Below are 144,179 nucleotides of genomic sequence, written 5' to 3' on the forward strand. Positions count from 1 at the left end.
GCTGCGAACTGTTCCAGTGAGAGCTGAAGGTCACGGACTGATGAGGCCAACAGAACCACATCATCTGCAAAAAGCAGAGACCTAATCCTGAGGTCACCAAACCGGACACCCTCAACGCCCTGGCTGCGCCTAGAAATTCTGTCCATAAAAATTATGAACAGAATCGGTGATAAAGGGCAGCCTTGGCTGAGTCCAACCCTCACCGGGAACGAGTCCGACTTACTGCCGGCAAAGCGGACCAAGCTCTGACACCGGTTGTACAGGGACCAAACAGCCCTTATAAGGCAGTCCGGCACCCTGTACTTCCAGAGCACTCCCCACAGGACTCCCCGAGGGACGTGGTCGAATGCCTTCTCCAAGTCCACAAAGCACATGTAGACTGGTTGGGCAAACTCCCACGCACCCTCCAGGACCCTGCCGAGAGTATAGCTTGTCCACTGTTCCACGGCCAGGGCGAAAACCACACTGCTCCTCCTGAATCCGAGGTTCGACTATCCGACGGACCCTCTTCTCCAGCACCCCCGAATAGACCTTACCAGGGAGGCTGAGGAGTGTGATCCCCCTATAGTTGGAACCCTCCGGTTTCCCTTCTTGGATATGGAGACCACCATCCCGGTCTGCCAATCCAGAGGCACCGCCCCCGAAGTCCACGCAATGCCGCAGATGCATGTCAACCAAGACAGCCCTGCAACATCTAGAGCCTTGAGGAACTCCGGGCAGATCTATTCCACCACCGGGGTCCGGTCGGAGCTTTTTAAGCACCTCAGCAACCTATGCCCCAGAGATAGGTAAGTCCACCCCCAAGTCCCCAGACTCTGCTTCCTCGTTGGAAGGCGTGTCGGTGGGATTGAGGAGGTCTTCGAAGTATTCCTTCCACCGACCCACAATGTTCCGAGCTGAGGTCAGCAGCACACCATCCCCACTAAAAACAGTGTTGATGCTGTATCGCTTTCCCGCCCTGAGACGCCGGATGGTGGACCAGAATCTCCTCGAAGCCATCCAGAAGTCATTCTCCATGGCCTTGCCAAACTCCTCCCATACCCGAGTTTTTGCCTCAGCAACCGCCGAAGCCGCGTTCCGCTTGGCCTGCCGGTACTCATCAGCTGCTTCCAGAGTCCCACAGGCTAAAAAGGTCCGATAGGACTCCTTCTTCAGCTTAACGGCATTCCTCACCACCGGTGTCCTCCAGCGGGTTCGGGGATTGCCGCCGTGACAAGCACCGACCACCTTACGGCAACAGCTCTGGTCAGCCGCCTCCACAATGGAGGCGCGCAACATGGCCCATTCGGACTCGATGTCCCCCGCCTCCCTCGGGACATGGGAGAAGTTCTGCCGGAGGTAGGAGTTGAAACTCCCTCTGACAGGGAATTCCGCCAGATGTTCCCAACAGACCCTCACTATATGCTTGGGCATGCCAGGCCTGGTCCTCCCGCACCAGCGGAGCCAACCCACCACCAGGTGGTGATCAGTTGACAGCTCTGCCCCTCTCTTCACCCGAGTGTCCAAGACATGCGGTCGCAAGTCCGATGACACGACTACAAAGTCGATCATCGAACTGCGGCCTAGGGTGTCCTGGTGCCAAGTGCACATATGAACACCCTTATATCTGAACATGGTGTTCATTATGGACAATCCGTGACGAGCACAGAAGTCCAACAACAGAACACCACTCTGGTTCAGATCGGGGGGGCTGTTCCTCCCAATCATGCCACTCCAGGTCTCACTGTCATTGCCCACGTGAGCATTGAAGTCCCCCAGCAGAACAAGAGAATCCCCGGGGGGAGCGCTCTCCAACACCCCTTTGAAGGACTCCAAAAAGGGTGGGTATTCTGAACTGCCGTTTGGCGCATAAGCGCAAACAACAGTCAGGACCCAATTACCTCTCCACCACGATAAGGTGTCGGCTCCAGGAGAGGGTAAAAAAAGAGTCATTCTGCAAAATCAATTAATGTTTGGCTTGAAAGATAAGGCTAGGCTGAAGGCCACGTGTAATGGTTACGCGATCTCTGGAGAAAATTCAAGGAAAGGGTACAGCAGTCATTTTTACGAAATGACTAGGAATTTAGTGCCCATTTAGGTTGGACATAGTGGTAATGATTTGTAGAATAATCTGATGCATGTGAAGATGCATGTTTGTGGAGGTTCTGTAATGTTCAAAGGTTTTCTGGACAATTATTTTTGCAAGATAAATAATAATAATAATTTGGGAATTCTAGTGAGATTAAAAAGCAAAATGAAAGGCATCAGAATGAGTATTAGCTGTGAGCCATTATTTATCTCACAGTATGTAAGTAAATCTTCACTGTCCCTGATAATTATAATAAACCAGTCCCGAGGGGGGGGTTTAACAAGATGTATATGAGGACCTCTCCACGTCTGACTCAACCCCCCTGCTAATCCAGGTCTTGGCTGCACTCTTCATGGCTCCTGTGCAGCCAGTAACAGATCTGGGAGATTTTCAGCAGCATGAACCACACCACCACATTAAAGTCACAATTCTCCCCGTCCACCTCCAGCCACTGGTGCCCGGAGAAGACGCCGATCACCCTGCACTCCCACCTTTCCAGGGCGGAGTCCCAGATGTGGCTGCACACTCCTGAGCCGCTGCCCCCAGGCTGGGCTTCGCAGTTTTGGTAGATTAAGTCACTAGACTCATCCTCCACCGAGCAGAAACGATACACCAGCTCCCCAGGTCGGTCACTGTCAAAGCCAGAGAAGTGGATCAGTCTCCCAGCCAAGTCCTCCAGCGAGGGGGCCGCTGAGAGACGCATGAAAGGGCGCTGATGAAGCCATCGCAGCTCAAGCGGGGCGTAGTGAAAATCCATGCTTATTTCCCGAAGGGTTACGGTTAGGGAAGCAGCCTTTGGGGACACGTGTGCGTCACACAAGCACCCAATGAACAATGGGTGCTGTAGGGGTAAACTGACCAGGATTGGTGCCATTCATAGGGGGCGGGGTGTCCATAGTGGGCGGGGCATCCATAGTGGGCTGGCTTATAAAGCCCACCTTCAGCTTTCTAGCACCTTTGACGTAGTCCTTCCCTTCGTGAACACAGTTGGTGGCTGTAAGGACATGGCGTGCCGACCCCAGGACCCCCGTGCAACCTGTGGATATATGGACTGTGGTGGAGAAAGGGTAGTCAAGCAGGAAATGGTCACTGCGGATGCTGAAGCGCCCATCCTCTCCGTAGATCTGGCGTTTTTGTCCCGGGTGAAGGCCAGACTAAAGGATTATGCTTGCTGTCCTTCTCACCCTCATCCTCAAATCCACAGTGGTCAGGGTGCGGGAGCCATCTGAGTACAGTGTCTCAAAAGCTAACCGCTCGCTCAGGACCGGGACATTTACGCTCTCCCCCTTGTGGTAGCAACTGGCATTGCAATGCGTGGTCAGCGGTGAATAGAGGGCGGGAGAGGGGCTGGGGGGAGTGCAACACCAGGACAGGGATGTTGGTAGGGGGGCAGTTGGTAGGGGGATGCTGGGGGCAGAGAGAGGGGGAAAAGAAGCAGGAGGGGGAGGAGAGAAGACCAAGGGCAGGCTGGGGCAGATCTCAGGTGCAGTGCCATTGCAGGAAGAAGAACGACCTGAAGATGAGAAAGAACATCATTCATAAGCATAACAAAATGCGAGGAACATAATGCAGGTGACTGCAAGCTCGGGAACAAACAGAACTATCCAGCTCAAACAGGCAAACACAAACATTCAAGGGCCAGAACATCCCACAACAAAGAAGCTCTGTTCACTGTGATTAATAAGGACCCTTACAAACAAATCCGAACCACATCTAACCCAACGGCAAACAAACACTTTCAAACCGGGGTCCTGTTATAAATACATACAGAATTTGATTCCATATCGTTCTTTGATGGATCTGAGAATCCTCTCCTTTTACTTTTCTTTACTAGTTGAATATGAGCTTATTATTATTATTATTATTAATGGCAATTCATTTTGCAATTGGCAATTCAATATTCAATCAGAGCATGCGTTTGTCATTTCAATATTTAATCTGAGCATGTAATTTGAAAATACATTTTGAAATTGGCAATTCAATGTGCAAAGTGCTTATGCAATCCTTAATTCATTGAAAAATATTTTAAATAATATAGAATAACAAGGCACTGAATTGCATTTCGAATTCAAATGCAATGGCGTCCCCAGCAATTGCATTGTGTGTTGTATGGGAAAACTCAATTGGCAATTGCCAACTGGCAAGACCGCTCATCAAGGCGAACCTTCATTAACGATGTCACTTCCTTGTTTAGGGCCTCGCCAGCATTCAACGGATTTGTTCGTTTTGAGCAGGGGTCGGCAACCTTTTTGACATGTAGTGCCAATTATATATTTTTTTGTTAGTCCGCGTGCCATGTTAACGACAGGGGGCGGGGGGGGGGGGCTAGATATTTTCTTGTTAGTTAGTGTGCCATGTTAACTACGTGCAAGACAGCACAGATTTCAAACAGATATGGATATTTATTGTATTGAGCAAATGTAAAAAAACAACAACATTGCACTGTTTTATGCCATTAATTAACCAAAACATTTCACTAGGCTACAGACCTATGTACAACACAACAGACGTACTGCATTGGACAAATGGAATTGACAAATAATAAAACTTGCAGTATCAGTAAAAAAAAATAATAAAAGTGTCAGAGAACATTGACAAGTAGCCTACATATACCAATTCTCAAAATGACATCCAAAACCTTTCAGTAGGCTACAGACCTAAGTACAATACAACAGACCAAGGCTACTGCATTGAACAAATTGAACTGACAAATAATAAAACTGCATTAATATCAGTCATCAATAAAAAAAATTAATAATAAAAGTGTCAGAGAACATTAACAAGTAACCTACATACACTGACTTAACGATAAGCTGCAAGTTTGTAGTAGCCTGTTACAAAATAAATGTTTTGCCTACCAGTCAATGAGATCCCTGACCTTGCTTCCCCTTACAAAGCTCCGAGATGTGGGGATGGTAATTGGTCACTATGAGTTGTACGCATGCTTCTGAATGGCCCATTGTCAGATGACTTCGGGAGGGGCTAAGCACATTCTCATGTGCGAAAATTGTCAGGGTCAGCCCCTGCTGTGGTCCTACCGTGTCCCTTCCCCGTTTGACCAGCAGGCATTGCTGGTCATCCCGTTCCTTCACGTTTGTCTTTGTTCTCCCCTGTTACCTGTCTGGTCTTGTGGCTCAACGTGTTGAGCATGTGGTTGTCTGTGTATCCTTCTGTCCTGTGTTTGAATCCTGCCTCCTCTGTATTTTGCTCCCTAGTGTTTCATTTGAGTTCCTTTAGTTCTTGTGTCTGATTTTGTATTTGGTTTTGTTCCTGGTGCCCCTGCTTGTGTCTTTACCTGTCTGTAATTCCCCAGTGTTAGTTTCTGTTTCCTTGGTTAGTTCTTAGTTTCCCTGTTTTCAGTTCCTTTTGAGTTCATTAGTTTCACCTGTGCCCTGTTTCCTTGGTTTTGTTAATTAGACTCACCTGTCCTGTGTTAGTCTCGTTACCCATTAGTATTTTAGTTCCTGCCTCTGTTCAGTTCCCCAGTGGTTCATTGTTGTTGACTGTGTGTTCTGTTGTGTGATGGGTTGTTGTTATTTCATAGGTGTTTGATGGTTTAGATATTTTCAGTGTCAATGTGTATTCAGTTTTTGTTATTTATTATTGTTTAAATTCCCTTCAATTTTTGACCCCTCGTGGTCCTTTTTGGTTTAGTAGTTTTTTTTCTGTTGTATTTAATAAACCCCTTTTTTTGTTCCTGGAGCCTTCAGTGGGTCGTCTGCCCCTTTTTGTGCCTGTCTGATGCCTCGTTCCTGTGCCTGAGCCGCCCGGATCCCTGACAAAAATATCTGTTCACACAGATACATTGATCCAAATACTGACAATAAAGCCAGTGCGATGTTGCAAAGACAGTTGAACTTTTCAGGTAAAGTTGCCCAGCAGGCGTGAATGATGTCTCCGTGACCCTGCGCTGTGCTCTCTAGTGTTATCTGCAGCTCTGCAAACTTGTTCACCCACAATGTTGAACTCTTCAATTCAATCAGCTGCATTTCCATGTCCTGTGTGTCCAACCACTCTATCAGAGACAAATCCAGTTCATGTCCGTCAAAGCTGTCAGGCTTGATCAAGAAAGAGAACATTGGGCTATACTTCTGAAAGTCCCCAAAACGCACGCTCGCGCATGTATTTGCAGATATCAGTGGCGTCAATGGTGTGGTTGGATGTAAACTCCCTTATGTGTCTGAAATAATGAAAATTTGTGGTATCAACATCCCTTTGAAATATTGCCAGCTTGCTGACAAAGGCCACCCATGCATCATACATCTCCAACACCGTTTGCCCCGCACCTTGCAGCTGAAGATTTAGTTCGTTGAGATGTCCTGAAATATCAGTGAGAAACAGAAGTTTCGTGATCCACTTCTCCATTCGTGATCCACTTCTCATTCAGGGTAGTCTTGATCCCTCTCAAGTAGGAAGGCTTTGATTGCATCCAGACAGCTGACAAATCGCTCCAAAACTTTTCCGCCACTCAGCCACCTTACTGCAGAGTGGAGAGAGATATCTTTATACACACAGTCCATTTCGTCTAACAGCGACTGAACCTGCCGGTGTGTCAGAGGAGCATTTGATTATAAAGTTTATGATCTTCACCACTGTGTCCATGACACTGTTAAGATCAGAATTAGACATTTTGGCACAAAGATTTTCTTGGTGTATTATGCAGTGAAGTTTCATGATGGGGTGACCGACTTTATCTTCGATTAATCTGACTGCTCCCTTTCATTTCCCGACCATAGCGGGGGCACCATCAGTTGTCACCGCAAAAATCCTGCCCAAGTCAATCCCTCGCTCTTCAAAATGCTCCACCAACACCTTGGCTATATCCTTGCCCTTAGTTGTGTCGGTCATTGGCTTTAAACAGCAGAGCTTCTCTCTTACAGTCAAATCACAATATCTTGCAAACACTGCCAAACGTGCCACATCATTCACATCTATGGTTTCATCAAGTGCAATGCTAAATACCACTGCATGTTTTATGCCAGTTGTTTGTTGCGCCCTTAGTTTTCTGCCATCTCGCCAATTCGTTGCTCAACACTTCTGGCTGATATGGGGATGGGGAATTTGATTTAATTGTCTCTTTATTTGGTAGCCCCTCAAAAAGGCTATCTGAGCAGGAGAGAAAGGCCTCCTTAACCCTTTGGGGTCTAGGGGTAGGAAACACACTTTCACTGACTGGGGCATGATCACACATTTCTTCAAATATCATAAACTTAATTCATGGCAAATAAATTATTTCTTATATATTTGTTTTGGCATTACACTCATCTTTATTTTAATTTATATTGTAAATATGTCCGATTTTTGTTAAGTTTGAAATTTGACATCAAAGTATAGACATTGCAAAATACAGTTTGGAACACTTGCAGAAACATTATAAAAGTACATAGTAAGCAATGCTGGCAGTTTGTTTTGATCCCAGATATCTGATCACCAAAGTCTTGGCTACATGAAGATGACTAAATGGTGTAGATGCAACATTCATTTGGATAAATAAATAAGAAAAACCTAACTCATGTCACTATTTCTGGCTTCTTTCATTGAATATGTAGCAACTTTCATGTGTATGAATGAGCCATTGTCACCTGGCCACGTCCCCAACCCCCTTTTATGGTGCTGAAGGGGATGTATCTGGATTGCGTTTCACCGTTGCGCTGTTAATCAAATTACCATGCGAATGCGATTTGAATACGCGCTAATGCGGCTATTTAGAATGTGAATAGCGATCTTCAGGTGAGAGCGGCACTACACGCCCCCGATGCAGGTAAAACAAAGTAAGATGACATGGTTTACTTTTCTGCCGATTTAACCTAATTAAAAAAACTTTAATATTTACGACAATGGACGTTTTGAAAAGAAGACAGATTACGGATTTAGCCAGCATTTTTTTTCATGATTCTACATTAAGATATAAACTGAAATAGACGTGAAAAGTACGCGATGTCGCCGACGACATACTCGACCCCAGAGAGTTAATGTATTCACCATCTGTGAATGGCTTTCCATGTTTAGCTATGCAGTGAGAAATCATATAGCTAGCTTCAGTAGCATGGTGTTTAGCAGAGGGGCTTTTTAGAGTGTGGGCTTGCTTCCCATATCTGCACACTGTGCGTCTGATTGATTCATCCCTGTCTGCCTGATCCTTGAAAGTCTTTTCGTGCATTGTCTCAAAATGACGTCTAACACTTGATGTTTAACACATTTCAAAAGACAACGTGCACACAGCACGGTCCTTTTGATAAACAAACCCATATTCGGTCCATGAGGGCTAGAAACCCCGAACTGTTGGCTTCTTTGCCATCTTAGCGCAGCTGCTGCTGCATTAAGTAACATAGGCTAATGTCGTGGGAGTGAGTGAGTGTGAGAGTGTTGGGGGGGAGGCTACCATCGAGTAGTCAAACCAAAGCAGCAGGCGCGCCAAGCAACAGCCAATGACATTTCAACATCATAGAAGATGTCTGAAAATTTTTTATATGTTTAATAATTAGGGTTGTGATCTAGAGACCTGCGCGGGATGAATTTTTCAGTCCTGCTCCTGCTGGCTCCCGCAAGATTCTGTCCCGCTCCCGCAAAAAAATATATATTATTTTCTCCAGCTCCCGCCCGCAGTATTCAAGTTTTATCCCGCTCCCGCCCGCAAAATCCCACAGGTAAACATATAAGTAGTTTTATTTTTACCACTTGTTCCCGCTACTCTGTTATTTGTTTCACTTGCTTCCCTTTTGAGTGTATATAAAAAAAAAAAAACGGAAAATAAACAAATATACTTAGTTTTATTTGAGTTTAATTAAATGGAATGATGAACATGGACACGAACAAGGAGCTTTTCAGAACATAGAAATACACTCAGAACAGTTAGAAATAGGCTAATAATATTGCAATGAAACAAAATAATAATAAACGTTGATTTCTCAAGTGGTCAAACAGAAAAGCATTTGGCCTAATACTACTACAGAGCGTTAGTCTTTAATTTAGTCATTCTTGTTGCTTTTGTGCAGTAGATAAATAATAGAGTACTTGTTTTTAATAAATTAATTTTAAGATAATTCCATTTTGCGGGAGTCCCGCGATTAAATTTATTGTCCCGCAACCCGCATTCACCCATCAAATCTTGTCCCGCGCCGCACTCGGTGCGTTGGGTCCCGCGGGTCCCGCGGTACTCCCGCGGGAGTGCAGGTCTCTATTGTGATCATCGTCAGCGTGCCACCTGAAATTCCTCCGCGTACCAGTTGTGGCACGCGTGCCTAGGGTTACCGACCCCTGGTTTAGAGTAATGGCGGCAGAAGAGCTTGTAGCAAATATTTCTGCCTTAGCAGATGACATGGAAAACAATCGGGTATCAGCAATAGATGCATTTGATAGGTTGTTTTTGCTCTCACAGAGAGTAGAGGAACTTTCCATCTTAACTGGATTTGAGACGGGAAGGGTGCAAACTAATCTGACACAGGCGTTACATGCACTGAAACCAATCCAAAATGGCCATAGAGTAACTAGCAGTGTTTTTTGGGATAGCGTCTTTCTTTCTAAATGCATTACCACTTATGGGTCATAAGAAACATTTTGTCACACAACGTCACCACACGTTTGGAGGGAAATCTATATTTTATTCACACGACTTGTGCCCAACCTATCCAAGACCTATCCAAAACCTATCCAAACTGGCCACAGTGTAACTAGCAGTGTTTTTTGGGATAGCGTCTTTCTTTCTAAATGCATTACCACTTATGGGTCATAAGAAACATTTTGTCACACAACATCACCACACATTTGGAGGGAAATCTATATTTTATTCATACAAAAATTGTGCCGAACATGTCCAAAATAGCTCAAAAGAAAAATGATTTCACACAATATGACCACACATGCTGGAAAAAACTGCATTTTATTTACACGCGAAACACCATAAGAAACATTTTGTCACAACATTACTACACATTTGAGGAAAAATCTATATTTACAACTTGTGCCAAACCTATCAAAGACAGTGTGCCCCTGTGTGCACTGCCCCTCCATCTATGTGTTTTTCTGCAAATGCCACTCTGCAAAACAGATGCGGTCTGCAACTATGCAGAGTGGCACATTGCATGCTAAGCATTTGTAAATAGTTTTATTGCTTAGCTTCTTGGAGTGGCAGTGCACACAGTACTTCCGGCCCTGTGTGGCCTTCAGCCTGGAGTCCACAGCAGAAGTGTCAGTAATAGGCACTGGGACGCACATCTGCTTCTGTGGCTGTGGCACTGGCAACGGCACCGGCGCCACTGACTCAGTGTGTCCACAGGCAGACAACTGCTCACACAGAATCTCTCGAAAGCGTTTCTGTGTGAGAGGCCTCTGCTTCTTCTCCCTGGCAATGGCTGTGTGGATGATAAAGCTGTTCACCGCTGCGATATCCACAAAGTGGTAGAAGAACTTCTTATACCACTTCGTAGTCTTCTTGGCCACAGTGTAGTGCTTGATGAGGGCGTCAGATAAGTCCACGCGCCCCATGTATCTATTATAATCCACCACTGCATCAGGCACTGGCACACACTGCTGTCTCCACCCATTTGCTGCCTTCACATGGCGAGAAACCTGATTTCCATTGAAAGCCTTGTGGATGGAAGAACACATGGTAACTTCCCTTGTGTCCTTCCATTTCACATACAGGAGAGGACCTTCCCTAATCCACCTGATGTCCCCTCATGTAGCTTTCTTTGGTAGATCATTTACCTTGGTTTTAGGGAAGCCAATCCTATTTTCCCTGATTGTGCCACAAGCCGCAATGTTTTGAGAATAGAGATGGGTGAAGAGAGTAGTGCTGGTATAGAAATTATCCACATAAAGTCTATATCCAGTTCCAAGAAAAGACACAGGAAGAAGGTTGACCACGGAATCAAAACTCAGCCCTTTCCCACTAGGCGCAAGCTGTTTGCCCTGGTACACGCTAAAGTTGAATGTGTGCCAGGACAAACAGCTTGAACCCCATTTTGTTGGCTTGTCCTTCATGTACTGCTTCATCCTGTGCCTACCTTTGGAAGCAACCATGCGCTCATCAATGGTGATGTCCTGATGTGGGTGGTAGTATGCCTTGCAGGATATGATGATGTCATCATGCAGGGGCTTCAGTCTGAACAGGGGGTCGTAGCCGGGAGTACCCTTCAGCCTGTCGTTGGTGACATCAGCTTCTGGATCACTCATGTACAGGAACGAAGAGATGGCCTTGAACCTGTTGCAAGACATAACAGAAGCTGGGAAAGGGTGGCGATGCAGCTTATCAGTCCTCCACATGTCCTTGATATGCGCAAACCTCACCAAACCCATGTAAATGGTGAGGCCAAGATACCTCAGCAGTTCCTCTGAGTCAATGTTCTTCCAAGTTCGCTTGGATCCCTGGCTGTGCTTATGCCTTGCATACTTGTTAGTATGCAGGCACAGGGTTGCCAGCACAGCCTTCGTGAAGAACAGCTGGAAAACATCAAGAGGACTGTATTCTTGATGTAGGTCCAGCTGAACTCCATGATCCCTCCTCGGGCAGAACATGAATGGCTGAGGCTCCGGATCACAAGTGTCCAATTTGTGACATTACATTGTCTCAATGCGCTTTACATTTCTGCCTCGTAAGGACCCCCCATTGAGTAAGCCAAAGGCAACGGTGGCAAGGAAAAACTCCCTAAGAGGAAGAAACCTTGGGAGGAACCAGACCCAAAGGGGGAGCCCATCCTCCAGGGGCCGGCAGATGAGTCAAACAAACAAGATGAAATGACTAAGCTAATACAGACAAGATGAAATGACTAAGCTAATACAGGGGTTGAAATATATGTCTCAATGCAGCGGCCGACCGGTGCAGGCACGTGGTGCTTGATGCACGATGGCAGGATTAATAGAGACACAGCCGGAGGGAAGGATGGCGAGGCATCGTGTTGAGCCAAGGGCAGGCAGGTTGGAGGGTAGTTGCCGGAGGTGGAGGTAGTTGTCTTGCAGGCAGCAGAGGCATAAATTCTTCAACGACATTGTGCTCCAGGGAGCACACCCCAGAAGGGGTGAGGGAGGAAGTAAGAAAAATTGTGTATTAGCCAGAGTTGAGGAAACCAGAGGCAGTGCAAGCAAAATGATCGAGTGCAATATTCGATCAAGTGCCGGACATAACTTTGCCCGAACAAAGCCGACAAGTGCCGGACATAACTTTGCCCGAACAAAACCGACAAGTGCCCGACATAACTTTGCCCGAACAAAGCCGACAAGTGCCCGACATAACTTTGCCCGAACAAAGCCGACAAGTGCCCGACATAACTTTGCCCGAACAAAGCCGACAAGTGCCCGACATGAATTTGCCCAAAGAAAGCCCCGCGTAACCTTGCGCAAAGCCTGACAAATGCCCTGCGTAACTTTGCACACGCAAAGCTTAACAAAGGCGACACGGAACTTTTCCCGATGTACCACAATACAATTGTTACCAAAGCAAATGTTAATTATAATTTGAATCACGGAATTATAAAAATCTATAGAATAACAGTAAAATGTAAACTGTAAATAAATGTACTTACATGTTGAGGGTTGCATCCTCTCCGCGCAAAAAAGCATCCTCCATCGAATCAACGGAGTCAGCGATGGATGCCTCACTTTCTTCCCCCGAATCACTCTTCATAATCATCTTGTGCGCTTCCTGAAGAGTGAACGTCTTCCGAGCCATCTTTCTTCAATTAGAAAAGTTGGTGTCCGAAAATAACTGCGTAAACTCACGGAGACTATCTGCGCAATGCCTACTCGAGAAACTCCCACAAATACTGCGCTGGCAGAGAATAATTTGCACATTTATGTCCCCAGCGTGAAAAACAATGCCCAATCAGCACATCCCATACCATTTTGCAAACCTTAGACACACCTCTATTGGATGAAGCAGATGACACTGTAAGTTGATACAAAAAGTTTATTATGGTGAAACATAACCATGGGCAAAGGTTCAGTGTGTAAAAAAATGGTATTCTAGCAGGGAATCAGAGCATGTATCTAAAAAAATACTTGACAATGAAAAATGACAGTGATTGAATTATGTACATAAGAGATCAAGCATTCAAACGAGGGTAACTTTGTCATTCTAGTCAATGGTTTTCTTATAAAATTCCGAAGATGAAAAACATAGCACGAATGTAAACAATGCCGACTGACATTTTTCTGCGAAGAGTGAGCAAGCTATTTGAGAGCATTGACATCATATTTATGGAAAAATGTGTCTTTTGTCTTAATACTGTGACGGTTTATGAATTATTGGTCGTGAAAGAAATAGTTCCAAGTGCTTAGTTTTCATTTTATTAACACTTATATTTCACTTCCGGACACTCGATCCCATTTAAAGATGGTTGCCATGGTCATTTTGTTTTTACTTGTTACAAAAAAAACCATTGCACAAAAATTGTGCAACTTTGTACATATATTATAAAAAAGGTTTCTTGTAACGTAACAAGCCGTTTTTGGTTGATTTTATACATTTGATTCTTTTATTGAACTTGTCAAATTGAAACGAGTGTCTTCAGTTCAAGTAATTTAACTGTGGAGCTCAAATGAAAAATGGCAGGACCACAATTCGCGTCAGTTAGCATAGCAACGTGCTAGCAGACCATAGGTACTCTGGGTAAAATTGTTCTAAAACATGTTACACGGCAAATGTGCCAGTGTTAAATTAACACTGCATGGTGTTTATATGGGTCCACACCATTCAGTGTTACCTTTAATACTATACAGTGCAGGGCTCTCAAGTTTTGAAGACAGGAAAGAGTGACATTCCACAGGATGCCTTTTCATTGGTTGTTGTGTTCCATTTTACCCAGATACAATAGTACTATTTTCTGATTGGCTATTGTGTAGACCCTTCATTTTTTTTTGATTGACTGGTAAGTGACAGGCTCTAATGGTGCGTTCGTTCTCTCCAAGTCGGAACTCGGATGAAAACATCACGAAAAACGTCCCTTCCCGCCGGAAACGCCTCTTTTATGACATTGATGTCAGGCAAGATTTTGTTTTCCGAGTTGCCCGTGTGACGTAATTTCAATATGACGGCTTACACACTCAACAGTAATTCTATTTTATAAATCTTTAAAAAATTTTATTTTGTTAAATTTATTAATAGTTATAAATGTATTTGCACGTGTTCGATTTAGGGAATACCATATCATGACCGTAAACAGTATCCTAGCATGCAATATCAGATTTTTACCAGACTTGTTAGTGTCTTTGGTTTGTTTGTAGTTTGTTTGCCTCTCGAAAAAATAATATCGCTATGAATGTACTAAAATATTTTATAAAACTTTTAATGTGGTTTGAAAATAATCTCACTCCAAATCTGCTCAAATATAAAGCAACAACACACAGCAGCGTGTTCATGGAGGCAGCCATGTTTGTTCCGAGATGTGGTAGCTCAAACGGGAGATTGTCGGACGTGATGTCACTCAACTCAGAATTTCCGAGTTCCGAGAGAAAAATGAACGCACCATTAGACTCCAGCGGAGACGCGCTTGTAGTAAGGTGCTCCTGTGCCGCGATCTGAGAAATATTGGGCGCTGTGGCATATTAGCCTACAAATTATTTTTCCGTGTGAGAAATACAATGTGTGGCGGGAGTGCGTGACAAAAGACTGAAAAGAGTGACTGTCACGCTCAATGCATGACACTTGAGAGCCCTGACAGTGTGCAGTCTAGATTAAGTCAATGAGTCTCCACCTCTTCCCAAATTGTAAGCCCATATGGGTGGCACACAAATACAAAATGGGTGGTCCATATCTGCCCTATTTTAATGTACACTCATTTGAACTCATTTGGGCATTCAGCTGCTGTGTTTTACTAACCCACTATAATAAGAAAGACTTAGACCAACATAGCCTTTTCTCATTTAAGCATGAGGTTTCGTCAGTTAGAGTAAGAAAGAAGCAGTTAAGTTCATCTGAGAACTGTCTGTAATATAGAAGTGAGTGAAACATGTGGTACCTGTCACCAAACACAGATTGTGAAGTTAGACTGCATGAGATAATTATTTAGCAGGGCTAAAAAAAGGTGAGAGTCTTAATGGTTGAAGTCTTAATGGTTGAAGGATTGCATGTAGCAAATATAATCAAATCACTTTGTTCATTTAATATTCAGATTTTCATTAACCTTCATTTTTAGAAACCCACCACGATTGAGGATGGTATGGCACTGATATTAGTCTTTACCACATTGTGTTGCAGGTTTATCTGGGGTGCGTTTCTCGAACAACGATGGAAGTTAGCATTAACGATGCATCGTACTACAGTAGTTCAAACTAACCATGACAACCGAACAACGACTGTTTCTCCAAACCGTCGTAACACAGTTGTTCAAACCACGTTAGTTATTTAGGATTTATGTAGTTGGAACTACAGTTGTTCCAGTGCTGATTGGTCAGACTCACAGCAAGTCGTGAGCAACAACTTACAACGCACTTTCACAGCCAGTTGCGTACAACCACTCGCGAACTGTGTAAAATATATAATAATCACACACACACACACATATATTTATTTGTGACATCAATTTCTGTCAGTCACATAACACCAATAAAATTAAAATTAGCAATCGCGGAAAAATAATGCGACGCTCCTTGGAGTGATAAACAGAATAACTTTTATTCCGACGTTGTTGCCTACAGAATATTGTTATACTGGCTCACTGGAATACACAGGTGTGTGTAATAACCAAACATTTTTCCCTCCCCATTAGTTTCCCCATTTTTGTTTTTTTTTTGCCATTAAAATCCCTGTTGTATAATTTACTTCCCCCATGTTTCATTCTACCATGATCTATTATTATTATTTGGGTTTTAGTATTTTCTTTTCTTTTTATTTTTTTCCCGAAATTTTATATATATATATATACCCAGTCAGCACAAGTACGTCGGCGCTACGTCGCTGATAGGTCTTTTTAAGGTCGGCATTTAGCAGCTTTTCAGTCGTTTGCACATTGGCACTACGTCGCGCCTCCGTAACAGGTACGTCGCTGATAGGTCTTTTTAAGGTCGGTATTTAGTAGCTTTTCAGTCGTTTGCACATTGGCACTACGTCGCGCCTCCGTAACAGCGATGAAAACGCGACGTCTAGGCGAACTCCGCGATGATTCCGCGACCCTTTTTACTATCCTACGCGACCATTTCCCGACCTAATTACGGATATACGCGATCATTTCCCTACCTTTATTTTTATCCGTAGGCGATCATTCCCCGACCCCCTTTTTAATCCTACGCGATCATTTCCCGACAATCTTATTGTACAATTACCAATAATTATTTACGTCTTCTTTAGTGTCGAACACGTATTGATACTAATATTTTATTTATAATATAAATAAAACACAAAGGTGTTCGTTCAAAGAGTTTTTATTTTAAAAAAATATTAAAAATGCACACAATATATACAAGATACACACTAAAAAGAAAAAAAACAGAACAATAAATAGAGAGCTATCTGACACGCCGGCTCAGCCTGTTGTTTTCGAACAACCTTGTCCAGAGAATCTATACATTAAGAGCAAGAATATGGAGTCAGATTAAGAGCAAGAATATGTACCCTGGTAAATTTTAGTAAGCTTATACTGACAAAAACATCCCCATCCTGGCAAATATTTCAAGTTAGATGCCCCTTTATTCATAAGTAAATGTTTTCAATATTTGACTGGTCATAATCATGTTTTTAACTTGATACTTCATATTTTGTGACGATCATAATTAAAGCACAGTGGCACGCATGTGACAAAATATACATTTTATTTGAAAGGCCCTATCAGTAGGTAACATTCACATTTTATCAGGAACATTTCACATTTTATCACTTTATTGTCAGGGTCAGCCCCTGCTGTGCTCCTACCGTGTCCCTTCCCCGTTTGACCAGCATCATTTATTGTTGCTGGTCATCCCGTCCTTCATGTTAGTCTTTGTTCTCCCCTGTTACCTGTCTGGTCATGTGGCTCAATGTGGTGAGCATGTGGTTGTCTGTGTACCCTTCTGTCCTGTGTTTGAATCCCACCTCCTGTTTTTGTATTTTGGCTCCCTAGTGTTTCATTTGAGTTTCTTTAGTTCTTGTGTCTGATTATGTAGTTGGTTTTGATTTTGTTCCTTGTGCCCCTGCTTGTGTCTTTACCTGTTTAATTCCCTAGTGTTAGATTGTATTTCCTTGGTTAGTTCTTTGTTTCCCTGTTTTTAGTTCCTTTTGAGTTCATTAGTTTCACCTGTGCCCTGTTTCCTTGGTTTTGTTAATTAGCCTCACCTGTCCTGTGTTAGTCTCGTTACCCATTAGTATTTTAGTTCCTGCCTCTGTTCAGTTCCCCAGTGGTTCATTGTTGTCTATGATGTGTTCTGTGTTGTTGTTCTTCGATGGTTTTGCTATTTTCCGTGTTTGATGTGTATTTGGGTTTTGTTATTTTGTTTTGTTAATTAATCCCTTTTTAGTGTTTGACCCCTCGTGGTCCTTTGGTTTTGGTTAGTCGTTTATAGTGTTTTCTGTTTTCTTTAATAAACCCCCTTTCTGTTCCTGGAGCCGCCAGTGGGTCGTCCACCCTTTTTGTGCCTGCACCATGCCTCGCTCCCGTGCCCGAGCCGCCCGGTTTCATGACATTTATTCTATGCAATTCAAATGGAGTACCTGACTGGTAAAGGACCCGAGCCCTGTGCTGTGTCCATCCTGCACATTCGTTTGGTGTCTCCTTTGCTCGGACACACCGAAGTAGTTTAGCTTTTTTTGTGTTTGGGGAGGCCACCATGAGAGTCCATCTCTGTACCATTCTGCTGCTACTGGACTTGTAGTCCCCTCATCCACAAATTCAAGAAGTAGGTACATTCCTAGCACACAGGGAACAGGTACTGTCACTTACAAAATAGAAGAAAAGAATGGGGGAAAAAATTCTAATGGGGTTTTTTTAGCTTGTGTGTAGTAGCGGAACAGAGACTAATTTGTCCTTGTACGGCATAACGAATGCTTTTTGTCGAATGTCTGACAATTTGCAGAATTCAGTTGTCTCCGAGAGCTTGCCCAATAAGTAAATTCCAAGAGTGGTGGATGTAAGTGGGTATTCAAAGAACGGATCTTGTTGGAGAAATAGGCAGTAAGCAATGAATGTATTGTTACCTTGCGTGAAAATATTTAGCACTCTGGAAACTTTGTTATCTAGGTAAACATACCTGTTGGCAACATCTAATTTTAAAGAAGAATTTTCTGTTCTCACTTCCTGAAACTGATTAACAGGCAGGAATAATTGGGGAAGAGGTCCAGAATAATGTTGCTTGAACAAACCAATTCGATTCCTGCCCTTAGCTGTAATTTGGGGCCTCTCTGACAGTCTTCTCACCAGCTGACTGAGTGGGCTGCCCGGTTTTCGAATAAGCCTCTTAATCATATAAAGAAATGACTCATATTTAAAGGCACTGAAATTTTCAAGTACACCATGCACTTTAACATCTTGTGCCAAGTGCACAAGATTGTGTACATTGTAGGACATGAATTTTTCACCATAGAGCTCCTGAAAATGGTTAACAAATAAAACTAAAATGTTTCCAGCATAAGCAAGATAACTTTTAACCAGGCCTTTGCTGGATAAGATAAATAGCCCGACGAAAAGTAAAAGGAAGTTGTGGTATATTATTGGGTCAAGTGTGTCCTTTAACAAAACAGGGCCAGTATAAAACAGAAACTGCCTGAACTCTGTAGCTTTCCATCTGTCCAGTTCTCTTAGAGACCTTGGCCTTCGCGAAAACTCCAGAGGAACATGTTTCCGGAACTGTATGAAGCTGTATGAAAGCATGTTGACCGTTGAGGCAGGTAGCCTGCAGAACAGAGGGCCTCGAAGCCACAGCATCAGCAGCTTGCGTACAACACCCAAGCAGACATGGTGCATGTAGTCCAGCGGAAAACCTGTCACCATTTTTAACGATGTTTTCTGTAGTGGTGTGGGACCATGATGATGATCTTCATCTATCTGAGCTAAAAAGGACTCATTAGTTCTCAATCGAGCATCAGTTTCAGGGAATACAACTCTGTTATCAATGTATTTGCCCTCCTGAGTGCATTTTCCACAGCCATTGTAACCAGAGTGTCCTTTAATGTTTTTTATAAATGCACACGCTGGAGCATCACAGACTACTGTGAGGAGCCTCATAGACATGTAGGTTCCTTCATAATCAAATCCCTTTTCTAGGTCTATGACTTCTGACACAAAGTCATGTAGGAATGCATCTAGTGATCGAGGCTTTTGATTGCCACAGAACAATCCTATTATAAAAGGTTCATGTCCTGGAAGATTTTCTATGATTCCAAGTATAGGCCAAAATTGTATAGTGGAACTTTTAAATAATGGCAAGCCATCAATGTTAATCTGGAGGTCCAAAAGAGGCGTCTCCTTTAAAAGATCCTTGTGTTTTTGTAAAATGTGCGTAATGGATGCAAGCACACCAAAATAATAATATTGACCACCACCTATATCCTTACAGCTAATTTGACCACAACGAACTGTCCCAAGCAAGGTCCTTGCATCTAGAGGGAGATTTGGATGATGGTCTGATAGGATCCTGAGAAGCCCATTTAATGCAGAATGTGTTATGTTGAAGTGTACAGCCCATGACGCCAAACTGCTTTCCAGAGAATCTGGAAAATCCACGTCGGAGTCGGAACTTGATTCAGTCTCTGTGAATTCAAGTGCATCAAAGAATTCATCGTCTGGAGACTGACAGTCCTCGAACCCCTCAGCTGGTGTCTCTGAGAGTCCCAACAATCCAATCGTTGTGTGTGTACTGATTGTAGCTTTTCAGCAACCAAAGCTTTAGCCCTTCTTTTTATTGTCCAGTAAGAGGGTGACATGAAAGCCATACTACTGAGAACAAACAGCAAACACAAAAGCTCAATGTTACTGTAGTGTATAAAATGGAAAACTATGCAGTGAGGTAAGTATAAAGTATAAATTAACCAGTAATCTTTTGATATGGGAATATGAATTACAGATTAATTTGTAGTTGAGGGTCTTACACTTACTGTACTTAAAGATTGCGATCCAACGAAGAACTATAGCAGCAAGAAACCTGTTGATATGAAATGACATTTTAATTACTAGATTGTTTGAAGCAGAAATATGAGCTATGGCTTTTCTTAAGTACTATTCTTGAGTTAAACTAGGTAAGGTAAGGTAACTTTATTCATACCTTACCTGTAAATTTGCATTACAGAAAAATGATAGCATTTTTTACTTTTTTCCTTTACATTTAAAGTATCAGAACACAAAACAATGGTCCTCGCAGTCTGAGATTTGTCCCTATTGCTCACTACAGACAGTTACCGTACTTATGACCAGAGACCCACACAACAATTACGTTTCAAATTACATTTTCAGACAACTTCACATTATATGTGATCGTAGAGCTAAATTATTTCTTATTAGGTATTAAAGATTATTAAATTTCTTACTTACATGGTGACTATACCCTTATTAAACTGCATTTTCCACCATCGCTGATGTAGTTTGAACTATGGTTTCGAGAAACACCTTACATAGTTCGAACGACGGAAGTTGCTAACATAGTAACGATGGTTTCGAGAAACGCACCCCTGGATTGCTGTATCGTAATTGGTCTGAGTAGTGTAATTCTTATATATCTGTATCCCCAAAGAAATCTCAATTGAAGAGGTACATACAGAATAAAAGAAACAAAATAGTTGGTTTAATTGTAAAATAATTAAGTTACTGTATAATTTTATCCCAAGTACAATCCACATTATTGCTTGGAAGTTTATTACTCATCCTTTGACTGTGGTATCACTTACTTTTCAGTGATTTCAAGTAAACTATTTCTGTTGTACAAATATGATGAAACCCGTCGGGGTCATTTTGATCCCATTATCAATCAATTGAAATAAACACACACTCATTCAAACTTAAAAATTTTATTTTGTATTTCAGTACAAAGCTACAACACCAAATCTGGCAAGTTTTTATCTGCTTACCATTTTGCCTAAAAACAAATGCTGGTGTTATCAATAACTACATTATATAGTTATATTCTAGATTTATTACAGCCAAAGAGATCTTGGAGCTGTGAGAAACCTCCTTCTCCTTACATATCCCTCCGATTTTCAACCATGTCACAAACATAAATCTGAGTATAAAGAAACACAACCATAACCCATAAACATCTCTCTATACTTATACACTCTTTACTATTTATAATAGCTTCATACTTTATAATTTTTATACATGATATCCCACCGCAAACATTATCTATTTATTAAAACGGCACAGACAAAATTGGACACTTTTGACTGGGGTTCGCTGGGACCCCAAAACATTTGTGTTTTTAAAAAGCACTAAATCAAAGCAGAAATAGAAAATGATGATGTGACATCATTAGGAACAAATTGATTGACAGTCATAAACGTAATTAAAGAACAAAATCATCTGTGAGATATGAGAAAAATATACCTCTGGGATGTGCAGGGACCCCTGTCGGTAGGATGAAGGTTAACATCCCTAATTAAAATACAATGCCCCCTCTCTTTTATTATTGGCATCTTTTCATGAAGCCTTTTTGAAAGCATTGAAATGAAACGTTTTGTTGGAAATAAATTACCTGTATTAGTTTCAATTTAAACCATTTAACAAATATTAAAATATGGGTCATTCTTACTCATTTAAGAATCTTTTGAAAAAATGTAATGAAATAGTTTGTTTTATTAAAATTATTTGTTCCTCTGATTTCATGATTTTTTAGCAATATATGTGTGTTTGTGTGCAGGGGTGCCGTAAGGGGGAGGAAAGCTAGGACAATTCCAAGGGCCCCTGAGTGACAGGGGCCCTAAAAAATGAGGAAAATAACTGGATTGGTTTGGACTGGGGGGCCTAATATGACATGCTTTCATGGGGCCCAAAATCTCTAGCAACGCCCCTGTTTGTGTGTGTGAGAGAAAGAGATTAATTTTTAACATGATAGGCAAGAGAAGATTATAAAAAACTACATATAGATTATATTTAGATCTTATGTTATTTCTTCCTCTGATTTCATGATTTTTTAGCAATACACTCGTCCCTCGCCATTTCACGCTTCGACTTTCGCTGCCTCTGTATTACAATTAAAATTAAAATTACTGTACGTATGGACTGTAGGCCTACGTCAGGGGCGTTGCTAGAGATTTTGGGCCCCATGAAAGCATATCATATTAGGCCCCCCAGTCCAAACCAATCCAGTTATTTTCCTAATTTTTTAGGGCCCCTGTCACTCAGGGACCCTTGGAATCATCCTAGCTTTCCTCCCCCTTACGGCACCCCTGCCTACGTATTCGAGCACCCCCGCAAATCCTTCAATGCCAGGTGCAGCCGAATAATAAAGAAATAAAGAATTCTACTTTGCAGAAATTCATTTAACGCGGTAGAGTCTGGAACGGATTAACCGCGATAAACGAGGGACGACTGTACATGTATCTTTATGTGTCTGTGAGAAATAGAGATTGATTTTTAACATGATAGGTAAGAGATTATAAAAAACTACGTATAGATTATATATAGATCTTTCAATTTCTTTCCTTCCTTTTCCCATTCTGTTTCTTTCTCCATTTTTTATGGATCAAAACACAACACAAAATATTGTATTGCGCGGTGGGTAAATTATATCCAAAACTTCGATCCTGCTGGGATCCCAAACACAATCTTCCTCCAAGCCGCTAGGAACCATTCCGCAGTTGGGTGGCACCCAGGCTGTGTCATATCCATTCTCATGCCAGGTTTTTTGGAGGGGGTGTCCCTGCCGGTCGATCTTCTTTACTTTTCCTACTCGAACCCTCAGCTTGAGTACAGCTTGCTGTTCGTTGAAGGGTAGAATTATTGGGTATCTTTGGGCCTTCTCAAAGCTCCGACTGACATAGACTCCAGGTCCAAGCATGCCATCGCTGGACTGCCGAAATCCGTGATTTTTAATATTTAATGCGGCTGTTCCTGTGGTACCATGGTACATGATGTACATCCTCCTACCCCTCCTTATGTCACACTCCAAATGTGATTCATAAACTGAGCAGAAGTCATCTGCAAATTTATCCATGCATGCCATACATTCCTCTGCAAACCAGTACATTTGCTTTAATAAGCAGATGTTTTATGTACAAGCAAGAACAATTTGGTATCAGTTTTATTACGACAGAAAACTAAATTTGGCTACAGTCCATGTTAATTCAGATATTAAGTTTAATTTAAATCATGTTTTATTATGAAAATTCTATATTATATTCAAAACCGAATGAGAGAGAATAAGACCATAGAGGAGCACACTTACCTCTTGTACTGAAAATCCACTTCAGAGTAAAGTCACTTCAGACCAGTGAATCAAATTTTTGCTGTAGTTTCAGTTTAACTTAAATTGAAAGACAGACATATTATATAGACTGGTTTGTCACACCTTTTTGCGTCACAGAAAAATGTCTGCCTCCTTGTCTCTACAAGACTAAAAACGCATAAAACAAGTTTACATGGCTGATTTCATAAAACAAGATAGAACAATAATTTAAGATGAAATAATTGCTTTAATTAAAGGTGAGAATTGATCTCAACAGTTTTATTTACTATTCACAAGTAATCTATAAGGTAGGATTCGGTCCTGTATGCTTTTGCAAAAAGTAAAGAAAGCTTCTGTAATATATATATTGTACATTATGAGAATCATTAAAATCAGGTTTTATTGGGTGTGCAGTTTCCCTTCCCATGGTTACAGGGATGGGCAGGAACATGACGGTCACACAAAAACATAACATTCTCTGTGAGAGAAAAGATAGTCATGTAACTTCAAGTCATTTCAGTTGAGGAAAATGAGTGACATGAGAGAGGATGGGATCAAGGCTGTTTTACTGGGGTTCCAAAAATCACAAAATCACATTTTGAGATCAATTAACTTATTTTTTTTAATATCTCCCAACATTCACTTGTTCACTTTTTTTAAGTGTACTTATATATTTAAGTTAACTCAACATGAAAATGTAACTTAAAGCTGTTTAACAATGTTCTTATATTTGACTGCAAGTCCCCATGGGGAAACTGCCTTTTATGTCTCCCTCAACTTGCTCTTTGTAAGTAAGTTGTCCATGAAGGGCAGCCACTCATGGCTGTGCCCAGGAAGCTGGGGGTTAAGGGCCTTGCTCAAGGACCCACAGACATGCTGAAACTGGATTTGAACCAGTGACCTTGTGATTATTGGCACACAGGCTTAGCCCACTGAGCCATACAGAACACATGGACCCTGTTGCTTGAGTACAAGAACTTTTATAAATAAATTACAAATATCAACTCTAAACACAGAAAGCATACAATAGGTATTTTAGACATCCAGAAATTGTGCAAATGTTGCAAAAGTAGTCAAGTAGAAAACAATTTGAATAGTGGAATATAATCGTGTGCATTATATGTGTGTATGATCAGCAGGGTTTAAATATGAGTACAGTCAATCAATTTCAATACATCTATATTGTACAGCACAATACTATATACAGTACTATATGCTATATACAATATCTATACAGTATCTAAGTAGTATTGCATTTGTAAAATGCAACTAGAAAACCCCTTGTCTCATGCTGTCTTGCCATGCTTCCCCAAAGATAATACTTGTTACAGTTCGCATCAGTTAGCATAGCACTGCGCTAGCAGACCATAGCTGCTCTGGGTAAAATTGTTCTAAAATACGTTACACAGCAAATGTGCCAGTGTTAAATTAACACTGCATACTGTTTATATTGGCCCACAGCATTCAGTGTTACCTATAATACGTTACAGTGTGCAGTGAGTGTTGTTTTTACAGTGTTAATATTTCTTAAAACTCTTATAGGGCCAGTTTCCCAAACAAGGATTAAGCCTAGTCTTGGACTAAATTGCAGTATCAATGGAGATTCACCATTGAAACTCAAAGCTAGTCTAGGCTTAGGCTTAATCCTTGACTGGGAAACTGGCCAATAGTGTTCATTTGACAACCTAGACTGTTAAGTCAGTAAGTCGCCACCTCTTCCTGGATTGCAAGCCAATATGGGTGGCACACAAGTACAAAATGGGTGGCCCATGTCTGCCCCATTTTAATATGCACTCATTTGAACTCATTTGGGCATTCAGCTGCTGTGTTTTTCTAACCCACCATAATAAGAAAGACTTAGACCAACATTGCCTTTTCTCATTTAAGCATGACTAATAGGTTTTTTTTTTTTTTTTTAATTTTATTTTATTTTATTTTATTTTATTTTATTTTATTTTATTTTATTTGTATAAGAAAGAACCAGTTAAGTTCATCTATAAACTGCTTGTGATATTAATGTGTGTGAAATGTATAACACCAGCCACCAAACACAGATTACGAAGCTTGCCTGTGTTCAACAGCATAACATAATTATTTATGAGGGCTGCGAAAAGGTGAGAGCTCTGGTAATGGTTGGAGTGCATTTCAGCTAAAGCAGCCAGAATGGGTGGTGGCCTTATTGCTTTTAGACCACAACTTGTGATGGAAGAACAAATAAAATCATTTTGCTCATTTAATATTCAGATTTTAATTAAGCTTAATTTTTGAAACCCACCACGATTGAGGATGGTATGGCACTGATATTAGTCTTCACCACATTTTGTTACTTGTGTATGCTAGTTGGTCTGAGCGGTGTATTTGTGCTGCAATCTTAACTGTAGTGGTGCATGTGATCTGGATACTTTACCTAGAGAGCCCAGGCTTAGAAAAGGAACAAAAAAAAAAAAATTGATTTTCCATGGCATTTTCTTTCCCACCTAGTGCCTTCTTTAGTTAAACCATATAGGCTAATTAATCTCATTTAGTCATTGGCTAGCACACAAGTGGCATTTCTGTGGTTTTTATTCTCTTGCCCTATTCATCACAATCGCGGTGGATTGGAAAAAAAAATCTATTAAGTCAAAAACAGTACCATGTCATGCTATGCAAATATACATCCAGTACCATTGGTCTACAGTGGAGTGGGCGGTACCAGGAGCTACAAAGAAAAGGGTATCACAACTGTCCTACCACCTTTCCGCATATATTAATCATCCAAGGGCCGGACTAGCAATCAAATGCACCCCCACCCCATTAAAATACATATCACTCTAGAGACATGTCCTGTACGTCTCCACAAAACTTTCTTTGACCAGATAACAACATATATAAAACCACAAATCAGGGGAAAAAAACCACCAGAACCACAGCTCTTTAATCTTCAAGATCAGTCAGAACTGAGCCAACAACACTTTAACATAAGACAAGAAAAAGCTGGTCTTTTTTGGTCAGAGTCTTTCTCATTATGGTGGGTGAATCTGGGGTGGCTCTTCTGATCCTTATGACTTCTTGTGTGCATATTAAAATGGGGCTAATATGTGGAGCTGATAACTTAACAGTCTAGGTTGTCAATTGAACACTATATGAATTAATAAATATTAACACTGTAAAAACAAAACTTACTGCACACTGTAAAGTATTATAGGTAACACTGAATGCTGTGGGCCAATATAAACAGTATGCAGTGTTAATTTAACACTGGCACATTTGCTGTGTAACGTATTTTAGAACAATTTTACCCAGAGCAGCTATGGTCTGCTAGCGCAGTGCTATGCTAACTGATGCGAACTGTAACAAGTATTATCTTTGGGGAAGCATGGCAAGACAGCATGAGACAAGGGGTTTTCTAGTTGCATTTTACAAATGCAATACTACTTAGATACTGTATAGATATTGTATATAGCATATAGTATTGTGCTGTACAATATAGATGTATTGAAATTGACTGACTGTACTCATATTTAAACCCTGCTGATCATACACACATATAATGCACACGATTACATTCCACTATTCAAATTGTTTTCTACTTGACTACTTTTGCAACATTTGCACAATTTCTGGATGTCTAAAATACCTATTGTATGCTTTCTGTGTTTAGAGTTGATATTTGTAATTTATTTATAAAAGTTCTTGTACTCAAGCAACAGGGTCCATGTGTTCTGTATGGCTCAGTAGGCTAAGCCTGTGTGCCAATAATCACAAGATCACCGGTTCACATCCAGTTTCAGCATGTCTGTGGGTCCTTGAGCAAGGCCCTTAACCCCCAGCTTCCTGGGCACAGCCATGAGTGGCTGCCCTTCATGGACAACTTACTTACAAAGAGCAAGTTGAGGGAGACATAAAAGGCAGTTTCCCCATGGGGACTTGCAGTCAAATATAAGAACATTGTTAAACAGCTTTAAGTTACATTTTCATGTTGAGTTAACTTAAATATATAAGTACACTTAAAAAAAGTGAACAAGTGAATGTTGGGAGATATAAAAAAAAATAAGTTAATTGATCTCAAAATGTATAAACTTGGGTATTTTAAGTAAGAACAAATTATTTTGCATGAGTACAACAAACTCAAAACTAGATTTTTCTGCTTACTTAAAACTGGAAATTTCATAACAAAAAATTTGATGTAACTGATTACCTCAAATTTTTTGAGTTTTGCCAACTTATTCGGGATTACAGTGTACATTAAACATCTAATTATGTTGAGAAGTATTAAACCTCAGTATGTGTGTTAAACAGGGGTGGATTTAAGGGGTAGCCACCAGACATCAACATAATGAAAATGAAATATAGATTAACTTACTTTCGAAACGGAATCGTAGAACTGACACGGTGCGTCCGCCCCCATAAATATAACTGAACCCTGAGGGCCACCCAAAGCAAAATTTTTCTGTATACGCCTCAGGTTAAACATTCATATTTCATCAGTTACATCTGTTGACTATAATCTTACCTTGCAAAGCAAATACCTTTAAATTACTCCAGAATTTTATTCGTGTTTCTTGCCGAAATGGCGACTCTGGCTTTAAATCTTTTTCAGTTTCATTTGCAGACAGGAAATGATCAGCTTCCTCCCAAATACGGATATGATCTGTGGTCCGGCGTTAGATATTTGGATACATTATAACCCTCCCCCCCTCCATATAATTCTCTTTGTTGCCGCCAAATAATTCGGTCACAGCTCCAGGGCCGTGCAGAGACCTTTAGAGGGGCAGGTGCTCAGATTTAAAGAGGGACGCATGGATCAAGATCTCAGAACATCAGCTACAGCGTAACCTGCTGAACCACAGCAACCAACATTCAGAAAGAATATAAATCCTATAACAAACCGCATCATACTTTATCATTACACCTTAGCAGAGTTTTATCAGAGTCTCATTGTAATTATTATTTGAACCCTCATTCTCAGAGTTGCAGATCACTGTCAGGCGGTTAGAGGACATGATCAGCTGGTGCACCTGGACATTGCTGTTTCTTATCAGTGTCTGCTAGGGCTGTAAGCAGACAGGAATTTATACCAGAGAGCACCGCTGTACACAGAGCAGTCCCAGATAAGTCAGGGAAGGCTGTCAATGCATAAGGCTGTTAACTTATGAATCACTTCTGTACATAATACTTAATGATAGAAATACGAAACAGAATAAAATAGTTTAGCTCTCGTTTATTACACAAACAACAAAGTCATACTTATAACAAATATAAGTATGACTTATGGCTTATTGTTTTTGTACTAAAAGCTGTTTTATTTCTCACTGATAGTGTCCCAGCTGTCTCGCCAGATCTCTGCTGTGGCCAAGCTCTGGGTCATGATCCCCTGCAGTCAGCCCTGTCCCAATGCTTTCCTACATGGATACACAGGAAGAGACAGCATGTTATAATGACTGCTAAGGGTACAGTGCTGCTGAGTAACTACCCAGCCAAAACAGCCACACAAGCAATGTAACTGTGTTAACAAATGATGTTCAACTGAAGCATAACAGAGCAGACAGACACAGTGATCTGTAGACCCTGATCGCATTTAAGGCAGAATCTCCTTTTCGTCATGTCCTGGAAAATCTCAGTTTTGGTTGTTTGAAACATCTTTCTCAAACAGATCTCCACTGACTGAACCCTCCTGTAAAAGATGCAGCAGCTGAAACAATCATGGCATTAGCACTAGGAGAGTACGTCAGCCCTGGGTTTCCCTCATAGCGGTGCTTTCGAGATGACCCTCCTTCATTCTTTGGAAATGGCAGCACTGCTTGGCAATGTCCAGTATTATTGCACAATTGGATGAAGGCCTCATCACGCTTTATGCTGAATTTGAGCAGGATCAGTTGGGTATTGTAGGTTAGCTAGATTAGGGACTAACCCCGTCTGGCTTTATTCTCAGTATCCTGAGCTTCTGCTCCCTGCACACTCTCTGTGGGCTGTGGCTCAGCATCTGCCTTTCTTACTACAGGCTCTCTCTCCTCATTCACAGCTCCCTGCACACTCTCTGTGGGCTCTGGCTCAGCGTCTGCCTTTCTTACTACAGGCTCTCTCTCCTCATTCACAGCTCCCTGCACACTCTCTGTGGGCTGTGGCTCAGCGTCTGCCTTTCTTACTACAGGCTCTGTCTCCTCATTCACTGCTCCCTGCACACTCTCTGTGGGCTGTGGCTCAGCGTCTGCCTTTCTTACTACAGGCTCTCTCTCCTCATTCACAGCTCCCTGCACACTCTCTGTGGGCTGTGGCTCAGCGTCTGCCTTTCTTACTACAGGCTCTGTCTCCTCATTCACTGCTCCCTGCACACTCTCTGTGGGCTGTGGCTCAGCGTCTGCCTTTCTTACTACAGGCTCTCTCTCCTCATTCACTGCTCCCTGCACACTCTCTGTGGGCTGTGGCTCAGCGTCTGCCTTTCTTACTACAGGCTCTGTCTCCTCATTCACTGCTCCCTGCACACTCTCTGTGGGCTGTGGCTCAGTGTCTGCCTTTCTTACTACAGGCTCTGTCTACTCATTCACTGCTCCCTGCACACTCTCTGTGGGCTGTTGCTCAGTGTCTGCCTTTCTTACTACAGGTTCTGATTCCTCATTCACTGCTCCCTGCACACTCTCTGTGGGCTGTGGCTCAGTGTCTGCCTTTCTTACTACAGGCTCTCTCTCCTCATTCACTGCTCCCTGCATACTCTCTGTGGGCTCTGGCTCAGTGTCTGCCTTTCTTACTACAGGCTCTGTCTCATTCTCTGCTCCCTGCACACTCTCTGTGGTCTGTGGTTCAGTGTCTGCCTTTCATACTACAGACTCTGTCTCCTCATTAAGCTATAAAGCAGGGGTGTTAAACTTCAGTCCTGGCTCACCACATCCGGCAGTGTTGCACATTTAGAAAAATACTGCCATCTCACTGGAGACCGGAAACATGCTTGGGAGCCTTACGCCTTGGTCTCGGACTGTGTTGCCTGCGCTTCAGTATGGGAGCTTGAGCTGTAAAAACACACCTGTAAGTGCACAGTTAACTATAGCGAAAAACAACACTGGAAAGATTCATGTGCCCCAAATAGAGCAGCCTACTCTATCCAAATGCTGGCATCAGGAACTGACTATTAAAACAAATCATTTAAATGTCTTACATTTTCCATACACTGTATTATTTCTTCACTGTCAAGGTATGTAAACTAAGATTTCTGCTTTTTCTGATTTACAATATGGGGACATTCTCACCGTCTTACCATTTGTTGATGGTTTTCTGTGATGTTTAATATGTCAGCCATACACTGGTGAAACAGTGTTGATGAGTTGTGGAAACCCTGTGGTAAAACAACCCATGTGTATGTAACGGGGCCGCAACCAGCACAACCCTCCAACCCTGGGACTACACAGGGAATAGGCAAAGGCAGACAGCTCCAAGAGTAGAGTTTATTGGTAAAAAGATCACACACACCCACACTGAAAAAAATTAAACATTGGATCAACTTAAAATATTACTTCATTTTTTCACACTTAATTTTTTCAAGTCAGTTCAACTTAAAGTAGTCAATCTAATAATTAGATTGACTACTTTAAGTTGAACTGACTTGAAAAAATTAAGTGTGAAAAAATGAAGTAATATTTTAAGTTGATCCAATGTTTCATTTTTTTCAGTGTAGGACATGTGGTCAGTCACCAGGGAGTGGCTACCGACCCAGAAAAGACTGCTGCTGTCCGAGACTGGGCGACCCCTGTGACCGTGAGGCAGGTTTGGTCATTTTTGGGGTTTGCAGGGTATTATCGGCGCTTTATTCCAGCTTTTGCAAGGGTGGATGCCCCACTTAACCAGCTTTTACAGGGCAACGCCAATCAGCCCTCTTCAGTCGTCCAGTGGACCCCGGAGTGCCAAGCCGCCTTTGATGCCCTTAAACAGGCACTCCTTACTGCTCCTAATTTTGGCCTATGCTAATTTCCAGCTCCCCTTTAAGTTGTATACGGATGCAAGCCTCAACGGACTTGGGGCCGTGCTTTCCCAAGTTCAGGATGGGAAGGAACGGGTGATTGCTTACGCTAGCCGCAGCCTTCATCGGTCGGAACGCGGCAACCCAAATGTTAGTTCTTTTAAGCTGGAGTTGTTGGCTCTAAAGTGGGCAATAACCGAAAAGTTCAAAGACTATTTGTGGGGGGCTCAGGTGATTGTATTTACGGATAACAACCCCTTGGTCCACTTGGAGACTGCAAAGCTAGGCGCTACCGAGCAACGGTGGGTGGCTCAATTAGCCAACTACTCGTATGAGATCCATTACAGGCCAGGAGCGAGGAACCAAAACGCCGATGCCCTCTCTCGACTGCCGGGAGACCCCGCCGATGTGGTAATGTATGGGGTGGAAAGTACCATGTTGCCGGAGGCCCTCGCTGAGCCAGGAGGATGGGGGAGGCAGCAGAAGGAGGACCCGGACTTACGGCAAATGCACATATGGAAGGCACAGGGGGAGCCCCCAAGGGTGAGTGATCCCTTGACTCTATCTCCGCAGCTGCGGTGTTTGCTGAAGGAATGGGATCGTCTGGAATTGCGGGAGGGAGTTCTGGTACGTTGTGTTACGGAACCAGATACTGGGGTCCCGGTGCAGCAGGTGGTGATTGCTGTGGATCAGGCTCGGTGGGTGTGGGAGGGGTACCACAAAGCGGTAGGCCATGCTAGTGGTGACCGGATGGTCTCACTCCTGCGGAGAAGATTTTATTGGGTGGGGATGAGCCGGAGTGCCCGAGCGTGGACAAATGAGTGCCTAAATAGCATCTTAGGGAAGCAAGGGGCACAGCCGAAGGCACCATTGGGCTCAATTTCTGCTAGTTACCCCTTTGAGATTGTGGCCCTGGATTTTTTATCTTTGGGGAGGCCTCATGACACATACCCATATGTCCTTGTGATCACTGATGTGTTCTCCCGATATGCTTTGGCTATCCCTACTCGGGATCAGACTGCTTCCACGACCGCCAAGGCCTTGTGGACTGCACTCATCCTCCCCTTTGGTTGTCCAGAGCAGATTCTGAGCGATCAAGGTGGGGCATTCGAGTCGGACTTGATGCAGAAGCTTTGTGCAGTGTATGGATGTAAGAAGGATCGTACAACGCCTTATCATCCGCAAGGTAATGGCATTTGTGAACGATTTAACCGCACTTTGCTGTCCCTCTTAAGTACCATGGAGGTGGCTTCTCAAGCGCAGTGGCCCAGTGCACTGCCAGTTCTACTACAAGCCTATAATAACACCACGCATGCGAGTACTGGCATGACCCCACATTATGTGCTCTTTGGCCGCCATGCAAGACTGCCCGTGGATGTGCTCCATGGTGTTGCACCACCCCAGTATCGAGGTGACTTGGAAGGGTGGGTTAAGAATCATCACCAGACCCTTCTCGAGGCCTACACTAAGGTGTGGACCAACGTCGAACGACGCTAGCACTGGAATCAAGCCAGCTATAACAAGCATACCTGGACGCTGCCGCTGTTGCCGGGGGAGAGGGTGTTGGTGAGGAACTTCCGTCGTAGGGCCCAGGGGAAGCTCGCGCCGTGGTGGCTCCCGACACCGTTTGTGGTGGTGACACAGCCACGGCCTGGTCAACCAGTCTTTAGCATTCGGCCGGAGGGTAGGGAGGGCCCAACTCAAACAGTTCATCGCAATAATTTGCGGCCTTGTCCGGGGGATTGGCTAGGGGAGAACAGACGAGGGGGGACTCAACATGAGAGGGGGGAGAGAGTAAAGCAGGTTGGGCCCCTGCAACGGCACTGGTCGCACAGTTTGGCTGGGTTACACCAGTGCATATCCCCCTACCAGCCAGCTCCTGTGCCTGTTGTGGGTGCAGCACTTGGCCCTGTAGCTGGTACCCTTCATCCCCAGGGTGTGGGCATTGGACCCAACGGGGCTTCGGAATCTAATTCGTGGGTACAACCTCCTGCTGAAGGAGTGCATGGGTCACCTCCTGAATTGACTGTAGTAAATGACCCTGGTACTCATCGGTACCCCCAGCGGGTGAATCGCGGCATTCCTCCTGCACGCTTTAGGGTGTAATGGGTTGAGGGTGGCCAGCCCTGTGCTGCTGGACTGGAGGATGCAGTGATCGGGACGTTCACCGTTAAAGGCTGGGGGGAAATGTAGCGGTACTAATAGGGAGTTGTATACAGGGAGTATCAGCGTGAGATAAGGTGTTTAAGGTGGGGGCGGTATCATATAGGGGCGTATGTCGGGGTGTGGGCAGGTGTGTCAAGGCATTGATGAACGTGGGGCGGGCAGGACTGAAGATAAAAGACGCACACAGCAGTGGAGGAGCAGAGACTTTCTTGGGACGGACTGAACGCAGCGGCGGCGAGCGGCTGACGGCAGCAATTCCAGGCGCTATTCACAGTGGACGAGACCGTGAGATTGATCAACGCGCTCTAAGTTCCTCCCGATAAGGGACGTGAATAAGTTGTTGCAGGTGAATGAATGGACCGGGACTGTGTGCGTGTGTTAATAGTCCACTCCCCCACCTGCTTTGTAGCTCTGCGTGGAGGATTCTTCTGCATCTGTGACGTCGTTGGAGGAGAAGCTGCGCTGGACATGGGCGGTGAGCCGAAGCCTGGACTGCTGTGCTAGATACCGTGCCGGACGCCGCCTCCCTAGCGTGGCAGGATTGAAGAAAGGGGCGGTGCTGCGGGCGGAGGTTTCGCACCCCGATCGGTGCGGATTAATTAATGTTCTGTGCTCCGAGTGTCCCTATGATCAGCAGGTTATTCTACGGGTCTCCGTATTGACACTCCCCTGAGCAGCACTAGTTGGAGGGGCAGCCCGCTGAAAGGGAATATCACTGTCTCACGTAGCTGGGGGCTGGTGTCCCGGGACGGGGGAAGTGAATTCTACTTGGGGTGGTTTTATTTGTACGTGTTGGACTCGTGAGTGCATTAACCGGATGGTGATGTTTTTATTTGCGGTGAAGCTTGACGTGTGTTAGAGAGTGGTGTATCTACCAAGAGTGTGGTGTGTGTTAGAGTGACTAATCCATATTAGCTGCCCCAGGGGGTTGGGGTATTTGCCTGGGACCCTGGTTGCGGCTGGGCTGTGAGTGGGGTGTCCACTAGGACTTGGTGAACCGGGAGGGTGTAACCTGAACGAGTGGGACGTGAGCTGTCCTTCCTGTAGTTGCACTGAAAAAAATGAAACATTGGATCAACTTAAAATATTACTTCATTTTTTCACACTTATTTTTTCAAGTCAGTTCAACTTAAAGTAGTCAATCTAATACACAGGTGTCAAGCTCCAGTCCTGGGGGGCCGGAGCCCTGCACATTTTTGGGTTTCCCCTCATTTAACACAGCTGATTCAACTCCTTGTGCTAATTACCACACAGTTCTTGAGCTGAATCATTTATGGTGGAACAGGGAAGGGACTAAGCTACACAGGGCTCTGACCCTCCAGGACTGCAGTTTGACACCCTTGCCATAGAGTGTTAAGACAATGAGTCTCCACTTCCACATATCTGCCCCATTGTAATATGCGCACAAAAAGTTATGAGGATCAGAAGAGCCATCCCAGATTTACCCACCATCATGAGAAAGACTCTGACCAAAAAGGACCTTACAGCTTTTTATTCTTTTAATTTGAAGCTTTGCTGTTTTGACTGATCTTGATAATTAGAGAGCTGTGGTTTTGGTGGTCTTTCTGCTGACATGTGATTTTATGGCATGTTGGTATCAAAAAATTGGCAGAAGAACTCTTGGAAATATATTGGATGATTCTCCTGATTGGTATATATTTTAATGGTGTGGGGGTTGTGTTTGATTGCCAGTCCAGCCCTTGGATGATTAATATATGCGGAAAGGTGTTAGGACAGTTGTGATACCCTTTTCTGAGCAGCTCCTGGTACCACCCACTCCCCTGTAGACCAATGGTGCTGGATGTATATTTGCATAACATGACACAGTACTGTTTTTGACTTAACAGAATTTTTTTTTTATCTACCGCGATTATGATGAATAGGGCAAGAAAACAAAAACCACAGAAATGGTTCTTGTGTGTTATCTTCTATGGTTTAAGAAGAAGAGACTTTGGCTGTTCCTTCACCAAGCTTGGGCTCTCTAGGAAAAGCATCTAGACCTATACAATTGAGAAGATTTCTTTGTGGATACACATACATTGGAACAAAATGCACTACTCAGACCAATTAACATACACCAACACAAGCAACCCAGAAAAAGTGAGAGCATCAGGTGGTAAATACTAATATCAGTGCCATACCATCCTCAATCGTGGTGGGTTTCTAAATGAAACTCTGAATATTAAATGAGCAAAGTGATTTGATTTGTTTTTCTATCCCAAGTTGTGGTCTAAAAGCAATAAGGCCACCAACCATTATATCTGCTTTAGCAGAAATGCACTCCTTCCACCATTAAGCTCTCACCTTTTCTCAGTACTGCTAAATAATTATGATATGCAGTCTAACACAGTCTACCTTTATAATCCGTGCTTGGTGCCATACATTTAACTCACTTTTACACCACATGCAGTGCTTAGGTGAGCATGACTGATTCTTAACCTGATTGAAAACACCTTTTCCATTACGCTTAAATGAGAAAAGGCTATGTTGGTCTGAGTCTTTCTTATTATGGTGGATTAGTAAAACACAGCAGCTGAATGCCCAAATGAGTTCAAATGAGTGCACATTAAAATGGGGCAGATATGGGCCACCCATTTTGGACTTGCAATTTGGGAAGAGGTTGAGACTCATTGACTTAACACCCTATGGCAAGGGTGTCAAACTGCAGTCCTGGAGGGTCAGAGCCCTGTGTAGCTTAATCACTTCCCTGTTCCACCATAAATGATTCAGCTCAAGAACTGTGTGGTAATTAGCACAAGGAGTTGAATCAGGTGTGTTAAATGAGGGTGAACCCAAAAATGTGCAGGGCTCCGGCCCTCCAGGACTGGAGTTTGACACCTGTGTATTAGATTGACTACTTTAAGTTGAACTGACTTGAAAAAATGTGTGAAAAAATGAAGTAATATTTTAAGTTGATCCAATGTTTCATTTTTTTCAGTGCAGATTGCAAAGTAAGCACTGGGATTCCCTTGATGATGATGCCCACTGCATCTGGCTCATGGGAAACATAGATCCTCATGCTGGCAGTGCTCAGGTCCTCCAGTGCACACTGGTCTCTGCTGTTCCCTGTGACATAGAAACACAATAATTAATTCACAAATCTCAAACTGTCTTATTTGAAAAATAAATTAAATAAAAGTAATGTAATTTAATTCAGATAATGACAGCTTTTGTGAAGACCATCTGAAAAGTACAGACAATCCTAATATGAGATCTTGTACGTTATATGAACTAAGGTGCAGTTCCATGCACATTTTCAATTTGTACATAAAAAATGGAAACCCCAGAAAAAAAAAAAAAACTTGAAATATAACTAAGAAGTTTTAATGCTCATTTATGGTAGAGTTTCCCCCCATCTAATTCCATTATATGTGTGTGAGACATTGCTACAGCAGTTGTCTCCAACACTATACAACATACACCAAAACGGTATAGATGGATAAATAGCACTACAAGTAAGAGTAAAAATATGGAGTTTTGATTTTAGGGTGTGAACAGCCCCTTAAAAAAAAGATGTCAGTAGCTACATTTCAAGTTCTGTATGGAAACTAGGACTGGGCGATATAAAATCGCGATTAAATCGCGCATGCGCAATAATCACTAGGGCTTCAGATGACAGGTGCAACATTTGGTGGTGCGCCAGCTTTTCTGTGCTATACGGACATTTATTTACGCCCACAATATAAGCAGCTTAGTATGGCTAAATTATTAATGAGGCTTTGTATCAGAGCATGTGAGCGGAGTGGAGCTCACAAGGCTGTTGGCTCCGCCCGCTTCTCCGTTCTAATTCCCACTAAGCCGCTCCGCTCAACACCGCTCCTCACTCCAATAAAATGTCCTCCTGCTCCAGTCATATCGCTTCACGTTCGCTCCAATTTAAAAGAGGGACAAATATTCTGCATGCCTAACAAATGTCACCTTAAACCGAAGCCTTATATCATAAAGAAATATGAGCAATGGTAACATTGCCACTCAGAAAATATTTATTTTTAAGCAACATATAGGCAACAACGGACAGGTTTGCCAATGGCATTCCACACAAAAATAGGCTTAACAATAAAGGAATCAGTGGGCTTAATAGCCTAAAGAATATACAGGCTAAGCATCCACGTTTTAAATTCCTCAATTTTTTTCTGTTGATGCTGCTGCTGCATCCACTCTCTTCCATATACTCAATGAGAGTTACAGCTCTCTTTTTCACAGTAGAGGCACTTGGGTCCTAGAGATAATAGGAGAATGAATAAAATATAAATTATTCTCACAGGCAATGTCACTCCAAACCTGGAATGCCATTAATCTGTATTACACAGCAAATGTGCCAGTGTTAAATTAACACTATATGGTGTCTATATGTGTCCACACCATTCAGTGTTACCTTTAATACTTTACAGTGTGCAGTGAGTGTTGTTTTTGCAATGTAAATGTTTAATAACTCTTATAGTGTTCAATTTACAAACTAGAGTGTTAGGATAATGTGTCTCCACCTCTTCCTAGATTGCAAGCCCATTTGGGTGGCACACAAGTACAAAATGGGTGGCCCATATCTGCCCTATTTTAATGTACTCTCATTTGAACTCATTTGGGCATTTAGCTGCTGTGTTTTACTAACCCACCATAATAAGAAAAACTCAGACCAACATAGCCTTTTCTCTTTTTATGCAAGTTTTATGCATTGACAGCCTTCCCTGACTTATCTGGGACTGCTCTGTGTACAGCGGTGCTCTCTGGTATAAATTCCTGTCTGCTTACAGCCCTAGCAGACACTGCTAAGAAACAGCAATGTCCAGGTGCACCAGCTGATCATGTCCTCTAACCGCCTGACAGTGATCTGCAACTCTGAGAATGAGGGTTCAAATAAGAATTACAATGAGACTCTGATAAAACTCTGCTAAGGTGTAATGATAAAGTATGATGCGGTTTGTTATAGGATTAATATACTTTTTGAATGTTGGTTGCTGTGGTTCAGCAGGTTACGCTGTAGCTGATGTTCTGAGATCTTGATCCATGCGCCCCTCTTTAAATCTGAGCACCTGCCCCTCTAAAGGTCTCTGCACGGACCTGGAGCTTTGACCGAATTATGTGGCGGCAGGAGATGGATAATGAATGATGTATCAAAAATATCCTACGCCGTGCCATAGACCGCTTCCGCGTTTGGGAGGAAGCTGATCATTCCTTCTCTGTAAATGAAAGTGAAAGAGATTTAAAGCCAGGGTCGCCATTTTAGCAAAAAGAACGAAAAAGATTCTGGGAGGATTTAAAGATATTTGCTTTGCAAGGTAAGATTATAGTCAACAGATGTAACTGATGAAATATGAATGTTTAACCTGAGGCGTATACAGAAAAATTTTGCTTTGGGTGGCCCTCAGGGTTCAGTTATATTTATGGGGGCGGCCACACCCGACCGTGTCAGTTCTATGATTCCGTTTCGAAAGTAAGTTAATCTATATTTCATTTTTATTATGTTGATGTCTGGTGGCTACCCCTTAAATCCATCCCTGTTTAACACACATACTGGGATTTAATACTTCTCAACATAATTAGATGTTTAATGTAGTTTGAAAACTGTAACTAGTTGCATGGAGTAAATGCTATAGAATATTTTGCGGAATATTAAGTGAATTACTAAATTTGTATAGAATGATATTTAATAACTTAAGCACAATGATGGGACACTAGGCAAACAAACTAGTTAGTTAGTTTCTGGGCTCTGTATTTAATCAGTCATTTCCGGAATAGCAGTTCAGGTAACTAGATGCTGCGGAGTCTGTAGGGGCCACAAACAGTGCGGAAAACTAAACTGTGTGCACATTTTAGGGATTTTGTGAGCTAGATGTAGTATTCCGTGGGCACATTAACCAAAATTGTGCGTCTGATGCAGTATAAAAAAAACCCTGTCCGTGACATTTCCAGGGCTTCTTAATTAAGATGGGAACGAGTTTGTGTGTGCATGAATACTAGGGTTTTGTGGCAATAAATTTATTTGTACAAATATTTGTAATAAGACACAATATTTTTATAGTCAAACTTGAGAATGCTATTCTCTGAAAAATAGCCACAAAGGTTGCATCCAATTCTACGTTTGTGATTTTTGGAACCCCAGTAAAACAGCCTTGATCCCATTCTCTCTCATGTCGCTCATTTTCCTCAACTGAAATGGCAAAGTTACATGTCTATCCCTTCTCTCATAGAGAATTTCATGTTTTTGTGTGACCTTCATGTTCCTCCCCATCCCTGTAACCATGGGAAGGGAAACTCCACACCCAATAAAACCTGATTTTAGTGATTCTCATAATGTACAATATATACTGTACTATATATTACAGAAGCTTTCTTTACTTTTTGCATACAGATCCGAATCTTACCTTGTAGTTTACTTGTGAATAGTAAAGAAAACTATTGAGAACAATTCTCACCTTTAATTAAAGCAATAATTTCATCTTAAATTATTTTTCTATCTTCTGCTTTATGAAATCAGCCATGCAATCTTGTTTTACGTGTTTTTAGTTTGGTAGAGATGAGGAGGCAGAAACAAACCAGTCTATATAACATGTCTGTCTTTCAATTTAAGTTAAACTGAAACTACAGCAAAAACTTGATTCAAGTGACTTTACTTCTAAGTGGATTTTCAGTATAAGAGGTAAGTGTGCTCCTCTATGGTCTTATTCTCTCTCATTCGTTTTGAATATAACATAAAATGTAAAAATTTATTTTTATAATAAAACTTGATTAAAATTAAACTTAATATCTGAATTAACATGCACTGCTGTCAAATTTAGTTTTCTGTCCAGTAATAAAACTGATACCAAATTGTTCTTGCTTTTACATAAAACACCTGCTTATTAAAGCAAATTTACTGGTTTGCAGAGGAAAGCATGGCATGCATGGATGGATTTGGAGATGACTTCTGTTCACTTTTTGAATTCCTTTTGGAACATGACAACACATGGAGCGATAGTAGGACGTACATCATGTACCATGGTACCACAGGAACAGCCGCATTATATATTAAAAAGCACGGATTTCAGCAGTCCAGTGATGGCATGCTTGGACCTGGAGTCTATGTCAGTCGGAGCTTTGAGAAGGCCCAAAGATACCCAATAAATCTGCCTGTCAATGAGCAGCGAGCTGTACTCAAGCTGAGGGTTCGAGTAGGAAAAGTAAAGAAGATCGACCGGCAGGGACACCCCCTCCAAAAAACCTGGCATCAGCATGGATATGACACAGCCTGGGTGCCACCCAAATGCGGAATGGTTCCTAGCGGCTTGGAGGAAGATTGTGTTTGGGATCCCAGCAGGATCGAAATTTTAGATATAATTTACCCACCGCGCTATACAGGGTGGTGTTTTGATCCATAAAAAATAATTAGACAGAGAAACAGAATGGGAAAAAGGAAGGAAAGATATTGAATAAAGAAATTAAAAGATCTATATATAATCTATATGTAGTTTGTTTTTTATAATCTCTTACCTATCATGTTAAAAATTAATCTCTCTCTCTCTCTCACACACACACATAAACACACATATATTGCTAAAAATCATGAAATCAGAGGAACACATAACATAATTTTAATAAAACTGAAACTATTTCACCATAACATTTTTCAAAAGATTCTTAAATTAGTGAGAATGACCAATATTTCAATTTATGTTAAATGGTTTAAATTTGTACAGGTAATTTATTTCCATCAAAATGTTTCATTTCAATGCTTTCAAAATGGCTTCAGGAAAAGATGCCAATAATAAATGAGAGGGGGCATGTTAACACCAGCTTTTGTTTTTAGGCAAAATGGCAAGCCTGATAAAAACTGGCCAGATTTGGTGTTGTGGCAGAACAGCCTCCACATGCCAAGTGAGAAGAACCCATACAGAAATTTTTGTCCTTTTACTTAAAAAACATAACAAATTTGCCAGTGTTAAATTAACACTGCATGGTGTTTATATAATTCTCACCAATCAGTGTTACATTTAACACTTTACATAGTGCAATGAGTGTTGTTGTATAGTATTAAATTTTTATCAGCTCTTATACTATTTCGTTGATACCACAGAATGTTAGATTACTGTAACTCTACCTCTTCCCAGATTCCAAGCCCATATATGGGGCACACAGGTACATAATAGGTGGCTTATGTCTGGGGCAGCCAGCAACTGTGTTTGATTAACCCACCATCATAAGACAAGACCAACAAAGTCTTGTCTCTTGTTACGTAAACTTTGCATGAGGTTAGCTTTGAGTTTCCTGAAGACCAGCACACTATGTTTCTGTAAGCTGAACACATGTTTCTTCTTCCTGACTGTTTTAAAGTTGGGATTGAGTTAGAGAAGGAATATTTAGACATTTCATTATTAGTTTCTTTTTTAAACATGAACAAAATAGTTTCCTTGTACCTGTATAACAGACAGCAAATTGAGCCTGTGGTAGAAAAATTATAAATCCTGTCTTAGAAATAAAGCTCCAGACCTCTCAGTTGGTGAGCAAAGTTATCTCTTTTTTTTGAGCAATCCAGCAAAGTGCTCCCGTCACACTTTGGCACCAGGTACCCCGAGCACCTGGAGCACCCAGTTGATAAATCATAATTCTCTGTTCCAAAAAAGGACTTCTACATTCTGATTGGTCACAAAATACTAACAAACCAAGCTCAAATGTATAACAAACACAATTCTCTCGCTCTATTGGTTCACCTTGGCAGCAAGGAAAAATCCACCCATTTTGCTCAATTTACCAGAACATGTCTCGACTGCTAGGCTCCTACTTGAGATATGAATATAGATATTGATTATATGACATTGAATGACTGCAAATACATGATTAAGATAATATGATTATTGTAACAATTACTTATACATTTGTACTACCACATAACATACTGCGCATGGCCTACTGCAACTACTTTATAAGTACAACTTTTTGTGCACCATTTAGGGCAACTTCGAGTCTCTTCCTGTAGGCAGTTTCTCCCCCTCTTTGCTCCATTGTCCGTCTCTCCAAGGTCCAATCTCTCTTCAGGGACTGTGGAACCAACCAGAGGCAGCTATCACGAAGTGAGGTCACACAGTAATCAAAACAATCTCTTCTTGCCTAAGGCCTAAGACATTACAGACCCACTATGCCTCCCCTCCCAAGCCTACCAATGTCCAATTTCCTTTCCACGCTCCCCCCTTTTGAATACATGAGATCCGCGCTGTTCACAAATAATCAGAATCCACATTGCCGTATTCTTCTAGATGAAAACGTAACGAGGTGAAGTGGACTGGTGGTGGTTGGATGGAACACGTGTCAAAGAGGGTACCTGATACCTTGTGTGGAGCTTAGTAGCTCCCCCATGACGTCATCGCAGATGATTGAATAAATGTACAGGAGAAATTGCACAAGATGTTGATGGGAAAGATTATGAGTGTGCTGTAGATGGCGTAATTAGTGATTTCAGGGATATGGGTCGAATCAATCCATCAGTGGCTGGGGTGTAAACGGGGGGGTGGGGGGGATGTAACACTTGTGTGTGATTTTGTTGACAGTGCATCACTTTGTCTCACGACTTTTTTAGTTTTCGACTGATAGTAATTACACTGTAAAAAAAAGATACACCACATCTAATTAATAAAATTAATTAGATTTTATAACTATGAAGTAAATATGAGTAGTTTCAAATAGAAAACAAGTGAATGAATTAAAATTTTAACAAAATTCTTGAGTTAATATGAATGAACAGAAACATCAAAATGCGTAAACAGCACAAATAAAAATTGTCCATATCACTGATAAATAGTTGAGTAATAATCATCTGCATTTATCAGTGCATTGATTAGAATTTATTCGTTGCGGTCCTTAAAATCTAAATATTCTTTACTCTTAGGAATAACAAACTTAAGCATTTATGAAGAACTCTTCTTTATTGTAAACGTTGCCAAGACAATCTAAAAATGTACAAAGTACACAGCAAATGTCCCAATATTAAATTAACACTACAGTACATGGTGTCTATATGTGTCCACACCATTCAGTGTTACCTTTATATCACAGCAGCACATTTTACTGATTTCATTATGCAATACAGTAGCCAGGTAGATAAAAAAAAAAAGGCCCTATATGTTTACTGTTTCATTACATTAAATAAAAATTCATTCATTCCTTATCCATATTTTATTATCTTACATTTTAGCATTCCAAAACATCCATACATCCATCCCTCATCTACCGCTTGTCCTGGGTTCGGGTCGCGGGGGCAGCAGCTTCAGGAGAGGCACCCAGACCTCCCTCTCCCCAGCTACCTCCACTAGCTCCTCGGGGGGGACACCGAGGCGTTCCAAGGCCAGCCGAGAGATATAATCCCTCCAGCGAGTCCTGGGCCTGCCCCAGGGCCTCCTCCCTGTAGGACATGCACGGAAAACCTCTCCGGGTAGCCACCCAGGAGGCATCCGTACCAGATGTCCAAACCACCTCAACTGGCTCCTTTCGACGTGAAGAAGCAGCGGTTCTACTCTGAGGCCCTCCTGGATATCCAAACTTCTCACCCTATCCCTAAGGGAGAGCTCAGACACCCTGCGTAGAAACCTCATTTCGGTCGCCTGTATTCGCGATCTCATTCTTTCGGTCATTACCCATAGCTCATGACCATAGGTGAGGGTAGGGACAAAGATGGACCAATAGATCGAGAGCTTTGCTTTTTGGCTCAGTTCTTTCTTTGCCATGACGGACCGGTTAAGCGCCTGCAAAACTGTAGATGCCGCTCCGATTCGTCTATCCAGCTCCCGATCTCGCCTATCCTCACTCGTGAACAAGACCCCGAGATACTTAAACTCCTCCACTTGAGGCAGTACGTCTTCCCCAACCCGAAGAGGGCAAACCACCCGTTTCCGGCTGAGAACCATGGTCTCGGACTTGGAGGTGCTAATCCTCATCCCTGCCGCTTCGCACTCAGCTGCGAACCGTCCCAGTGCATGCTGGAGATCCCCAGCAGATGAAGCCAACAGGACTGATACTCCATATGGTTTGCCAGAACCTTTTTGAGGCCGACCGAAAGTCACTTTCCATGGCCTCACCGAACTCCTCCCACGCCCGGGTTTTTGCATCTGCGACCGCCCGAGCTGCGTTCCGCCTGGCCCGCCGGTACCCGTCAGCTGCCTCCGGAGACCCCCGGGCTATTAATTCCCGGTAAGCGTCCTTCTTCAGCTTCACCGCTCCCCTCACCTCTGGTGTCCACCATCGGGTACGGGAGTTACCGCCACGACTGGCACCGACCACCCTGCAGCCACAGCTCCGTACGGCCGCTTCCACAATGGAGGTCCGGAACAGTGTCCATTCAGACTCAATGTCCCCAACCTCCCCTGGCATGCAGTTGGAATTTTGCCGGAGGCACGAGTTAAAGCTCCAGCGAACAGGAGCCTCTGCCAGACGTTCCCAGCATACCCTCACTATGCGCTTGGGTCTCCCCGGCCACCTGAGCCAACTCATCACCAGGTGGTGATCAGTTGACAGCTCTGCCCCTCTCTTTACCCGAGTGTCCAAGACGGAAGGCCACAGATCAGATACGATTATAAAATCGATCATCGACCTGTAGCCCCGGGCATGTTCGTACCATGTCCACTTATGGACACCCTTATGCTCGAACATGGTGTTCGTTATGGACAAACCATGCATTGCACAGAAGTCCAATAACAGAACACCACTCGGGTTCAGATCCGGGAGGCCGTTCCTCCCAATCACCCCCTTCCAGGTCACACTGTCATTGCCCACGTGAGCGTTGAAGTCCCTCAGCAAAACGATGGAATCCCCCCGCGGCACACCAAATAGCATACCGCTAAGGGAATCCAAGAAGGCCGGGTACTCCGAACTGACATTCGGCGCATAAGCACAGATGACAGTCAGAGACCTATCCCCGACCCGAAGGCGCAGGGAAACAGCCCTCTCGTTCACCGGGGTAAACTCCGTTGTTAATGTACCGAGCTGTGGGGCCACCAATAGCCCCACCCCAGCCCGGCGTCGCTCACCCGCCGCAACTCCAGAGTAAAAGAGCGTCCAGCCCCTCTCCAGGAGATTGGTTCCAGAACCTAAGCTATGTGTCGAGGTGAGCCCGACTATATCTAGTCGATACCTCTCAACCTCACGCACAAGCTCAGGCTCCTTCCCCACCAGAGAGGTGACATTCCATGTCCCAAAAGCCAGTTTTGTCCGCCGGGGATCGGATCGCCAGGGCCTCCCTTGGCCGCCACCCGATCCACAAAGCACCGAACCCCTGACATTCCCCCTGCGGGTGGCCCACCTGGGGACAGTCCCGCGTGCCTCTTCGGGCTATGCCCGGCCGGGCCCCACGGGCCAAGGCCCGGCCACCAGGCGCTCGCTAACGGGCCCCTCCCCCAGGCCTGGCTCCAGGGTGGGGCCCCGGTGACCCTAGTCCGGGCGAGGGAAACGGGACTTTGTTATTATGCTTTTTCATAGGGTTCTTTTGGATTGCTCCTTGTCTGGCCCCTCCCCTGTGACCTTTTTGCCTTGGGAGACCCTACCAGGGGCTATTGCCCCCGACAACATAGCCCCAGGTTCACGGAGGCACGCAAACCCCTCCACCACGATAAGGTGGCAATCCAAGGAGGAGATTCCAAAACATACACTTTCAAAATAAGACAATTATCACAGAAGGCAATTTTCAACAAGACCAGACAATTATATTCTGACATCTTCAAGTACTGAGTTGGTCTAGCCAGCTATTTTTGGTAATGTAATGTAACTAATTACCTTTTATCTACTGAAATTTGAACGGACTCGTTATTTTTGTCTTCCGCAAAAATATTAATGGACAAATGCAGCCTATTCCTTAATTTCCTGTTTATGATGTAACGCCATCCGACCTCACGGTGGCGCAGTGAGCGGGTGATATTAGGTATAGCTATAGACACCATCGGACAGTTGTACTCGCACTGTTACAGTAGCGTCACTAAAATAACATAAGTACCCAGACAGCACACATGCATAGGCATGATGTCTCCGCCATGCTTTACCACTAGAACCAGAGGCGATCCTAGGGTCTGTTGGGGCCCCAAGCAAAAATTCACTGGGGGCCCCCCCTCTAACCAGTTTTTGTCATCATTTTAATAAATAATCTGACATTAACAAAAAATTGTGAACAGTAAACTTTTTTTATTTCACAAGTTACCATTTTCAACAAGTTAATGGACTTTAAAATATGAAACCAGCTCTCGTTCGCCATCTAGTGGCTTGGGGGCCCCAAGCAGCTGCCTGCCCTGCCTGCTGACACCTTAAAAGAAAGGTCAGAAAGTCACAACACATTCTCCAGCAAATAACAAATGTTGTAGAGGCAGTCCACACAGAAGAAATCAACTTACCACCCAGATAAACTTGGTGGTAAATTCCCCAATTATATAAAGCGAGCTCAGATGCAGCATGAAAAACCAGGAGCTGACTGGGAAATATATAAAGTACGCTCACTCTTCAAAACATGTAAGTAATTTAGATAGTGTTGCTGTTATATTTGAGGTGCGCTCACTGCAGCAGTACCCTTTGGAAATAGTGCCAGTGCCATTTCTTCCAAGCCCAGTTTGTACCCCTACCATAACTTATAGGTATGGACATGCTCCCACCTGATTGGGCAATAGGTACATGAAGTTGTGTCAGGGTACCGAGGATTAATCTGTAGCTCGATAGATGGTAGAGCTTGCACAAAAGAGAGTCCCTGTGTTTGTTTGACATTTGCGTTTACATTTATTGCATTTAGCAGACACCCTTAGCCATAGACATAAGTGCTTATAGAAGTCTCAACTCACAACAGAGGCCCCTGATCATACATTGTGAGTGGTATTTGTTCCAAACCACGAGCAATTGTTAGTGTACACAGTCAAGAGGTCCACAGATAGCTAATCACTGTAGTTCATGAATGACAGATGTGTTGTGACCATTAGCTAAAAGTTTAACAGAATTACATAACATCTTTTAAATTTCAGTTTCATATCGCTCCACCTTAGAGTGTCTAAGACAGGGGTCATGTTGGTGACCCCTGGTCTAAGAGTGCCTAAAGAATTGTCATTTGTAAAAACATGACAACAGAAGTTCATCATAGTTGTGCTAATCAAGACATTCCTGAAAACTGCAATTTTTGTCTTCTATAGCAGATTATATGAAGGCCAGAAAGAAGGCTAAAAAGGCAGAGACAACTTCTTGTCTCAATTCTGACAGTGACAGAATACTAGGGAAGTATAAACAAATAAGGCAGTGAGTTTGTTTTTGCATTGATTTTTTTGGTAACGCTTTACATTAACTGCATCTTCATAATGCCTTTACTGTATAATCCATTCATAGAACATTCATAGAACGTTAGTGCACAATGAGTGAAGTTTGGTTCATTTTAAGAAATTCCCACCAGGCGGTCAGCGATGTGCTGATGTTAATGCTCTTAAAACAGCAATGTTGTTTAAGTATATGACTGATAAATGGCAGGTCTTGGACTCAAATATCATTACAGAAAGTTTGCTCAAAATCCAGCCAGTTAAGGTCTAAGTTGTTTTGCGTAATCCATTTTAGGACATATATCAATCTATTGGCAAGAAAGTAGTTGTACAAATTGGCAAGCTCCAAAACCCCACAGTTTTTGGGTATCTGTAAAGTTATTAAACTTATTCGTGGTGGTTTGGATTTCCATAGATATTTTGAAAGTAAGGAGTCCAGTGATTTAAACCAAGTCAGCTGAGGTTGACTCGGAACCATTGAGAACATGTACATAAGAACATAAGAACTTTACAAACGAGAGGAGGCCATTCGGCCCATCAAGCTCGTTTGGGGAGAACTTATAATAGCTCAGAGTTGTTTAAATCTTATCTAGCTCTGATTTAAAGGAACCCATGGTTTTAGCTTCCGCTACACTAGCAGGAAGACTATTCCATACTCTAACTACACGTTGTGTAAAGAAGTGCTTCCTCAAATTTGTTTTAAAATGTTCTCCCGCTAATTTCCACTTATGGCCACGAGTTCTAGTATTTAGACTAATATTGAAATAGTCATTTGGCTGAACAGCATCCAGACCCGTTAGAATCTTATAGACCTGAATCATATCCCCCCTTAGTTTCCTTTGCTCAAGGCTAAACAGATTCAGTTCCGCTAACCTCTCCTCATAAGACATTCCTCTAAGACCAGGAATCATTCTTGTAGCTCTTCGTTGCACCTTTTCTAAGGCAGCAATGTCCTTCTTAAGGTATGGTGACCAAACCTGCACACAGTATTCTAGGTGGGGTTTACTGTATGTATTTGTGTCAATATCATTAATGTAAATTAGGAACAATAGTGGTCCTAAAATTGAACCCTGTGGTACCCCACTATGAACGGAGGTGTCAGGGTGCGGGGCAAGCGAGCCGGAAAGCAGGCGAGCAGAGCCGTAAAGACAGACAAACGGGGTTTATTGAGGGATCCGGGCAAACATCGAACATCCAACGTGACACTACAATGACGGATCTGGGCAGACTGACTGAGACAAGGACTAAATACAAAAGACAAGCTACGGGTAACGAGCCACAGGTGAGAACAATCAGGGAATCACACGAGGTAACGAGGTGGGCGTGGCACACATCGGGATCGAACGGAGCGGATCGTGACAGGAGGCCCACTGCGACATTGTGCCTCTAATAACTACTCGCTGCTTCCTGTCAGTTAGCCAGTTTTCAATCCCACAGTTTTCTGCCACAGTTCCTAAAATCCCTGCAGCTTTAAGCTTTAGCAAGAGCCGTTTGTGGGGGACAACATCAAAGGCCTGCTGTAAATCTAAGTAAATCACATCGTAGGCCTTTTTGTGATCAATTTCACTTGTAGCTTCCTCAAAGAACTCAAGTAGATTCGTTAAGCAGGATCTACCTCTCCTAAATCCATGTTGGCTATCCTTTATAATGTTATTTGTATCTAGGTAATCTACCATTTTCCCTTGAATTATAGCTTCCATTATTTTTCCAGTAATGCTAGTTAAACTGATTGGCCTATAGTTTGCTGGATTACTTCTATCCCCTTTTTTGAATATGGGTGTTATATTAGCATGCTTCCAATCTGATGGTACCACACCCCCAGATAACGAAATTCTGGAATATTAAAGTTAAATGTTGGCTAATAATATCCCTCATCTCTTTTAAGACTATAAGTAAGATGCCATCAGGGCCCTGAGATTTATTTATTTTGAGTTTAGCTAGGCTTAGTATCACATCAACCTCAGTTATACATATATTGGTCACAGACGATGCTGTATTCGTATTAATCGGTGGTAAGTTACTTAATTGTGTTCTCTACTGTGAACACCCTTGAAAAATAATCATTAAACTCATTTACTATATCAATTTCGTTATCAATTATAAGGCCCTTACTATCCTGCAAATTAGTGATTTCAGCTTTTAGAGCTCTCTTGGAGTTAAAATATTGGAAGAAACCATTACTGTCATCCTTAGCCTCTAATGCAATTTTTCTTTCTACATCCCTCTTGGATAGCCTAATGTCATTTTTTAACTCTGCCTGTAGACTTAGATACTCCTGCTTAATTTTGAAATCATTAGATGTTTTCCAATTGTGGAACAGAGCCCTTTTCCTCCTGACTTTATTCTTAATTTCCTTAGTAAACCACCTTGGTTGTCGTTTCCTAGATTTAGTTTTGCTGGAAACAGGTATGAAGTCCTCTTGCACTTGCAACAATGTGCTTTTGAAAAATTTCCATGCCTCTTCAACTGTTTTGCTATTTAACTCTGTCCAGTTTACAGTTTTTAATTTCCGTCTCATACCATTAAAGTTAGCCTTCCTAACATTGTATACTTTTAATTTCGACTTTGCTCTTCGGACACTAAAATTAACCTCGAATTTAACCATGTTATGATCACTACCGTACAATGGGTCTAAAACCTCTAATTTTCCAATCCTATCCTGATTATTAGAGAAAACAAGATCAAGAAGGGCTTCTCCCCTGGTAGGGGTATTAACAAACTGAGTAAAAAAACAATCCTGTACTAATTCCACCATCTCAAGATAATTTACAGAAGAGCCAGAGACTGTGTCCCACTGTATCCCAGGTAAATTAAAATCACCCATAACCACCACATCATTTTTATTACTCATAATCCTGATATCATCATATAACATACAGCTACATTAGGTGCTCTATAACAAACCCCGACAATTAGGCCATGTGAATCTTTAGCATCAAGTTTTATCCATACAGCTTCTGAATTTTTATTTTTATCAGTGAGTTCCCTTGCCTGCAAGTTTTCTTTTACATATACTGCAACACCACCTCCCTTCTTGCCTATCCGGTCTCTACGGAACAACGTATAACCATCAATATTATATTCATCACCATCATTGTCACTCATCCATGTTTCAGTTATTCCTATAATGTCGTAATTGTCTGAAGTCATTAATTTTAATTTTAAATTTTAATTTAAGCCTCTAAGTCATTAATTTTGTTTCTAATACTCCTGGCATTCAAATACAGACCACTAATGGTAGGCCTTTTACAGTGTCTACTTTTAATATTTATTTGGGCTTTCCGTCTCTCCCCACATAAATTCTTAACTGACCTCCCTGCCCCCCCAGTCCCTAGTTTAAACATTCCTCAACTATTCTGCACATACGCCTCCCCAATACACTGGTTCCTATATGGTTCAGATGCAACCCGTCCGGCTTGAACAGGTCCCACCTGTTCCAGAAGGTCTTCCAGTGCCCCATAAACCTGAAGCCCTCTTTCCTACACCACCATTTTAGCCACGCATTTAATCCCCTTATCTCAGCTAACTTTGCGTGACTTGCACGTGGCGCGGGAAGTATTCCAGAGAATACCACCATGGATGTTCTGCTTCTAAGCTTATCCGCGACTTCTATAAATTTATCTTGCAGAACAGCCCTCCTGCCCTTTCCTATGTCGTTGGTGCCAACATGCACCACGACCACTGGATCCACCCCGGCTGGGGCCAAAAGCCTGTCCACTCGATCTGGAAGGTCTCCTACCTGGGCACCAGGCAGGCAAGACACCGTACGGGACCCTCTATCACGGGTGCACACATAACTATCTACACCTCTTATAATTGAATCCCCTACTACCACAACCTCCCTCCTACTGGGGTTAGGCGGCTCCTTGGTGCCCAAGGGCCCACCTGCCTCCCCAGTCTCTTCCGGCTCTAAAGCTGGAAGCAGCTGAAAGCGGTTAGACACCGTTACTTCAGGTGATGCTGCCTCTGTAGTTAATTTTTGGTAAGATCATCATTTTGATTGTTGCTACTCTTCCCAGAAGTGACGTAGGCAGATTGTTCCACCGTGCAAGGTCATCTTCTATCTTTTTAAGCAGAGGACAGTGATTTAATCAGATCTGACAGCTTGGCAGAAATGTTAATCCCCCGGTATCTAATGTTCCCAGATTGAAGTGGGATAGTTGGATTGGACTGGAAGTCACAAGATATTGGAAGAATAGTCGACTTGTTGCAATTAATAGAGTAATCTGATATGGAGGATAACTTATTTATGAGTCTTATTATCTCCGTGATAGAACCCTGTGTATTTTGAAGAAAAAGTAATACATCATCCGCATAAAGACTAATTTTATGGGTTATACTTGCTGTTTGGATACCTTTGATATTATTATTAATCCAAATTGCTGCTGCCAATGGTTGGATAAATATAGCAAATAGTGATGGACAGTGGCGGTTCTAGGATTTTTCTGTAACAGGGGCCATTAAGGGGCCACATGTTACATTCAGGGGCCAAGTACAGGGTACATTCAAGCACACAAAATAATTTATTCAGTACGGTGCAAATACATTTCGGCAGTCATTCCTTTTTCAAAAGCTCTAATTAAAAATTATGAGCCAGTAAAGTTCTTAATGATTTTTTTCATTTATTTATACTGTGTAGGATCACACATGCACATATCACAGGGCTTAAATTCCAGGTGGCCTGAGACAAGGCCGAGCCTGGTACGAGAGGCACCAAAGGGGGGTTACACACACAAACACACACACACACAGATAACCAGGGAGGCTAGCACTCCAACTTTTATTGCCCAAAGATTTAGGGACCTACAGACAAGCAGAGTGGACTTCCCGGACAGGGGTCCCTCGACTTGGCACCCAACCCCCTCCACATACACTCTGCCTTACATTTCACTCACCCAACAGACAAACACCCTAAAGGAAGTTTCATTTAAGTTTGGCTTTTGTATACCCTGTATATTGATTTACTCACGACTACTAGTCTCAATATACAGATACGTTATGTTTGTATGTGTCCTAACTTTTAGAGAGTCTTCTGTGTTAAAAACCCCCCCTTCTCTTCCGGTTATGGCCGCCGTCTAAAGCAGGCACGTTTTTACCAAGCTCCGACATTTCCTGCACTACAACCCTGTTTTAAATTGTGTATTTGATATCTTGGGGTGCAGACTTATTCTTTTTTTTTTTTTTTTATGAGAAGTATGCCTGGTCCAACAAAAACTACAAAGGAGAAGGGGAAAACGGTAACGCAGACAAAACTCTCTGAATTTGGGAGACCTAGCAAAGGGGCTAGCCCAACTGAGGAAGATGGCGATAGCATCGCAGCTAGCGCTGGACTGACCGAAGCGCCGACTGAAACCCCGAAGGAGCATACTAACGCTAGCAGTGAATTCATGCATATTAAGGAGGAGATTCTGAAGGCGATGTGTGAGCTCAGGTCTGAGTTCGTTGGTAAACTGGATGGCATTTTGAAGGTGGTGGAAGAAACGGCAAAACAGCTAACCGATTGCATCAATAGAGTTGGTCAAGCTGAAACGCGTCTTTCCACGTTGGAGGACGATCATTTCACATTAAAAGACATGGTTGGCAAGCTGGAACACGGACAAGGAACCCTCGAGAATAGGCTCACTAATATGGAAACGAGGTCTCGCTTGGGTAACGTCCGCCTCGTCAATCTACCCGAGGGAGCAGAGAGCCCAGACCCCTGTGCGTTTCTAGAGAGCTGGCTTCCAGATGCATTGGATATGCAACTGCGGGCGCCGATAGTGCTGGAGCAAGCCCACCGCATTGGACCAAAAAGGGGCGCGGGAGACCCCCCAAGACCCCTAATAATGAAGTTCCAGTACTACAGACAGAAGGTCGCCATGATGGAAGCTGCAAAAAAGAAGGACATTCGCTACAAGAATATCCGTGTGAGGCTTCACCAAGACTTTGCTGCTGAGGTATACAAAAAGAGGAAGCGATATGGCTCTGTGCGCAAACAACTGTGGGAGCTGGGACTGAGACATGGCATAAGATCGCCGTCTACAATGCTGGTGACGTACAGAGGTGAAACACTGACCTTCAACAAGCCATCAGACGTCGAGGTTTTCATACGCAAGGTTAAAGAACAAAGATCTGATTAAAAGGTTGGAATTATGTCCAACTGATATATCTGTTTTATGCTCGTGGTAGCCATTTTATTTCTTGCCTTATCCAGATAAACAAGCTGCATTTATATAGTAGTTCAAGCTAGCTTCACTGTTTTATTTCGCGGGTCAGGCGACTGTTACGAACAACCTGTAATATTTATTTAGACAAATCCTTTTATAACTTTTTTAGTTGACTATCTTCAAATCTGTGCGACCAGTATACTGAACAGGTGACCATTATTTTATACGGAGTAGGTAAGCGTTAGGATTATTCCAGTTTTTTTTTTCTCTCTTCTCTGTTTCTGCGAACCATAACAACAAGGGTGATCGATCTTGGATCTGTCCCTAAGGGTTAAAGGAGGTTAACATAATTGGGGGGTATAACCACCTAGTGTGGAGGAAGGGGTTGTTTTTTGTTTTTGAAGTTCAGCCAGTGGCATTAGGGTTTTGTGGTTACCCTTGCCTAATCAAACAGCTTACTGGAATTACATTTCCTATCTTTTTGTTCAATGTCACAGAGTGTGAAGCTTAAATTTATGTCCTGGAATTGTAGGGGTTTACAGAAAATTAGAAAGATTAAACAAGTTATGAATAAATTAAAGGATTCTGATGCAAAGATCGTATTTCTACAGGAGACTCATACTGTTAGAGAACATCATGTTAAAATAAGTAGAAGATGGCAGGGGACTGTTTACGCAGCCTCATTTAATTCACAGGCGCGCGGAGTTATGACTCTTATCCATTGCTCAGTTCCTTTCCAAGTGTCAAACACAATTGAAGATAAATGTGGCAGGTATTTAATCTTACAAGGTTCATTAATTGGAATTAGTTTGAATCTTGTAAATGTTTATGGTCCGAATGTGGACGATCCAACCTTTTTCACTGACTTTTTTTTGACTCTTTCTTCCCTCCCAGGGGCATACTTAATTGCAGGGGATTGGAACTGTACCTTGGATCCGACCAAGGACCGTTCCACAGGGGTTGATCAAATGCATAATAAAAACTGCGTATTCCTGTTACTCTGGAGTATATAAAACTTTTTCTCGAATTGATTACTTTCTGATCTCAGCTACACTAATTTCTAAAATAGATAACTGCTTTTATGATGCTATATTGCTATCTGATCACGGACCGTGCGGTTTTACTTATACAGACAAGGCTCTGGCAAGGGACCCACCCAGATGGAGTCTAAATCCAAAATGGTTATTAGATGATAATTTCGTAAAATATATTGGGGAGGTAATAGATAATTATTTTAAGGATAACACAACCGAAACAACAGCTGCAATCAAATGGGATGCCTTTAAGGCTGTTTTGAGGGGATATATTATAAGTTATACGTCATCCAAATCTAGAGATTATCATAAGAAGAGATTACAACTGGAATTGAAAATAAAAAACCTTCAGGATATGGTAATTAACAACTACACAATTACTACGGAAAAGGAATTATTAACTCTAAAGGCTGAATATAATAAAATGTCAGCTGATAGGGCAGCCGCTGATATTATTAGACTTAATCAGACCTTTTATGAGCACGGAGAGAAATCTGGGAAATTATTAGCATGGCAAATCAAACAATTGGAATCAAGGAAAGCAATAACTTCAATTAATAAAAGTAATGAAATAATAGTGACCGACCCTGTTGAGATTAACAAAGAGTTTAGAGAATTTTATGAAAAATGATATGACTCAGAGATACATAATAATCCCAATGTTCAAAATATGTTCTTGGATAACCTGGAAATTCCGCAAATTCCGAGTGATTTTGTGGAAATATTAGAAGCTGATTTAAAAGAAATGGAAATTGACAAGGCCATAGATAATATGAGGGCAAATAAGGCACCAGGCCCTGATGGTCTTCCAATAGACTTGTATAAAAAATTTAAATATAAATTGCTTAAACCCCTTTTAGAAATGTTTCTGGAAGCCTTTCAATGTGGGAATCTCCCAACATCAATGACGGCAGCGCTGATAACACTGCTGCCAAAACCTGGAAAACCAAATAATTGTTGCGGAAACATGAGACCAATTAGCCTATTGAATGCTGATTTAAAAATTTTATGCAAAATTTTAGCAAGGCGGCTTCAGGAGACTTTACCTTATGTAATACACAGGGACCAAAATGGATTTATCCTTGGACGACTGGGGTTTCATAATGTTAGGAGAGTTCTTAACATTATTCAGGGTCTGGAGGAAACCTCAGGTAAGGCTCTTTTATCTTTGGATGCCGAAAAGGCATTCGACAGGGTGGAGTGGCCTTACCTTTTCAGTGTCTTGGAACGATTTGGATTTGGGAATAATTTCATAAAATGGGTTAGGTTACTGTATTCAAACGCATCAGCTAAAATTATAACAAATAAGAACATCTCACAGCCGATAAAAATAAAAAGGGGATGTCGTCAGGGCTGCCCTCTCTCGCCTCTTTTGTTTACTCTAGCAATTGAACCTCTGGCAATAGCCATAAGGAATAATGCAGCGATAAATGGAATATACCTTAACGGTGAGCATAAGGTTGCACTATACGCTGACGATGTTATCTTGTTTGTTTCACACCTGAGTGAGACTATTCCAATTATTTTAGAGCTGATTAGCACATTTAGTAAAATCTCAGGTTATACGATAAATAATACAAAATCCTCTATTTTACTGCTTAATGAGAGAGAAGCTGAAAAACCAGCTCCACAAGTTTCATCCTTTAAAGTCGTGGAGCATTTCACATACTTAGGGATAGAAATTAGGCGCAAGTTAAACTCGATTGTTAGAACTAATTATGAATCTCTAATGAATGACGTAACAGGCCTAGTAGACAGGTGGATGCCCTTGCCATTGTCCTTGATTGGCAGAATCAATGTCATAAAAATGACTATACTCCCTAAAATATTATATATTTTTCAGAATGTGCCTTTACCACCACCTGATGATTTTTTCCGTAGGATTAAGAAGATGTTTATTGGATTTATATGGAAAACTGCTAAAGCTAGGATTCGATTGTCTTTGTTACACATGCCATATAGTAGGGGTGGCTTAAAATGTCCTAATATAGTTTGGTATTATTGGGCAACTCAATTAAGGTCAATTAAATTTTATTTCGAAACAGGAGATTCCCCACAGTGGAGGGAAATGGAGTCAGGGGGTCTAAATTTGCCATTACCACAATATCTATACTCTGATAGTATTTCTAACCTAACAAAGAAAAGCAAAAATCCAATCGTTAAAAATATGATTCGAATTTGGTCTAAGGTTCGGAAGTATTTAAAGGAGCCCAATAACTTATCTATATACACTCCAATTTGGGGTAATCAGCATTTTGTTCCAGGAAGAGCAGACACCATTTTCCAGCAGTGGGCGCTAAAAGGGCTAAAGACAATGCAAGACCTGTATAAACCAAATTCTGATACATTAATGTCCTTTGATGAATTAACATTAATGTATAATATAAATAAAAAATATTTCTTCAAATTTCTTCAGCTTAGAAGCTTTGTCAGAGCAAATCGGGCGAAACTGACCAAACCCCCAAAAACTGTTTTGGAAAAAGTTCTCTCTAAGACTAGCCAAAACAAAGGAGCTATATCAGAACTATATAGTTTATTATTATCCAACTCTCCTGAAAATTCAAACTCTAAATTGAGGGCATGGAACGAAGATCTCGCGACAACTATTTCAAAAGAGGATTGGGAATATGCGTGTCGCGAAGCACATAGGCAACTGGTTAATACTCGATTCAGGCTCCTCCAATACAAGTGGCTCATGAGAATTTACATGACGCCAGAAAAACTGAACAGATACAATCGAAATGTACCTGATATTTGTACAAAATGCACTGATTCTAAAGGAACGTTGCTTCATTGTATGTGGCAATGCCCTGAGGTTGAAGTATTTTGGGAAGAGGTTAGAAGAGCAATAGAGAAAATTACTTCAAAAGACATTCCAAAAAATCCTATGCTTCTTATTTTAGGCATTTACCCCAAAAAGCACGACTTCACAAAGAATGATCGAACAATGATAAACATGTGCCTACTGCAGGCCAAAAGACTAATTGCAATAAAATGGAAGGAGATGCACAGGCCTACACTGGCACATTGGGTGAGACAGATGCTCTTGGTGTTTCCTTTGGAGAGAATTACTTATTTTAGGAAAGGAAAACTGCCATTATTTGAGAAAATGTGGGGATCTTTTAAAAACTTTGTGGGAAATTCCTACTTCGAGGACAAATGAGAACTCATTTTAAACACAACTGTAAACCGACATATCTATTACCTCTGAGATATATACGTTAATGTAGCTGGCTGTATAGTTTATAACAAACTGAAGAATGTTTTTCTTGGCAAGGTTTTCTTTTTCTTTTTTTTTGTTATTTTGTCTCTGTACAATGTTTTGTTCATCTACGTTTGGGAGACATGGTTATGTACAGTTAACCAACAAATGGTCTGTAATTGGGATGTACTGTATTTATATAAAACAATAAATATATTGTTGAAAAAAAAAAAAAAAAAACCCCTTCTCTTCCAACATTCCTTTGTGGTCCTTATCTGATCTTGGTGGACAGTCACCAAGTTTCTTTGTTTCTACCATGCTATGTTAAAAGAACTGAATTAAGGTGTATCTTATCCATTCTGGAGAAGATGAATTGGCACGAGCCACACAAAACAAAATATGTTGTTTCCAGATGTGCAACTTATATTGATATTACCACAAACTAACGGCCACGCCTATCTATGGATAAGATGTGCTGTTTGTAATAGGAATATTCGATGTAATATCCGCACAAAGTGTAACATCTGTTGAGGTGCAACCCAAAACCCCTGTATCCTATACTGATGTGAATCAGTCACATAGATACAATAATTAATTGTTTAATCAATTAATGCAGATGGTATGAGGTATGTACCTGTGAAGCTGGTATGGCATGTTTGGTATCAAACTGATTGTTAATCACCCCTGATTCCAAATCTGGTCAGTGATTACCATAAAAGTGGATGTATCAAAAGTTATAACAGCTTAATGAAAATCATCAGTAAAGGTAGAATCAGGCGGGCCATAAATCTCAAAAGGACTGATACAGACCCCCTTCCGAAAGCCCGCCAAATGGATGGCCAGCCATTGGGCCAGGAGTCGAATTCCTGGTCATCCCTATTCATAAACTTTAGACCATAAAAATCTAGCACCTCAGAACAAAGGGGGGCGCAGAACAACCGCCAACCAGAGCAGAACAACCGCCAGCCGGCGCAGAGAAAACCATCCGCCCGAAGGAGAACATCAGCCCGGGAGAAGAGAAACCCACAAGAAGCCCTCCGGTGAAGGCCCAGCTGAACAGAGAACAGCACCCAAGACAAAGCTTCACCAGGAGAGAGAATCTAAAGGGACTCCACTCCACTGCTCCAAACGCCGCGCCTTCCTGAGTGCCATCAGCTCAGCAGCTCTGCCATCAACTGCCAAGACCCCCCCCCCCCTCACTCTTCAACCAAGTAAACCAACTTCCTTTCATTCTAACAACTTAAGCTGTTCTGTTAACCTGCTATAAGACTTTAGGGTCGTGTTTCCACAAACTGTGCTTGCTTTGCAGAACAGTATTTCCCATTTCAGGTTACTCATTTAAATCCGGTCATTGCATTTTCATAATTACATTGTTTGTTTTATTCCGTTATTTCGTGTTTGTTGTTTGTGTTAGGTGTAATGTCTGTCTTATGTCAGTTGTAGTGTTAGCTAGGAATAAATGCATGTCTTTTACACAACTTTAGCCTCCGTCATTGTGCGTCTCATAATAAGTTCCTGCCATTGTGCGATCTTGCTACACGCTCTGAACCTCAAACTCGCCTGAAACATCGCGAGACTCTCTCTCATTGGCCGTGAGGGGAGCTTCGCTACCAATCGTGTACATTACCTGGTGATGCAGCTCGCTGGACGAGCCTTCTAACCCAGGTTACTAAGCGATACTGGTAATTAGTGAATCCCATTTAAGTCTCACATTAACAGACTCACAGGGATACCGCAATTGAGTTTGGAGGAGCCGACCATTCGGCATAACAATTGATTAATAATCAGCATTAAATAATAATTAATTAAACTTTAATTAATTCAAACATATTGGTGGAGAATATTAAAATTTATTTGAGCTATTAATTCCTACATTAATGGTGGAGAATGCGGGCACAAGGTTCAAACTTTTTGTGAGCACACAATTTAAACTTTTTATGACCGAACGTGCAGTTGAATAAGCGCTACTGTGAACAGGTTGCAAAGTTGAGGATTAATTGCACTCACGGCAGTCCGAAGGCATTTAAGCGGGATTATACGGGCTTATTATTTTTATTTCTATTATTAGTAGTTATTTTCTTTTGTTTTATTTTCGGTTATTTTATTTTAGGTTTCATTCGTTTTAGACTGCAGTAAACTTAAACCCTATATCTGACGAGATTCTCAGGTATAGCGCGTTGTTTCCAGGATAGATTCGGACGAGTTTCTCCCTTTCTATAAATCCTGGCAGAGATCTCTCTTTCTATTAGCGAACAGGAATTCTTGTTAAGAGGATCTAACCTGAATTCTGTTGCTAGGACTCCCTGAGATAAGACCGATAGCTTAGCTACCTATCAGGATCTTTCTCGTATGTGTGTGCCTGCTTTAGACAAAGCAAGTTTAACAACACTTTGCGCTGTGAGCCAAGTGTGTGTGTTATTTAGAATTTGGGAGTCTCCAGTGCTTGAGACCCGCTGTGGTTAAGCACCATTTGCGACGAGATATAGTGCACTCGCTATTTAGATCCGTCGCCGTAACGCGAGCGCTGTCTCGCTTCAGCAATTATTTTAAGGGGTTTTAAACTGCGCAAGACGCAGAAGTTAGCCGCAAGCGGCGTGTGCATACGTTAAAAGTGTATGTCACTCATCTAGCGTCGGCAATCGCCTAGCAACCGTCTTGGTTACGAGGGCAGTCAGCGAACGCCACTCTAACCACTTAAAGGTCAGAGCCCTGAAGGCCTGCCTGACGCCATTTGTTTTTTTCTCCTGGGTCACCAGTGACCCCACCCCTTAGGCTCACGTACCTGGGACCCCCCCCCCACAAAGGGAGCAACGTCCCATTGAGCCTCTAGTGGTCAGGCATAGAACTACCACTCCATTTCGAAATTGCGCCTCTAGTGGTCAGGCATTGGACTACCACTCCATTTCGAAATTGCGCCTCTAGTGGTCAGGCATTGAACTACCACTCCATTTCGAAATTGCGCCTCTAGTGGTCAGGCATTGAACTACCACTCCATTTCGGAACTACGCCTCTAGTGGTCAGGCATTGAACTACCACTCCATTTCGAAATTGCGCCTCTAGTGGTCAGGCATTGGACTACCACTCCATTTCAAAAGTGCGCCTCTAGTGGTCAGCCATAGTAGTGTAACAACATCTGAGTTGGGTCTCTAGTGGTCAACACCGGTAATACCAACACACATAATTGGACACACAGGTTCTTGCCTGAATGCAGGAATCAACTTCACAGACCAAATCGATTAGATCACAACACATTAACATCTAATTAGGTTATTGCTGCATAACTAATTGATGTTTACAATTAAACAATAAGAAACAATTAATTTGGTTTGATTTCTGTTTTACCTTTTTGATTTATTTTAGGTTTTATTTCATTTTATGCTTTCATTCACTCTCTCTCCCCCAACAAGGAGACTTGCATAGAAGTTCAACCATTATTAATAACAGTAAACCAGTTACACATCAGGGAGGCATTGAGGTTTTGGATGTGATCAGTTGAGCTTTTCCTGTGCTGAGTGCTTACCATTCGCTCTCTGTTGGTTGAGCTTACCTGTAGCTCTGCTGTCACTGCTTACGATCGTACAGTTTGTCAGAACCGAAGGGGAGTTCTCAGCAATTGGACGCCCAAAAGCGCGCCAGCCCGGCTGCACCCGCTGACTCATTAAGGGCAAGGTTGGCAGGTATCTCGGGAGGTCATTACAAGTTTGAGCAGGACCTCGTCTAGGGCGAAGTTCAGGAGAACAGCCCTAGCTTGGACTCTCAATCGGTTGGGTGACACCCGAGTGCCGTTGCGCCGTCTCTTGTTCGAGTCAGGGCCAAAAGTGCGCCCGATAAGCTGAGCCCCACCTGGGTTGTTTCAGTTGTGCGTACAGAACACCCCCTTCCAAGTTGACAGTGCTGGGGATCGGGGGAGTGGGAGCTGGACTTGGGCCTGCTTGGCTGGGATTGAGCTTGTGGGACGTGCCCTACTCAGGAGGGACACCTGACAGCGTTCAAACCTCTCTAACTGCATGACTAGCTTAACACCGCAACACCTCATATAGGGACAAATAAAGCAGAACCTGCTAGTGGTCCCCCTTCTGGTCAAAGCGGAGTTGTACAACAGAGCCCAACCCAGGGGTAATCTGATCTGCAACAGCAAGCTACGTTTGAATGCAGTCCGATTGGTTTGAAGCTGTTATTTCTCATTTCCTGTTCCCAACTTCTCCTGTGGTCTTCTGACACTGTCAATAGCCACAGATCTGCAATTTCCAGGATAAGGCTTTATTCTTTCCCCCTCACTAGGGCATCTCTCAGGCTCTAGAGTAACTCACACTGTTCTAACCTGCAACAACTTCTCCCAGGGAACAATTTTGCTTTGTTTAGTTTGTCGTGGGTAACTATTCCCGTGGTTCACTACACCCGTCCAGTTACCCATTGACAGGCCCCAGTTCTACTTTATTTTATTTTGTTGGTTTAATTTGTTCGCCCAGATTTAGCTGTTAGGCCTCCCACCCAGGCAACACCCAGCCTGAGTAACAGATTTCTGCGGCCACCCTCCTGTTGACCGAGTCACAATGATCCACATGGAAGGCCTGCCGGACCAGTGGAAAGATTTTGGTATCTGGCCTGAAGATGTGACTCCCAACTTGCCGCCCGGTCATGTCAATCTCACATGGTCCAAAGAAGCTGACCAAATTGAGGACGACATTGCCAAACTTATGGACATGCCACCCACTCAGAAATGCGGGAGTAAAGAGCTAACCAAAATACTCGGCTCCCTCGCACACAAACTACTAGCCAGGATGAAGATGAATGAAGAGGGAACGTCCCGTCTCCAGCAAAGGGTGCAAGCACTGCAACAGCAGGAGGAAAACACCCAACGACTACTGGCAGAGGCACAGAGAGATGCCGCCCAGGCCCAGCATCACATTGGGAATCTGGAGCAAGAACTCCAAAAGAGAAGCTCTCCACCCCATGAGGAGGAGGAGACAGAAGAAGGTGAAATGCCTCACACCAGCAAAAAGCTTCAACACGCCCTGGAAGAGCTCAGAGCTGAAGCTGACCAGCAAAAACAGCAAGCCAGAGCCACCAGAAAAAACCTTGAAGCCAGACTGGACCAGGCCGACACCTTGCTGGACAGAGCCCACGCGGAGCTCAAGAAAAAGGATGGTCGGATCCAGGCCCTGGAAAACCATCTGGACGAGGCACAGAGACGTCTGCACAAGATGAATCGCCAACTGATCAGCTCCCAGGAACAGCTCACCGATGCCAGAACGAAACATTGGGCTAACACAGAAGAGATTGACCAGCTGAGACGGGGACTGAAGCAAGCATATGAGGTGAAGTCAGAATTTGGAACATCCTACGATTCAGTGATGGCACCGACTTCCTCTCCAACAATGCTGTCTCCCCCAAGGCACTCAGACCGTGCTCAAGGGACCTCTCGTTGGGACAAGGTACCGCCTTGCCCAACACCGGACCTTGAGGAACCAATCGCCTGGAAGGTCTCTCTCAGAGAAGACACCACGGATGGAACAGGCCTACCAAAGCGAACGTTACACCAGCACCGGGCTACCACAAAGGAGCTTGATAAAGTAGCTCGGAATATCAACACGTTTACCCCGAATCCCAGAGGAGGCCACGACATTCATGCCTACCTCCAAGACATTGACTTCCACCTCCAAAGACTGGACAATGTGACCAATGAGGACAGAGTCTACCTCATCAGGATCACATCTAGCCTGGAGGTCCGCAGCTTCTTGGATCGACAACCTAGTCGAATCAAAGCCAACGCCATGCTGCTACACGAAGCACTGACTCGGGAGTTTGCTGATCCTGAGTCAGAACAAGGTATCGCCGTCGCCTTCGATGTTAAACAGAGCAGACAAGAAGCTCCCCAAGCCTACTACAATCGCCTTCGTCGGGCATATTTTGGGTCCAGAAATGAGCCAGACATGGAAGAAGATGCGAACTTCAAGGCTCTCTTCCTTCGGAACCTCCACCCAACCATTAACCACTACCTGGGGCTCATGGCTTGTCCCCGCACCATGACAAGTCAACAACTGCGAGACCTGGCGATCAAGGCGTACCACAAACAAAGAACAGCAGCTGCGAAGGCAACCAAGGCTCCGGCAGTGCTGAACCTTAGCACTACAGATCCCAACCTAGCGTTGGAAGGTGGCCACCCTCCTCATCAACCACCAATCCATGACCGAGGTTGGAGAGCAGCAAGCCACAGTGAGCGTTACCCTGGTGTGCCCCCACAGCAGTCAAAGACTCAGCCAGACTGGTGGGAGACACGGCGCTATCCTAACAAGGGTAAGCTAAGACCAATGGAGCCATGGAACAAGTGGAGAGACCGACAGGGAAACCAGTTTCCTAAGCCAAGCTCTCCCCCAAGTTCCCGACGGAATCCACCACAGAACTGGCAAGACAGAAGGAGAGGTTACGATCCAGACTCGAGGCCTGGACGAACCAAAGAAGAAGAAGAGGCTAATCTACTACAGTTGCTGCGTGATTTCTTTACTCAGCATCCCCTCAAGGGTCAAGAGGACTTTCGGAAGAAAGATCCAAAATGACTAGGACGGAAGCACAAATCACGCAGGACCCCACAACCCTCACCTGAACCCACACCAGACAATGCCTACAAACTCCCTCAGAGGTCAGCCCCAAATGACACTCAACAGTCATCGGCCTTCCCTACCAGAAATATTGGAAGAACTGAAGAAGTCCCACCTCAATTAGAAAGTGCTAGTGACTCATGCCCATTAAGAGCACCTGATGTTGCCGTCACCAACACAGAGCTTGATCAAGGGGATGAGCCCCCGCCGGTGCCCGGCAGCACTGTCCTGGTTGTGTGCCTTGACTCAGAGCACCAATCTGACTGTGGCGACGCCTCACCATTTCCTGGCCAGGCCCCTGTGCCACAGCTTCTGGGTGACCTGATGGAAAGGGGGGTAGCCAAGAAATTCTACCTCTCCATCACCCTGGAAGATGTTCTCACCCTCGAGGCCCTCATCGACACTGCAGCAGACATCACCCTCATGTCAGCCAGTCTCTTCTACCAGGTGCAGCACCTAGCCGCCCAGAAGAACAAAACCCTCCAGCCGAGGAAATGCTCTTTGGACGTGCAGGCATATTCACCAGTGGGCACCAGGATGGATCACATGATCCCCCTCGATTTGTCCATCGGCCCCATGAATGTAATGCACCCTGTATACATTTCCCAACTTGAGTCCATTCCATTCCTCATTGGGAAAGATTTGCTGAACCGGTTCGAGCCATTGTTAGACTTCCAACGTCAGAAAATTTGGGCTCAAGTTAGAGAACCGCTGCCACTGTGGACACCTGACACAGCCACATGGGAATGTCAAACCCTGGCTGTCTCCTCGGACCTCACTCCACACCATGGAGAGAACGCAGCAGGAGATCAGTGTCTTGACACAAGAGACCCATACCAGCATCATGACTCCTTCCTGTGCAGGCAGGACCCTACCCTGGGATCCTTCTGCCCCAAGATCGGGAAATGCATGTGGCTCCAAGGCATGGAAGTCACAGATGTGGTCATGACCAGGGAGGTAGAAGAGTCACCAGTGACAAAAGAGACTGTATGTCACGTGGAGCTTGCTGACGACCAACACCTGACAATCGATGACATAACTGCCCTGCCTGACGCAGTACAGTCACCCAGCTGCCACAGCTATTCTCAGGAGGGACCAGCAGCACCCAACATTGTGGACACGCCCGCACCAATGGAACCGTCGCAACACCACTACGTTGATGAAAATGTCTGTCAAGACATGATCACCATTTATGTAGATGGGTGCTCATTCAAACATCAGGGGACCCTGAAAGCTGGAGCTGGCATTCTGTGGCTCAATGACGACCCTGTCCCACCACAACAGCTCAAGCTTGGTCCTCACACGTCACAGTACGCAGAGCTGGCAGCAATCCTAATCACCCTGGAGATGGCCTCCGACCGTGAAGTAAAGGACCTGCTGATCTGCAAAGACTTCAGCTATGCACGTCTCAACTTCATGTGCCATCTCCCTCACTGGACACGGAATGGCTTCAAGACATCAGGGAACAAGCCAGTCAAACACCAAGACCTCCTGCACACTTGCGATGCTCTGATTACCGCACGAAACACGCAGATCTATTGGAAGAAGGTCAGCTGTCATTCCAGACTCCTAGGACTGGACAAGACATACGATGACCACACGGACGCACTCGCTAAAGCAGGAGCACTGCATGGTGACTGTCCCCTCCCACCCACCCATGCTGTCCAGGTCGTCACCTGCAGCCACAGCCGAGCACCTACCTCGATGCCAGAGGCCTCACTTCTGGAACTTTCCCTTCAGGTCTCCAACTCTGACATCGTCTCCCTCCAGCCCACTGATGCTGTGCTCGGCAAGGTCTGTGATCACCTCCGCGACCTCTCTACTAACTCGATCTCCACAACTGATCAGGCATCCCTTCCTGACATCCATCACCTGATCATGGCTTTACCTTTTCTTCATTTTGCCGAGGGCGTACCTCTTGGTGTCCCTGATGCCCACACTTCACCACAGCTCGTGGTCCCTCAGGCACAAAGGGGGGTCATGCTACTGTACGCCCACGACGCACCCTGTGCAGGACACCGCAATGCCAAAACAACCTACAAGGCACCTCTGCAGCGACGGGGTATCAATTTCCCATGGTCAGATCTACAGATTGACTGGGTAGGACCCCTGACGAGATCAGCTCGCGGAAACAAATACTTCCTCACAGTCACCTGTCAGTTCACTAAGTGGGTAGAATGCCTCCCGGCACCCGACGACACAGCCCGGACAACGGCATATCTGCTCACGAACCATGTGTTTTCCAGGTTTGGCCTCCCACTGAAAGTCAACTCAGACCGAGGCACCCACTTCACAGCCAAAGTGATGCAGGACATTTGGAAACTGTTGGGGATCAAAGCCCAGTTCCACATCAGCCACCATCCTATGGCATCCGGCCAAGTAGAACGGACCAACCGAACCGTCGTCGGTATGCTCAAGAAATATGTGGCATCCAATCAGAAAGATTGGAATGTGAAATTGCCTCTGGTGCTCATGGCAATCAGAGCCACACCCCACAAGTCCACAGGAGTGTCCCCCTTCGAACTGATGACAGGACGACAAATGACACTCCCTCTCCACCTGCTCTACCAACCTGGTGACAACAATCTCATCACAGCCTACACCACACAACAATATCTGGACAGCCTGCACCAGCACTTGAGAGCTTCCTTTGCATTCGCCCAACAAAACCTGCAAAGAACCGCAGAGGGCAGGAAAACCTACTATGACCAGAAAACCTCACAAGATGAACTCCAAGTGGGAGACAAAATCTGGTACTATAGGTTTGTGCAACCAAACTCAGCACAAAGACTTTCCAGGAAGCTTCTACCACGCTGGTCGGGACCACATGAGATCGTGGACAAACTGTCACCTGTGGCTTACCGAATCCGAACCAACAAAGGCACCCACGAAACATGCCTCAAGTGGGTTCATCGGAATCAAATCAAGAAACACCAAGCCCAGAGAAAGCCTGAAACACCCACCAACCAGTCTTCTCAAGACGAAGCCAGCAGCTTGGAATAAACCACATTCCAACCAAAAGAAAGACATCTTTTCAGTCTGAAATCTCCCCAAACTCCCAAGGAGAAAGACCAAAGAGAAAGGGGAGGAAAGATGGTCACAGATAGGGTAGATTAAGGTGGTGGGCCTGACTACTGATATCTGGGTGACCTTTTCAGTTTTTGCCGTACTTATCTGTTTCTTTCTTTTGATAGCTTTTCATTTTATTTTGGTTGTTGTTTTTGGTAAGGACCTGGGGTGGCTCACGCGTGCCCGGGAAATTACTGAAGAGGATCCGGTTTTGCAATTTTCTTTGTCCTGTTTGTTTCTTTGCAATTGTTCTCTGGCCGAGAATTGTTGCCCACTATTTCTTTCTCCTGTTTCCTTTTGCACCGGTGTGCAAAACATTCAGAGTCTCGACTCACCCCCTCAATCCTAATTTGGTCTTTATTTTCTACCCCCTATTACTAGGATGATGCTGCCCCCGCTATTAGCATTACTCTGCCTAGGAGGCTGAGGCTCCAGTCTGACACGGCGTTCCCTGGGCCTCCACCTGGCACCATCTTCCGGGGACAGCCCGGTCTCGTGACTACCAACTGTTGTACCCACACAGAAAGAGTATTCGTCTGACGATGTCAACCGAGCCCATTACCTGCACGAGAGACCCCAAACTAGTGGGACAGGTGTCAGATGGACTCAGGATACCCTGCATCATGCTGCCGCTGACACTACCCACAGGTTGGAGCAGTAACCCAACGACCGTGACCCAAGCTGAGTCCAATCGACGGCCCAAGAGGCTCCTGAGCACCCTGCTGGGAGCTGCAGCAGCCGTTGGCACCCTGTTCGACATAGGATTCACCACTCCTCGCGGTCCCAGAAGCCAGGCGCCAGCCCCTGCGCCTCCTCCCTGTCCATCCTGTCACTGTGCCACCCAGAGTGCCAAACAATGGGATGTCAACAATGCCTCGTTGCATGGTGGTGATCCTGTTTCAACATCCGTCGCCTGAATGATGGCAATGCCATCATCAGCCGAAAGGGGGGATATGTAGGATCACACATGCACATATCACAGGGCTTAAATTCCAGGTGGCCTGAGACAAGGCCGAGCCTGGTACGAGAGGCACCAAAGGGGGGTTACACACACAAACACACACACACAGATAACCAGGGAGGCTAGCACTCCAACTTTTATTGCCCAAAGATTTAGGGACCTACAGACAAGCAGAGTGGACTTCCCGGACAGGGGTCCCTCGACTTGGCACCCAACCCCCTCCACATACACTCTGCCTTACATTTCACTCACCCAACAGACAAACACCCTAAAGGAAGTTTCATTTAAGTTTGGCTTTTGTATACCCTGTATATTGATTTACTCACGACTACTAGTCTCAATATACAGATACGTTATGTTTGTATGTGTCCTAACTTTTAGAGAGTCTTCTGTGTTAAAAACCCCCCCTTCTCTTCCAACATTCCTTTGTGGTCCTTATCTGATCTTGGTGGACAGTCACCAAGTTTCTTTGTTTCTACCATGCTATGTTAAAAGAACTGAATTAAGGTGTATCTTATCCATTCTGGAGAAGATGAATTGGCACAAGCCACACAAAACAAAATATGTTGTTTCCAGATGTGCAACTTATATTGATATTACCACAAACTAACGGCCACGCCTATCTATGGATAAGATGTGCTGTTTGTAATAGGAATATTCGATGTAATATCCGCACAAAGTGTAACATCTGTTGAGGTGCAACCCAAAACCCCTGTATCCTATACTGATGTGAATCAGTCACATAGATACAATAATTAATTGTTTAATCAATTAATGCAGATGGTATGAGGTATGTACCTGTGAAGCTGGTATGGCATGTTTGGTATCAATCTGATTGTTAATCACCCCTGATTCCAAATCTGGTCAGTGATTACCATAAAAGTGGATGTATCAAAAGTTATAACAGCTTAATGAAAATCATCAGTAAAGGTAGAATCAGGCGGGCCATAAATCACGAAAGGACTGATACAGACCCCCTTCCGAAAGCCCGCCAAATGGATGGCCAGCCATTGGGCCAGGAGTCGAATTCCTGGTCATCCCTATTCATGAACTTTAGACCATAAAAATCTAGCACCTCAGAACAAAGGGGGGCGCAGAACAACCGCCAACCAGAGCAGAACAACCGCCAGCCGGCGCAGAGAAAACCATCCGCCCGAAGGAGAACATCAGCCCGGGAGAAGAGAAACCCACAAGAAGCCCTCCGGTGAAGGCCCAGCTGAACAGAGAACAGCACCCAAGACAAAGCTTCACCAGGAGAGAGAATCTAAAGGGACTCCACTCCACTGCTCCAAACGCCGCGCCTTCCTGAGTGCCATCAGCTCAGCAGCTCTGCCATCAACTGCCAAGACCCCCCCCCCCCCTCACTCTTCAACCAAGTAAACCAACTTCCTTTCATTCTAACAACTTAAGCTGTTCTGTTAACCTGCTATAAGACTTTAGGGTCGTGTTTCCACAAACTGTGCTTGCTTTGCAGAACAGTATTTCCCATTTCAGGTTACTCATTTAAATCCGGTCATTGCATTTTCATAATTACATTGTTTGTTTTATTCCGTTATTTCGTGTTTGTTGTTTGTGTTAGGTGTAATGTCTGTCTTATGTCAGTTGTAGTGTTAGCTAGGAATAAATGCATGTCTTTTACACAACTTTAGCCTCCGTCATTGTGTGTCTCATAATAAGTTCCTGCCATTGTGCGATCTTGCTACACGCTCTGAACCTCAAACTCGCCTGAAACATCGCGAGACTCTCTCTCATTGGCCGTGAGGGGAGCTTCGCTACCAATCGTGTACATTACCTGGTGATGCAGCTCGCTGGACGAGCCTTCTAACCCAGGTTACTAAGCGATACTGGTAATTAGTGAATCCCATTTAAGTCTCACATTAACAGACTCACAGGGATACCGCAATTGAGTTTGGAGGAGCCGACCATTCGGCATAACAATTGATTAATAATCAGCATTAAATAATAATTAATTAAACTTTAATTAATTCAAACATATTGGTGGAGAATATTAAAATTTATTTGAGCTATTAATTCCTACAACTGTGTCCTTTAGGACACAATGCATAAATCACACACACACACACACTAAAGTACATCACAGCGATTAATTAATCAAATACAATACAATTTACAGTGAGGATATATTTATACCTCCCAGCTTAAACATCTCATACAGTACACTCTAATAAGGTAAAGTGCAGCAGAGCACAGCAAATTCAGAACAAACAAAAGAGGTATTTTAACATGTACGTATGTTACCATAATGTTTCCAAATACAATACAATTTACAGTGTGGATATATTCACCTAAACATTTGTTTCTTATTTAAAGTTTCACTGCATTTTTACGTGAATACAGATGTTGCGGGAAAAGGGGAAACTCCTTTTCCTCGATTTACTGAAGCCTATAATGTAAACGCATTTTGCAGCTGCACAGCTACCAGTGAGTGTCTGGCTCACTCATTGGCTGTGCTGCGGCAACTGCACATCCAATGGCGCGGGCGCAAAGGGGGCACGGCCTTAGCCCATATTATTCTTTTACTGTCTATGATATTAGTCCCCGAAAAATGCCATTTTAGCAGGTTTAACGACTGAAGCGACAACTTGCCAGGTTACTATAGTGCGGCCGGCTACGCAATACTCGTTCCCTACTCAGGGAACTGAGGTTACGATAGTAACCGAGGAGGTCCCTTTCGAACGGCCACTTCGTATTGCGTAGTTAAAAGTTACGCAGTGGGGACGCCATGCAAAACGCCGCACTATAAGTAAGTGGTTGCCTTCTGCAGCTCAGGACCCCTCAACTCAGGATTTACACACAGTTCTACAGTATAAATCACTACACCTGCAGTTAATATTTACATAGGTCAAGTAGAAAAATTGTCCATAGGTTGTTTTAAAAGTTAATTTTAAAATAAATAATAATAATTTTAAAATAAAAAAGCTTTATGCATTTTGTTTGTGATTTGTGTCGTACGACTATTGTGCATCTGACATAAAACTATTATGGTAAATGTGATGTCCTAATTATAAAATATAAAAATCGCAAATTTTTTCACAAATTTCTGGAAATCACCACCACAAAATCAGTCATTTTGATTGCAAAAATCACACAAAAAAATGGTGAAATCCTGGAGGGACTTGTTTGATAAAGTTAACTACAGAATCTTTGCTAGCGCTATCTTAGCAAAAACATGTTAACATTGCTTACAAGTTTATTGGTTTACTTCGACAGTGCTTCCAGTGCTCCTTCCACAATTTAGTTAACAAACCTAAAATAAGTGAGAGCAGCAGCTAAATATCCTTTCATATTTTGACAAACAACACGAGGATTTGTGACTCACCAAGAATTGTCTTCAAGTTGTAAGTAATGTTAGATGGATTCTTTCTCCCGCCTACTGTCATAACGTCAGAGAATGTTCTGGTATCGCTCAAGCCAAAGCCGCAAAGATAATATATAGCCAAGACCTCTGCTTCTTCTCCCAAGTTGCATCGACACATTACTGCCGCCAATTGTTTGGGGGTGGAATTGCATCTGTAATCGTTGTGAAGAATTCTCCGGTTGCTCTTCTCGTCAACGATTGATGGAAGGGGGGCCAATCAGGGGCCAATCAGATTTCAGAAGGGGCCAGGGCCCCTATGGCCCCGCCTCTAGAACCGCCCCTGGTGATGGAGAAAGCGGACAACCTTGCCTAGTGCCCCTTCTGAGAATGAAGCTTGGGGAGATTTGATCATTCGTTTTTACACAGGCTTTAGGTGAACTGTATAAAATTTTAATCCAGGTTACGAAGTTCTCGCGAAATCTAAATGTTAGTAAGGTTGCCAGTAGAAATTTCCAGTTGACCATGTCAAAAGCATTTTCTGAGTCCAATGAGACGATTATAGCTTCCTTATTTTGAATGTTGCAGTAGTCTATTACGCCAATTAGTCTCCTCATGTTGTTAGTGGACTGTCTGCCTTTAATGAAACCTGTTTGATCTGGATGTATTATATAAGGTGTCACTTTTTCAATTCTACTAGACAGTGCCTTGCTGATGATTTTAAGATCCGCATTTATGAGTGATATTGGTCGATAGCTAGAGGGGAGAGCAGGGTCTTTGTCAGGTTTGAGGAGCAGGTTTATGTCTGCACAATTCATATTTGGAGGGATGCTGCCAGTTTCTTTAATTTCTATAACCATTCTATGGAATAGTGGTGCTAGCAGAGGCCAAAATGTTTTGTAGAATTCTGCTGGAAATCCATTTGGACCTGGGGCTTTCCCGTTAGGCATACATTGTAGTGCATCATGAAGTTCCACTATTGAGAGAGGTAACTCTAATGCCGTTATTTGTATTATTTAATTTTGGTAGGTCAATGTTGTTTAAGAACTCTTCTATTTCAGAATTGGTTGGATTAATGGTGTGGGGGTATGTTTGACTGCCAGTCCTGCCCTTGGATGATTAACATATGTGGAATGGTGTTAGGACAGTTGCAATACCCTTTTCTGTGCAGCTCCTGGTACCACCCACTCCCCTTTAGACCAGTGGTGCTGGATGTATATTTGCATAGCATGACACAGTACTGTTTTTTTTTTGTAATCCACCACGATTGTGATGAATAAGACAAGAACAAAAACCACAGAAATGTCTCTTGCGTGCCAGCCAGGATGGTTTTGCAGCTATGGCTTAATTAGAGAAGGTGTAGGAGAAAAATGCTATGGAAAGCCAATCATTTTGTTTCTTTTCTAAACCTGTGTTCTCTAGGATGATTATTTGGACCTTATGCACCTCGACCATTGAGATTTCTTTAGGGAAGCACAACTATAAGAACTGCACTGCTCAGACCAATTAGCAGACACCAACACAGAAGAACAAATAATGAAATCTGGTACAGACTAATATCACTGCCATACCATCCTCGATCATTGTGGGTTTCTAAAAATTAAGTTTAATGAAATCTTAATATTAAATGAGCAAAGTGATTTGATTTGTTCCTATATCGCAAGTTGTAGTCTAAAAGCAATGAGGCCACCACCCATTGTATCTGTTTTAGCAAAATACACTCCTTCTGTCATTAAAATAGCTTTCACCTTTTTTCAGCCCTGCTAAATAATTATGTTATGCAGTCTAACACAGACAAGCTTCATAGTCTGTGTTTGATAACTGGTGCCATACATTTCAGCCACTTTAATACTACAGGCGTTTCTCCGCACAGTTTGTTGGTTATTAAGAGCTTAACCAAAATAAAACTTAAATAAAAAGAGAAAAGGCTATGTTGGTCTGAGTGTTTCTTATTATGGTAGGTTAGTAAAACACAGCATCTGAATGCCCAAATGAGTTCAAATGATAGTACATTAAAATAGGGCAGATATGGGCCACCCATTTTGTACTTGTGTGCCACCCATATGTGCCATAACACTCTAGGTTGTAAATTGAACACTATAAGAGTTAATAAATATTAACACTGTAAAAACAACACTCACTGCACACTGAAAAGTATTAAAGGCAACACTGAATGGTGTGGACCCATATAGACACCATGCAGTGTTAATTTAACACTGACACATTTGCTGTGTACTTGCATTTTCACTCTCAATCTGGAAATGCCTGGCCAGAGCAGGGTAGTTTTTCCACACAGCTCTCACAGTATTAAAGCTGCTGGCAACCCATCTGATTGTGATCTTACCTATCTTCAGAATCTGAACATTAAGCTCATCTGCTACTTCTTGTAGCAACCATGCCATTTTGTGGGAGTGATTAAATAAACTGTACAATTTAGAGATAAATATTTCAAAATGATTGCAGCCAGTTACAGATCTCACCTGAGTCATGTACAGCTAATTCCAACCTGTGGGCTAAACAGTGAATGGATTTCATGTTTGGAAATTCATATTTAAATTTAGCGATGACCCTGTCAAAACCGAGGCCCCATCAGATGCAATGCTTATGAGATTTCTTCGTAAAAAGTCATCATCTAAGCCAGCCTCCTTTAAGCTTTAATTCCTGGCTCGTGAAATTCGAATTTGGCTGGCTGTTTGACTACGTTAATGTACTAGGAGTATAAAACACATAGCAAGAACAGTACATCCTCATTTGTAAAAACTTTTTGTTTTTGTAATTTGCCTACTCTACTTCTTCAGATTCCAGAAATAGGAATGCGTAAAAGAAACTTTTAGCTCCTAGTTTAGTTCCTGAGTTTAGATCATCTGGTTCCATAGTTCTTGGAACTTTTTGGATGAAAAGGACTTTAGGGTAAGCTAAAATGTCAGTTGCAAAAGGTCTAGTCTAGTTGAGTCACAGATGCAACCTTTGAACTAGCTTTGGAACAGAACTTAACTTCTAACTTGATCTTAAGTTAACTTGACAGGCTGATCTGTCTATGAAATACCATCATGCCTTTATTTTCTAGTGTAATCTGAAACACAAAACTTGTGTACTGTTTCTCCTAGTCACAAAATATTCTGTAATTTGGCCCTCTGGAGTCGACGGCATCGTCGGCGATGCCACGTATCTTTCTTCTGTATTTCAGTTCATAGCTTGCTGAAATCTTATTATAGAAACATGAAAAAATGCTGACTAAATCCGTAATCTGTTCATTGTCGGAAGTATTAAATTCAAGCTTCGATTTTGTTCCCTTCTTAGGGTCTATTTGCATATGAACATTACATACTGTACCTATGACTCCTCTACAGACCAGCATCTGCCCAAAGACCATCTTCTTCCCTGTAGCAGGCCTCCTCCTTAAGCCTATTTTCCACAATTTCTAGGTCCTGCAAGTTGCTCAGTGGAAAACATATGCCCTCTGGCAGGATGGCAGCTGGAGAGGTGCAATTTGTCAGCTTGACAACAGCCACCTCTTCTTTAAGATGTTCCAGCTGACATGTGCAGTTCAGTTGCTGTTGACACAGTAAGTGATAACTTTATATATAAAAGCTCATGGTACTATCACAGTAGTAAACATATAGCAAGCATGGCATTTACTCCCAAAATGTGAAAAGTTGTTTGTAGGCTCTATATGTTTTTTTTAGATGGTGCTCTGTTCAAAAAAAGGGCTCAAAGCATACCCCAAAGCAGTGGCGGAGCTAGAGGGCTAGTTGGGGTGGCAATTGCCACCCCAGACGAAGTCCTTGCCACCCCTGTTGCCACCCCGCTGAAAACATTACACTGTTTGATTTTTACGAACATTTCTCAACTCTCCCAGCGAACGTGAATGCATCCTTACGCAGCACGCACAAGCGTGCAGCGTGCTGTTGCTGCTACACTTTTCATTGGTTAAGCTGACACGCAGGTATTTCATGCTCCAAACGGCTCCAAAACATCGCGGCAGCACACGCGGGATCGATGTAGAGCGTTTTTGCTGGTATGTACGGCTTTTATTGGTATTAAATTAAACGAAGTAATAATGGTATTAATTTAACGGGAAGTAAGGGAGACATTGCACTGTAGTGCTTAGCATTAATTAGAGCTGGGCGATTTTTAAATAAAAAACTCGATTTACGATTCGAATCGATTTTTTTTGTCTGTTACGATAGTCGCTGTGTCAGATTACACGATTTTGACTCCTAAAAATTTTGTCACGTCGTGGACAAGAAACATGTCAGACTACACGTTGTTTTCCGACCAGTCATCGCGAGCTGTCTCACACACTCTTTCACTCGCACATACACAAGCTCACTCATATAGCCTACACACACACACTCGCACATACACTCTCATACATACATACTGTTCTATTATTATTCTTGTGGTACATATTTGAATGTGTACAACTGCCTTGTCCTGCCTTGTTTTGACAGGTCCAAGTTTACCTCAGTTTTTGTTTACTACTGGACTTGATTAGTCCAAGGAGCACTTTGAATACTTATTCTATTTTTGCTGTATACTTAATACATATATAATTGTGTACATTTTGGAAAATAAAAACTTTAATTAATCTGTATACATTTTGTGGAAAATAATTTATTTTTAGTGTAATTGAACACTTTGTATATTGACCCCCCAAAATAATACCTTGCCACCCCTTTGCCACCCCTGTTTTAAAAGTCTAGCTCCGCCACTGCCCCAAAGCAAAACAAAAACACCACCTAATGGTGTAAAATACTACATATGGTTCATGAAGCGTCGTTTTGGCCATCGCTACTTAAGAGTAGCTGTAGGCCTTCTTGATAAGCTGACCATAGAAGAGGCTTGTGGAGTTGTTTGGGCGGGTGGAGTTGGTGGGGCTGGTGGAGATGGTGGAATGGGTACAGCATGCCTCCGAGGTTTGATAATGTTTTCTTCAGAAGAAGAAGACTGGCACTCTGAGTACCGTGAGTTTGGTCTGATGGAAATGAAAATAAACTTACAAAATAAGATTTGTTAGGGTGTTACGGAATACTTAGATGCTGCTTATGAATGTTCTATGAATGAATTATGAATGTGCACTAGGGCTGGGCGATTTCAAATCGCGATTAAATTGCCTATGCGCAATAATCACTAGGGCTTCAGATGACAGGCGCAACATTTGGCCGTGCGCCAGCTTTTCTGTGCTATACGGACATTTATTTACGAGTGGAGCGGTTTCTGCTCCTTGCTCACGAGGCTGTTGGCTCCGCCCGCTCCTTCGCTCCAATTCGCAGTAAGCCGCTCGGCTCAACACCGCTCCTCGTTCCACTGAAATTTCCTCCCGCTCCAGTCAAATCGCTCCAATTTAAAAGAGGGACAAATAAATCTGCATGCCTAACAAATGTCACCTTAAACCGAAGCCTTATGTCATAAAGAAATATGAGCAACGGCAACATTGCCAGTCAGAACAGAAAATATTTATAAAATATAATTTTTAAGCAACTTATACGCAACAACGAACAGGTTTGGCAATGGCATTCCATACAAAAATAGGCTTAAAAATAAAGGAATCAGTGGGTTTAATAGCCTAAAGAATATACAGGCACGTTTTAAATTCCTTAGTTTTTTTCTGTTGATACAGCACGTCTCTAAAATAAAATTTCACTTGACAGCGTTACGTGAAATAAAAAAAAAAATCTTATTAGACCTACTTTGAATGACAAAACGAATTTATTTCATTACCAATATTTACTTTATAGGCTTTTATACTTTACTTTATAGACTTGATATGCTACAATTAAGATAATTATTTAGCAGGGCTAAAAAAAGGTGAGAGCTGTCTTAATGGTGGAAGGAGTGCATGTAGGAAATATAATCAAATCACTTTGTTCATTTAATATTCAGATTTTTATTAAGCTTCATTTTTAGAAACCCACCACGATTGAGGATGGTATGGCACTGATATTAGTCTTTACCACAATGTGTTACAGTTGTTACTGGATTGCAATATGGTAATTGGTGTGAGTAGTGTAGTTCTTATATATCTGTATCCCAAAAGAAATCTCAATCGAAGAGGTACATGCAGAATAAAAGAAACAAAACAGTTGGTTTAATTGTAAAATAATTAAATTATAATTTTATCCCAAGTACAATCCACATTATTGTTTGGAAGTTTATTACTCATTCTTTGATTGCGGTATTATTTACTTTTCAGTGATTTCAAGTAAACTATTTCTGTTGTACAAATATGATGAAACCCGTCGGGGTCATTTTGATCCCATTATCAATCAATTGAAGTAAACACACACTCATTCAAACTTTAAAATTTTATTTTGTATTTCAGTACAAAGCTACAACACCAAATCTGGCCAGTTTTTATCTGCTTACCATTTTGCCTAAAAACAAATGCTGGTGTTATCAATAACTACATTATATAGTTATATTCTAGATTCATTACAGCCAAAGAGATCTTGGAGCTGTGAGAAACCTCCTTCTCCTTACATATCCCTCCTTCCCACCCTCCGATTTTCAACCATGTCACGAACATAAATCTGAGTATAAAGAAACGCACCCATAGCCCATAAACATCTCTCTATACTTACACACTCTTTAATATTTATAATAGCTTCATACTTTATAACTTTTATACATGATATCCCATCGCAAATATTATCTATTTATTAAAACTGCACAGACAAAATTGGACACTTTTGACTGGGGTTCGCTGGGACCCCAAAACATTTGTGTTTTTAAAAAGCACTAAATCAAAGCAGAAATAGAAAATGATGATGTGACATCATTAGGAACAAATTGATTGACAGTCATAAACGTAATTAAAGAACAAACTCATCTGTGAGATATGAGAAAAATATACCTCTGGGATGTGCAGGGACCCCTGTCGGTAGGATGAAGGTTAACATCCCTAATTAAAATACAATGCCCCCTCTCTTTTATTATTGGCATCTTTCTTTTCATTAAGCCTTTTTGAAAGCATTGAAATGAAATGTTTTGTTGGAAATAAATTACCTGTACTAGTTTCAATTTAAACCATTTAACAAATATTAAAATATGGGTCATTCTTACTCATTTAAGAATCTTTTGAAAAAATGTTATAGTGAAATAGTTTGTTTTATTAAAATTATTTGTTCCTCTGATTTCATGATTTTTTTGCAATATATGTGTGTTTGTGTGTGTGTGTGTGAGAGAGAGATTAATTTTTAACATGATAGGCAAGAGAAGATTATAAAAAACTACATATAGATTATATTTAGATCTTATGTTATTTGTTACTCTGATTTCATGATTTTTTAGCAATACAGTCGTCCCTCGCCATTTCACGCTTCGACTTTTTCAAATACATTTATTCATTAAAAAGTTGATAGACAGTGAAAATGATACAGCGCGCGCTCTGTTGTCTGAGTCAATTATACACCTCTGTATTACAATTAAAATTAAAATTACTGTACGTATGAACTGTAGGCATACATATTCGAGCACCCCCGCAAATCCTTCAATGGCAGGTTCAGTCGAATAATAAAGAAATAAAGAATCCTACTTCGCAGAAATTCATTTAACGCGGTAGAATCTGGAACGGATTAACCGCGATAAACGAGGGACGACTGTATATGTATGTTTATGTGTATGAGTGTGAGAGAGATTGATTTTTAACATGATAGGTAAGAGATTATAAAAAACTACGTATAGATTATATATAGATCTTTCAATTTCTTTCCTTCCTTTTCCCATTCTGTTTCTTTCTCTATTTCTTATGGATCAAAACACAACCCTGTATAGCGCGGTGGGTAAATTATATCTAAAACATCGATCCTGCTGGGATCCCAAACACAATCTTCCTCCAAGCCACTAGGAACCATTCCGCATTTGGGTGGCACCCAGGCTGTGTCATATCCATGCTGATGCCAGGTTTTTTGGAGGGGGTGTCCCTGCTTGTCGATCTTCTTTACTTTTCCTACTTGAACCCTCAGCTTGAGTACAGCTCGCTGCTCATTGTCAGGCAGTTTTATTGGGTATCTTTGGGCCTTCTCAATGCTCCGACTGACATAGACTCCAGGTCCAAGCATGCCATCTCTGGACTGCTGAAATCCGTGCTTTTTAATATTTAATGCGGCTGTTCCTGTGGTACCATGGTACATGATGTACGTCCTACTACCCCTCCTTATGTCACACTCCAAATGTGATTCATAAAGTGAGCAGAAGTCATCTCCAAATCCATCCATGCATGCCATACTTTCCTCTGCAAACCAGTAAATTTGCTTTAATAAGCAGATGTTTTATGTACAAGCTAGAACAATTTGGTATCAGTTTTATTACAAGACAGAAAACTAAATTTGACTACAGTCCATGTTAATTCAGATATTAAGTTTAATTTTAATCATGTTTTATTATGAAAATTCTATGTTATATTCAAAACTGAATGAGAGAGAATGAGACCATGGAGTAGCACACTTACCTCTTGTACTGAAAATCCACTTCAGAGTAAAGTCACTTCAAACCAGTGAATCAAGTTTTTGCTGTAGTTTCAGTTTCACTTAAATTGAAAGACAGACATGTTATATAGACTGGTTTGCCACACCTTTTTGCGTCACAGAAAAATTTCTGCCTCCTTGTCTCTACAAGACTAAAAACACATAAAACAAGTTTACATGGCTGATTTCATAAAACATGATAGAACAATAATTTAAGATGAAATAATTGCTTTAATTAAAGGTGAGAATTGATCTCAACGGTTTTTTTTTACTATTCACAAGTAAACTATAAGGTAGGATTCAGTCCTGTATGCTTTTGCAAAAAGTAAAGAAAGCTTCTGTAATATATATATTGTACATTATGAGAATCATTAAAATCAGGTTTTATTGGGTGTGGAGTTTCCCTTCCCATGGTTACAGGGATGGGGAGGAACATGACGGTCACACAAAAACATAACATTCTCTGTGAGAGAAAAGATAGTCATGTAACTTCAAGTCATTTCAGTTGAGGAAAATGAGTGACATGAGAGAGGACGGGATCAAGGCTGTTTTACTGGGGCTCCAAAAATCACAAACATAGAATTGGATGCAACTTTGTGTGGCTACTTGTCAGATATGGAATAGCATTCTCAAGTTTTAATATAAAAATAATTTGTCTTATTACAAATATTTAGTATGAATAAATTTATTGCCACAAAACCCTAGTATTCACACACACAGAAACTCATTCCCATCTTAATTAAGGAGCCCTGGAAGTGTCACAGATAGGGTTTTTTTCGTACTGCATCAGACGCAATTTTGGTTAACGTGCCCAATACTAAATCGAGCTCACAAAATCCCTGAAATGTGCGCACAGTTTACTTTTCCGCACTGTTTGTGGTCCCTATACTGGCTCCGCAGCATCTAGTTATCTGAAGTGCTATTCTGTAAATGACTGATTAAATACAGAGCCCAGCCTGGGATTTACAAAACTGATCTTGCAGTGACAGGTACAGAGTCCTGACCCACTGAGTCACACATTCGTTATTGCCAACCATTTTTTTTTGATTATGAAGAAAATGCAATACAGCTTCAAAATAGTATGCAATTTATTCCCCTATTGTCCCATAATTGTGCTTAAGTTATTAAATATCATTCTATACAAATGTATTAATTCACTTAACATTCCGAAAAATATTCTATAGCATTTACTCCATGCAACTAGTTACAGTTTTCAAACTACATTAAACATCTAATTATGTTGAGAAGTATTAAATCTCAGTATGTGTGTTAAACAGGGGTGGATTTAAGGGGTAGCCACCCCACATCAACATAATAAAAAGTTAAATATGGATTATCTTATTTTCAAAGTGGAAGGATAGAACAGACACGGTCGGGTGTGGCCGCCCCCATAAATATAACTGAACCCTGAGGGCCACCCAAAGCAAAATGTTTCTGCAGATGCCGCAGGTTAAAGATTCTCATTTTATCTGTTACATTTGTTGACTATAATCTTACCTTGCAAAGCAAATATCTTTAAATCCTCCCAGAATCTTTTTCGTGCTTCTTGCTGAAATGGCGACCCTGGCTTTAAACCTCTTTCACTTTCATTTACAGAGAAGGAATAATCAGCTTCCTCCCAAACGCAGAAGCGGTCTATGGCACGGCATAGGATATTTTTGATACATCATTCATTATCCATATCCTGCCGCCAAATAATTCGGTCAAAGCTCCAGGGCCGTGCAGAGACCTTTAGAGGGGCAGGTGCTCAGATTTAAAGAGGGACGCATGGATCAAGATCTCAGAACATCAGCTACAGCGTAACCTGCTGAACCACAGCAACCAAAATTCAAAAACAATATAAATCCTATAACAAACTGCATCATACTTTATCATTACACCTTAGCAGAGTTTTATCAGAGTCTCATTGTAATTCTTATTTGAACCCTCATTCTCAGAGTTGCAGATCACTGTCAGGCGGTTAGAGGACATGATCAGCTGGTGCACCTGGACATTGCTGTTTCTTATCAGTGTCTGCTAGGGCTGTAAGCAGGCAGGAATTTATACCAGAGAGCACCGCTGTACACAGAGCAGTCCCAGATAAGTCAGGGAAGGCTGTCAATGCGTAAGGCTGTTAACTTATGAATCACTTCTGTACATAATACTTAATGATAGAAACACGAAACAGAATTATATATTTTAGCTGTTGTTTATTACACAAAACAACAAAGTCATACTTATAACAAATAGCACCAATTTCTAATCTACAGCTTGCTTATTGTTTCTGTACTAAAAGCTGTTTTATTTCTCACTGATAGTGTCCCTGCTGTCTCGCCAGATCTCTGCTGTGGCCAAGCTCTGGGTCATGATCCCCTGCAGTCAGCCCTGTCCCAATGCTTTCCTACATGGATACACAGGAAGAGACAGCATGTTATAATGACTGCTAAGGGTACAGTGCTGCTGAGTAACTATCCAGCCAAAACAGCCACACAAGCAATGTGACTGTGTGTTAACAAATGATGTTCAATAGATGCATAACAGAGCAGACAGACACACTGATCTGTAAACCCTGGTCACATTTAAGGCAGAATCTCCTTTTTGTCATGTCCTGGAAAATGTCTGTTTTGGTTGATTGAAACATCTTTCTCAAACAGATCTCCACTGACTGAACCCTCCTGTATAAGAGGCAGCAGCTGAAACAATCATGGCATCAGCACTAGGAGACTACGCCAGCCCTGGGTTTCCCTCATAGCGGTGCTTTCGAGATGACCCTCCTTCATTCTTTGGAAATGCAGCACTGCTTGGCAACGTCCAGTATTATTGCACATTTGGATGAAGGCCTCATCACGCTTCATACTGAATTTGAGCAGGATCACTTGGGTATTGTAGGTTAGCTAGATTAGGGACTAACCCTGTCTGGCTTAATTCTCAGTATCCTGAGCTTCTGCTCCCTGCACACTCTCTGTGGGCTGTGGCTCAGCGTCTGCCTTTCTTACTACAGGCTCTGTCTCCTCATTCACTGCTCCCTGCACACTCTCCGTGGGCTGTGGCTCAGCGTCTGCCTTTCTTACTACAGGCTCTGTCTCCTCATTCACTGCTCCCTGCACACTCTCCGTGCGCTGTGGCTCAGCGTCTGCCTTTCTTACTACAGGCTCTGTCTCCTCATTCACTGCTCCCTGCACACTCTCCGTGGGCTCTGGCTCAGCGTCTGCCTTTCTTACCATAGGCTCTGTCTCCTCATTCACTGCTCCCTGCACACTCTCCGTGGGCTGTGGCTCAGCGTCTGCCTTTCTTACTACAGGCTCTGTCTCCTCATTCACTGCTCCCTGCACACTCTCCGTGGGCTGTGGCTCAGCGTCTGCCTTTCTTACTACAGGCTCTGTCTCCTCATTCACTGCTCCCTGCACACTCTCTGTGGGCTGTGGCTCAGCGTCTGCCTTTCTTACTACAGGCTCTGTCTCCTCATTCACTGCTCCCTGCACACTCTCTGTGGGCTCTGGCTCAGCGTCTGCCTTTCTTACCATAGGCTCTGTCTCCTCATTCACTGCTCCCTGCACACTCTCTGTGGGCTGTGGCTCAGCGTCTGCCTTTCTTACTACAGGCTCTGTCTCCTCATCCACTGCTCCCTGCACACTCTCCGTGGGCTGTGGCTCAGAGTCTGCCTTTCTTACTACAGGCTCTGTCTACTCATTCACTGCTCCCTGCACACTCTCCGTGGGCTCTGGCTCAGCGTCTGCCTTTCTTACCACAGGCTCTGTCTCCTCATTCACTGCTCCCTGCACACTCTCCGTGGGCTGTGGCTCAGAGTCTGCCTTTCTTACCACAGGCTCTGTCTACTCATTCACTGCTCCCTGCACACTCTCCGTGGGCTCTGGCTCAGCGTCTGCCTTTCTTACCACAGGCTCTGTCTCCTCATTCACTGCTCCCTGCACACTCTCCGTGGGCTCTGGCTCAGCGTCTGCCTTTCTTACCACAGGCTCTGTCTCCTCATTCACTGCTCCCTGCACACTCTCCGTGGGCTCTGGCTCAGCGTCTGCCTTTCTTACCACAGGCTCTGTCTCCTCATTCACTGCTCCCTGCACACTCTCCGTGGGCTCTGGCTCAGCGTCTGCCTTTCTTACCACAGGCTCTGTCTCCTCATTCACTGCTCCCTGCACACTCTCCGTGGGCTCTGGCTCAGCGTCTGCCTTTCTTACCACAGGCTCTGTCTCCTCATTCACTGCTCCCTGCACACTCTCTGTGGGCTGTGGCTCAGCGTCTGCCTTTCTTACCACAGGCTCTGTCTCCTCATTCACTGCTCCCTGCACACTCTCTGTGGGCTGTGGCTCAGCGTCTGCCTTTCTTACCACAGGCTCTGTCTCCTCATTCACTGCTCCCTGCACACTCTCTGTGGGCTGTGGCTCAGCGTCTGCCTTTCTTACTACAGGCTCTGTCTCCCCATTCACTGCTCCCTGCACACTCTCTGTGGGCTGTGGCTCAGCGTCTGCCTTTCTTACTACAGGCTCTGTCTCCCCATTCACTGCTCCCTGCACACTCTCTGTGGGCTGTGGCTCAGCGTCTGCCTTTCTTACTACAGGCTCTGTCTCCTCATCCACTGCTCCCTGCACACTCTCTGTGGGCTGTGGCTCAGAGTCTGCCTTTCTTACTACAGGCTCTGTCTACTCATTCACTGCTCCCTGCACACTTTCCGTGGGCTCTGGCTCAGCGTCTGCCTTTCTTACTACAGGCTCTGTCTCCTCATTCACTGCTCCCTGCACACTCTCCGTGGGCTCTGGCTCAGCGTCTGCCTTTCTTACCACAGGCTCTGTCTCCTCATTCACTGCTCTCTGTACACTCTCTGTGGGCTGTGGCTCAGCGTCTGCCTTTCTTACCACAGGCTCTGTCTCCTCATTCACTGCTCCCTGCACACTCTCTGTGGGCTGTGGCTCAGCGTCTGCCTTTCTTACTACTGGCTCTGTGTCCTCATCCACTTCTCCCTGCACACTCTCTGTGGGCTGTGGCTCAGCGTCTGCCTTTCTTACTACAGGCTCTGTCTCCTCATCCACTGCTCCCTGCACACTCTCTGTGGGCTGTGGCTCAGCGTCTGACTTTCTTACTACAGGCTCTGTCTCCTCATCCACTGCTCCCTGCACACTCTCTGTGGGCTGTGGCTCAGCGTCTGCCTTTCTTACTACAGGCTCTGTCTCCTCATCCACTGCTCCCTGCACACTCTCTGTGGGCTGTGGCTCAGCGTCTGCCTTTCTTACTACAGGCTCTGTCTACTCATTCACTGCTGCCTGCACACTCTGTGGGCTGTGGCTCAGCGTCTGCCTTTCTTACTACAGGCTCTGTCTCCTCATTCTCTGCTCCTTGCACACTCTCTGTGGTCTGTGGCTCAGTGTCTGCCTTTCGTACTACAGGCTCTGTCTCCTCATCCACTGCTCCCTGCACACTCTCTGTGGGCTGTGGCTCAGCGTCTGCCTTTCTTACTACAGGCTCTGTCTCCTCATCCACTGCTCCCTGCACACTCTCTGTGGGCTGTGGCTCAGCGTCTGCCTTTCTTACTACTGGCTCTGTGTCCTCATCCACTTCTCCCTGCACACTCTCTGTGGGCTGTGGCTCAGCGTCTGCCTTTCTTACTACAGGCTCTGTCTCCTCATCCACTGCTCCCTGCACACTCTCTGTGGGCTGTGGCTCAGCGTCTGCCTTTCTTACTACAGGCTCTGTCTCCTCATCCACTGCTCCCTGCACACTCTCTGTGGCTCAGCGTCTGCCTTTCTTACTACAGGCTCTGTCTCCTCATCCACTGCTCCCTGCACACTCTCTGTGGGCTGTGGCTCAGCGTCTGCCTTTCTTACTACAGGCTCTGTCTCCTCATTCACTGCTCCCTGCACACTCTCTGTGGGCTGTGGCTCAGCGTCTGCCTTTCTTACTACAGGCTCTGTCTACTCATTCACTGCTGCCTGCACACACTCTGTGGGCTGTGGCTCAGCGTCTGCCTTTCTTACTACAGGCTCTGTCTCCTCATCCACTGCTCCCTGCACACTCTCTGTGGGCTGTGGCTCAGCGTCTGCCTTTCTTACTACAGGCTCTGTCTCCTCATTCACTGCTCCCTGCACACTCTCTGTGGGCTGTGGCTCAGCGTCTGCCTTTCTTACTACAGGCTCTGTCTCCTCATTCACTGCTCCCTGCACACTCTCTGTGGGCTGTGGCTCAGCGTCTGCCTTTCTTACTACAGGCTCTGTCTACTCATTCACTGCTGCCTGCACACACTCTGTGGGCTGTGGCTCAGCGTCTGCCTTTCTTACTACAGGCTCTGTCTCCTCATCCACTGCTCCCTGCACACTCTCTGTGGGCTGTGGCTCAGCGTCTGCCTTTCTTACTACAGGCTCTGTCTCCTCATTCTCTGCTCCCTGCACACTCTCTGTGGTCTGTGGCTCAGTGTCTGCCTTTCGTACTACAGGCTCTGTCTCCTCATTAAGCTATAAAGGCTAAACCACCCCGCCTGGTCTCTTGCTAGCACATACAGTAAGAGCCATTTCTGTGGTTTTTGTTTTCTTGCCTTATTAATCACAATTGTGGTTGATTAAAAAATCTATTAAGTCAAAAACACTACTGTGTCATGCTTTGTAAATATACATCCAGCACCATTGGTCTACAGGGGTGTGGGTGATACCAGAAGCTGCACAGAAATGGGAATTACAACTGTCCTAACAGCTTTCCACATACATTAATCACCCAAAGCCAGAACTAACCATCAAACATTCCCCCACCCCATTAAAACACATCTCTAAGAGTTTTTTTCCTGACTCAATAACAGCATGCTTTCTAATCATCCAGACCAGTCAGAACCAAGCCAGTAAAGCTGCAACAAAAAACAAGAAAAAGCTGTAAGGTCCTGTTTGGTCACAGTCTTTCTCATGATGGTGGGTAAATCTGGGCTGGCTCTTCTGATCCTCATGACGTCTTGTGCGCATATTAAAATGGGGCAGATATGTGGAGGTGGAGACTCTTTGACAAAACTCTAAGTTGTAAATTGAACACTATAAGGGTTAATAAACATTAACATTGTAAAAACGCTGACTGCACACTGTAAAGTGTTAAAGGTAACACTGAATGGTGTGGACACATATAGACACCATGCAGTGTTAATTTAACACTGGCACATTTGCTGTGTGCAAGCTGAACACATGCTGCTTCTTTCTGACTTTTCCCTTGTTTGTGTTTTAAATTTGGGTTTTAATTAGAGTAATAACACTGAAAACTAGTAGTTTTTTTTAAGAATCATGATATCAGGTCTCAGAGAAGGTGCGAGCTCTCCTAGTAGCTAAATTAGTGTGTTTTCCCTAAAGCAAATATGATACAACTTTTAATTACATTCCTTCAACATACTTGTGATTAACAACATACAAATTATTAAGTGTGTCAGGGTCCATAAATAAATCAGACTGAATTCCTAACGTTCATAAAATAGTGACAGACCTATATACAGTGAACAACAATTAGAAATGCATAAAAGCATATAAAATAACTGACTAGTTAGTCTGGATGCACAAGCCAAATTGACAGATTCTCAGAAGCAGCTGTGTAGGTGTGATAGTGTATGTCAGGGTCAGGGCCCGTCCTACACTGCCCTTTGTGTCTCATCTTGTTTGGCCAGCAGGTGTGGCCTCCTGACATTTGCAAATACATGTGAGCTAACTGGGGTGTGTTAGTTGGTTATTTGCCTTTCATGCTGTAATAGTACTTAGTGCATAACAGCCATGGAATCCTGAAGCTTTCCTTTCAACAAGCGGTGATAGCAGGGTTTTTTTAACTGGTTTGGACACATTTCATCAACTCCAGCAAGCTGTAATTGGCAAGTTTTAACTGCATCTGGGGGTTCATACTGTTGCCCGGTTCAACAGCATTGCAGTGGATTTGAATAAAGAGAGAGAAAAAAACATCTTTTAAATTAAAGACAGTATCATATGTCATGCTATGCAAATATACATCCTGTACCACTGGTTTGTGGGGGAGTGGCCGGTTCCAGGACCTGCAGAGCAAAGGGCGTCACAGCTCCCCTAACACCTTTTTGCATATATTACCCATTATTCATGGACAGGTAATCAAAATGGCCTGTAAGTTGAATTTAATTAAAATGTACAGGTTAATAGCAACCCAATATACAAATTACATTTAAGTAGATTGAACATGGGTGATGTTAAATTAATTAAAAACAATGAATTATACTCTACTAAAATGAGTTTAGTTTATGTAACATAAAATTAACAATGAACTTACAATTTATATCTGTTCTTAGATAAATTTATTTCATGTAACCACTTATCTTAGTAAAATTAATTACATCCAACAATGCAATTTTTAACTGAATTTTTCGAGGTAGGATAAATGCTATTTCGAGTTACTGGAATTCAAATTCAAACTATTAAATTCAAATTCAGTTTTGTAATGCGGTGTAGGAATTATTAGCTCAGGTAAATTTTAATATCTCCACCAATATGTTTGAATTAATTAAAGTTTAATTAATTATTATTTAATGCTGATTATTAATCAGTTGTTATGCCGAATGGTCGGCTCCTCCAAACTTGATTGCGGTATACCCGTGAGTCTGTTAATGTGAGACTTAAATGGGATTCACTAATTACCAGTATCACTTAGTAACCTGGGTTAGAAGGCTCGCCCAGCGAGCTGCATCACCAGGTAATGTAAATGATTGGTAGGGAAGCTCCCCTCACGGCCGATGAGACAGAGTCTCGTGATGTTTCAGGCGAGTTTGAGGTTCAGAGCGTGTAGCAAGATCGCATAGAGGCAAGGACTTTATTGTGAGACACTCAATGACGGAGGCTAAAGTTGTGTAAAAGACATGCATTTATTCCTAGCTAACACTACAAATAACATAAGACAGACATTACACCTAACATAAACAACAAACACAAAATAACGGAATAAAACAAACGATGTAATTATGAAAATGCAATGACCGGATTTAAATGAGTAACCTTAAATGGGAAATACTGTTCTGCAAAGCAAGCAGTTTGTGGAAACACAACCCTAAAGTCTTATAGCAGGTTAACAGAACAGCTTAAGTTGTTAGAATGAAAGGAAGTTGGTTTACTTGGTTGAAGAGTGGGGGGGGGGGGGGTCTTGGCAGTTGTTGGCAGAGCTGTTGAGCCGATGGCACTCAGGAAGGCGCGGCGTTTGGAGCAGTGGAGTGGAGCCCCTTTGGATTCTCTCTCCTGGTGAAGCTTTGTCTTGGGTGCTGTTCTCTGTTCAGCTGGGCCTTCACCGGAGGGTTCTTGTGGGCTTCTCTTCTCCCGGGCTGATGGTCTTATCTGCGCTTGATGATCTGTTTGCCCCGGCTGATGTTCTCCTTCGGGCTGGCGGTTATTCTCTGCGCTCCTTTGTTCTGAGATCCAGGTTTTTATGGTCTAAAGTTCATGAATAGGGATGACCAGGAATTCGACTCCTGGCCCAATGGCTGGCCATCCATTTGGTGGGCTTTCGGAAGGGGGTCTGTATCAGTCCTTTTGGGATTTATGGCCCGACTGATTCTCCCTTTACTGATGATTTTCATTAAGCTGTTATAACTTTTGATACATCCACTTTTATGGTAATCACTGACCAGATTTGGAATCAGGGGTGATTAACAATCAGTTTGATACCAAACATGCCATACCAGCTTCACAGGTACATACCTCATACCATCTGTATTAATTGATTAAACAATTAATTATTTTATCTATGTGACTGATTCACATCAGTATGGGATACAGGTGTTTTGGGTTGCACCTCAACAGATGTTACACTTTGTGCGGATATTACATAAAATATTCATATTACAAACAGCACATCTTATCCATAGATAGGCGTGGCCGTTAGTTTGTGGTAATATCAATATAAGTTGCACATCTGGAAACAACATATTTTGTTTGGTGTGGCTTATGCGAATTCATCTTCTCCAGAATGGATAAGATACACCTAAATTCAGTTCTTTTAACATAGCATGGTAGAAACAAAGAAACTTGGTGACTGTCCACCAAGATCAGATAAGGACCACAAAGGAATGTTGGAAGAGAAGGGGGGGTTTTAACAAAGAAGACTCTCTAAAAGTTAGGACACATTGGTTACACTAATTTTCCATATTCTTCTGGTATACCATGAGAACATACATACAATGGTAGCTATACCTATCTATTTATTTAAATTTATATGTGTTCAAGTGCAAAGGGGGTAAAATAGGTGATACTCCGTGAACATGGTTATAAGGGTGGCACACAAAACACTAAGATTGTCTAAGGACACATACAAACATAACCTTTCTGTATATTGAGACTAGTATTCGTGAGTAAATCAATATACAGGGTATACAAAAGCCAAGCTTAAATGAAATTTCCTTTAGGGTGTTCGTCTGTTGGGTGAGTGATATGTAAGGCAGAGTGTATGGGGAGGGGGTTGTGTGCCAAGTCGAGGGACCCCTGTCCATTAGGTCCACTCTGCTTGCCTGTAGGTCCCTAAATCTTTGGGCAATAAAAGTTGGAGTACTGGCCTCCCTTGTTATCTGTGTGTGTGTGTTTATGTGTGTAACCCCCCTTTGGTGCCTCTCGTACCAGGCTCGGCCTTGTCTCAGGCCACCTGGAATTTAGGCCCTGTGATATGTGCATGTGTGATCCTACAGCGGATAACTGCAGATTCAAGTATACAAAATTCATATTCAGTTTCTAGTGGCACAAATATCAGCCCATACATTAGAGCCAATAATATAATATGATGTTGAAGCCAAAGACTTACAAGCTCCATTCAGGGCTATTCGTGTTTAAAGTTTTTAAGATGTTGCAGAGTGAAGCACTTAAATGTTGTTTGTCGGTTTCATTTTAAATAATAATAATAATACTACTACCACTAATAATAATAATAATACATTTTATTTAGCGCTTTTACAAGAACTCAAAGACACTTACAGAGGAAGTACAACAAGTGTTGTTGTTTGAGTTGTTTCCATCTGTGGAGCAAAAAAAGGAAGCAGTATCATCAACTGAATTACAATTATGGAAAAGAGAAGAGAGTCCAGCAGTCCATCAAGAGGTGGGATGGAAGTGTAATGAATGGAATGGCAATGGAAAATGAGAAGACCGGAGGCTGGAGGAAGATACCAACCATCAGAGGCTTGAGAGTCCACCAAGGGAAGAAGAGGCGTCTCCGGGACGACCAAAGGCAGCCTTGCACTGCCCAGACAGATGAGAGAAGAAGGGCACAGAGCCGGGTTGAGCACCACAGCGCTATGGAGAATCCCCCAACACTAACTGCCTGGGGAACTTCCAAGCAGCAGAGCGGCCCCCAGCAACCGAGGATAGAAGAAAGAGGAAGAGGAAAAAGAAAACCTTGTGGCAAAAGGCTAGAAATTTCAAGGTTTGGAGAAAATTGGACAATGACTTGGCACTCCTCTTGAAGAACTCTGTCAAAGGCAAAGTGGGAAACATAGTGACCATCTTTAGTGATATCATCTATGACGGATGCCTCAATAGGTGTGGTCAAACTGGGACAAAGGAATGCATGCCCAAAGCTAAGAGTAGAAGGGAAAAGGAAACCCTTCAGCTGGAAAAAGAACAAAGAGCACTACGCAAGGCCAAGCTAGTTTCAGTGTTTCCTTACAGACCCATACCTGCTGTGTACTATGCATTTTGCGTCTGCCTGGCCCAGGATGAGTAAGACCTCCAAATTCCTATTGGCAATGTGGCCTCTTATTCAAATCTATGTGTCCACTTGCTGACCATGCCCTGCTGCCAAATGACTGTTATGAAAGAAAAATCACATCAAGCCTGGATAGTTTCACCATTTTCATCACAGCGAGATTTATCAAATTCATATATGAAATAATTGTGCTACAGCTGAAACATTTTGTTCATACATTATTTTGTATTTGCAAAATGTTTTTATTAGAAACTGTAGAGTATGTGTTGCTGCGAGTACTATCCCCACAGGGAAACTAATAATGAAAAGCTTTTAACCAGGTCAGTAGGTCTTAATGAATGAGTATCACTTTCAGAGGGCATTAAAATGAAAAAATGTTAAGTGAAATATCTTGAAATCACAAAAACAACAACAATAATAATAATAATAATTATTATTATTATTATTGTACAATAATAATAATACCTGAGAAATCAAGCACAGCATACAACAGAGATTCGGAATTTAATCAATTCTATTTAAAAGAATAGTTTAAATCCAGAGCCAATGGCCGAGCGACCAAATACATTTAAATTATTACCATTTTCTTAGTTAAATGAAAAGCTGAAAACGTTCTTGGAGCCTTCGATTTAGAATACACATCGCCCTCTACAGGACTCTATCGAAACAGCACCCCCTATTTATGTGGCACGGATCCTTCAAATAAGAAGCTGGCGAATATGCAGTCGACTTCAGTTACCCTGTCGTCATCGGTGCATTAATATGGATGTGAGCTTCCTAATTATGATCGTATTCATAATTACACACACTCACAGTCTCATGCAGAGGGTGATGTGGGTTGTTCATGATGGATGTCAGCTTTGCTAACATCCTCCTCTCACCCACCACCTCCACAGTCTCCAGAGGGCATCCCAGCACAGAGCTAGTCTTCCGCACCAATTTGTCAATCATCAAAGTCCTCAAAGGTTTTGGCAAGTTTGGTTGGATACTGGATAAATCACCCCAAGGAGTAGGCTGCATGCTTTGGCCAGATTGCAAAGATCAGTAAGCACTGGGATTCCCTTGATGATGATGCCCACTGCATCTGGCTCATGGGAAACATAGATCCTCATGCTGGCAGTGCTCAGGTCCTCCAGTGCACACTGGTCTCTGCTGTTCCCTGTGACATAGAAACACAATAATTAATTCAAAAATCTCAAACTGTCTTATTTGAAAAATAAATTAAATAAAAGTAATGTAATTTAATTCAGATAATGACAGCTTTTGTGAAGACCATCTGAAAAGTACAGACAATCCTAATATGAGATCTTGTACGTTATATGAACTAAGGTGCAGTTCCATGCACATTTTCAATTTGTACATAAAAAATGGAAACCCCAGAAAAAAAAACTTGAAATATAACTAAGAAGTTTTAATGCTCATTTATGGTGGAGTTTCCCCCCATCTAATTCCATTATATGTGTGTGAGACATTGCTACAGCAGTTCTCTCCAACACTATACAACATACACCAAAACAGTATAGATGGATAAATAGCACTACAAGTAAGAGTAAAAATATGGAGTTTTGATTTTAGGGTGTGAACAGCCCCTTTAAGAAAAGAAGTCAGTAGCTACATTTCAAGTTCTGTATGGAAACCTTTCCCATCAATGAGTTTTGCACAACACATTCATGCAAATGTTTCACAATAAAATCCTTACTCATAAATAACTGAAATGCTATAGAAAACAAAACAATGAAACACAAAACAGAGAGGCATCACTCTGTGGTGTTGTGCTAATCAGCTATCCCAGGGCTCCTGTTAAGTAGTTGCATGCTGCTATCTCTCTCCACCTAAACCTGACAAATGCCTGTTCCATCGATTAACATAAAATCAACCCAATTTAAACTTGTACACCAGAGCAATCCAATCCGGCTTTAAAACAATACTTACATAATAGTCAGAGATGAGCTCCAGTCCACTCTCTTCCATATACTCAATGAGACGTCTCAGAGTTACAGCTCTCTTTTTCACAGTAGAGGCACTTGGGTCCTAGAGATAATAGGAGAATGAATAATATATAAATTATTCTCACAGGCAATGTCACTCCAAACCTGGAATGCCATTAATCTGTATTACACAGCAAATGTGCCAGTGTTAAATTAACACTGCATGGTGTCTATATGTGTCCACACCATTCAGTGTTACCTTTAATACTTTACAGTGTGCAGTGAGTGTTGTTTTTGCAATGTAAATGTTTAATAACTCTTATAGTGTTCAATTTACAAACTAGAGTGTTAAGACAATGTGTCTCCACCTCTTCCTAGATTGCAAGCCCATATGGGTGGCACACAAGTACAAAATGGTTGGCCCATATCTGCCCCATTTTAATGTACTTTCATTTGAACTCATTTGGGCATTTAGCTGCTGTGTTTTACTAACCCACCATAATAAGAAACACTCAGACCAACATAGCCTTTTCTCTTTTTATGTAAGTTTTATTTCAATTCAGCTCTTAATAACCAACAAACTGTGCGGAGAAACGCCTGTAGTATAAAAGTGGCTGAAATGTATGGCACCAGTTATCAAACACAGACTATGAAGCTTGTCTGTGTTAGACTGCATAACATAATTATTTAGCAGGACTGAAAGAAGGTGAAAGCTATTTTAATGACAGAAGGAGTGTATTTCGCTAAAACAGATACAATGGGTGGTGGCCTCATTGCTTTTAGACTACAACTTGCGATAGAGGAACAAATCAAATCACTTTGCTCATTTAATATTAAGATTTCATTAAGCTTAATTTTTAGAAACCCACAATGATCGAGGATGGTATGGCAGTGATATTAGTCTTTACCACATTTCATTATTTGTTCTTTTGTGTTGGTGTCTGCTAATTGGTCTGAGCAGTGCAGTTGTTATAGTTGTGCATTCCTAAAGAAATCTCAATGGTCGAGGTGCATATGGTCCAAATAATCTTCCTAGAGAACACAGGTTTAGAAAAGAAACAAAATGATTGGCTTTCCATAGCATTTTTCTCCTACACCTTCTCTAATTAAGCCATAGAGGCAAAACCATCTTGGCTAGCACGCAAAAGACATTTCTGTGGTTTTTGTTCTTGTCTTATTCATCACAATCGTGGTGGATTACAAAAAAAAACAGTACTGTGTCATGCTATGCAAATATACATCCAGCACCACTGGTCTAAAGGGGAGTTGGTGGTACCAGGAGCTGCACAGAAAAGGGTATTGCAACAGTCCTAACACCATTCCACATATATTAATCATCCAAGGACAAGACTGGCAGTCAAACATATCCCCACATCATTAATCCAACCAATTCTGAAATAGAAGAGTTCTTAAACAACATTGACCTACCAAAATTAAATAATACAAATAACGGCATTAGAGTTACCTCTCTCAATAGTGGAACTTCATGATGCACTACAATGTATGCCTAACGGGAAAGCCCCAGGTCCAGATGGATTTCCAGCAGAATTCTACTGTACAAAACATTTTGGCCTCTGCTAGCACCACTATTCCATAGAATGGTTATAGAAATTAAAGAAACTGGCAGCATCCCTCCAAATATGAATTGTGCAGACATTAACCTGCTCCTCAAACCTGACAAAGATCCTGCTCTCCCCTCTAGCTATCGACCAATATCACTCATAAATGCGGATCTTAAAATCATCAGCAAGGCACTGGCTAGTAGAATTGAAAAAGTGACACCTTATATAATACATCCAGATCAAACAGGTTTCATTAAAGGCAGACAGTCCACTAACAACATGAGGAGACTAATTGGCGTAATAGACTACTGCAACATTCAAAATAAGGAAGCCATAATCGTCTCATTGGACTCAGAAAATGCTTTTGACATGGTCAACTGGAAATTTCTACTGGCAACCTTACTAACATTTGGATTTCGTGAGAACTTCGTAACCTGGATTAAAATTTTATACAGTTCACCTAAAGCCTGTGTAAAAACGAATGATCAAATCTCCCCAAGCTTCATTCTCAGAAGGGGCACTAGGCAAGGTTGTCTGCTTTCTCCATCACTATTTGCTATATTTATCGAACCATTGGCAGCAGCAATTTGGATTAATAATAATATCAAAGGTATCCAAACAGCAAGTATAACCCATAAAATTAGTCTTTATGCGGATGATGTATTACTTTTTCTTCAAAATACACAGGGTTCTCTCACGGAGATGATAAGACTCATAGATAAGTTCTCCTCCATATCAGATTACTCTATTAATTGCAACAAGTCGACTATTCTTCCAATATCTTGTGACTTCCAGTCCAATCCAACTATCCCACTTCAATCTGGGAACATTAGATACCGGGGGATTAACATTTCTGCCAAGCTGTCAGATCTGATTAAATCACTGTCCTCTGCTTAAAAAGATAGAAGATGACCTTGCACGGTGGAACAATCTGCCTACGTCACTTCTGGGAAGAGTAGCAACAATCAAAATGATGATCTTACCAAAAATTAACTACAGAGGCGGCATCACCTGAAGTAACGGTGTCTAACCGCTTTCAGGTGCTTCCAGCTTTAGAGCCGGAAGAGACTGGGGAGGCAGGTGGGCCCTTGGGCACCAAGGAGCCGCCTAACCCCAGTAGGAGGGAGGTTGTGGTAGTAGGGGATTCAATTATAAGAGGTGTAGATAGTTATGTGTGCACCCGTGATAGAGGGTCCCGTACGGTGTCTTGCCTGCCTGGTGCCCAGGTAGGGGACCTTCCGGATCAAGTGGACAGGCTTTTGGCCCCAGCCAGGGTGGATCCAGTGGTCGTGGTGTATGTTGGCACCAATGACATAGGAAAGGGCAGGAGGGCTGTTCTGCAAGATAAATTTATAGAAGTCGTGGATAAGCTTAGAAGCAGAACATCCACGGTGGTATTCTCTGGAATACTTCCCGTGCCACGTGCAAGTCACGCAAAGTTAGCTGAGATAAGGGGATTAAATGCGTGGCTAAAATGGTGGTGTAGGAAAGAGGGGTTCAGGTTTATGGGACACTGGAAGACCTTCTGGAACAGGTGGGACCTGTTCAAGCCGGACGGGTTGCATCTGAACCATAGGGGAACCAGTGTATTGGGGAGGCGTATGTGCAGAATAGTTGAGGAATGTTTAAACTAGGGACTGGGGGGGCAGGGAGGTCAGTTAAGAATTTATGTGGGGAGAGACGGAAAACCAAAATAAATATTAAAAGTAAACACTGTAAAAGGCCTACAATTAGTGGTCTGTATTTGAATGCTAGGAGTATTAGAAACAAAATTAATGACTTAGAGGCTTTAATTTCTTCAGACAATTACGACATTATAGGAATAACTGAAACATGGATGAGTGACAATGATGGTGATGAATATAATGTGGATGGTTATACGTTGTTCCGTAGAGTAGAGCCCTGCGCGGGACTATTTTTTTAATCCCGCTCCCGCCCACTCCCGCTGAATTTCTGACGATTCCCGCCCAATCCCGCTGAATTTCTGACGATTCCCGCCCAATCCCGCCCGCTATCTCTGTCACTCCCGCTCGCTCCCGGAAAATACATTTATGAAGTAAAAAAATTATGAAAATATATTTATAAAGTAAAAAAAAACTTGCTCTTTCACAGAGGATGTCAAAAATTTAATGCGCTCTCCGCCCATTAACTGATATATCGCACGACGCAGTAAGTTTATATGCGTTGCATGTTTTATTTAATTAGAACAAGAACTGAATAAATAAAAACAAATTCCTAGAAAATCTCTCAGCTTTGAATCGCAAATACAAATCTAACATAATCTAAACCAGATGTGCAAATATATGCGAAGTTATTTAAAATAAACAAATATATAAATAATGTGCAAACATCGCATTTATTATTATGAACAAGAGAAGTTCAAAAAAAGAAGAAAACCCTGAGACAAATTTCAAAGAAATTAAAACTTGCTGAACATCCTCCATCCTGCTAAGCTAACAATTTTGGGACCAGCTGTCTATTTTTATCCTGCCCGCTATCTCTGTTGCTCCCGCCCGCTCCCGCCCACGACAATCTAAAACCTGCCCAATCCCGTGAGATTTGCGTTGGGTCCCGCGGGACCCGCGGGATCCCGCTCCCAATGCAGGGCTCTACCGTAGAGACCGGATAGGCAAGAAGGGAGGTGGTGTTGCAGTATACGTAAAAGAAAACTTGCAGGCAAGGGAACTCACTGATAAAAATAAAAATTCAGAAGCTGTATGGATAAAACTTGATGCTAAAGATTCACATGGCCTAATTGTCGGGGTTTGTTATAGAGCACCTAATGTAGCTGTAGAGGAAAGCAGAATATTATATGATGATATCGGGATTATGAGTAATAAAAATGATGTGGTGGTTATGGGTGATTTTAATTTACCTGGGATACAGTGGGACACAGTCTCTGGCTCTTCTGTAAATGAACTTGAGATGGTGGAATTAGTACAGGATTGTTTTTTTACTCAGTTTGTTAATACTCCTACCAAAACAGTTGAAGAGGCATGGGAATTTTTCAAAAGCACATTGTTGCAAGTGCAAGAGGACTTCATACCTGTTTCCAGCAAAACTAAATCTAGGAAACGACAACCAAGGTGGTTTACTAAGGAAATTAAGAATAAAGTCAGGAGGAAAAGGGCTCTGTTCCATTGGAAAACATCTAATGATTTCAAAATTAAGCAGGAGTATCTAAGTCTACAGGCAGAGTTAAAAAATAACATTAGGCTATCCAAGAGGGATGTAGAAAGAAAAATTGCATTAGAGGTTAAGGATGACAGTAATGGTTTCTTCCAATATTTTAACTCCATTTAACCCTTGATTATTTTTCAAGGGTGTTCACAGTAGAGAACACAAGTAACTTACCACCAATTAATACGAATACAGCATCGTCTATGACCAATATATGTATAACTGAGGTTGATGTGATACTAAGCCTAGCTAAACTCAAAATAAATAAATCGCAGGGCCCTGATTGTCACGCTCTGCTCCGTCCGCTCCCGATGTGTGCCACGCCCCCTCATTATCCATGTGTGCTTCCCCGATCGTGCCCAGCTGTTCCTTGTTAGTTTGGCTTATCTTCTGTATTTAGTCCGCGTCTGAGTATGTTACCCCAGATCCGTCATTGATGTTTATTGGTGTCTTGGTCCTGTTGTCTGGAATAAACCCCGTTTGCCTGCATTCTCGGCTTGCTTCGCCTGCTTCCCGGTTCGCTCGCTCACCCCATCACAACAGAATGATGGATCTCCCCAACGCACCTCCGCAGGTCGATGACCAACGCGTCGATCTGCTCCGCGAGGTGCTCTACTGGCTCCACCAGCCGGAGGTCCGGGAGGACTCCGGACTACTGGATTTAGCCAGCCAGAGCGGGACCCTCCTTCAGGAGGTAACCCCGGTCACGGCAGCGCAGGTAATGGCAGAAGTGCGCGAGAACCTCCGGCAGCTCGTCAACAGGATTACGGAGAAGCGGCTTCAGCCGCTCGCCCTCTCCGAGGTGACCCCGCTGCCATCGACATGCCCCAGCCGCAAGAAAAAGAAGAAGCGGAGGGGGAAAGGGGAAGCAGCCGCCCCAACGCTCTTCTTGGGGGCCTGCTCCTTACTCCCCGCCTGGGATGACACCGCCGCTGCACCGCCTGCAGCAACAGCGGCTGCTGACGCCGCACCGCCTGCTGCTGCTGCCGCCGATCTGCCCGCGGCTGCACTGCCTGCTGAAGCTGCCGCCGCTCTGCCCGCGGCTGCGCTGCCTGCAGCTGCCGCCTCTCTGCCCGCGGCATCGCTTGCTGCAGCTGCCGCCTCTCTGCCCGCGGCACCGCCTGCTGCAGCTGCCGCCTCCCTGCCGGCACCTGAACTGCCTGTCCTGCCTGCTGCAGCTTCTGCCGCTCTGCCCGCGGCACCGCCTGCTGCAGCTTCTGCCGCTTTGCCAGCGGCACCGCCTGACCCACCTGTCCTGCCTGACCCGCCTGTCCAGCCTGACCTGCCTGTCCAGCCTGTGGTCCCTGCAGCTGACGGCATGCCCAAAGCGCCCTCCGGGGCGCCCCCTGCTGACCGCACGCCCGAAGAGGCCGCTCTGCCAGCGGCACCGCCTGCAGCTCCGGCCGTCGCCGCTCTGCCCGAGGTACCCGCTGGGGCGGCCCCTGCTGGTCGCTTACCCTGCTCGCCTGACCTGCCCGTCCTGCCCTGCTCGCCTGACCTGCCCGTCCTGCCCTGCTCGCCTGACCTGCCCGTCCTGCTCTGCTCGCCTGACCTGCCCATCCTGCCCTGCTCACCAGCAACCATGCCCGCGGCTCCCCCTGCTAATGCTGCCGCGCTGCCTGCGGCGGCCCCTGCGGACCCCTCGCTGGCCCTGCCCGTCTCGCCGGTCCAGCCCGGCTCGCCTGTCGGCACTGCAGCCACGACCTCGACTGCCATCGCCGCTCTGCCTGCAGCTGCCGTCGCCGCTCTGCCTGCAGCACCGCCTGCAGCTGGCCGCTTGCCCGAGATGCCCGTGGAGGCGTCTCCTGCTGGCCACGTGATGGCGGTGCCTCCTGCTGGCCGCGTGATGGCGGCGCCCCCTGCTGGCCACGTGATGGCGGCGCCCCCTGCTGGCCGCGTGACGGCGGCGCCCGGTGCGGCGCCCCTGCTGGTCGAACGCCCAAGGCGCCTGCCGAGGCGCCCCCTGCTGGCCGAGTGACTGCGGCGCCCGCCGAGGCGGCCCCTACTGGCCAAGTGACTGAGGCGCCCAAGGTGCCTGCAGAGGCGCCCCCGCCTGTTCTGCCTGCACCTGAACTGCCTGTCTCGCCTGTCCTGCTGGCGCCTGAACTGTCTGTCTCGCCTGTCCGGCCGACGCCTGAACTGTCTGTCTCGTGGCCCTGCCTGAGGCCGCCTCTCCCGTCCTGCCCGCGGCCCTGCTTGAGGCCGCCTCTCCCGGCCAGCCCGACTCTCCTGTCCCGGCCGCAGCTTCAGCTGCACCGCCTGCAGCCACGCCCCCTGCTCTGCCCAAGCCTACACCTTCGGGCACCACCCGCTTGACTTCCTCGCCCTTACCCCAGCGAGGCCGACACCCCCCAGGACCCCGCCTTTCAGTGTCCCGTAGAGGATGGGGACACAGGCGTCGGGCCCGGGTCCCGCCCGCCCTGCCCCCTGGCCGTGGCTCGGTGGCTGCCTGCGGGTCCTGCGGCTCCTGTTCGGCCGTCGCCTCCGGGTCCCCCTCCGGTGCCTCGTCGCCCACCTGCGGTCCCTCCGTCGGCGCCTCGTCGGCCGCCTCCGGGCCCCCCCGCTTCGGCTGGGCGTCGGACGGCGCCTCCCCTGGCTCCGGCTGCGCCTCCGCCTGTTGCGGCTTCCCCCTCCTGCCTGCCTGCGCCGGTGTTCCCTTCTGCTCCCTCCTCGTTTTCTTTGTCGGTCCCTCCGTCTGTCTCCTTGTCCCCTGTGTGGTCCCCTCCGGCTCCGGCCTCCCGTCCGCCTGTGGCCACTGCGGCTGCCTTCCCTCGCCCGCCGGGGTTCCCTTGGGCTCCCCGTTGTCCTCCTCCCTTTGTTCCGTCTCCTCGTCCCTTTGTCCCTCCTCTGTTCCCGTCTGTCCCTCCTGCCTTTGTTCCTCGTCCCTCTCTGTCTCCTCTGTTCACTCCTCGCCCTGTTGTTCCTCCGTTCTCTGGTCCCCCTGTGTCTCCTGTTTCGGTCTGTTTGTCTGCTTTTCCTGTCCTGTGTCGTGTCTTGTCTTTCTTCTTGTCTCTTGGCCTGTTCTGTGTCTTTGTTCTGCTCCCTTTTTTTGGTTGATGGTCCTGTTCCATCGTCCGGTCCGTCGCCTCCTCTCAGGCACGCCCGGAGTGCGCGCCTTTGGGGGGGAGGTCCTGTCACGCCCTGCTCCGTCCGCTCCCGATGTGTGCCACGCCCCCTCATTATCCACGTGTGCTTCCCCGATCGTGCCCAGCTGTTCCTTGTTAGTTTGGCTTGTTTTCTGTATTTAGTCCGCGTCTGAGTATGTTACCCCAGATCCGTCATTTATGTTTATTGGTGTCTTGGTCCTGTTGTCCGGAATAAACCCCGTTTGCCTGCATTCTCGGCTTGCTTCGCCTGCTTCCCGGTTCGCTCGCTCACCCCATCACAACACTGATGGCATCTTACCTATAGTCTTAAAAGAGATGAGGGATATTATTAGCCAACTTTTAACTTTAATTTTCCAGAAATCGTTATCTGCGGGTGTGGTACCATCAGATTGGAAGCATGCTAATATAACACCCATATTCAAAAAAGGGGATAGAAGTAATCCAGCAAACTATAGGCCAATCAGTTTAACTAGCATTACTGGAAAAATAATGGAAGCTATAATTCAAGGGAAAATGGTAGATTACCTAGATACAAATAACATTATAAAGGATAGCCAACATGGATTTAGGAGAGGTAGATCCTGCTTAACGAATCTACTTGAGTTCTTTGAGGAAGCTACAAGTGAAATTGATCACAAAAAGGCCTACGATGTGATTTACTTAGATTTACAGCAGGCCTTTGATGTTGTCCCCCACAAACGGCTCTTGCTAAAGCTTAAAGCTGCAGGGATTTTAGGAACTGTGGCAGAAAACTGTGGGATTGAAAACTGGCTAACTGACAGGAAGCAGCGAGTAGTTATTAGAGGCACAATGTCGCAGTGGGCCTCCTGTCACAATCCGCTCCGTTCGATCCCGGTGTGCCACGCCCACCTCGTTACCTCGTGTGATTCCCTGATTGTTCTCACCTGTGGCTCGTTACCCGTAGCTTGTCTTTTGTATTTAGTCCTTGTCTCAGTCAGTCTACCCAGATCCGTCATTGCAGTGTCACGTTGGATGTTCGATGTTTGCCCGGATCCCTCAATAAACCCCGTTTGTCTGTCTTTACGGCTCTGCTCACCTGATTTCCGGCTTGCTTGCCCCGCACCCTGACACCTCCGTTCATAGTGGGGTACCACAGGGTTCAATTTTAGGACCACTATTGTTCCTAATTTACATTAATGATATTGACACAAATACATACAGTAAACTGGTTAAATTTGCAGACGACACCAAGGTGGGCGGTGTAGTAGATACTGATCTAGCAGCAGAGAGGCTTCAACGGGATCTGGATTTAATTAGCGACTGGGCTGATACTTGGCAGATGAAATTTTACACAGATAAATGTAAGGTAATCCATGCAGGGAGCAGAAATATAAAGTACAGATATTTCATGGGTTCCACTGAAATAAAGGTAGCTGATTACGAGAAAGATCTCGGTATGTATGTTGATGCTTCCATGTCCCACTCTCGCCAGTGTGGGGAAGCAATAAAAAAGGCAAACAGAATGTTGGGTTATATCTCTAGGTGTGTGAAGTTTAAGTCAAGGGAGGTGATGTTACACTTATATAATTCCTTGGTAAGACCCCATCTAGAATACTGTGTGCAGGTTTGGTCACCATACCTCAAGAAGGACATTGCTGCCTTAGAAAAGTTGCAACGAAGAGCTACGAGAATGATTCCTAGTCTTAGAGGTATGTCTTATGAGGAAAGGTTAGCGGAACTGAATCTGTTTAGCCTTGAGCAAAGGAAACTAAGGGGGGATATGATTCAGGTCTATAAGTCTCAAGTCTCATTTATTTATATAGCCCTTTCAACCACAACGTAGACCAAAGGACTGTACATCCGAAAAGAAATAAAAATAGAAGACATAAAAACAAACAGACACATAACATGCAATAACAAATTCAAGAATTAAAAGCCACAGAATACAAATACGTTTTCACACGAACTTTAAAAACATCGACTGTTGGAGCAGCTCTAATATCAGGGGGAATCGCATTCCACAGTCTAGGGCCAACTACTGAGAAAGCTCGATCCCCTTTAGTTTTAAGACGTGTTCTTGGAACAAAGAGCATAAGATTCGAATGGCCTCCTCTTGTTTGTAAATTTCTTATGTTTTTATGTTCTTATGTACATGTTCTCAATGGTTCCGAGTCAGCCTCAGCTGACTTGGTTTAAATCACTGGACTCCTTAATTTCAAAATATCTATGGAAATCCAAACTACCACGAATAAGTTTAAAAACTTTACAGAAACCCAAAAACTGTAGGGGTTTGGAGCTTCCCAATTTGTACAACTACTTTCTTGCCAATAGATTGATATATGTTCTAAAATGGATTACGCAAAACAACTTAGACCTTAACTGGCTGGATTTTGAGCAAACTTTCTGTCATGATATTTGAGTCCAGGACCTGCCATTTATCAGTCATATACTTAAACGACATTGCTGTTTTAAGAGCATTAACATCAGCACATCGCTGACCGCCTGGTGGGAATTTCTTAAAATGAACCAAACTTCACTGGTCCCATGCAAACTGACATCCATCTGGAACAACCCTGACATCCTGTTAAATAAAAAAATGATAAACTTCCTTGCTTGGCATAATAAAGGAATCAAGCGCTTCGAACATATAATCCAATACAATCACATGATATCATTTGACAAAATTAAAGAAACTTATGGCATTGAGAAAAACAAATACTTAGAATATCTTCAACTTAAATCAATAATACACAATAGATGGTGCCGTAAGCAATTAGATCTGGAGCTTTCACCTAAAATAGCAAACTTCTTAATAACTCCAACTAAAAAACTACTGTCTAGGATTTACGTGCATCTAGCAGAATCTGATACAACGCTCTCACTCCCTACCCACAAATGGGAAATGGATTTACTCATCAACCCAGACACTAACTTCTGGAGGCAAACTTGCTTGAATACCTTTCGAATGAATCAGAACTCCAACCTGCAGCTATAACAGTACAAAATTTTACACAGAACGCACTACACAGGGCAGAGGATGTTCCAGATGGGTATCAGAGATACTGACATATGCGTAACTTGTAAGAAGGATGCACCAGATAATTACCTGCATGCTTTCTGGTACTGCACACCGGTCAACGAATTCTGGCAAAGGATTTGTGAAGACTTATCGACACACCTAGGGCATCCCATCCTACCCTCCCCCTCACTCTTCCTGCTTGGGGACCTCACTAACACTAATATGGACACGAATAAATCATGCATGCTTCTTACAGTACTAACCATTGCCAAGAAAACAATCCTTCTGAACTGGAAGTCAAAAGAGAATTTAAACATAAATCTGTTCAAAAATCTACTCTTGGATTATGTTTCCATGGAGAGGATGTTTGCCTTTAAGAAAAATCAATTGATTGATTTTTAAGTTGGAGTATAATATCCAATAATATTTTTTTTTATATAATGTTGTCGGGGGTGGTGGGGCCTTGCCCTCCCCGCCCTGAGTTGGGGGCTGGGGGGCAGGGTGGTTGGGGTCCTCTGGTGTTCCTCTTGGCTGAGGTCACGTGGTCAGTGTCTCTGGGTGGCCACTGGCCCGGTCTGTTGGGGGCGGTGCGGGGGATAGGGGGTTCTGCCCCCTGGGGTGGGTGGCAAGCCGGGGGGGGGGGAGCTCTGGGTTCTGCCTGTGCTGCTGCGCTGGGGTGAGTCACGGTGGGTTTGGGGGCGTGGGCTGTGTCGGCTGGGGCCGCTGCTCCAGCTCCTGGGCGGTTGGTCTCCTGCATGCGGGGGGAGCCCGGTCTGCCCGGGCCCAATGCCTGGTGGGGGCGGATCGGTGTCTGCTGTTGCCGATTCCGGCATGGGGCCCTCGGGCACTGTGGGGCGTTAGGGGGAGCCTCTTTCTCGCTTGGGGCCTGGGGTTGTCCCGTCTTTGGCTGCTAGCTGGGGTCTCATCGGGCGTGGTGGGGCGGGACTCTCCTGAACACCTCGGTTAGCCGCCCCTGCCGGCTGTGCGGGGTCGGGGATGGGGACTAATCGGGGCCAGTCGGGATCTGGCCCCGGTGCGGGGGGGGGCCTACTCCTGGCACGCCCTTATTGCTCCCCTGGGACACAGATGCAGCAGCCACAGATTTCCACATGTGGTCTGTTGACAACTTGAGATCCATCCATTGTCTGCAACTGCTTGTCCTATTCAGGGATGTGGGGGATTCAGAGCCTGTCCCAGCCACTATGGGCACAAGGCAAGGACCACCCAGGATGGGGCACCAACCCACAGCAGGGCACGCTCACAGAACATTCACTCACACATGCACATCTATGCACAGTTTGGAAACTCCAGTTAACTTCACCATGTTTTTGGACTTTGGGGGGGAAAGCAGAGTACTCAGAGGAAACCCCACTACAACCCAGGGGGAACATGAACCCTGGTCCCAGATCTGTGAGGTGACAGCGCTGACCATTGCATCACTGTGCAAAATACAATACATAACTTCATAATGAAATGTTATATAACTATGATATAAAATTGTTATGTCCTATTATTCAAGACAAGACTGTAAAATAGTTTGCCATGCAAATGAATACCAAGCAGTCAGAGCATGATCAAGACAGAGTGTGAGTGTGGAAAAAACACAAATATAACAGTATTTATGCCACAGAGTGTGAGAGTGGGGGGGAGGGATATGTAAGGAGAAGGAGGTTTCTCACAGCTCCAAGATCTCTTTGGCTGTAATAAATCTAGAATATAACTACAGTATATAATGTAATTATTGATAACGCCACCATTTGGTTTTAGGTAAAATGGCAAGCAGATCAAAATTGGCCAGATTTGGTGTTGCTGCTTTGTACTGAAAGACAGAACAAAATTTAAAAGTGTTGAAGTTTGAATGAGTGTGTTTATTTCAATTGATTGATATTGGGGTCAAAATGACAATAGGGAAATACAACCATTAACATTAACAACAACAAGGGCTATTGTCGGGAGAACATTTTAAAACAAATTTGAGGAAGCACTTCTTTACACAGTGTGTAGTTAGAGTATGGAATAGTCTCCCTGCTAGTGTAGCGGAAGCTAAAACCATGGGTTCCTTTAAATCAGAGCTAGATAAGATTTTAACAACTCTGAGCTATTAGTTAAGTTCTCCCCAAACGAGCTTGATGGGCCGAATGGCCTCCTCTCGTTTGTTATGTTCTTATGTTCTTATTTACAATTGCATGTGGGGCATGCTGGGACATGCCCCCCGCCGGTGCTGCAGTGTAAATTTTCATTTTGCAAAATTAGCAAATTAATCGTAATAATAATTATAATGCTGACAGCTATGTCACCTATGCTGACAGTAACTATGGTTTCTTCACCGTCAACCTTAAGGACGGCCAACAAGACGAAGATGGTGGCCTGCAGTTCCCCAAAGAGGAGGCAGAACAGCCTCCCCATGCCAGGTGAGAAGAAGCCATTTAGAAAAAGTCCCTCTTTTTTCTTAAGAAACTTTGGGGTATTTTCCTGCACCCTGTCTCCTTACCAGCCAGGACATCCACATTCCCCATGCTTCATTTTTATTAATGATTACACTTTAACTTTGTTTTAAATTTCTTGTTATATTCTTATTAAAAAAGCAGAGTGGTTCAGAAATTATTATTTTTATGTTTATTATTATCTGTTTCAAGACAAGTCAAGCCCCACTAATGCTGGGTGAGAATTAACTGTAACATCCAGGACATGATCCAGGCCACTTCCTTCTAGAAATGAGGCAGTTTATACCCAAGGTCCCATATTCCTGTCATCCTCTGGTATTAGCGGAATGAAGATTCACTTTATGTATAACTGTACTAAATAGAATTTTCTCTCCCCACTAGATGGCGATCTTGCTTTGCTTTGGGGCATTCTTTGTGCTTTTGAACAGAGACCCCATCTAGTGGGGTCAAATACAAATACAGCAAATGGTTCATCAAGTGTCATTTTGTCTATCACTAATATACACTGAGAAAAACAACCTATAGAATTTATTCAAATAAAATGAGGTAGCAATATGCACTCAATTTTACAGGAAATTTAGTGTTTTTTTTAAGTAAAGTATACCCAATTTTAGAAGATAAAATGCATTAAACAAATTAATGCAACATATTTGTATTAACTTTTTGGGGTAAATGTATTATTTTTATGAGCAAGATAAACCCAAGTTTAACAAAGAATATGCCCAGTTAAGGACCCTATTTGGCATCTGATGCAAAGCAGCAGCAGACAGGATGCAAGTGTCTTTGCCAGCATGAGCCTGATGCAGTTTCCTGTGCAGTGTGGGGGCGGCAGGCAGGAGAGCTGACAGAGTGCGCGACAGGAAAGATGTCTGCAAAACATTGAGCTGCTGCAAAAAGCATAGAACAGTCTCACACCTATAACCACGAATGTTCTGCTTGCCCCTTATATGGAATCTTGTTCCGAGAAGTATGTCTGCACCTGTGAACAACAAAGATTCTGAGAACCCAGTAGATATGAGAGACTGCGTAATGGAAATATACCAGCTTGACTTTTATTCTTTCGCTTGTGTGCTACAATGTAACAAGGAAGTAACCCAGAATAATGCAAGTATATAAGACTGCGTAAAGCTTTACCACGCAGAACACGCTGAGCTGACACACTGGGGGTGTGTAGGCAGTCTGTTCCCGAGCCGGCTCGTATTAAAGCAATAAGAGGCATTAACAATAGAATGCATTACTAAATAAAAGTATCATTTATAATCAAACTGAGAGTCTCCTTTGCGTGTTCCCTTCTCATCCGGACCCGGTGGAGCGGCGTACTCCAACAATTTGGGGGCTCGTCCGGGATGAGAAGGACACCATTATTCGGCTAAACTGGACGAGATTTGACTGGACACGGAAGGATATATGGGCCCAAATATAAAGGTAAGCAGAGCCTGTTTATCGAAATCTGCATATTGAACATACTAAACAAAGTATTCTGATGTGTCCATTCAGTCTGTCCGTCAGAATTTACGGAGACGTAAAGTGAAATATTGGAGACACGGTCATAGACAGTCTCAGAAATAAAAGTGTTGATATCCTTGGTGTGGCAACCCCCCTATTAGTCGACGGGCGGTAGGAACACTGGACGAGGTTCAGTGAGCTGGGTCAGAAGTCCCGGGGGTAGGATCCCCGAAAAGTTTAGGGTTTGAGGCCCTGACTTAAAGTTTAGGGTTTGAGGCCCTGGGTTAAAGTCCCAAAAGTACCCGGGGCAAGGATCCCCGAAAAGTTTAGGGTTTGAGGCCCTAATTTAAAGTCTCAAAAGTACCAACCGGGTTGGACTGTCGAACTTGATGAGCAAAGAGACTTGGTAAGTCCAGACAGATTGTGTTGTCGGACTACAGTATAGAACATAGTCGAGTGAAAAACGGTGTAAGACTTACAGGTACAATACGTAAGGAAGGAAAATACAGGATCACCAGAACAGACTACAGTATAGAACATAGTCGAGTGAAAAACGGTATAAGACTTACAGGTACAATACGTAAGGAGGGAAAATACCGGATTACCAGAAGGGTAAGAGAGAGTAAAATGGACGGTGAATTCGACAGAGAATTAGATGATGGAGGCTGGGGAAATAGCCCCAAACGTCCATGGAAAACTCTGTCAGATCAAATAAAAGTCATGGAGATGACAATATCGAAAGAGGTAGATAAGAAGGGAAGAGAGAAGGCGGTGACAGAGGCCAGAGAAAGAATGTTCGGACTAATTCAATGTGCAGGTTACAATTTGGAAGACAGGCGATCTTTAGGAGAATTGTTCTGGCGAAAAGAGAAAGAACACGGAAGTCAGGCAAAAGAGGCAGCGCGTCAGAAAAATGAAGCAGGGAGACTTAAGAAAGGTAAATGGGAAAAACAGGAGAAAAAACAGGAAGAAGACAGGAGAATATGGTGGAAATTGGCAGTGTTGTGGCAGGGAATAGATCATTTACACAGGGAACCGATCAAAAAGAAAGGGTCGTCAGAAAACGAAACTAAAACGTGTCTGGACGCACCTCCCGCTTACTCTTCTGGGGGAACGGTGCCCACCGCCCCGGTGGCGCCGGTCACACATATGTGTCCCCAATTTACCATAACGTCGGGAACTGTCTTGATAGAGTCAGACAGACGGGGACAGGGGCAAATGCATGATGTCTCCCGGAATGGAGAATCAGTAGTAAAGGGAAGAGATAATGAGCGAAGGTCAGGAAACGGACTCTGAGGGAGAGGAGGAGTGTCCAGCATCCACGCCGTTCGGGGCGCGAGTGAAAAGGGCTCAGTTAAAGAAACGTGGGGCCCGGATGTCAGGGAAAGAGAGACTATACCCGATATTAGACAGACAAGAAAGTTCCAGAGTGGAACTAGCGGGGGCATTGACGGGGGTCTGGGAAACAGATTCCTCAGCAGACAGCCGCGAAGGGCTAGAGAGTGCCAGAGTCGACATAACAGGTACGCTGTCAGGGATATTGCAGGAAGACCCTCCTTTCAGAGACGGTGACCTAGTGAGAGCATGTGAGGCAGAACTCCAGAGACTGCAGGATCAGATCGAACAAAAAGAACGGGCCAGTGGAGGTAGGAGAGACATGCGTCAGGAAGGAGGGAGGAAACACCATATGACAACTAGATCTAGGACTCTGGAGGCCATGCAGCTCCCTCTCCTGCGGGAAGCAGGTCAGATGCACGATAGATACAAGCCATTCTCCATAGGGGATGTCCAGGCGCTTACGGATAAATTACCTCCACCCGCAGAGGGGGGAAGACAATGGTTAGAGAAATTGGACCAGTTAACAACAGGACAGAACTTAGCCTTAGGAGACTTTCGTGCTGTGGCTGCCAGGTCTATGGGAAAACACACTCTGTTAGAAATAGAGGCAAGAGCAGGAGTTCTTAGGCGAGAGGATAACATAGAACTAACCAAAGTGATAATGAAATTGGGTGACGTCCTGCGCGAGATGTTCCCCGCTCCAAGTGGAGCGGTGGTCCCAAAATTCTTCTGGGACTCCAAATTGCACCCGAGAGAGTATTTGGATGACTGTAAGGAGGACTGGACCCGGCGGACGGGGTGCCATCCGGGACAAAAGGGATATCAGCGAGAGTGGTTCAGGCGTGCAGTTCTGGAGGGAGTTCCCGAGGGAGTGCGGAATGCAATGTTAGATAGTCCCGACCTCCCAGGGGCCGAGTCCCAGGTGTGGGACAGACACCTGGTCCACCACTTACAGAGAGCAAAGGAGGAAGTACATAAGGAGGAGAGTGAAGTGAAACAGTTACAGTCGCAGTTATTAAAACTGCAGGTGGGTGAGGCTAGGAAAAAGGCGACGGAGGAGAAAAAGAAGGGACAGAGTAAACAAATGGTGGCGGGGGTACAACCAGAGGGACCCCCATTACAACCTCCCGGCCCGTGGTATGGGCCCCCCACCTACCAACAAGGCGGGTGGGGCCAACAATGGGGTCGAGGCCGAGGGGCTTGGGGCCGGGGATACAGGGGCCGGGCCGGGAGAAGGGGTGCGTTGCAAGGTGGACAGCGGCCCGGAGCCTGTTACAGGTGTGGGGGAACAGGACACTGGTTCCGTGATTGTCTGGTTCCGGCGGGGACTGCAGGTCAGAACGGAAGTGTCCTTCCCGGAGGTCAGGGGCCGGCCGTGGCTCCACAGGTGATAGCACCACACGCACAGGCAGCCCCTACAGCACAGGGCGTGATCACTGCGGGGCAATTCCCTTTCCTGGCCAGTGATGACTGGGATGGGCCTAATCAGGCCTGACGGTGCCCACGGGTGGCCCAGGGAGCGGGGGAGGCAGACCCCATGCTCCCTCTCTTGGTCATGGACAAAGAACTGCCGTTCCTAGTGGACACAGGAGCCACGTATTCCACCCTGATCGTGGCCCCAGGACAACAGTTCCTGTCTACATCTACGGTGACCGTTGTGGGCTTCTCGGGGGAGAAACAGAACCTGCCAGTGACTAAGCCAGTCAAAGTGGTTGTGGGGAAACAGACATTACTACATCCTTTTCTCGTGTCTCCCTCTGTACCTGTGAATTTGTTGGGGAGAGACATGTTGGTGAAGTTGGGAGCATCAATCCTGTGCGGTGCTGATGGACTGGTTGTCACCTTGCCTGGGGGCACACACATCCGCTGCAGTTCGCGAACATGGGGCAAGGGACAGTGTCTGATGCGGCCCGTCCAGGACCAGGCACTAGCTGACATTTACTGGGCCCTGATAGAACCCAGCCTGGCGGGCATAGTGGCAGCTTACTCCGCGTGGCGGCCCTGGATCTCGCTCCTAGAGCCCTATGTGCCCCCTCCCGACCCCCTCCATGTGACCCTTTTCTATGACAGGGAGGACACGGAGTGGTATGGAGACCTTTTCGCAGAGCAGCTGGAAGGCCATCAGTGGCAAGTTGTCTCTGAAAGTATATATGTGGGTCCTGAAGGGGTCGCCTCAGCCACCAGGTTAACTGCAGAACAGCTTTCCTGGTACCGAATGGACCAGGAGGCCGTCCCTCATGTCTCCCTGGCCCTTCACCCTAAACATCAGGCTAAAGACTTAGGACCGATGGTGAAGAGAGCCAGGGGCGCCGGGGACTGGGTTCCAACCCAGGTCCCACACGTTTCCTTCTCACCCTCCTGCAGCACGTACTGCATTCAGGTTACTGCACAAGACACTGCTCTCCTCCAACACGAACAAATAACTAGGGATCACGGGCGTGAAAAGATGGACCATCCAGAGGCAGCGGCCCTGCTAGCTGCACTGCCCGAGTCCCTATGGTCCACTAGTCCCACGGACGTTGGCCTCATCGCCTGTACCCCGGTGCAGTTCCAGCTGCGCCCTGGGGAAGGTCCCCTGTGGATTAGACAATACCCTCACAAACCAGCGGCAGAGGAGGGGATAGCCGAGACAATAGAAGGCCTGCTGAGAGGAGGGGTGTTGGAGGCGTCCACGTCGCAGTGGAACACGCCCATCCTCCCGGTACAAAAGGCAGGCACAGGGAAGTATCGTATGGCACATGACCTGCGCGCCGTGAACGACCTCTTGCTCACTCCCACAGTTCCGGTCCCAAATCCTTATGTGGCCCTTACTAACCTGACCCCGCAGCAGACATGGTTCACATGCATTGATTTGGCTAACGCTTTTTTCTGTCTGCCGCTCGCTGAAGAGTGCAGAGACATTTTCTCCTTTACGTACAGGGGTAGGCAACTGCGCTACACTCGTCTGCCGCAGGGGTTTGCTCTCTCTCCGGGTGTCTTCAATCAGGTGTTGAGACGAGCGCTGGAGGGCTGCCCCCTCCCGGAAGGCGTCACCCTGGTACAGTACGTAGATGACCTCCTCATCGCGGCACCGTCCGCGGAAGCGGCTCTGCAGGGGACGAGAGCTGTGTTGCTCCAGTTGTCAGACAGAGGATTTAAGGTCAGTAAGGACAAGTTGCAGGTCGCACGGACAATTGTCTCATTCCTAGGTCGAGTGTTGTCCAGCACAGGGACAGGTCTCTCTCCAGCCCATCGGTCCAGTATCCTACAGCACCCACAGCCCACCACAGTGAAGGACATGCTGTCCTTCCTAGGACTTACAGGGTACAGCCGCACATATATACCTGACTACACGGGGCTCACACAGCCCCTCCGACGCCTGGTCCGGGAACACGGCCTTCGCCGTCTTGGGGCTCTCCTCAACTGGGACCAGGCTGCGGAAGAAGCTTTCATTACCCTGAAACAACGCCTCGCCCAGGCAACGGACCTAGCCTTGCCAGATTACTCCCTCCCATTCTACCTTGATGTTTCTGAAACAGGAGAGCTCGTCAACGCCATCCTGTTTCAGAAAAAAGGGGGAGAGAGGAGAGTACTGATGTACCTGAGCATAAAACTCGACACCACAGAAAAGAGACACCCCGCATGCACAAGACACGCAGCAGGAATTGCGAAAATCATTCAAAAAACAGCACACATAGTGATGGGACATGCACTTCATGTCCTAACCTCACACAGTGTGGTGGCTTACGTGAACTCACAGACCTTCACCATGACATCGCTCAGACAACAGAGGCTCAGTAGACTACTGGAAGCACCAAATTTACACTTCTCCCATGAAGGAATTAACATGGCAGACCGAATGGGAGGGGGAGAACCTCATGAGTGTGAACGAAGGGTACAGAAGGAGGAAAAAGTCAGAGGAGATTTGGAAGCAGAAAACATAGAGGGAACAGAGGAATGGTTCACAGACGGTTGTTGTTTCAGAACAGAGACAGGAAGTTTGCAAGCAGGATATGCGGTAGTAGCAAGACAAGATCAGACATATGTCACCTTAAAAGCCGAAAAGCTAACAGGGGTGCAGTCTGCTCAGAGAGCAGAGGTGGTGGCAGTAATTGAAGCTTTGAAACTAGCAGAGGGAAAGGAAGTTACCATTTACTCAGACTCAGCCTACGCAGTAGGAGCGGTGCACGTAGAACTGAGCCAGTGGCTGAGAGCAGGGTTTTTGACAGCAGGAAACAAGCCGATCAAGCATGAAACGGAAATGAGAGAGCTTGCAGAAGCTTTGCTGCTGCCTGCTCGAGTAGCAGTGGTGAAATGTAAAGGTCACGAGGGTACGGGGACAGCGATCGCCCGAGGTAATCAAGTAGCAGATGCGGAAGCAAAGCGAGTTACAGGATATACAGTGGCCAAACAACTGGTTACGGTGGAAGAAGAGGTTCAGCCGGGACTCCGACTGAACTTGGAGATAGTGAAAGGTGAACAAAAGAAAGCTTCCCCAGAGGAACTGACAATGTGGAAGGAAAGAGGGGGACAGCAGACAGACGGTGTGTGGCAGAACAAAAAGGGAAAGCTAGCGCTCCCAAGCAACCTCCGCCAGGCAGTGTTGGAGGAGGCCCACGGGATGGGGCATGCTGGAGTGAGACAGATGTTGAGTAATTTGGCAGGCTGGTGGCACCCATTCATGAAAGACATGGTAAGAGAGTATGTGAAAAATTGTGCCATTTGCGTGATGTACAACCCGCATCCCACAGTCAAACCGGGACAGGGACAATTTCCCAGGTGTGTCAAATCGGGGGAAGAGATAGTCATAGACTACACAGACATGGTGATGTCAGTAAGAGGGTTGAAGTACGTGCTAATGTGCGTGGACGCGTTCTCTGGGTGGCCAGAGGCATGGCCCACCAGAAAGGAGGATGGAGCCTCCGTGGTGAAATTTCTGATCAATCAGTACATACCACGGCACGGATTCCCCAATAGAATCCGGTCAGATAACGGGTCGCACTTTAAAAATGAGGACCTGAGGCGGGTAGAGAAGGCACTGGGGTTAAAACACGCGTTCGGAACGGTATATCACCCACAGTCCCAGGGGAAGGTGGAGCGAATGAACCAAACTATCAAACAGAAATTGGCTAAAATCTGTGCACAGACCAAAATGAATTGGGTCGACGCTTTGCCACTGGCATTGATGTCTGCAAGGTGTTCTGTGAATCGGGGGACTGGTTTCACACCATATGAGCTGCAGACAGGCAGACAGTTTCCGGGCCCGCAGAGAGAGCTGGCCTGGAACCCTGATGAGAAAAGGGGGCAGGGATACAGAGCATACTATGATGGGTTGCAAGTTATCGTTTCAGATTTCTCCCAACAAGTCCAGGCAGCTGCACCAGAGACAGCCGCGGCCAAGCCACACACTGGCGAGTGGGTTCTACTGAAAGTCATCAAGCGGAAGTGGTCAGAGCCCAGGTGGACCGGCCCCTTCCAGGTCATCGAGAGGACGTCCCACGCCGTGCGGCTGAAAGGAAAAGGAGACACGTGGTTCCATTGGAGCCAGTGCGCCGCGGCTCAGGAGCCAGGACGAACCGTGGGGGAGATCCAGGAGAACCTCACGAACGGAGAAGAACCGCCTGATTCGGACGAACCAGGACCAACTCAGGTCACCACAGGGGCAGAATACTCCCCGACCTGACAAACCGGCAGGGTAGTCTACCCCTGGCCGGTTGAAGAATCAGCAGTCCCCAGCGGCGCAGATCTCGATGGGAGGACGGCAGATGAAAAGGGGGACTCTGGGGGGAACGAGTGGGGTATACGCGATAGTTAAAATGCTTACAGTGGAAAGATGTAGTGGCTTCGCTTCTCATATCTATAGCTACATTTGCTGCAATACTAGTCACTTGCGGGTGCTGCTGCATCCCCTGCCTACGTGCTCTGTCAGTCCGCCTGATCTCCTCCGCCATAGAGAAGCGTGAACCCCCAGGATTTCACATGATGCCCCTCCTCGGCTTCGGGCCCGACGAGGACCAGGATGAGACGGTGTTCCAAAAGTGATCTCCTAGCGGAGATCAAAAGGGGGATACCCAAAAATCCCGTGGTCCTAGGGTGATCTCTGGTCAGAGATCAAAAGGGGGAATTGTGGGGGCGGCAGGCAGGAGAGCTGACAGAGTGCGCGACAGGAAAGATGTCTGCAAAACATTGAGCTGCTGCAAAAAGCATAGAACAGTCTCACACCTATAACCACGAATGTTCTGCTTGCCCCTTATATGGAATCTTGTTCCGAGAAGTATGTCTGCACCTGTGAACAACAAAGATTCTGAGAACCCAGTAGATATGAGAGACTGCGTAATGGAAATATACCAGCTTGACTTTTATTCTTTCGCTTGTGTGCTACAATGTAACAAGGAAGTAACCCAGAATAATGCAAGTATATAAGACTGCGTAAAGCTTTACCACGCAGAACACGCTGAGCTGACACACTGGGGGTGTGTAGGCAGTCTGTTCCCGAGCCGGCTCGTATTAAAGCAATAAGAGGCATTAACAATAGAATGCATTACTAAATAAAAGTATCATTTATAATCAAACTGAGAGTCTCCTTTGCGTGTTCCCTTCTCATCCGGACCCGGTGGAGCGGCGTACTCCAACAGCAGCTGGGAGTTTTTCCTCTTTATTCAAATCCACTGCAATGCTGTTGAACAGGGCAACAGTATAAAACCCCAGATGTAGTTAAAACATGGTAATTGTACAGAGTTGGAGCTTGTTGGTATTGGTGAAACGTATCCAAACCAGCTCATAGAAACTCTACTATCACCACCCATTGAAAGGAAAGCTTCAGAATTCCATTGCTGTTATGCACTGAGTACTATCACAGTTTGAAAGGCAAAGAACCAACTGATGCACCCCAGTTAGCTCACATGTATTTACAAATGATAGGAGGCCACACCTGCTGCCCAAACAGGAGGAGACACAAAGGGCAGTGTAGGACGGCCCCTGACCCTGACAAACACTATCATACCTACACAGCTGCTTCTGAGAATCTGTCAATTTGGCTTGTGCCTCCAGACTAACTAGTCAGTTATTTTTATATCCTTTTATGTATTTCTAATTGTTTTTCACTGTATGTAGGTCTGTCACTATTTTATTAATGTTAGCAATTCAGTCTGATGTATTTATGGGCCCTGACAAACTGGTTAATCATCACTTAGAGCATTCATGCTTTTAGTCATCTTCTTTCATTTCTCAACACTGAGTCAGTCTCAGAAAAAAACACAAGGAAGAATATCATATTTTGTCATTGTTTCTCAAACCAGTCCTTGGGGACCCCCAAATGGTTCACATTTTTGTTCCCTCCCAACTCCCAGGGAAGTGGGACAGAGCAGAAACATGGACTGGTTTGAGAAACACCAATTTATGAGATTACGGGAAAATCAATAAATGAAGTTTTCAAGGTCTGTAGTACCTCTTGGTAGAAATCACAGATTACAAATCATTCCTGCAGCCAGCTTTCAAGTCAAGTCAAGTGGCTTTTATTGTCATTTCAACCACATACAGTGATACATTACATAGTGAAACGAGACGGCATTACTCCAGGACCATGGTGCTATATATAACACTACATTGACACAGGACTACATAAACTGCAAGTGTGCAAAAAGTGCAAACATTGCAAAAACAGTGCAACACGGTGCAATAGAGGAAATAGAAGAGATGATAATAGGTGAGACAGGCAAAGTGTAAAGTGCAACAGTGCAATGAGCAGTGCAAAAGGTTTCTGAGGTAGCAGAGTATATAAAGGTGTGTGTGTGTCTGTATCAGTCCAGTCTCTGATTGTTCAGGAGTCTGATGGCTCAGGGGAACACACTGTTGCGCAGTGTGGCAGTGAGGGCCCAAATGCTCCGGTACCTCTTGCCAGAAGGCAGGAGGGTGTGAAGAGTGTGTGTGAGGGGTGTGTGGGGTCCTCCACAATGCTGGTGGCTTTATGGATGCAGCAGGTACGATAGGTGTCTATGATAGAGGGAAGCGAGGCTCCAATGATCTTCTCAGCTGTTGTCACTATTCGCTGTTGGGCCTTGCGATCCGATATGGTGCAGTAAAACACAGCTGAGAAAAGTGATTCCAAAGTGAATCTTTACTCACTCAAACAGTTTCACCACATTGTTGTTCTTGCTGTACATTCTTGTCATCTATACGTTTGATAAGAATAGTACACTTGTATGGTCTATCAGTTTTCTTTGTGAAATACTTTGCGAATTCCATCTCGGCCAATTTGTGTAACAGTCTTAATAATTGTACAGATGAAATCTGGGCAGATTTGGGTACGCCTCAGAGTCGTAGTGTGAGTGGTATCAGAGCAAAATTGGAGCGAGACAGAGTGACCGCTCCAGCCTTAATTAAAAAACCGCTCCGCCCGCTGACCAAATTCCGCCCGCTCCGCGCTCACGCTCCACTCCGCTCACATGCTCTGATACTGACTCATCGTTCTTGCTTATGAGACCCACCACAGTAGTGTCATCCGCAAACTTGATAATGTGGTTCGAGCTGTGCGTTGCTGCACAGTCGTAAGTCAGCAAAGTGAACAGCAGTGGGCTGAGCACACAACCCTGGGGGGCTCCAGTGCTCAGTGTGTTGCTGTTGGAGATGCAGTTTCCGATCCGGACTGACAGGTGTCTGAGTCAGAAAGTCCAGGATCCAGTTACAGAGGGAGATGTTCAGGCCCAGCAGGCTCAGCTTTCCAATCAGGTGCTGAGGAATTATTGTGTTGAATGCTGAACTAAAATCTATGAACAGCATTCATACATGTGTCCTTATTGTCCAGGTGGGTGAGGGCCAGATGTTTGGTGGGGTCGATGGCATCATCTGGTGACCGGTTGGAGCAATAGGCAAACTGCAGTGGGTCCAGTGAGGGGGGCAGCAGGGTCTTAATGTGTCTCATGATGAGCCTCTCGAAACACTTCAGGATGGTATGTCATGAATATTAGTCTCTATCACATTTTAATGCAACGAATCCGGGCCTTTCCCTATGCTTGAGTTGATATATACCAGGTGGTCTGAGTAGTATAGCGGCTATGGTACTGTAGGTATGTGACCCCAAAAGAGTTTACATCGGTTCTGTTCCATGTGGCAAATACAATGCTGACACTTTTTTTGGAAACTAATAAAGCTCATTTGCCTTATCATGTCATCTCTCTCCAGCTCTAGAGAACCTCTACAGAAAGCACTAATCATTCACTAGCCTACAAAAACAAACCACAAGTATATTTTACTAAGGATTCTTAAACTTGCCTTATTCAACACCATCAAAAAAACAAAAAACAGAAATCTGTTAAAAGGCTGTACCATATCATGGTATGCAAAAAAACATCCAGCATCATTGGTTTACAGGGAAGTGGGCGGTACCAGGAGCTGCATAGCAAACAGTATCACAACTCTTGTAACACGTTTCCACATAAAAAACCCATTAACCAAGGTCACAGATAACCAAAATGGACTTACATCAACAAATACACTACACCCACCATTGGAATATACACAACAGCTTTTTTCTAACTTAAGGCTAATGCAAAAATCATATGCAAGAAAAAGCCATGAAAAGCAAAGCATTATTTAACTTATTAACATATAGTTCTCTGATCTTCAAAAACAACCAGCATTACGCCAAAAAGACTTTAATATACAACGAGAAAAAGTCAAGAGATCCATCTTGGTCAGAGTCATTCTCATGATAGTTGGTAAATCAGGGGTGGGACTTATGATCCTCATATGAGTTCTTACATGCACATTATAATAGGACAGATAGGGGCCACCCATTATGCACCTGTGTGCCACACAGCAAATGTGCCAGTGTTAAATTAACACTGCATGGTGTCTATATGGGACCACACCATTCAGTGTTACCTTTAACACTTTACAGTGTGCAGCGAGTGTTTTTTTTACAGTGTTAATATTTATTAACTCTTATAGTGTTCAATTTACAACCTAGAGTGTTGTCAAAGAGTCTCCACCTCCACATATCTGCCCCATTTTAATATGCGCACAAAACGTCATGAGGATCAGAGGAGCCATCCCAGATTTACAATACCCACCATCATGAGAAAGACTCTGACCAAACAGGACCTTACAGCTTTTTCTTGTTTTTTGTTGCAGTTTTCCTGGCTTGGTTCTAACTGGTCTGGATGATTCGAAAGCATGCTGCTATTGAGTCAGGAAAAAAACTCTTAAAGATGTATTTTAATGGGGTGGGGGAATGTTTGATTGCTAGTTCTGGCTTTGGGTAATTAACGTATGTGGAAAGCTGCTAGGACAGTTGTAATTCCCATTTCTGTGCAGCTTCTGGTACCACCCACACCCCTGTAGACCAATGGTGCTGGATGTATATTTACAAAGCATAACACAGTAGTGTTTTTGACTTAATACATTTTTTAATCAACCACAATTGTGATGAATAAGGCAAGAAAACAAAAACCACAGAAATGGCTCTATGTGCTAGCAAGAGACCAGGCGGGGTGGTTTAGCCATTATAGCTTAATGAGGAGACAGAGCCTGTAGTACGAAAGGCAGACACTGAGCCACAGACCACAGAGAGTGTGCAGGGAGCAGAGAATGAGGAGACAGAGCCTGTAGTAAGAAAGGCAGACGCTGAGCCAGAGCCCACAGAGAGTGTGCAGGGAGCAGTGAATGAGGAGACAGAGCCTGTAGTAAGAAAGGCAGACACTGAGCCACAGCCCACAGAGAGTGTGCAGGGAGCAGTGGATGAGGAGACAGAGCCTGTAGTAAGAAAGGCAGACACTGAGCAACAGCCCACAGAAAGTGTGCAGGGAACAGTGAATGAGTAGACAGAGCCTGTAGTAAGAAAGGCAGACGCTGAGCCACAGCCCACAGAGTGTGTGCAGGGAGCAGTGAATGAGGAGACAGAGCCTGTAGTAAGAAAGGCAAACACTGAGCCAGAGCCCACAGAAAGTGTGCAGGGAGCAGTGAATGAGGAGACAGAGCCTGTAGTAAGAAAGGCAGACACTGAGCCACAGCCCACAGAGAGTGTGCAGGGAGCAGTGAATGAGGAGACAGAGCCTGTAGTAAGAAAGGCAGACGCTGAGCCACAGCCCACAGAGTGTGCAGGGAGCATAAGCTCAGGATACTGAGAATAAAGCCAGACAGGGTTAGTCCCTAATCTAGCTAACCTACAATACCCAACTGATCCTGCTCAAATTCAGCATAAAGCGTGATGAGGCCTTCATCCAAATGTGCAATAATACTGGACGTTGCAAAGCAGTGCTGCCATTTCCAAAGAATGAAGGAGGGTCATTTCAAAAGCACCGCTATGAGGGAAACCCAGGGCTGGCGTAGTCTCCTAGTGCTGATGCCATGATTGTTTCAGCTGCTGCCTCTTTTACAGGAGGGTTCAGTCAGTGGAGATCTGTTTGAGAAAGATGTTTCAATCAACCAAAACAGACATTTTCCAGGACATGACAAAAAGGAGATTCTGCCTTAAATGTGACCAGGGTCTACAGATCACTGTGTCTGTCTGCTCTGTTATGCATCTATTGAACATCATTTGTTAACACACAGTCACATTGCTTGTGTGGCTGTTTTGGCTGGATAGTTACTCAGCAGCACTGTACCCTTAGCAGTCATTATAACATGCTGTCTCTTCCTGTGTATCCATGTAGGAAAGCATTGGGACAGGGCTGACTGCAGGGGATCATGACCCAGAGCTTGGCCACAGCAGAGATCTGGCGAGACAGCTGGGACACTATCAGTGAGAAATAAAACAGCTTTTAGTACAAAAACAATAAGCAAGCTGTAGATTAGAAATTGGTGCTATTTGTTATAAGTATGACTTTGTTGTTTGTGTAATAAACGAGAGCTAAACTATTTTATTCTGTTTCGTATTTCTATCATTAAGTATTATGTACAGAAGTGATTCATAAGTTAACAGCCTTATGCATTGACAGCCTTCCCTGACTTATCTGGGACTGCTCTGTGTACAGCGGTGCTCTCTGGTATAAATTCCTGCCTGCTTACAGCCCTAGCCGACACTGATGAGAAACAGCAATGTCCAGGTGCACCAGCTGATCATGTCCTCTAACCGCCTGACAGTGATCTGCAACTCTGAGAATAAGGGTTCAAATAAGAATTACAATGAGACTTTGATAAAACTCTGCTAAGGTGTAATGATAAAGTATGATGCGGTTTGTTATAGGACTTATATTCTTTCTGAATGTTGGTTGCTGTGGTTCAGCAGGTTACGCTGTAGCTGATGTTCTGAGATCTTCATCCATGCACCCCTCTTTAAATCTGAGCACCTGCCCCTCTAAAGGTCTCTGCATGGCCTTGGAGCTGTGACCGAATTATTTGGCGGCAGGATATGGATAATGATGATGTATCAAAAATATCCTACGCTGTGCCATAGACCGCTTCCGCGTTTGGGAGGAAGCTGATCATTCCTTCTCTGTAAATGAAAGTGAAAGAGATTCAAAGCCAGGGCCGCCATTTCAGCAAGAAGCACGAAAAGGATTCTGGGAGGATTTAAAGATATTTGCTTTGCAAGGTAAGATTATAGTCAACAAATGTAACAGATAAAATGAGAATGTTTAACCTGCGGCATCTGCAGAAACATTTTGCTTTGGGTGGCCCTCAGGGTTCAGTTATATTTATGGGGGCGGCTGCACCCGACCGTGTCTCTTCTATGCTTCCACTTCGAAAATAAGATAATCCATATTTAACTTTTTATTATGTTGATGTATGGTGGCTACCCCTTAGATCCACCCCTGTTTAACACACATACTGAGATTTAATACTTCTCAACATAATTAGATGTTTAATGTAGTTTGAAAACTGTAACTAGTTGCATGGAGTAAATGCTATAGAATATTTTTCGGAATGTTAAGTGAATTAATACATTTGTATAGAATGATATTTAATAACTTAAGCACAATTATGGGACAATAGGGGAATAAATTGCATACTATTTTGAAGCTGTATTGCATTTTCTTCATAATCAAAAAAAAAAGGTTGGCAATGACGAATGTGTGACTCAGTAGGTCAGGACCTGTCACTGCAAGATCAGTGTTGTAAATCCCAGGCTGGGCTCTGTATTTAATCAGTCATTTACAGAATAGCACTTCAGATAACTAGATGCTGCGGAGCCAGTAGGGGCCACAAACAGTGCGGAAAAGTAAACTGTGCGCACATTTCAGGGATTTTGTGAGCTCGATTTAGTATTTCATGGGTACATTAACCAAACTTGTGCGTCTGATGTAGTACGAAAAAAAAACCCATCCGAGACACTTCCAGGGAAGAGTTTCTGTGTGTGTGAATACTAGGGTTTTGTGGCAATAAATTTATTCATACAAATATTTGTAATAAGACAAATTATTTTTATATTCAAACTTGAGAATGCTATTACATATCTGACAAGTAGCCACACAAAGCTGCTGATTTTTGGAACCCCAGTAAAACAGGCTTGATCCCATCCTCTCTCATGTCACTCATTTTCCTCAACTGAAATGACTTGAAGTTACATGACTATCTTTTCTCTCACAGAGAATGTTATGTTTTTGTGTGACCTTCATGTTCCTCCCCATCCCTGTAACCATGGGAAGGGAAACTCCACACCCAATAAAACCTGATTTTAATGATTCTCATAATGTACAATATATATATTACAGAAGCTTTCTTTACTTTTTGCAAAAGCATACAGGACCGAATCCTACCTTATAGATTACTTGTGAATAGTAAAAAAAACCATTGAGATCAATTCTCACATTTAATTAAAGCAATTATTTCATCTTAAATTCTTAAAAATCTCTAAAATCTTGTTTTATGAAATCAGCCATGTAAACTTGTTTTATGTGTTTTTAGTCTTGTAGAGACAAGGAGGCAGAAATTTTTCTGTGACGCAAAAAGGTGTGGCAAACCAGTCTATATAACATGTCTGTCTTTCAATTTAAGTGAAACTGAAACTACAGCAAAAACTTGATTCACTGGTCTGAAGTGACTTTACTCTGAAGTGGATTTTCAGTACAAGAGGTAAGTGTGCTCCTCTATGGTCTCATTCTCTCTCATTCAGTTTTGAATATAACATAGAATTTTCATAATAAAACATGATTAAAATTAAACTTAATATCTGAATTAACATGGACTGTAGTCAAATTTAGTTTTCTGTCTTGTAATAAAACTGATACCAATTTGTCTAGCTTGTACATAAAACATCTGCTTATTAAAGCAAATTTACTGGTTTGCAGAGGAAAGTATGGCATACATGGGTGGATTTGGAGATGACTTCTGCTCACTTTATGAATCACATTTGGAGTGTGACATAATGAGGGGTAGTAGGACGTACATCATGTACCATGGTACCACACGAACAGCCGCATTAAATATTAAAAAACACGGATTTCAGCGGTCCAGAGATGGCATGCTTGGACCTGGAGTCTATGTCAGTCGGAGCTTTGAGAAGGCCCAAAGATACCCAATAAAACTGCCTGTCAATGAGCAGCGAGCTGTACTCAAGCTGAGGGTTCAAGTAGGAAAAGTAAAGAAGATCGACCGGCAGGGACACCCCCTCCAAAAAACCTGGCATCAGCATGGATATGACACAGCCTGGGTGCCACCCAACTGCGGAATGGTTCCTAGTGGCTTGGAGGAAGATTGTGTTTGGGATCCCAGCAGGATTGATGTTTTAGATATAATTTACCCACCGCCCTATACAGGGTTGTGTTTTGATCCATAAAAAATAGAGAAAGAAACAGAATGGGAACAGGAAGGAAAGAAATTGAAAGATCTATATATAATCTATACGTAGTTTTTTTTATAATCTCTTACCTATCATGTTAAAAATCAATCTCTCTCACACTCATACACATAAACATACACATACAGTCGTCCCTCGTTTATCGCGGTTAATCCGTTCCAGACTCTACCGCGTTAAATGAATTTCTGCGAAGTAGGATTCTTTATTTCTTATTATTTGGCTGCACCTGCCATTGAAGGATTTGCGGGGGTGCTCGAATACGTAGGCCTACAGTCCATACGTACAGTAATTTTAATTTTAATTGTAATACAGAGGTGTATAATTGACTCAGACAACAGAGCGCGCGCTGTATCATTTTCACTATCTATCAACTTTTTAATGAATAAATGTATTTGAAAAAGTCGAAGCGTGAAATGGCGAGGGACGACTGTATTGCTAAAAAATCATGAAATCAGAGTAACAAATAACATAAGATCTAAATATAATCTATATGTAGTTTTTTATAATCTTCTCTTGCCTATCATGTTAAAAATTAGTCTCTCTCTCACACACACACACAAACACACATATATTGCAAAAAAAAATCATGAAATCAGAGGAACAAATAATTTTAATAAAACAAACTATTTCACTATAACATTTTTTCAAAAGATTCTTAAATGAGTAAGAATGACCCATATTTTAATATTTGTTAAATGGTTTAAATTGAAACTAGTACAGGTAATTTATTTCCAACAAAACGTTTCATTTCAATGCTTTCAAAAAGGCTTCATGAAAAGATACCAATAATAAAAGAGACGGGGCATTATATTTTAATTAGGGATGTTAACCTTCATCCTACCGACAGGGGTCCCTGCACATCCCAGAGGTATATTTTTCTCATATCTCACAGATGATTTTGTTCTTTAATTATGTTTATGACTGTCAATCAATTTGTTCCTAATGATGTCACATCATTGTTTTCTATTTCTGCTTTGATTTAGTGCTTTTTAAAAACACAAATGTTTTGGGGTCCCAGGGAACCCCAGTCAAAAGTGTCCAATTTTGTCTGTGCAGTTTTAATAAATAGATAATGTTTGCGGTGGGATATCATGTATAAAAGTTATAAAGTATGAAGCTATTATAAATATTAAAGAGTGTGTAAGTATAGAGAGATGTTTATGGGTTATGGATGCGTTTCTTTATACTCAGATTTATGTTTGTGACATGGTTGAAAATCGGAGGGATATGTAAGGAGAAGGAGGGATATGTAAGGAGAAGGAGGGATATGTAAGGAGAAGGAGGTTTCTCACAGCTGCAAGATCTCTTTGGCTGTAATAAATCTAGAATATAACTATATAATGTAGTTATTGATAACACCAGCATTTGTTTTTAGGCAAAATGGTAAGCAGATAAAAACTGGCCAGATTTGGTGTTGTAGCTTTGTACTGAAATACAAAATAAAATTTTAAAGTTTGCATAAGTGTGTGTTTATTTCAATTGATTGATAATGGGATCAAAATGACCCCGACGGGTTTCATCATATTTGTACAACAGAAATAGTTTACTTGAAATCACTGAAAAGTAAGTGATACCACAATCAAAGGATGAGTAATAAACTTCCAAGCAATAATGTGGATTGTACTTGGGATAAAATTATAACTTAATTATTTTACAATTAAACCAACTATTTTGTTTGTTTTATTCTGCATGTACCTCTTCAATTGAGATTTCTTTGGGGATACAGATATATAAGAACTACACTACTTAGACCAATTACCATACAGCAATCCAGAAAAGCCTGTAACACAATGTGGTAAAGACTAATATCAGTGCCATACCATCCTCAATCGTGGTGGGTTTCTAAAAATGAAGCTTAATGAAAATCTGAATATTAAATGAACAAAGTGATTTGATTATATTTCCTACATGCACTCCTTCCACCATTAAGACAGCTCTCACCTTTTTTTAGCCCTGCTAAATAATTATCTCATGCAGTCTAACTTCACAATCTGTGTTTGGTGACAGGTACCACATGTTTCACTCACTTCTATATCATAGGCAGTTCTCAGATGAACTTAACTGCTTCTTTCTTACTCTGACGAAACCTCATGCTTAAATGAGAAAAGGCTATGTTGGTCTAAGTCTTTCTTATTATGGTGGGTTAGTAAAACACAGCAGCTGAATGCCCAAATGAGTTCAAATGAGTGCACATTAAAATAGGGCAGATATGGGCCACCCATTTTGTATTTGTGTGCCACCCATATGGGCTTGCAATTTGGGAAGAGATGGAGACTCATTGACTTAATCTAGACTGCACACTGTATAGTATTAAAGGTAACACTGAATATAAACACCATGCAGTGTTGCACATTTGCCGTGTAACATGTTTTAAAACACCTCTCCTGGACCCGACACCTTATCGTGGTGGAGAGGTTTGCGTGTTCCAATGATCCCAGGAGCTAAGTTGCCTGGGGCTTTAAGCCCCTGGTAGGGTCACCCAAGGCAAACAGGTCCTGGGTGAGGAACCAGCTCACAAGACCTCTTATGATGATTTATAACATGTATCCACGATTTCCCTTGCCCGGACGCGGGTCACCGGGGCCCCCTCCTGGAGCCAGGCTTGGGGGGTGGGGCTCGATGGCGAGCGCCTGGTGGCCAGGCCTACACCCATGGGGCCTGGTCGGGCACAGCCCGAACAAGGCACGTGGGTCCCCCCTCCAATGGGCTCACCACCTGTAGAAGGGGCCATAGGGGTCAGGTGCAGTGTGAGTTGGGCGGTGGCCGAAGGCGGGGACCTTGGCGGTCCGATCTCCGCCTGACAAAACTGGCTTTCGGGACATGGAATGTCACCTCTCTGGTGGGGAAGGAGCCTGAGCTTGTGCGTGAGGTTGAGAGGTATCGACTAGATATAGTCGGGCTCACCTCGACACATAGCTTGGATTCTGGAACCAATCTCCTGGAGAGGGGCTGGACACTCTTTTACTCTGGAGTTGCGGCGGGTGAGCGACGCCGGGCTGGGGTGGGGCTATTGGTGGCCCCACAGCTCGGTGCATTAACAACGGAGTTTACCCCGGTGAATGAGAGGGCTGTTTCCCTGCGCCTTCGGGTCGGGGATAGGTCTCTGACTGTCATCTGTGCCTATGCGCCGAATGTCAGTTCGGAGTACCCGGCCTTCTTGGATTCCCTTAACGGTATGCTATTTGGTGTGCCGCGGGGGGATTCCATCGTTTTGCTGGGGGACTTCAACGCTCACGTGGGCAATGACAGTGTGACCTGGAAGGGGGTGATTGGGAGGAACGGCCTCCCGGATCTGAACCCGAGTGGTGTTCTGTTTTTGGACTTCTGTGCAATGCATGGTTTGTCCATAACGAACACCATGTTCGAGCATAAGGGTGTCCATAAGTGGACATGGTACGAACATGCCCGGGGCTACAGGTTAATGATCGATTTTATAATCGTATAATCTGATCTGCGGCCTTCCGTCTTGGACACTCGGGTAAAGAGACGGGCAGAGCTGTCAACTGATCACCACCTGGTGATGAGTTTGCTCAGGTGGCAGGGGAGGAAGCCGGTCAGACCTGGTAGTAGGGCTGGGCGATATGACTGAAAACTGTATCACGATATGAGTGTTTCATATCGGTCGATATCGATAATTATTGACATTTTTTATGACCCATTTAAAATAAAGACCAGGAGAAAAATATATTACATTTAAACATTTTTATTTTAAACATGTCAACAACCATGGAAAATAAAGTGTTTTTAAAATATGTGCAGTGTTTTGTAAACATAAATAAAACTGACGTAGACTGAGATACATCTGTAATATAAAAAAACAAACCTGATACAGTACAGTAACATTGTTTGAAATATAAAACCTGCAGAAATATGAAAAAGTAACTCTTCAAGTTATTCTTACTCTAATCATACTTGAAGTTGAACTATTCAAGTATATTTTCAGTCCAGGTTTTGTGCTAGGAAAAGACACACATGCAAACACTAACGAGGAAGACGCGATACGTAGGGAGCCGGAACCCGGAAGTGCGGCGTAAACACAGAGAGGAAAGAGAGAAGGGGAAACAAAGACACGGCAGACTCGAAACGAAACACGGGATACGCGAAAAACAGGACAACATGACACATACAAACCGAAAGGATACAGACCTATAACTTAATATTCAGGAGACGGGGGGCGAGCGGCGTTAGGGAAGGGTGAAGGGTGAAGGGAAGGGTGATTCACAAAAAACAGTGATTCACAAAAAACTGGCAGAACTTCCATAAAGCAGTTGTTTTGCTGTGCTACGACCATTTATGACAGCTGCGTTTCCGGTGTTCCGGGCAATTCAGTTTCCCTATGTTCCCTGTCGCGCGCTGATTTGTACACGGTTTCGCTGTTGTTTTCATGTCTTTTTACGAAGCTCTTGAGGTAAACAAGCCACATATTTTAAAACATCACATGTTTTTTGTTTTTACTGATAATAAATGAAAGTATTTAATTCGCTGGATAGAGATATTTCTTGATGAAAACGGTATAGTATTTCTTATAAGACTATATTATGCGTGACGAACTACTGTATTCGCATGTAATACTGTACCTGAGTGATTTTCAGACATCCCACATACATATTTGCCTAAATATTAGGAGAAACATTATTTCCTGACATCCAGCATATTTGGTTCCCCCCTGTTAAAACAGGTATACAGCAACTCTGGGCCTCGGTACTAATAACAATACAGTATTCACATGTAATAATGTACTTGAGTGATTTTCAGACATTTCACATACCTCTTTGATTTAATATTAGGGGAAACATTATTTCCCGATAGACAGGGGAAACATAGGGAAACCGAATTGCCCGGAACACCTGTTCGGATTCAAACTAGCTTCGCAACCTCTGTTTTCTTCCCACGAAGAATAAAAAATATCGAACGTTTTATCGAACACATTTTTTATTGATATCGATCACATGTCTATCGCGATACATATCGTAATCATTTTATCGCCCAGCCCTACCTGGTAGACCCAAGCGCATAGTGAGGGTATGCTGGGAACGTCTGGCAGAGGCTCCTGTTCGCTGGAGCTTTAACTCATGCCTCCGGCAGAATTCCAACTGCATGCCGGGGGAGGTTGGGGACATTGAGTCTGAATGGACACTGTTCCGGACCTCCATTGTGGAAGCGGCCGTACGGAGCTGTGGCTGCAGGGTGGCCGGTGCCAGTCGTGGCGGTAACCCCCATACCCGATGGTGGACACCAGAGGTGAGGGGGGCCGTGAAGCTGAAGAAGGAGGCTTACCGGGAATTAATAGCCCGGGGGTCTCCGGAGGCAGCTGACGGGTACCGGCGGGCCAGGCGGAACGCAGCTCGGGCGGTCGCAGAAGCAAAAACCCGGGCGTGGGAGGAGTTCGGTGAGGCCATGGAAAGTGACTTTCAGTCGGCCTCAAAATGGTTCTGGCAAACCATCCGGAGTATCAGGAGGGGGAAGCTGCTCCTGGTTCCTACTATTTATAGTGGGGGGGGGGGGGGGGGTGCGGTTGACCTCACCTGGGGACATCACCCGGAGGTGGAAGGAGTACTTTGAGGACCTCCTCAACCCTGCCTCAGATACATCTACACACTGCCTTTGAGACATCTGAGGGCACAGAGCCCGAGGGTGCTGGGGGGGCTTGCACATCACTGGGGCTGAGGTGGCCAGGGTGGTTAAAGAGCTCCGTGGTGGACGGGTCCCGGGGGTGGACGAGATCCGCCCGGAGTACCTGAAGGCTCTGGATGTTGTGGGGCTGTCGCGGCTGACACGCCTTCTCAACAGTGCGTGGAGGTCAGGGACGGTGCCGCTGGATTGGCAGACCGGGGTGGTGGTCCCCTTATTTAAGAAAGGGGACCGGAGGGTGTGTTCCAACTAAAGGGGGATCACACTTCTCAGCCTCCCTGGGAAAGTCTATTCCGGGGTACTGGAGAGGAGGGTGAGATCGATAGTCGAATCTCGGATTCAGGAGGAACAATGCGGTTTTCGTCCTGGTCGTGGAACACTGGACCAGCTTTATACCCTTGCAAGGGTACTGGAGGGGACCTGGGAGTTTGCCTATCCAGTCTACATGTGCTTTGTGGATTTGGAAAACGCTTACGACCGGGTTCCCCGAGGTGCTCTGTGGGGGGTGCTTCGAGAGTATGGGGTCCGGGGTCCGCTGTTGTGGGCGATTTGGTCCCTGTACGATCGGAGCAGAAGCTTGGTCCGCATTGCCGGTAATAAGTCGGACGTGTTCCCGGTGCGTGTTGGGCTCCGCCAGGGCTGCCCTTTGTCATCGGTCCTGTTTATAATATTCATGGACAGGATTTCTAGGCACAGCCAGGGTTAGCCTCCAAGTCCGAGACCATGGTTCTCAGCCGGAAACGGGTGGTTTGCCCTCTCCGGGTTAGGGAAGACGTACTGCCTCAAGCCTAGGGGTAAGAAACACACTTTCACTGACTGGGGCATGATCACACATTTCTTCAAATATCATAAACTTAATTCATGGCAAATAAATTATTTCTTATATTTTTGTTTTGCCATTACACTCATCTTTATTTTAATATATATTGTAAATATGTCTGATTTTTGTTAAGTTTGAAATTTGACATCAAAGTATAGACATTGCAAAATGCAGTTTGGAACACTTGCAGAAACATTATAAAAGTACATAGTAAGCAATGCTGGCAGTTTGTTTTGATCCCAGATATCTGATCACCAAAGTCTTGGCTACATGAAGATGACTAAATGGTGTAGATGCAACATTCATTTGGATAAATAAATAAGAAAAACCTAACTCATGTCACTATTTCTGGCTCCTTTCATTGAATATGTAGCAACTTTCATGTGTATGAATGAGCCATTGTCACCTGGCCACGTCCCTACCCCCCTTTTATGGCGATGAAGGCGATGTATCTGGATCGCGTTTCACCGTTGCGCTGTTAATCAAATTACCATGCGAATGCGATCTGAATACACGCTAATGCAGCTATTTAGAATGTGAATAGCGATCTTCGGGTGAGAGCGGTACTACACGCCCCCGATGCAGGTAAAACAAAGTAAGATGACATGGTTTACTTTTTTGCCGATTTAACCTAATTTAAAAAACTTTAATACTTCCGACAATGGACGTTTTGAAAAGAAGACAGATTACGGATTTAGCCAGCGTTTTTTTCATGATTCTGCATTAAGATTTCACCGAGAAATAAACTGAAATAGACGCGAAAAGTACGCGATGTCGCCGACGACATACTCGACCCCAGAGAGTTAAGTATCTCGGGGTCTTGTTCACGAGTGAGGGTAGGCGAGATCGGGAGCTGGATAGACGAATCGGAGCAGCGTCTACAGTTTTGCAGGCGCTTAACCGGTCCGTCGTGGCAAAGAAAGAACTGAGCCAAAAAGCAAAACTCTCGAACTATTGGTCCATCTTTGTCCCTACCCTTACCTATGGTCATGAGCTATGGGTAATGACCGAAAGAATGAGATTGCGAATACAGGCGGCCGAAATTAGGTTTCTACGCAGTGTGTCTGAGCTGCTCCCTTAGGGACAGGGTGAGAAGTTCGGATATCCGGGAGGGCCTCAGATTAGAACCGCTGCTTCTTCACGTCGAAAGGAGCCAGTTGAGGTGGTTTGGACATCTGGTGCGGATGTCTCCTGGGCGGCTACCCAGAGAGGTTTTCCGTGCATGTCCTACAGGGAGGAGGCCCCGGGGCAGGCCCAGGACTCGCTGGAGGGATTATATCTCTCGGCTGGCCTGGGAACGCCTCGGTGTGTCCCCCGAGGAGCTGGTGGAGGTAGCTGGGGAGAGGGAGGTCTGGGTGCCTCTCTTGAAGCTGCTGCCCCCGCGACCCGAACCCCGGACAAGCGGTAGATGATGGATGGATGGATGGATGTTTTGGAATGCTAAAATGTAAGATAATAAAATATGGATAAGGAATGAATGAATTTTTATTTAATGTAATGAAACAGTAAACATATAGGGCCTTTTTTTTTTATCTACCTGGCTACTGTAGATGGTGGGTAAATTTGGGGTGGCTCGTCTGATCCTTATGACTTCTTGTATGCATATTAAAATGGGGCTGATATGTGGAGCTGGTGACTTAGTCTAGGTTGTCAATTGAACACTATTGGCCAGTTTCCCAGTCAAGGATTAAGCCTAAGCCTAGACTAGCTTTGAGTTTCAATGGTGAATCTCCATTGATACTGCAATTTAGTCCAAGACTAGGCTTAATCCTTGACTGGGAAACTGACCCTATATGAGTTAAATATTAACACTGTAAAAACAACACTCACTGCACACTGTAAAGTATTATAGGTAACACTGAATGGTGTGGGCCCAGTGTTAATTTAACACTGGCACATTTGCTGTGTAACATGTTTTAGAACAATTTTACCCAGAGCAGCTATGGTCTGCTAGCGCGGTGCTATGCTAACTGATGCGAATCGTGGTCCCACCATTTTTCATTAAGCTCCACAGCTAAATTACTTGAACAGAAGACACACATTCCAATTTGACAAGCATTATCTTCGGGGAAGCATGGCAAGACAGCATCAGACAAGGGGTGTTCTAGTTGCATTTCACAAATGCAATACTACTTAGATACTGTATAGATATTGTATATAGTGTAGAGTACTGTATATAGTATTGTGCTGTACAATATAAAGTAGATGTATTGAAATAGATTGACTGTTAAGGCCCTTAACCCCCAGCTCCCTGGGTGCAGCCATGAGTGACTGTCCTTCACGGACAACTTACTTACGAAGAGCAAGTTGAGGGAGATGTAAAAGGCAATTTCCCCATGGGGATTAATGAAGTGATGATGATTACTATTATTTAACATTTATTAAAATGTTGAATTGTGAAATGCGGTTCTTGTTTTTTATTTCCCATGACTTAAGTAAAACAAGATACTAATACTAAAGAAAGTGTTTTAACTATTTGCATGGACATTTCTGAGTAGAAAACAACAAAAAAATTAAGTTAGAGCAACTTTATTTGAATGATGAGGTAACTTAATATTTCAATGAATATTGAATTAATATTAAGTAGGTATTACATGACTTGATTAAGGTACACATAGGCTGACATTTGGTGCCCGAGCTGAAACTGTTCTGGGCCAGAACAGGGCCACCAACATGTCTGCATCTGGCTTTGTGCTGGTTCATGTGTGGGCCACCTCTGGCAAACCAGATCTGGGCCATCAAGGGGCCGTCATTCATTGCGGTATGTGGGCCGGGTGTAAGCGCATAGTGTGGGCCAGATCCGGGCCATACCAATTTTGCTATGTGGGAAAGAGGAGTTCTTCATAAATGCTTAAGTTTGTTGTTCCTAAGAGTAAAGAATATTTAGATTTTAATGACTGCAATGAATAAATTCTAATCAATGCACTGATAAATGCAGATGATTATTACTCAACTATTTATCAGTGATATGGACAATTTTTATTTGTGCTGTTTACGCATTTTGATGTTTCTTTTCATTCATATTAACTCAAGAATTTTGTTTAAATTTTAATTCATTCACTTGTTTTCTATTTGAAACTACTCATATTTACTTCATAGTTATAAAATCTAATTAATTTTATTAATTAGATGTGGTGTATCTTTTTTTACAGTGTAATTACTATCAGTCGAAAACTAAAAAAGTCGTGAGGCAAAGTGATGCACTGTCAACAAAATCACACACAAGTGTTACATCCCCCCCACCCCCCCGTTTACACCCCAGCCACTGATGGATTGATTCGACCCATATCCCTGAAATCACTAATTACGCCATCTACAGCACACTCATAATCTTTCCCATCAACATCTTGTGCAACTTCTCCCGTACATTTATTCAATCATCTGCGATGACATCATGGGGGAGCTACTAAGCTCCACACAAGGTATCAGGTACCCTCTTTGACACGTGTTCCATCCAACCACCACCAGTCCACTTCACCTCGTTACGTTTTCATCTAGAAGAATACGGCAATGTGGATTCTGATTATTTGTGAACAGCGCGGATCTCATGTATTCAAAAGGGGGGAGTGTGGAAAGGAAATTGGACATTGGTAGGCTTGGGAGGGGAGGCATAGTGGGTCTGTAATGTCTTAGACCTTAGGCAAGAAGAGATTGTTTTGATTACTGTGTGACCTCGCTTCGTGATAGCTGCCTGTGGTTGGTTCCGCAGTCCCTGAAGAGAGATTGGACCTTGGAGAGACGGACAATGGAGCAAAGGGGGGGAGAAACTGCCTACAGGAAGAGACTCGAAGTTGCCCTAAATGGTGCACAAAAAGTTGTACTTATAAAGTAGTTGCAGTAGGCCATGCGCAGTATGTTATGTGGTAGTACAAATGTATAAGTAATTTTTACAATAATCATATTATCTTAATCATGTATTTGCAGTCATTCAATGTCACATAATCAATATCTATATTCATATCTCAAGTAGGAGCCTAGCAGTCGAGACATGTTCTGGTAAATTGAGAAAAATGGGTGGATTTTTCCTTGCTGCCAAGGTGAACCAATAGAGCGAGAGAATTGTGTTTGTTATACGTTTGAGCTTGGTTTGTTAGTATTTTGTGACCAATCAGAATGTAGAAGTCCTTATTTGGAACAGAGAATTATGGTTTATCAACTGGGTGCTCCAGGTGCTCGGGGTACCTGGTGCCAAAGTGTGATGGGAGCACTTTGCTGGATTGCTCAAAAAAAAGAGATAACTTTGCTCAGCAACTGAGAGGTCCGGAGCTTTATTTCTAAGACGGGATTTATAATTTTTCTACCACGGGCTCAATTTGCTCTCTGTTATACAGGTACAAGGAAACTATTTTGTTCATGTTTAAAAAAGAAACTAATAATGAAATGTCTAAATATTCCTTCTCTAACTCAATCCCAACTTTAAAACAGTCAGGAAAAAGAAACATGTGTTCAGCTTACAGAAACATAGTGTGCTGGTCTTCAGGAAACTCAAAGCTAACCTCATGCAAAGTTGACGTAACAAGAGACAAGACCTTGTTGGTCTTGTCTTATGATGGTGGTTTAATCAAACACAGTTGCTGGCTGCCCCAGACATAAGCCACCTATTATGTACCTGTGTGCCCCCTATATGGTCTTGGAATCTGGGAAGAGGTGAAGTTACAGTAATCTAACATTCTGTGGTATCAACTAAACACTATAAGAGCTGATAAAAATTTAATACTATACAACAACACTCATTGCACTCTGTAAAGTGTTAAATGTAACACTAATTGGTGAGAATTATATAAACACCATGCAATGTTAATTTAACACTGGTAAATTTGTTATGGGGGCAGCGTGTGGCTCAGTGGGCTAAGCCGTGTTCCTGTAATCACAAGGCCGCCAGTTCAAACCCAGCCTCAGCACATCTGCGGGTCCTTGAGCAAGACCCTCAACCCCCAGCTCCCTGGGTGCCGCTACAGGTGGCTGCCCTTCATGGAGAATTGCCAGAGGGAGGCATAAAAAGAATTTCCCCATGGGTATCAATGGGGAAAGTATCAATTATTATTATTATTAAATAAAAAGAGAATTTTCTCAATGGCTTCTTCTCACTTGGCATGTGGAGGCTGTTCTCCATCCTCTTTGGGGAACTATAGGCCACCATCTTTGTCTTGTAGGCCGTCCTTGAGGTTGATGGTGAGGAAACCATAGTTACGGTCAGCATAGGTGACATAGCTCTCAGCATTATAATTATTATTACAATTAATTAACATATTTTGCTAAATGAAAATCTATACTTTCCTTTAAAACAAATTGCTGTTTAAGCTTATAAACCGTGTAGGAATTATTAGCTCAGGTAATTTTTAATATCTCCACCAATATGTTTGAAATTAATTAAAGTTTAATTAATTATTATTTAATGCTGATTATTAACCAATCGTTATGCCGAATGGTCGGCTCCTCCAAACTCAATTGCGGTATCCCTGTGAGTCTGTTAATGTGAGACTCAAATGGGATTCACTGATTATCAGTATCGCTTAGTAACCTCGGTTAGAAGGCTCGTCCAGCGAGCTGCATCACCAGGTAATGTAAACGATTGGTAGCGAAGCTCCCCTCACGGCCGATGAGAGAGAGTCTCGCGATGTTTCAGGCGAGTTTGAGGTTCAGAGCGTGTAGCAAGATCGCACAGAGGCAGGAACTTATTGTGGAACACTCAATGACGGAGGCTAAAGTTGTGTAAAAGACATGCATTTATTCCTAGCTAACACTACAACTAACATAAGACAGACATTACACCTAACACAACAACAAACATGAAATAACAGAATAAAACAAACAATGTAATTATGAAAATGCAATGACCGGATTTAAATGAGTAACCTTAAATGGGAAATACTGTTCTGCAAAGCAAGCACAGTTTGTGGAAACACGACCCTTACATGTAAGTCTTATAGCAGGTTAACAGAACAGCTTAAGTTGTTAGAATGAAAGGAAGTTGGTTTACTTGGTTGAAGAGTGGGGTGGGGGGGGGGGTCTTGGCAGTTGATGGCAGAGCTGCTGAGCTGATGGCACTCAGGAAGGCGCGGCGTTTGGAGCAGTGGAGTGGAGTCCCTTTAGATTCTCTCTCCTGGTGAAGCTTTGTCTTGGGTGCTGTTCTCTGTTCAGCTGGGTCTTCACCGGAGGGTTCCTGGTGGGCTTCTCGTCTCCCGGGCTGATGGTCTTTTCTGCGCTTGATGATCTGTTTGCCCCGGCTGATGTTCTTCTTCGGGCTGGCGGTTATTCTCTGCGCCCCTTTGTTCTGAGGTGCTAGATTTTTATGGTCTAAAGTTCATGAATAGGGATGACCAGGAATTCGACTCCTGGCCCAATGGCTGGCCATCCATTTGGCGGGCTTTTGGAAGGGGGTCTGTATCAGTCCTTTTGGGATTTATGGCCCGACTGATTCTCCCTTTACTGATGATTTTCATTAAGCTGTTATAACTTTTGATACATCCACTTTTATGGTAATCACTGACCAGATTTGGAATCAGGAGTGATTAACAATCAGTTTGACACCAAACATGCCATACCAACTTCACAGGTACATACCTCATATCATCTGTATTAATTGATTAAACAATTAATTATTTTATCTATGTGACTGATTCACATCAGTATAGGATACAGGTGTTTTGGGTTGCACCTCAACAGATGTTACACTTTGTAATATGAATATTTGATGTAATATCCGCACAAACAGCACATCTTATCCATAGATAGGCGTGGCCGTTAGTTTGTGGTAATATCAATATAAGTTGCACATCTGGAAACAACATATTTTGTTTGGTGTGGCTTATGCCAATTCATCTTCTCCAGAATGGATAAGATACACCTTAATTCAGTTCTTTTAACATAGCGTGGTAGGAACAAAGAAACTTGGTGACTGTCCACCAAGATAAGATAAGGACCACAAAGGAATGTTGGAAGAGAAGGGAGGGTTTTAACAAAGAAGACTCTCTAAAAGTTAGGACACATTGGTTACACTCACTTTCCAGATTCTTCTGGTATACCATGAGAACATATACAGTATACAATGGTAGCTATACCTATCTATTTATTTAAATGTATATGTGTTCAAGTGCAAAGGGGTAAAATAGGTGATACTCCGTGAACATGGTTATAAGGGTGGCACACAAAACACTAAGATTGTCTAAGGACACATACAAACATAACCTATCTGTATATTGAGACTAGTAGTCGTGAGTAAATCAATATACAGGGTATACAAAAGCCAAACTTAAATGAAATTTCCTTTAGGGTATTCGTCTGTTGGGTGAGTGAGATGTAAGGCAGAGTGTATGTGGAGGGGGTTGTGTGCCAAGTCAAGGGCAATAAAAGCTGGAGTGCTGGCCTCCCTTGTTATCTGTGTGTGTGTGTTCATGTGTGTAACCCCCCTTTGGTGCCTCTCGTACCAGGCTCGGCCTTGTCTCAGGCCACCTGGAATTTAGGCCCTGTGATACAGTATGTGCATGTGTGATCCTACAACCGTCATTTGATTGTGGTATCACTTACTTTTCAGAGATTTCAATTGAACATTATTTGTTACCTGCGAAGGGCTGGCCCCCCATCCTGGGTTGTTCCGCGTCTTGTGCCTATACCTTCCATGATAGGCTCCGGACTCCTCGTGATCCAGTTGGATAAGCGGTTTTGAACATGGATGGATGGATTTCAGTGGTACCTCAGTTCTCAAACTCATTAAAACTCGAATTTCGTAAAAGTCGAACCAACCAGTTTGAAAAAAATTTACCTTGAATCTCATAAGTCAAACCGAAAACACTGACCTAAGAACTTGTAGGCGCGGGGAAATGAGTAATGCGGCATGTCTCTCAGTGGAAACAAAGGGTAACACTTCAGTCTCAGCCTCACATTCACTGTGATAGCATCGTGCATGTTTACAGTAGCTGAATACATATATTTAGACAGCAAAAATACATTTAGGCAATGATAGACAGTAACAGTAATTATTATTATATAATAAAATACATTTAAAAATAAAGAGTTCTTATTAATTATTTTAATAATAATAAACCATGAATATATTTAATCATAATAATATTGTTGTGCTGAGCGGGGACAAAAGGGAGATAAAGGCGCAGACGTCAGGGTATCGGGGAATACGGGGTTTAATTACAGGTAAGGCAGGCAAAACGCAGACGGACAATACAATGACCGGTCTGGGGAAACAAATTGAAATGCGGACGAAATACAGAGGGCTAATGAAAACAACCTGAAACAGCTGATCACACGGGAATTCCACACAGGGTTAACGAGGGGGTGTGGCACACGGAAGAAGCGGACGATCGGGGCAGGACACATTGTTTTTTTTAACATTACACATTGCTTGGATACGTTTATTTTCTTACTTTACAAATGACTGTTTTCATGAATGTGCTTAGATGTGTTTAGTACAGTATATGCTCTTCTTGTTTTATCCGGTTCATTTTGTGTTTAAATGCTAAAAAAAAAAAATCATATTTAGGTGTAATTTTTTGGGGCCGGGAACCAATTATTTGGTTTTCCATTATTTCTTATGGGGAAAATTCGTTCAGAACTCGAACTTTTTACGATTCGATCCGGAGTTCTGAACGGATTAAATTTGAGTTCTGCGGTACCACTCTATTTGTTACATGAAACCAGTCGGGGTCATTTTGACCCCCAATATAAACCAAATGGTGGCGTTATCAATAATTACACTATATAGTTACATTCTAGACTTATTTCAGCCAAAGACATCTTGGAGCTGTGAGAAATCTCCTTCTCCTTACATATCCCTCCCCCCCACTCTCACACTCTGCAGCATAAATACTGTTATATTTGTGTGTTTTCCACATTCACACCCTGTATTGATCATGCTCTGACTGCTTGGTATTCATTTGCATGGCAAACTATTTTGCAGTCTTGTCTTGAATAATAGGACATAATTTTATATCATAGTTATATAACATTTCATTATGAAGTTATGTATTGTATTTTGCACAGTGATGCAGTGGTCAGCGCTGTCACCTCACAGATCTGGGACCAGGGTTCATGTTCCCCCTGGGTTGTAGTGGGGTTTCCTCTGAGTACTCTGCTTTCCCCCCCAAAGTCCAAAAACATGGTGAAGTTAACTGGAGTTTCCAAACTGTGCATAGATGTGCATGTGTGAGTGAATGTTCTGTGAGCGTGCCCTGCTGTGGGTTGGTGCCCCATCCTGGGTGGTCCTTGCCTTGTGCCCATAGTGGCTGGGACAGGCTCTGAATCCCCCACATCACTGAATAGGACAAGCAGTTGCAGACAATGGATGGATCTCAAGTTGTCAACAGACCACATGTGGAAATCTGTGGCTGCTGCATCTGTGTCTGTCTTCTTTAAAATGCCTGACAGAGAGCCCCCACCCCCCCGATACTCTAAATTAGTACCCATGGCAAATATGAGGGATTTAGCGATTGTTACTTAAGTCTTTGACATTAGTTGGAGTGGCTCCTTTACTCATTTGTACGCGCTCGTAAAAAGAAAAACCTCCACAGTACTCCTTGTAAAAGAAAGATAAAACAAATATTTATTCCAGAGTATCTTCCACAAGAAAAAATGTAAAGCTTGGATATTCTTAATAAAACTCGCCACTACGGCAAGAAAAAACTGTGCGGTTTCCTCACTAAAGCTCCAAAATTGCCAGGCAACATAAAAGCGTGACCCGCTCCCCCGCGTTAAGGTGAAGGATTTCAAACATACCGAGAACATAAATCCAAGTAAAAAGAAACGCATTCATGACCCATAAACATCTATCTATACTTATACAATCTTTACTATTTATAATGTTCCCACCTTTTATACATAATAGAAACAACATTAATACCATACAAAATGCTCCCACAGCAAACATTAACTGATTAAATAGTTCTACTTATTAAAACTGCAGAGGCGGAATTGGGCACTTTTGATTGGGGTTCCCTGGGACCCCAAAACATTTGTGTTTTTAAAAAGCAGTAATCAAAGAAGAAATAGAAAACAATTATGTGACATCACTAGGAGCAAATTGATTGACAGTCATAAACATAATTATTTAAGGAAAAAAATCATCTGTGAGATACAAGAAAAATATACCTCTGGGATGTGCAGGGACCCCTGTCGGTAGGATGAAGGTTAACATCCCTAATTAAAATACAATGCCCCCTCTCTTTTATTATTGGCATCTTTTCATGAAGCCTTTTTGAAAGCATTGAAATGAAACATTTTGTTGGAAATAAATTACCTGCACAAATTTAAACCATTTAACATAAATTGAAATATTGGTCTTTCTCACTAATTTAAGAATCTTTTGGAAAAATGTTATGGTGAAATACTTTCAGTTTTATTAAAATTATGTTATTTGTTCCTCTGATTTCATGATTTTTTAGCAATATATGTGTGTGTGTGTGTGTGTGTGTGTGTGAGAGAGAGAGAGAGAGAGATTAATTTTTAACATGATAGGTAAGAGATTATAAAAAACTATATATAGATTATGAATAGATCTTTTAATTTCTTTCCTTCCTTTTTCCTATTCAGTTTCTCTCTCTATTTTTTATGGATCAAAACACCACCCTGTATAGTGTTCTGAGCGAATTATATCTAAAACTTCGATCCTGCTGGGATCCCAAACACAATCTTCCTCCAAGCCGCTAGGAACCATTCCGCATTTGGGTGGCACCCAGGCTGTGTCATATCCATGCTGATGCCAGGTTTTTTGGAGGGGGTGTCCCTGGTAGTCGATCTTCTTTACTTTTCCTACTTGAACCCTCAGCTTGAGTACAGCTTTCTGCTCATAGAAGGGTAGATTTCTTGGATAAGCTTGGGCCTTCTGAAAGCTCCGACTGACATAGACTCCAGGTCCAAGCATGCCACCACTGGACTGCTGAAATCCGTGCTCCATAATATTTAATGCAGCTGTTAGGGTGGTACCGTGGTACATGATATATGTCCGACTACCTCCCAATATGTCGTCAAGCTCCAAATGGGATTCAAAAAGTGAGCAGAAGTCATCTCCATAGTATAAAAATTGGATCAAGCTTGCCATACTTTCCTCTGCAAACCAGTAAATTTGCTTTAATAAGCAGATGTTTTATGTACAAGCTAGAACAATTTGGTATCAGTTTTATTACTGGACGGAAAACTAAATTTGACAACAGTTAATTCAGATATTAAGTTTAATTTTAAACTTAAATTTTATTATAAAAATTCTATGTTATATTCAAAACGAATGAGAGAGAATGAGACCATAGAGGAGCACACTTACCTCTTGTACTGAAAATCACTTCAGAGTAAAGTCACTTCAGACCAGTGAATCAAGTTTTTGCTGTAGTTTCAGTTTCACTTACACTGAAACATAGACACGTTATATACAGTAGACTCTTTTTGCGTCACAGAAAGAATTTCTGCCTCCTCATTTCTACAAGACTAAAAACACGTAAAACAAGTTTGCATGGCTGATTTCGTAAAGCAGAAGATAGAAAAATAATTTAAGATGAAATTATTGCTTTAATTAAAGGTGAGAATTGATCTCAGTTTTATTTACTATTGACAAGTAAACTACATGGTAGGATTCGGTCCTGTATGCTTTTGCAAAAAGTAAAGAAAGCTTCTGTAATATATATATTGTACATTATGAGTTTCCCTTCCCATGGTTACAGGGATGGAGCAGGAACATGAAGGTCACACAAAAACATAAAATTCTCTATGAGAGAAGGGATAGACATGTAACTTTGCCATTTCAGTTGAGGAAAATGAGTGACATGAGAGAGGATGGGATCAAGGCTGTTTTACTGGGGTTCCAAAAATCACAAAAAAGCATTTACTGACAGCTCATCATCATGTCATCATGGCCTTTCAGAGGATCATAACTATTGTTTGATCCACACCCTCTACCCTATTTGTGTGAGGCAAAAGTGCAGCAATGTCACCTACATAGTCACAATGCCACCTACAAAGAACAGATTCTTGACAATCACTAAAATGACAAAAAAAAAACCCTGTAATCTTTCATTACACGCATTTCTTGATCCCTGTATGGGGAAATTTCTTTATCAAGTAAAAATAAATACAAAAGATGCAAAATACTCTTCAATACTTTTACACTTAATAGTTGGCTTTGAGAACTGAGAATTTGTTTGTGCGTCCTATTTTCAGTGTAATTCCTGGTACCACCCACTCCCCTGTAGACCAATGGTGCTGGATGTATATTTGCATAGCATGACACAGTACTGTTTTTTTTTTCAATCCACCAAGATTGTGATGAATAGGGCAAGAGAACAAAAATGACAGACATTGTTCTTAGTGTTCTAGCCAGTGATTAGGCAAAATGGTTTAGTCATTAGGGTTTAGCTGGAAAAGGCATTGGCTGGGAGGAAAGTGCTATGAAAAACCAGTTACAGTGGTACCTCAAAACTCGTACTTAATCTTTTCAGAACTCCAGGTCGAATCTTAAAACGTTCAAGTTCTGATCGAAATTTCCGCATAAGAAATAATGGAGAATTAATTGGTTCCCGGTCCCAAAAAATTACACCTAAATACGTTTTTTTTTTTAGTATTTAAACACAAAATGAATTGGATAAAACAAGAAGAGCATATACTGCACTAAACACATCTAAGCACATTTATCAAAACAGTAATTTGTAAAGTAAGAAAATAAATGTATCCAAACAATGTGTCCTGCCCCAATCGTCCACTCCTTCCGTGTGCCACGCCCCCTTGTTAACCCCGTGTGGAAACCCCGTGAGATCAGCTGTTTCTGATTGTTTTTATTAGCTCTCTGTATTTCGTCCGCGTTTCAGTTTGTTTCCCCAATGCCCAAATGAGTTCAAATGAGAGTACATTGTGTGCCGCCCATATGGGCTTGTAATCTGGGAAGAGGTGGAGACACATTGTCCTAACACTCTAGGT

The 144,179-nt window shown here is 43.6% G+C and overlaps 2 protein-coding genes, 4 long non-coding RNA genes and 1 pseudogene across 7 annotated transcripts in view; 2 read left to right on the forward strand and 5 right to left on the reverse strand.

Moving 5' to 3' along the window:
- Nucleotides 1–2,233: 2,233 nt before the first annotated feature.
- LOC111843184 (serine protease 23-like) lies at nucleotides 2,234–12,734 on the reverse strand (annotated as a pseudogene).
- Nucleotides 12,735–20,953: 8,219 nt separating this feature from the next.
- LOC140582156 (uncharacterized) lies at nucleotides 20,954–79,743 on the reverse strand. The gene is made up of 2 exons (XR_011985076.1): nucleotides 78,471–79,743; nucleotides 20,954–21,149 (listed from the first exon to the last, which is right to left on the reverse strand). It is a non-coding gene; the product is annotated as an uncharacterized lncRNA (long non-coding RNA).
- Nucleotides 22,910–28,155, reverse strand: LOC140582155 (uncharacterized). Of its 2 annotated transcripts, none has more exons than XR_011985074.1 (3): nucleotides 27,837–28,155; nucleotides 23,345–23,422; nucleotides 22,910–23,130 (listed from the first exon to the last, which is right to left on the reverse strand). It is a non-coding gene; the product is annotated as an uncharacterized lncRNA (long non-coding RNA). The 2 variants fall into 2 exon arrangements; XR_011985073.1 differs by having other exon boundaries at nucleotides 27,687–28,155.
- LOC140582151 (uncharacterized) lies at nucleotides 31,132–32,971 on the forward strand. The gene is made up of 2 exons (XM_072706173.1): nucleotides 31,132–31,814; nucleotides 32,355–32,971. Exons 1-2 carry the CDS (start codon nucleotides 31,143–31,145, stop codon nucleotides 32,766–32,768), a joined length of 1,086 nt encoding a protein of 361 aa, XP_072562274.1. The 5' UTR covers nucleotides 31,132–31,142; the 3' UTR covers nucleotides 32,769–32,971.
- Nucleotides 79,744–80,083: 340 nt separating the features above from the next.
- Nucleotides 80,084–82,082, reverse strand: LOC140582154 (uncharacterized). Its single transcript, XR_011985072.1, has 3 exons — nucleotides 81,967–82,082; nucleotides 80,454–80,531; nucleotides 80,084–80,237 (listed from the first exon to the last, which is right to left on the reverse strand). It is a non-coding gene; the product is annotated as an uncharacterized lncRNA (long non-coding RNA).
- A 40,421-nt stretch (nucleotides 82,083–122,503) lies between these two features.
- LOC140582153 (uncharacterized) lies at nucleotides 122,504–124,462 on the forward strand. The gene is made up of 3 exons (XR_011985071.1): nucleotides 122,504–122,614; nucleotides 124,018–124,095; nucleotides 124,311–124,462. It is a non-coding gene; the product is annotated as an uncharacterized lncRNA (long non-coding RNA).
- A 16,373-nt stretch (nucleotides 124,463–140,835) lies between these two features.
- Nucleotides 140,836–144,179, reverse strand: part of LOC111856892 (uncharacterized) — a 16,692-nt gene continuing 13,348 nt past the window's right edge. Inside the window, exon 6 of the mRNA XM_072706159.1 lies at nucleotides 140,836–142,325. Coding sequence (XP_072562260.1) covers nucleotides 141,826–142,325 — 500 coding nt within the window. The 3' untranslated portion in view covers nucleotides 140,836–141,825. The remainder of the gene's footprint in view (nucleotides 142,326–144,179) is intronic.

This window comes from Paramormyrops kingsleyae, chromosome 24 (genome assembly GCF_048594095.1).
Source record: "Paramormyrops kingsleyae isolate MSU_618 chromosome 24, PKINGS_0.4, whole genome shotgun sequence".
Classification (NCBI taxonomy): Eukaryota; Metazoa; Chordata; class Actinopteri; order Osteoglossiformes; family Mormyridae; genus Paramormyrops; species Paramormyrops kingsleyae.

What these genes read in the sequence shown, in the direction of transcription:
- LOC140582151 (XM_072706173.1), top strand. Translation starts at nt 31,143, where the DNA reads ATGCCCCACTTAACCAGCTTTTACAGGGCAACGCCAATCAGCCCTCTT. An exon ending in CACAGGGGGAGCCCCCAAGG is followed by an intron (nt 31,815 to 32,354) that starts GTGAGTGATCCC and finishes TGTCCAGAGCAG; the next exon opens with ATTCTGAGCGATCAAGGTGG.